The sequence below is a fragment of the Megalops cyprinoides genome, chromosome 5, assembly GCF_013368585.1.
Source record: "Megalops cyprinoides isolate fMegCyp1 chromosome 5, fMegCyp1.pri, whole genome shotgun sequence".
NCBI classification, from domain to species: Eukaryota; Metazoa; Chordata; class Actinopteri; order Elopiformes; family Megalopidae; genus Megalops; species Megalops cyprinoides.
In genome coordinates, this window is record NC_050587.1 from 15,123,236 (window position 1) to 15,267,414 (window position 144,179).

The 144,179-nt window shown below is 40.3% G+C and overlaps 5 protein-coding genes across 6 annotated transcripts in view; 3 read left to right on the plus strand and 2 right to left on the minus strand.

Moving 5' to 3' along the window:
- The window catches only part of LOC118778183 (soluble lamin-associated protein of 75 kDa-like), a 24,879-nt gene extending 14,897 nt beyond the window's left edge, over positions 1–9,982 (plus strand). Inside the window, exons 2-13 of the mRNA XM_036529590.1 lie at positions 328–464; positions 2,315–2,414; positions 2,501–2,586; positions 3,582–3,753; positions 5,040–5,219; positions 6,010–6,132; positions 6,235–6,350; positions 6,709–6,748; positions 6,952–7,066; positions 7,576–7,813; positions 8,263–8,460; positions 8,801–9,982. Of these exons, the coding sequence (XP_036385483.1) occupies positions 330–464; positions 2,315–2,414; positions 2,501–2,586; positions 3,582–3,753; positions 5,040–5,219; positions 6,010–6,132; positions 6,235–6,350; positions 6,709–6,748; positions 6,952–7,066; positions 7,576–7,813; positions 8,263–8,460; positions 8,801–9,895 (2,598 nt within the window). The 5' untranslated portion in view covers positions 328–329 and the 3' untranslated portion in view covers positions 9,896–9,982. The remainder of the gene's footprint in view (positions 1–327; positions 465–2,314; positions 2,415–2,500; positions 2,587–3,581; positions 3,754–5,039; positions 5,220–6,009; positions 6,133–6,234; positions 6,351–6,708; positions 6,749–6,951; positions 7,067–7,575; positions 7,814–8,262; positions 8,461–8,800) is intronic.
- A 4,937-nt stretch (positions 9,983–14,919) lies between these two features.
- On the minus strand, positions 14,920–19,091 carry nsa2 (NSA2 ribosome biogenesis homolog (S. cerevisiae)). Its single transcript, XM_036528891.1, has 6 exons — positions 18,952–19,091; positions 18,248–18,435; positions 16,212–16,362; positions 15,950–16,129; positions 15,550–15,742; positions 14,920–15,177 (listed from the first exon to the last, which is right to left on the minus strand). Exons 1-6 carry the CDS (start codon positions 18,952–18,954, stop codon positions 15,110–15,112), a joined length of 783 nt encoding a protein of 260 aa, XP_036384784.1. The 5' UTR covers positions 18,955–19,091; the 3' UTR covers positions 14,920–15,109.
- Positions 19,092–19,498: 407 nt separating this feature from the next.
- Positions 19,499–30,511, plus strand: gfm2 (GTP dependent ribosome recycling factor mitochondrial 2). The gene is made up of 20 exons (XM_036529146.1): positions 19,499–19,869; positions 19,957–20,038; positions 20,148–20,193; positions 20,627–20,724; positions 21,198–21,323; positions 21,806–21,894; positions 22,343–22,431; positions 23,772–23,832; positions 24,169–24,354; positions 24,797–24,877; positions 25,431–25,579; positions 25,672–25,812; positions 25,904–26,003; positions 26,434–26,623; positions 26,810–26,886; positions 27,252–27,390; positions 27,559–27,744; positions 28,163–28,278; positions 29,440–29,622; positions 30,250–30,511. Exons 1-20 carry the CDS (start codon positions 19,819–19,821, stop codon positions 30,376–30,378), a joined length of 2,319 nt encoding a protein of 772 aa, XP_036385039.1. The 5' UTR covers positions 19,499–19,818; the 3' UTR covers positions 30,379–30,511.
- Positions 30,512–30,975: 464 nt separating this feature from the next.
- hexb (hexosaminidase B (beta polypeptide)) lies at positions 30,976–38,578 on the minus strand. Of its 2 annotated transcripts, none has more exons than XM_036530057.1 (14): positions 38,268–38,578; positions 37,743–37,888; positions 37,187–37,252; positions 36,962–37,008; positions 36,529–36,639; positions 36,051–36,152; positions 35,622–35,754; positions 34,913–35,093; positions 34,525–34,611; positions 34,234–34,306; positions 32,788–32,968; positions 31,952–32,042; positions 31,545–31,649; positions 30,976–31,280 (listed from the first exon to the last, which is right to left on the minus strand). In XM_036530057.1, exons 1-14 carry the CDS (start codon positions 38,510–38,512, stop codon positions 31,217–31,219), a joined length of 1,632 nt encoding a protein of 543 aa, XP_036385950.1. In that variant the 5' UTR covers positions 38,513–38,578; the 3' UTR covers positions 30,976–31,216. The 2 variants fall into 2 exon arrangements, with proteins under 2 accessions (XP_036385950.1, XP_036385951.1); XM_036530058.1 differs by lacking the exon at positions 32,788–32,968 and adding an exon at positions 33,590–33,764.
- A 4,739-nt stretch (positions 38,579–43,317) lies between these two features.
- Positions 43,318–50,738, plus strand: enc1 (ectodermal-neural cortex 1). Its single transcript, XM_036529141.1, has 3 exons — positions 43,318–43,661; positions 44,868–46,659; positions 49,872–50,738. The coding sequence occupies exon 2, from the start codon at positions 44,874–44,876 to the stop codon at positions 46,647–46,649; it is 1,776 nt and encodes a 591-aa protein (XP_036385034.1). The 5' UTR covers positions 43,318–43,661; positions 44,868–44,873; the 3' UTR covers positions 46,650–46,659; positions 49,872–50,738.
- Positions 50,739–144,179: the final 93,441 nt, after the last annotated feature.

A 144,179-nucleotide genomic window follows, 5' to 3' on the forward strand; every position in this document is an offset into this window, starting at 1 on the left:
CAGTGTCCCAGCAGGGATTGAACCGGCAACCTTTCGGTTACGAGTCCTGCTCCTTAACCACTATGCTACACTATTTCTGCATTTACAAATTCTTGGCTGATTATTCGTGTGTACATAGCTGATGGCCTGTATGTTTATATAATGGTATAAGCTGGTAATGTAAAAGGTGTGACATGAGATTTTACATAAATACACTGCATTTGTGCAAGGAACCTACAGCAGGGTTTCATGAAAGCTAACTGGTGAATGTTTGGTTTCTGTGGAACGGTTCAGTGCCTGTGGCAGCATACATCTTGTGGGTTAACTTTTAGTAACATTTTATCCTAGGGATGGAATTCCCTGTGGACATCTTGGCCACCTTGAGCCATGAAGACCTGGAGCAGTCAGCTGAAGACTACATGTCCGACCTCCTCTACAGCAACCCTGACAAAGCTGAGCATTTCTCACTGCCCAACTCCAGACGGGTAAGCCGTACCTCATTGCCTGTAGCTTTGAGCTGTACGTGATTCCTCCTAATGGCTGGTTTGTAATTACCCTGTCTTTGTGGTGTTGTGCACACATAAAACTTCACCTCTAGATATGGCAGATTATCTTTTTCTCACGTCCATTTCTAGTGCCCATGTGAAAGCCACTTTAAGTAGTGCTTTTTTGGCATTGAAAGAATATACCCACATCAGTTGCAGCTCTTCCCAAAAGACTTATGAATCACTGATAAGTTTGTTCTAGTAAGGAGTGGTGACATTTGAATGAAGTATCATCTTTAGGTCTGTAAGTGGACAATAAAATAAATCATTGTACATTTCTCTTCTTCAAAATATAGAAAAGCAAGTGGTCTAAACATAGCGCTGTATACATTGTGATGTTAGTTGTTCTGTTTCCTGTTTGTGATTGAGTTTTAAGCTAATTAAATTAATTAGGTAATAATTTAGGGTTGTGAAAGTATCTTCTTGAAGGCAGCTCAGTTTTAGTTGTAATTGGTAGCTCCTTTAAGGAGTGACTTCTCTTTATTCTGTAGCATGTGTCTGTACCACCAGGCTTACATCTTCACTGGCTTTCACAGCAGCAAAAAGAAAGTAGATCACCTCATTTTGGTTAAATTTACAGTCCTAGTCTGAAAGTGTATTAGAGCTTTCATTTCAGAGTGACCATCCTCAGGGAGGTGGTCTGGATTCAGAATCGGGCACAGCACCATGGGTACCTTGGGGAAATATTGCATAGCAGTTTGGCCCATTCCAGGTCTTTTTAGAAACACATTGGAATGCTTTCGTGTATGTCCTTGTAATTTTAATACATTTATGCTCAGAATATTGGGGATAAAGTGAAAGCAAGTAAAGAGGAGGCAGTTGTATTCTGGGCAGGAAGTCCTGTAACTCATATTCCTCATAACAGGTGTAGAGTTACATTTGAAATGGAATGCACTCCTGTACTTTGTTTCCCCAGTACCAGTGTTTTATTACTGACATATGAAGTTTTGTGTCTAAAAAGGTTCATTGGCCGTATCTTTGATAATGTGGATTTTTATGTTATTTTGGTATTTTTATGGTATTCAATTTTTAAAGAACGGTAAACAGATACATGGAATTTGCACATTAAATGGCTGGTTTTAGATCTCCGGCATTCTGTACAGGTTGCATTGGGCTATAACTAGTATCAGGATCAATTCCATTTCAAATCAGGCAGTATGAATTGAAATTCAGCTCATTAATTGTCCATGAATTTGATTTCAGTTCATTCCCTGAATTGGCTGATTTGAAATTTTAGGAGAGATGGGATCAATTACATGACCTAATGGCATAGTGTTGGCTCCCACACATGAAGAAGTGCACAAAATGTCAACTTACTGCCGTTCTATTTTAGGTCTTGGCAATTTTTTTTTTCAACAAATCTAGTTACCGCTTATACCACTTACCCTATTCTGAGTGCTGCGTTTGCAGTTTGGCAATTATAGATCAATACTGTAACTACATCCTGTATCTCAGTATCAGCAGATAGTGATATCATTTAGGTGATACCAGACACATTTGTCACACTTTTTTCCCCACAAGCATTTCATGCTACAAGCATTTCCCCATCAGCATTTCAATGCCGTTTGTGAAACAATCAGTTCATCTGCCTGCTTCCAGCATAGCATGGAATGACTGTGTTTCCATCTATGTACCTATTTTACATATTGTGTTTCCAGGAGACACTTTGTTTATCTTTTCTGTATGAGTAGTATACATATGTGTTGTAGCCTTTTCCCATGTGTTTGGTTTCATGCCTGCTGTTTTTCTAAGGAGCAGTGTCTGACATGTCTTTTTGTCCTCTCACACAGATCCCCATCAGCATTACCAACGTTGGCTTTGTTCCCCTCTATGGAGGTGACCTCAAACACAAAGTGCTGGCTCTGTTCACACCTGAAGACCAGTTCACAGGTATGCCACTTATCTAGGCAAACCACCTCATTTCCCAGGAAGTATAATTCTTTGCATTTCTCACATGAAGTCTGATGTGTCTCTAGCTGTAGCTCTGTACCTGGCAGATCAGTGGTGGGGGGTGGAGGACATCCTCAAAACAGCAGACCCCTCTCGAAGGGGGCTCCTCAAGGTACAGTGCACTCCCAAATAATTAACATAACAGTGCAGTGTATAGCCTTAATAGACTGTCCCATTTTTCCCTGTTTCTTGAATGTCCTGTGTATAATATTTTGCATGTATATTTTAGTCTTTCTTCCAATGGCATGGAGGCACTGTGCTCTTGAAAAGCAGGACATGTTAGACCGATTCTGTCACATCTTTAGCCTATTACTACTTACAAAAAGTAACTTCAATGTATTGCAAGAAATCCAGAAATCAAGTTTTTATACATAACATAAACACAAACTAAGTTTCTTTCTGTGCTTATACATATATCTGGCTTGGAAATCCATGCACAGGATAATTCAGCAACTGTACCTCAGTATTTCAGACTTTCAACAAAATGTGTGGTGAAATCTGTCTTTATTTGATCTTTATGTTTTCATTTTGATTGATTCTTGGCTTTTCCTCAGCCCTTTTAAAGTGGAGACTATTATTGTTTTTCAACTCTAGATGTTCAGACCAGTGTCAGATATTCTTGGTAGTATCTAATGTCATGCATTATGTGTAAAGGGGATTTGTTGTATAGAATTGCAGTGTAGCAGTCACACATTTCTAGTTGTTCATGTGAAAGAAATGAATTGTTCATACATACTTTGTGCTTAACCAGTACCAGTTGGATGACACAGTCTCTGGGCCATTTATTTGTTCCGTGGATAGCCTTTGGCTTCTAAACCTGGTGCATAGTCAAATTTTTAAATTACGTACAGGCGCATGCCGAGATTCCATTCAAAAACAAAGCATAATAAAATGTACCAGACCCTAGGGCAAAAACTGGACTGGCAGGCAATAGAACACCAGAGAGCTTTGGAATGCAGTTTTTGTTTTGTTTCCTTGGATAAAGACTCAGAGTCCTGACATATTGAGTAAAAAACTGAACCCCTTGCATGGCAGACTGGCCATCCTGTCACTGGTGAAGAATAAACTGCTGTAGCTAACCTTAATCTTTGTGGTGTTTATTTTTAGGTGAGGACACTTGGGGAGAGAATAGTGCTGTATGTGCTCAATCGCATAGTATACCGAGCCAAGGAAATGAGCAAAAATGAAGTACCTTTCCTTTGCCATAGTGAAAGTGACTATGCCAAAATTCTCTGGAAGAATGGCGAGGCCATTGGCTTTTACTCAGTGAAACCCGCAGGTAAATCTTGTTTGCTGTGTGTGTGTGGGTGTTGCAAACGTTGTTATCAGTCAGCTTTGTCATTAACACTGCAATGTGTCTTACCAGTTCAGTTTAGTAAGTTTAGTAAGGCGGCAGTGTAGCATAGTGGTTAAGGAGCAGGACTCGTAACCGAAAGGTTGCCGGTTCGATCCCCGCTGGGACACTGCTGCTGTACCCTTGGGCAAGGTACTTAACCCGCAGTTGCCTCAGTAAATATCCGGCTGTATAAATGGATAACATTGTAAAGAACTATAACCTATGTAAGTCGCTTTGGATAAAAGCGTCTGCCAAATGAATAAATGTAAATGTAAATGTAGTAAGTGTCCTGATATAAACCTGGCTTTTTTGCTGTGGTTGTCATAATCTCTGTACCGACCAACAGCACATTGACATGATTACATCCCCCCAGTGACTGATATGAGGTTTGTAGGACTGCAGACATTCCAAGCCACACTTGTGATACACACGGCACATAAAAAGGGTGTAATGATAATAATGCACAACTTGGATATATGGATATGTATGCATTAATATCATTTCCTAAGTATAATTGTTAGCCAAACAGTGTAATACGGACAAAGACATGATCAAAGCTGTGTGTTTTCATAATACTTTTATAATGTATATTAAATTATATCTGAAGATGTTATGCATAGTTTGTGCAGAGACATGGAATATTTTTCAATACTATTTTTCAATACTATTTTTCCTCCCACTCACTTACTTACAGCAAAAGTATTGTGTAGTTTTTTAAATATAACTTATGTAACTATTGGTGAAGATCCATAAAAATAGTATGTAATACACTTTGGTATTTTAAAAATGAGCCGGAATTAATTTAGCCTCTCAAAGGTTTTTATTGCAGCCAGACAGCAGACACAATGCCAGAAGCCTTCTCCATTTCTTTTTTGATTTTTCTTTTAGAGGGGAAGTCTTTATTGCAGTCTGTGTTTTGAATTCAGGCAAAAATGGACTCATGTAAAAACCCATGTTCTTGAACTACTCTTCCAGAAAATATCTAGTGTTTAAAGAAAGAACTGTACTGTCAAACATTCCATGAATTTAACGTCTGGATGCTTTTACAAATATTGCTGTTCTCAAGATTAGTCAGACTGTAAATGTTACATTAGCCACATATTGGTGCATTTCTGTAGTCAGAATGTGAAATAATGTTGTAGTGCATGTAGTTTGCCACATACTTCCTTTTTATTTCTTTCTAGGTTTTTCCTAATCCTGTGTCTAATTGCTCTTTATTCTTCTAATAGGTAGTTTATGTAATAGCTTCCTGACCCAGCGATACCTCCTGCCTGTCATGGATTCCATTTTTGTCAGGAAGATGCACCGTGGTAATGGTCATGGTCTCCAGATTCTGGAAGACTTTGTAGACTGTTTCAAAGAGGAATGTCTTGGATTGAAGTATCCCCTTTCACATGCCATGTACAAAGGTAACTGTCAAATCATGGATAAAAGGTGCATGGGGGGAGAATAGGGAAAAGGTATGTGTCTGGTTGGAGGTGCAAAGTAAATCTGCTTGTTAATGGCAGTTGACTTGGTGTGTGTCTCATATGTTCATTTAAAAACCTTCGCTGGAGATAATTTTCAAATACTTTTGAGGCTTTTTTCAGGTAAGAGAACAGAACTATGTATCCTTCTGTGTGTCTGATGTAAGATGTTTTGGAAATGCTTTCTATGAAGAGTCCTACATGTGAACCACATGACGCCTTCCTAAGAATTGCACATCACTATCATAAATACTGGGTAACCATTCATAAAAACATTATGTCAACCAACATAGACTGTCAAATTCTGCTATGTCAGCTTCCACATACTAAAGTGACATAATCATGACATGCTGAATCAGAATGTCATTGCAATGTCAGTGGTCACGTAGCAGACCCTGCGTCAGTCTGTCAATTGGTAAGTATTCATTATGAGTGTATAGTGCTAATGACATATGTGGAACCCTTTATAGCTGTCATCAGCGTTTTCTTTCAGAAAATGCTCCGTACATATTATTGTTTTGCTTACATGAATAGATTTCCAGAAAGTTTTCGCGCCTTTGTTTTTTGGTGTGCATGCATATTACAGAAAAGATCTTACATGGTGTAAGTTGCAGGAGAACTGTACCAGTAATCTGTCCAAATGAAAGTCTGGTTGGATAGTGCTGAGCTTGTAAGGTCAATTTTGGCTAGTAAGATGAAAAAGGTGCTAGTGTTGTTACTCTCTTTTTGCCAGTGTGTGGACAGTACCTGAACACATATCCAGCAGACCACGAATTGCTGTGGGAGGTCGAGAGTGTTGGAGGCCCCTTTCAGAGGGCCAGAGTAGCCAGCAAGATTCAGACAATGTCTTTAGGAGGTAAGGCTGCCCTGGTAACAGAATTGGACACGGTGGGCTCACGTTTTATTGAAAAGGTTCTCATGATTCTAATTGATTTATTGTCCTGCTGATTCTCATAAGTGAATGACCGCTCAGGGGGAGGTGCACTTTTGAATCAGAACTCGGCTGAGGACGAAGTAGCAATGGAGGAGGAACCAGCACAAGAGGAAACCCTATCTAACTCCGTGGAAGTCACAGTATGTTCTTCTTTCTTCTGCCTGTCTTTGTCTTCTACTTCATGTTTTTTTTTTCCTCAGACTTAAACATATGAAGCTTAAAATGATATTTGAATTCTGAAAAGAACTTTTGTATGTTCTTGCTCACGGTGGCAGAATTTAGCCCTTCCTTTGAAGTGAATTTGTGTGATTTGATTTTTAAATTAATTTGTGTTCATGTTTGACAAACTTGTAGGAAACACCTTTTTCTGAGAAATACCATTACTAAGTAATTGTTAGTGTGTTTTTATTGATGAATAAGATTATCATTAAAAATGAAGCTCTAGGATGAATTCTTCCCGACCAGATGTTTTTTCTGTGTCTTGTTTTGGCTCTGCAGGAAACTGTGATGGTCAACAAGCATATCAAAGTGGCAGAAGGCATGTATTTTCAGTGCTTCACCACAATGTTCTGTTCCTCTCTAACAATTTAAATCAATAATACAGCAAAGTATTTTCTGAAACATAGCATAGATAGAGTGATTGATTTCGTTAAGATTCCCAAGTTGTCACCAATCCAAGCACTTTGGAAGCTGAACCTCACTCATTCTTTGCTTAAATAAATATTCAACCCTATACTTTAGCCATTGAAGACACGCCTGTCTCAACACGTACCCGAAGCAGCGATTACAGACGTAAAAGGCTCAGAGAGGAAACAGAAGAGGTTACTGAGGAAAGTCTCCCTGAGAAAGTAACCAGGTGATGAAATATTTTCCCTTTCCTAATTAAGAATATTTCAAAATCATACAGTTGGTTCCTCCAGGAGCCAGTGTAACTTTATGTGGTTATTTTTGCACAATGAAAAACCCTGGGTAAAAGCTTGCAGATGAATAGAGTTTAAGAGAAATAATTACCAGCATTATTATAAACTTAAGGTGTTGAGAAGTGGACAGCAGTGTAACACAGTGGTCAGGAGCTGGGCTTGTAATGAAAGGTTGCTGGTTCAATTCCCTGTTGGGGCACTGCTGTTGTACCCGTGGGTATGGTACGCAAGCCAGAATTGCCTCAGTAAATATCAAGCTGTATAAATGGATAACATTTAAAAACTGTAACCTATGTAAGTCGTTCTGATTAAGAGTGTCTGCTAAATGACAATAATGTAATAATGTGATGACAAGTGGGACGTATTGAGCTGTTAGCAAGGGGATTTAAAGGCAGTGAATCCATGGTTGTGACCTGAGTGCTGATGTGGTGATGTCTGTGATCAGAGTGGAGGACACAGCAGCAGAGGTGGGGGCCACTGAAGAGGAGGCAGCAGAGGAGGAAGAGGAGGAGCAGCTGGCCGCAGCCAATGTGGAAGTGGAGGGGGAAGGGGAGGAACAGCTGGGTGTCGCTGATGAGGAAGCGGAAGGCGAGGCGGACAAGGAACCGGGCCCTGTAGACGAGGAAGTCGCGGAGCCTGTGGCTGCAGAGACACTTGAACTGGAAGAGGAGAACCAGGCTCCGGTGAGGAATGCCAGTGGGGCTCTCCGAGAGAAACCTGAGTTGTGGTGTTGGAGGGGCTCAGAGACCTGACAGGCTCAGCCTTGTAATTATTTTGATAAAATACCCTGTTGAGTTTTACTTCTTAGGTAAAGGTAGGGTAGATAAAGGTAGATTTGTGTTCAATAAAATAGATATATGAAATGTGGTCTTAAGGTATTTTGCCTTAGAGTTCTATGCTGTTTCTTCCTCATTGTTTTGCCACATCCCATATATTTGTATGTCCGTCTGAACTAAGGATGAAGAATTGGTCCTATGTTAGTGTATGGAGGCCATAATGGACATATGCTACATTTTGAGCATATGTTCTGAACAAACCAGGTATTCTAAAATGGGCTGGTTTTTAACCCGTGAAATGTAACAGGGTTGCCAGGGGAGACTCAAGTGAAGCATTGCATGGGGTTATCTTGCAGGAATTGGAGCTGTTGACAAAGGTGGAGGCTGAGCAAATAAATGGCGAAGTGACGGATGACTTTGAGGAAGAGGAAGGGGAATCCAGTGGGGAACCAGCCGCTGTGGAAGAGAACAGTGCCGAAGTAGAAGAGGAAGAGGAGGCCCAGAAGGATGGGGACGTGCTGGAGACGGCAGCTGAAGATGTCGTGGAGGATAAGGTATAGAATTAGGCAGCCTATGCTCTTCACGTCGCTGTGGTGGCAGATTTTAAGGGAATTGTTCGACCAGTGCATGAGGGATGTGGGTGTCAGCACAGCACTTTAATAGTTTTTTTTCTGAAAACAATCGCTGATAATGTGAGTTTCTTGGCATTTCTGTGTTATGGACATTAAAAGGAAATAAATTTGATTTACTTACAATCATGTATGCCGTGTATTTACTCAAATGAGTGTGTTGAGTGGACTGTGGACAGAAAGAAAGTTTCATTCATTGGAAGGTCTCGGTCAGTCTGGATCATTCTTTCCTTGTTACATATGCTCCCTCTTTGGTACTCTGCAGGACACTGTAGATGCAGCTCATGAGAAATCGGAGGAACAGGCCTCGGCAGAGGAAGAGGCCCCACCAGCAGAGGAAGAGGCCCCACCAGCAGAGGAAGAGGCCCTGCCAGCTGATGAAGAAGCCCTGGCAGTGGAGGAGCAGACCTCACCAGCAGAGGAACAGGACCCAGCAATGGAGGTGGAGATCTTGCCAGCAGAGGAACAGGCCCCAGCAATGGAGGTGGAGACCTCGCCAGCAAATGAAGAGGCCCCAGCAATGGAGGAGGAGTCCAGGCAAGCGGAGGAAGAGGCTTCACCAGCAGAGGAGGAGGTTCTACCAGCAGAGGAGGCAGCTCCACTAGCAGAGGAGACCATCCCAACAGAGCCAACGGAAGATGCTCCAGAACCAGAAGAGCCTGTCCCAGAAGTTCCCGAGGCTGCGGCCATGTCTGAGAAGGTAACATCGGAGGAGGAGGAAGCGGGGACTGAGACAGAGCCAAGCCCTGAAGCTGCTCCTTTAGAAGAGGACGATTCTCTCAGCCCTCCATTAGACAAAGACTCTGCAGACCTCAACCAGGATACTGTTCTACTAGTTGGCCTGAAGGAGGTGTCTTACCAAGTGCCTGGAGAGGATGATCATGACCAATTAGCAGAAGAGGAGGAGGAGAAGATTGAGTTGGAGGAGCAAAAAGTGAGTAATGTAGATGAAGAGAAAGAACTGGAGGGGGAAAAGACGGAGGAGGAGAAAGCAACCACCACTGAGGAAGAGGAAGGTGACACTGTAGAGAAGAGCTCAGATGAAACCAGTGATCCTCCAGTTGTGGACATGAGAGTTCTGAGGAGGAAGACAAAAGTAATCCAAGCAACACCTAAACGCAAATCCAGACGACTTGGCAAACAACCACTGGAGGAAGACCAGGCAGACATATCTGAGCTGGAGGAAGAAACAGAGGAGAAAGAAGAAGAGAAGGCCACATCAACTGAAGAAGAAGCTGTAGAGAAGAGTTCTGATGAGGGCGATGAGCCTCCAGTTGTAGACAGGAGAGTTCTCAGGAAGAAGACCAAAGTAATTCAGTCACCACCTAAACCTAAATCAAAACGGCGCAGCAAGACCTGAACAAGTAGTAGGGAGGCTAGAAGAACTGACATTTTCTATTGGGATTGGGATGGGGGATCTGAGGTTAAAATATTGACCGGAAGTGGGTGTAGGGTGTTTGTTTCTTTGTTATTTTTTGTTTTTTTTTCCATTTTTTGCAGAACTTCCAAAATCTTTTTTTTTCTCCAAAAAGCTGGATTACTTTTTAAAAAATAACAAAAAAAGTTTAGATTTAAATCATTTTTGTACACAAATATTGTTTTAGCATTGCAGTTTCAAAGTGAATAATCATTTAATTTTGAGTTGTGTTGAAGCGTTGTTAATACTTTACGCATTCTTAATTGCTCACAATAATTACAGTTCATAGCAGATAGTATTTTTTTGCTTATGGGCTTTTAATGTTGAAAGTGGTTTTGTTAAATATTTTGTGACATACTACTGGATCTGAAACCTTTTATGAAGAAGTAATCTCTCAAAACCATTTTCAAATAAATATGTGAACATTTCAGCAGGAAAGGAAATTTACCACACCATGTTGGGTATCCTGACAAAGTTTTTCTATAACTGTGGTCTGTGGTAAGCAGAAATACTCTGAAAAAGAAACTCATAAGACATAAGATAACAATACATATGTACACTTTTGTCTCTGATAACATGCAGACACATACACACGCACATGCACAAAACCACACACAAACACCTACTAACAGATCCAGCAGTGAGGAAGAAAGTGTAGGGAACAGGTATCTTTAAGGATAAGATCGTTTTAGTGTCTTTTTAGGATGAATGTTGGCTAGTTCATAACTTAGGCATGGATTAAAGTTAAGGATGTTTCTTAATAATAAATCTGATTAGAGCTGATATTTGGATTATAATTTTAGTAAATCTGTAAAAGGAGAGAATAAAATCAGGGAAATAACAATTTGGTTGAAACTACTTGCCCATAAGTGAAAAGTTAGATGATGAATCATCTGAATGGAACTATTATTTTAGAAAAAAATCACTCTCATGGGTTACCTATGGATAGATCTCACTTAAATTGTCAGATGTGCCCATAACATAGTGATGTATATTGGCCTATAAATTCTGACTAGAGTTTAAATTAATTAAATAAATAAAATCATTATTTATACCAAAAATATTTTATATTCATACGAGGGGAAAAAACAGCACATCATTCACTTTAAATTTTAAATGAGATTGTTTTTGTATATTTTAAAGCAGACAAACAGTTCTGCCCAAATTGCAATTTGTATACAAATATGTTAAAAATAAGCTTTAATTGGTGAAGTGAATGTCGTGCTTAGGGGTTTTTTTTTAGTGTTGTTTACTTGCTACAGTTTGCTGACACTTTGAAAATAAGAATAGAAGCATTCCAAAGTTGTAGCAAGGTAGATGACAGGTGACACCGTATTACATTGTCATAGCGTTTGCTGAGATCGCCTATCATCATATACCATTTTAAAGGGTTTTATAACAAATGTGAAGTGAAAGTGAAAGTGGTTCCAGTATTGCAAATAATGTGACTGCCAAGGGTTGCACTTCTTTGCAATGTAGCAAACCAGAACCACACATACCAAGAAAATGTTTTTTTTGTAAAATACACCAGTATTTGATTTACAAAACCGTACACAAGATGACCTCAGCATATAGGTTTAAAAGTTAGGAAATTTAGTCTGTGAAAACAAAAATGGTTTTTGAACATTATGCTTATATTTACCTACTGTTCTCATTTTATATATCCACATCATGATAGAATTGAAGTATTTAGTATAACTTTTTATATGAATGATTTTAGTTACATGATACTCAAAATGTGCTTTCTTGATCGGCTTTGGTACAAACATAAAACTGTGGTTTACCTCTAGTAACAGATTATACTTTGGTTGGTTAAACACACCATCTAAAACCTAGCCAAGTCTTCATTTTTATATAAAGGTCATGGCCTGAGAGGAGTACTGCCATATTGGTCCACAGTGATGCCGGTTCAGGTTTGCTCACATTTGAATCATGTAAGCCGATGTCACGTTTACTGTTGTTGTACTTACAGTTGTATACAAGGGCTTATATTGCTTCCTTATATTCCAGTAACCCTATAACTATGAATGTGTTCATATTTGTTCACTCCAGAGAAAGATGCTGTTGAAACGGTGCACATTTTATAAAATCATTTGTTACTCCAACTATACTTATACAAAAAAGTGCAGATTTGACTCAGCCTTCAAACCAGACTTTGAATCTTAAACTGCCATAAACTAACAAACTATAGTTTGTGAGTTTATGACAGTTTAAGATTCATGGTGGAGAGAGAATCAAGGAAATATACAAATTGAAATGTTGTGCATTAAGAGATTCTCAGAGAACTGAAGAAATCAAGGACACTGCTTTTTTTTCACACTGTACTGATATTTTTTAGTCCAAAAAAAACAGGGCAGTAACACACAGTTGATTTTTTGTTACAAAATTTATTACACATTCACCATGTAAGGCTTTATTTTTTACTTTTGCTCTTGGTCTGTTTCACTGATTTTTGATGTTTGAAGAATGGCTCACCAAGTTTTGGTGTGTGAAGAGTAGTTCTCTTTTGACTGATATGTAGGTTCCTTTGTCATATCAAACTTTCAGAGGTTGAGTTAAAATACAGCTGTATCCAGTTTTGTTCATTGCATATTTACATGTCATCCTTTAGGTAATATTGATGGTACATACCTTTTTTAATGTGACTTAGCCAAATTTTTAATGTACTGGTACCAACAGCACCACTTTCTGTAGAATTTTCATTACATTTTGGCAAGGACAAATTCCAAGTATTCTTGTATGTCAGTTATTTTAGTAGCAAATGCAGAACTTTTCCAAACTGTGATTCTCTGGTAGCGAATAAAGTTTCCTGTTAAAAACTTATGTATATATCGGGTTTTTTTCTCCCCCTCACTTTGTAAAATGTAATACAGGGACAATTTCTGAGTTAGGTATATAATCTGTATATCTATGTATATATATTTCAAAATGAATGGTAAGGAAAGTATTCAAGTTGAATCTGCTGACTACATACAAAAACAGTGGACTTTCCAAGACTTAATAATTTTTCGTGTCCGCAAAAGAAAAAAAAATAAATATATATATAAACACACTTTGTTTATGGAAATGCCTTATATGCCGTTTTAGCAAAGTAAGACAATAAGAACATCTAAGAACCGGGCATTAAAAGCTCACAAGTGAAGCACTACTTTTCATGGCCATTTCACAAGCATCCTGTTTGATTCATTACGACCTGTTCCTTGCACACACCGCTCAGCCCTCTGGTTTGTTTCAGCACTAGTCTCATTCCACCTACAGGGGCCAGTCTCACTTCCTTATAGCACAGGTTAAAGGGATATGACTTCACCTGGGTCAGGTGGGTGGCTGTTCCAGTTTGTTGACTGAACACATTGCTACTGCTGTGTGCAGACCGAGCTTTTTATCTGTATTGTTTTTGTTGAAGACTATATTCATAGGCCTTCAGTAATACCGTGTCAGCTCAAAGGAGCTCAGGCAGCTGGCTTGTTACAAATTTATGAAAAGAACAGTACACCGCTACAGTGACCTTAAAATTACAGCTTTTGAATGTTTGTATATTAAAATATTGATGTGGTTTTGGTGGCATCAACTCAAAACATCGAGAAAATCTGTTGACTCAGTTGTTCATTTTCACTTTACTACCCTGAATGGAGAGGTGTAACAGTCAGGTGTTTTTCCCTGAACTGCAATTAAAATGTAACATCAGAAAACAATGTTCTGGCACTGTAAGTTATTGCCATGTACATAGGATTTTGAGGTGTTTGTGTGTAGGCCTTATCAGTGACAAGACAAAAAAGTGATTTGACAGAATTCACATTTATATACTAGATATATACTGTTTTGGTTGATGCATCAAGAATATGATGCATCCCAAATTTTTGCTATGGTTTCTGTGAACAAACTTTTTGAGAACTTGTAATTTGGCCAGGTTTTCATTTTTAAAACATAGCTTCAAGTTAATGAAACTGAATTATCACTAGACCAAAGCAAACAATAATGTTGGCTCATTAACAGTCCTGCAGAATTAATCAAGTGTGTTCACACAGTGTCAGAGACTGAGCTGCTTATGGGTGACGAATGCTTCATGAAACTAATACCCTGTCAGCCTTATGTTCAGTGACCTAAAAACAAAAATGCATGCCAGCAATGTTAGCTTTGCCATCTACTTCACAGCAAATGACAGGGAAAATAAATATATTTTGGCTTGTTATTCCTGTACAGCTGTGTGTTCAGTTAGATGAGATAAGGAGTGTACTGTGTGGACAGGTTTTATTGTATCATTGGCAGTTCAGTTATTTATGGTTATGCTTTGAAAGATGCTGCTGTTGACACTGTAGCCAAGGCAACCATAGCCTGCCACATGAAGAACAGGGAAGAATGGTTTACGCTGTATTGCTGTATGTGTTGGTATGACTCTATGTAAATTAAAAAATTACACAATTAGCCAGTGCCTGATGACTATAGTCACACATCACTTCCTAAAAAACTGTCAATTGCCTTACCTTTCCTTGTATGCTTTTTAAAGAGGGGTGGACCTCTTTAATTACACATACAAATAGTCTTAAAATTTATCTATAAACCACAGCTGGAAAGTTGCCTTCTCTGCAATGTCAAATTTTACATGCAAGTAAACACGAGGTTTGCTCCCAAGAGTGATTCCTTTTATGTGCCAGACATTAAGCTTTTGCTGAGCTCATTTTCTTCATATTGACTACATAACCCAAAACCACTTACAACTCGGTGATATAGTATAGTATATTCAGAAGATTCTCACTCCTGATTTAGAATCATTTGCCTTACAAATGTACTTCTCATAACTCATAAGGTCTCATAACCTACTTAGTATTGCACACTTGCATAATGTGAATATGGATGACCTGTCAAATGTTGTACTACCTCAAAATGAGACAGCCTGGATAAATAAATATTTAAAATGTTGAAGTATGCCTGATCTGCTGTATAACATTTAACAAAGTGAGTTACAGCAATGTGGAAAAAGAACTTTATTTCCTCCATATCCTCAGCAATAACTGCTTAGTCAAAGCATGGTGACATATTCCATGTCAGATGTTAAGAGCTGTAGTGGTCCACACAACATGGTGATGACCATGAAGTCCTGTTCAATGTCAAACCCAGTCCTTGCCTCTGTACGCCTGGCACAGTTCATCAAGAGTTCATTTACACAAGCAAAACCGCGTTAATGCAGCCGTCGTTTTCTGGGTTGTTTGTCACTTGTGCATATTTACCTGCAAGAGAAAATTGAAGTTAATGGCCTTTATTGAAACTGATTCTCACCCAAAATAGTGTCATGGATAAGAGGTTCTAACACACATACCATGCACCAAAAATGTTCATTTAAAATCACATACTGAACATTTCCTTTCACAAAGAACAAATCACAAAGGTTCAAAGTACTGCTGTCTCCCATGTAAGCTATAAATTACCGTTTTATTCTGCACTATAACAGTCAGGCTGCCTGCTGCTTTAAGAGGAAATCAGTCACTGCTGTGCAATAAAGGTCCTTCTGTCCCCCTGGCAACAGATTCAGAATTCCTGTTGACTTTGCGGGGCTGGTAATGTGAGCTTCGTCTTGACAAGATTTCAGAGCTGCCACTCACCCCAGATGACCTTGCCACCCTGCGTGACCAGGCCCAACTCGCTGACGTTCACCTCCAAGACCGTGCCCTTTGTGATCACCCCCAGGGTGGTGTACAGAGGCGACGATGGGTTCTTCTTCACGCCCAAAATGGGCAGGCAAAATGTTGCCTTCAGCTCCGGGTGTGTTACGTGAGCCTTCTTGAAACGTAAACCCTGCGGGCAAGGGGAGAATTAGCCATTTTCTCTTTGGGATCATAAATATACATTTTTTGCACAGTGCTGTGATTATATTCTTGATTACGTGATGAGGTGTATTAAAATATTAAGGAGGTTTGGTCAACATTCTAAACTTTTGCTTCAGGACTGATCTTGTTTTTAATAAAACACTAAACCTGACATATCACCTGGCGCAACGCTTACCATGGGTCTGATGAATCTTTCGTATTTGGGCGGCTTGCGGGTGAATCCGTCTCCCACGAAGCAGACTTTGGTAACCATCCTCTTCCATGCCTTCTTCTGCCTCTTCCCCGTGCGGATGACTTTGAGGACCTCCGTCTCCCCCTGGGCTCGGACCTTCGGCAGCGGCACTTCCCATTTACCCTGTGGAGGAGGAGAGCTTGCTACCCTGTTTCGCTGTACTTGACGGTGGCTATATCATGCTGGTGAATACACTGGGACTCACAGCTTTCTCTTTCCTCTTCTGCTTGATCATGTTGGAGAGGACCTTGGCCCGGGACTGGCCCTCTCGGTCCAGCAGGTATGCTGGCACGGCTCCCTGGGGGGTCTTCTCGTCATTCTTCTGCTTTGTCTTCCTCTGCTCGTGCATTTTGATGCTGCAGTAACACAAAGGGAGGCACAAAAGTGATCTCATGAGATCTGATAATCGTGGCTTAGAAGTGAATGTGAATGACCTAGCAATGTGTTGGCTATCAGTATGGGATACACTCAGTTCTGACCATGGATTAGTTGATGGCTGAGAAGGGCAGTTATCAATTAATTGTTAACGGAGAAAGTAATTTATTTTTCTTTTGACAGAATTTTGCTGATGAAAAATTCATTTTCACACAGATCAAGATAAAACAAAAACAACAAAACAAACAAATGTGGCCTGCTTGATATGCTTTAGGCTTCCTTGTGCACTTAGCAAGTTAATGCAAGCTCTGTCATCAAGCTTCATCACAGCAAGCCAGTCAGAAAATCCTAACAACGATGAATAAGAAACTACATTTATTTAACGGAACAAGGTGTTTCGTTTTGCAAATACTTTTCAAAATAAACACTACTTAAGAAAATAATGTGTTTCCACATAATAAGGAATAGTCCTCAGAGAGTCTTCATAATTAACAAAGCGCATTTCACCCTTTTGTCATAATAGGTAAATTTCATACCACTTTGGTAACATTAACATTGTCTGTCAGGCTAATCTAACATTACTGCTGCTGGCTAGCTCAGGTGGAAATAAAAAGTTTTGTTTTAGTTTTTGTGTAAAAGTCTAAAACCTAAAGAATTCGCTCAATTAAGTAAGTTGGACCACACTGCAATGCCTTTCTGCATTATTAACAGTCATGCTGAGTTGTTCTTCTTCTGTGGATGTACTGATCAGTTTAGACTGACTTTAAAGGTACGTTATGTTAAACAATCTACCATAACAATATACTGGTATAATTAAATAAGTCTCACATTATTACATAGAAATGAATAATCTAACAGCAATACCTGAATTGAATTAAAGTTATTTTTCTATCACGGCATTATTTTCTCTGCAATCACATACTCTTGCTTGTAAAACACATTGTTCCACACACTACTCCTGTGAAAGCTATCCATCTTTTAAACTGAAAAGCTTGGAATAACAAAGAAAGCTCCACCTCTCTTAGCATATCACCCAGTATCACCCACAAATATTAAATGGGCCACTTATTTTTAACAGTTTGGGAGAATTTCTGTTGGTTTGCTTTTACTATTGACATATGCGCTGGCAACTGACAGTTGATCAATTGGCAGATTAAGTGGTAGATAGTAGAGATGTCACCAAAGTAATTTTTCCAAGTACTGTTAGCCTTGCAAAAGTTATTATTTGGGGCGTCATACAGATCCAGGCCTCTACAGTGCAACTAGAACAGGGTGCAGGAATAGGGTTGGTAACTGAAAGATTGCTGGTTTGATTCTCCAAATCTATTCACAGATTCACAAATCTGTTAAATGTCAATTATTGCAATTTATCGTATGATCGTAGTTTATGACTGTATGTATGCCAACAGCAAAAGATGAGAGTTAGGTACACAGCTTTTATGAGTGAAAACCATGGGGCACTTCAACATCAAAAGTTGACATCAAATTTGCCAAAACACTATGTTCTCCTTTTTTGACCTGGGACCCTGTGTTTCTTGGAATGAAATGTTTACAGTATTCAAACCCTAAAATCTTACAAACTGTCAAATATTTAAAAAGGCATTCTTTATCCAGGTAAGTATTTACTGTAGCATTTCAGGTTGATTTAGGGGGATTAGTTATTAGTTATTAGTCTCTACACCTGCTGACTTGATCATTGTGAAGCAGTCCAGTCACATTTGACGCACTGCAATGTCTTGACAAGCCAGGAACTAATGAGACTGACCATCACCCAAACAATGAACGCTGAGCCCACGTACTGGCAAAGCATCACCAGTAACCCTCTTGCATCAGAGCAGACTGCTATTTTCCGGCGGCAGTACTCACGTCTTCTTCATCTGTATCTTCTCTGCGTGCCTCTGCTTGTGGTAAAGTTTGGCCTTAAGACCGATCATCTTCCTGGCTTTGTGTGAACGCTCATGGGCTTCACGACCCTCCTTCTTCCTCTTCTTCTCATGATGGTCCAGGCGGTAGCCATGCCGTTTACGGTGTAACTCGATGTGCTCGTTCTGAGGCTGTGAGAGACAGGGCAAAGCTGCAGTGTCAGTCCGTCTCTTCCGAAATACAACTGAGCCAAATCCTTATCTCACAGACGTAGCGACAGACAGTTCAAACCGAGCTCACAGTGGACAGATGGCAAGCTAGCTAGTATTGTCGCTGATACAGCTATAGTGTTTAGCTAATTAAGGTACCTGATTAACAACAGCAACACTTCATAGCAAGGAAAGCAGCTGGCTAGCTAACGTCTCTTTGATAAAGAACAAGTCACAACTATGTTATTAGCTACATCCAAAACATTCGATCTAGCTAAGCGATGACACTGTTCTTACTAACGGACAAGCAAAAAGTGTATTCAAACACATTCTGACTGGATTATCAGGCAGATACGTTTAACCAGAGGTAAATTTAATGAATTATGCTATCGCTACCTACTCAGCTAGAAACATTGACCGAAACGCCAACAGTCGCTCAGCCACGTGCTAACTTTTAAATTAAAACATAGCATATAAATGAAGCATCATTCATCTTACCATGTTGGTTTGTGCAGGTCAGTTATTCCGATAATAAAACGTAACAAATTGGGTAGGGATTGTTTCGAAATTTGACTTCTTTTATTGCTTTTTACTTAAGGCCTGGGATTCCTGATGTTGTTTTTTTCCCAGCCCGGACTTAAAAGGAAGTACAGCAACGAAAATCGTCCGATCATCGGTACAACACCGGAAGTATCGTCATCAAAGGAACAAAATTTTGTTATAACTCTTCAGCACTTCATGTTGTCCTACAATCAAGCTCTGTTTCCTGTCATTTTTAAATATAAAATTAAATGCTAATTATAACTGAATTAAAATTAAACGAGTTTGTCTGGATTCTTTTATCCCATTTCAGAGACCAGAACTGTAAAGCAAAGAACAAGGTTTCCAGTGGATTTATTATGGCTGAACACTGCATCAGATAACGTGACGTAAATGTCATGCATAGTGTCAATTCAGTGTAACTTGCTGTAATCTCACTAGTTTCATAATTGACAATGAAAATAAATCTTATTTTATGCTAGACGGTCCTGTAACGGTCGTTGTTTTCAGGGCACTCAGTGTAATATAGTGTCACGAGCTTGCTTTCTAATTTCTTAGGTAGGCAAGTAGATATGAAACTAGTTTGCTAGCTTGCTTTGATAACATTGGCTAGACGCTAAGATATAACTAACAAGCTAATTAAACTAGCTTTTATCGTGTTATTAGCTAGCTAGCATACTGTTTTAGGAGTACACAAGATAGTCGGGTAGATCTTGACGTCTGTTGTGGTAAATGCCATAGTTTTAATTCAATAAAATGTTTACACAAGCAAGCTAGAAATATTTACTCATTATAGAAGACAAGCAGTTGGAATAATCGCCAGTGATGCTATTCCGAACGACAATGGCCTGGAGGTCTTTCGATGGTCTTGTTGGGGTAAGGTAAAACAGTTTTTAAAAAATCAGTCCATTTGCTTCATTGAAATTTGGTCAACATTAACATTTGTTCTACCCAACATCTCAGTGTACACGGCGTTTGAAGAGTGGAGCTCAAACATGGTGCAGATGGAGACTACAGGCAAAAAGGAGCTACATCTTTCTACCAGGTGCATTAGCTGTCTGCATACATTTCTGCGAGTGGATGCCTGAAAATAAAATGGTAGAATTCAACAATAATATGTCTTACAAAGCCAGGTATCATTTTGTGTCTTTTAGATGATGTGAAATCAGTGCGTGCAGTGATCAACCCGGATGTATCTAAGTAAGTAGTTATCTATATTCCTTTATCAGCTACAGTGGTGGCATGTCTGCAGTATTCATTCTCACACTAACCCTCTTCATCAGTAGCAACATGGCATTTTTGAATTGACACTGTTTGATGTTTATCAGCTGAGTAAATCAAACATGCAACTACCTGTACTTAATCATTGGATGTTTTGTAATGTCACAATATTAAGATATGCGCAGTGTCTGAGCTGGAGGAAGCAAGGAGACATCAGTAAAGTTGATGTACTTGTCATACAATATACTTAGTTGTTTGTCAAGGCATCTTCATTCTATCCATTCAATGGTGGATAAGATAAGTCTAACATAATTCAAAACGGTTCCTCCAACAGTGCTACACTGATAGAGCTTTGGCTCCTTTTTTCCAGTGTGCCATTTCTGACAGTGCTTACCCCGACTTTGTGTTTTAGAATCCGCAATATTGGCATCATGGCTCACATAGATGCTGGCAAGACGACTACCACAGAGAGAATGCTGTATTACTCTGGATACACCCGTGCATTGGGAGGTGTGGCTGTCCGTTATCACTGGCTCTTTGATTAAACCGTATACATTAGGCGAGCAAATACTCAGCCATGGATGCTTTAAGTCACCGGGTTTTCATTCCCGGTGAACATTTACAGAATGGAACACGTAACCAAGAAGTATAGACAAAGTGAAACACATCGATCCAAGTATTTGAAAATGCAGCATGTTTGTACAGTACTCATGACAGGCCTGTTTTTTTTGTATTATTTGTTGAGTTGACTTTCCACAGTGAGTTAGTTATGCTGATTATGATTTGTACACTTCAATGTTTTTATCTGTGAACCTGAGTTGGACACTGCTGTCACAATGCTCCTTAATTGCTGCAATGGCTTGTCAGCTGTATAAATTTAATTTGTAATATGTAAATTGTGCAGTATCTCTGGATGAGACCATCATTCAAGAATCTAAATAACATCAGTTTAATACACACTACGATGTTTTATGTGTTCCTAGATGTTGATGATGGAGACACAGTTACAGATTATATGGCGCAGGAGAGAGAGAGGGGAATCACTATACAGTCAGCTGCTGTTACCTTTGACTGGAAAGAGCATAGAATCAACTTGATAGACACTCCAGGTATGGGATCCTCATAAAATTTATCACATGATTGTTGATAAAATATATGTGAATCGTACGTTAAAGCTCTGCTATGGTGTAGAAATGACATCTTTAGAGTTCTTCCCCACCAAAACGCCAAAATGCTTTCTTACGCAGTAGAAATAATGCTGCCCCCCGGTGGTCATTATTCGTATTTTCAGTTTAATGAAAGCAGTCCACTACGTAGTCATCGGCAATCATCTGGTATTTATTACACAAACAGTGTACAATACAGTGATTGTGTTTTACTTGACTCAGTACTCTTGTGCACAAACATGTTATTAGTTTGGAATCAAATACTCTAGCAAGTAACGGTCTTATATGTGATTTGATCATAGTAAACAACATTTTCTAATGACTCAGCAATGAGGTTTGCCCCCTGGTGGCCATCATGAGCTAGGTCGGTTTTAGCCGAACAAACAGGCTGAAGGGGCGAGTCTGGTATTTCCTGTGGTTTCCAGGGCATGTGGATTTTACAGTGGAAGTGGAGCGGGCTCTGCGGGTTCTGGATGGTGCCGTGGCTGTGTTCGATGCCTCAGCTGGTGTGGAGGTGCGTCAGACTCGGACCCAACATTTCACTTATGTTTCAAACTTGCAAACAGGAATTTCATCCTTCAGCTTAGCTGTCGGCCGTTAATTTTGAATAACACATTTAAGAGAGCAATGCTGCTGTTTTACATACGCAACACTGTAATTCCACAGTTTAAGACTGAAATATAAGTTAACAGATATGCTGCATAAAATAATACCCTAAACTGTCATAATATCCATAAAGTGTCATAAATGGTAGTTTATAACTTGAATTCTTTCAGTTAGATGCTTCTCAAATTGGATATACATATGTACACATATAGTAATGTATATGCTGAAATGTATGTTTTGTTGTGGTAGACAAGAGACTCTGCCATGACAGCTGAATAATCATATTCATCTGTGTGTGTGTGTGTGTGTGTGTGTGTGTATGCGTGTGTGTGTGTGTGTTCTGTGGGCGACTCCAGGCTCAGACACTCACAGTTTGGCGACAGGCTGACAAGCATCAGGTGCCGCGTATCTGTTTCCTGAACAAGATGGACAAACCAGCAGCCAGGTGAGCATCCCTTAGCACAGAATATTCAGAATCCCAGCGTTATCTGGTATTCATCCGGAGCCATCTTCACCATGTGCAGAGTTTGGGGGGTGGGGGGGTGGGGCGGGGCATTGCCTCCTCTAGCGGCTGAAATATGTCACTACATTCAGTCTGAAGTAGGTCCAATAAAAATATGTCTTGTATATACAGTGTGTATATATGTATGTGTGTGTATATATATATATATATATATATATCTTTTGTGCATTCAGTGATTCAGCTAGCTATCTTTCTGGTTATTTAACATATATATTTTACAACCCTACTGTAACAACAGGTGACACTGTTGCTGAGCATTTTCTAATTGCGTGTGTGTGTGTGTGTGTGTGTGTGTGTGTGTGTGTGTGTGCACTATAAGTTGGATATGAGTGAGTATGCATATTTCATAATTTTCAATTTAACACGAAATTGGTTCATGTGGACACTAAATGTTTTAGAAGAGTACATGGAAAATGAAAGCATAACAGTATAATATAAAGAAATTGATATTTCACTTTCACATTTCAGACTTTAACGTTATGGTTGCCAGTGCGCATCAGTTGTGTGTGCGCATGTGTGAAAGACAAATACCCTACGTAAGCCTATGTGTGACATAGTACAAAGTGGTCAGAAACTGTGTTGTTTGGCTTTATGGCAAGCTCGGCACTATTGTCTTCTGTTACTGTATGTATATGCGTAACACGCCACGCAATAGTTGGACTATATACTGATGTCAGTTAAAAAATGTTTGCCCCCCCCCCCCCCCCCCCCCAGTGCAAATGTCAAACTCCGCCTATGATCTTCACTAATCCAGGATCGAAACATTCAGTAGAACAGAACATAAGTATGACAAGGTTTGATTTTCTGGAACTGAGGTGGCAGTGTGTATAAATTGTCAGTACTCCATTATCCTGTTTTTGTGTTCATGGATTATGTTTAGTAATCCATTAAACAGTGGGCAGCAGTGTAGCACAGTGGTTAAGGAGCAAGACTGGTAATTGAAAGGTTTCTGGTTAGATTCCCCACGGGGGCACTGCTGCTCTACTCCTGGGCAAGGTACTTAACCCACAACTGCCGCAGTAAATATCCAGCTGTGTAAACGATAACAGTATTAAAAAAAACCCATAATTGATGGAAGTTGTTCTAGATAAGAGTGTCTGCTAAAATGCCAATAAGGTAATAATGTAATGTAATGTTTAACATAATGGCATCTTTTCCATTTAAGATGCAGATATCAAAACGATTACACAGAGCATTAGCTAAATTGACCAAACATTGAGAATTAAAATTTGGATAAGCACTTCTGGAAATGTTTTTTTCAGCTTGCCTTATTCAATTGAGAGCATAAAGAAGAAACTGAAAGCCAATCCAATCCTGCTGCAGGTAAATGTCCCCCCAGAACCTTTTATTTAGTTTCATTACAGTCAGGAAATATATATATATATATATATATATATATATATATATATATATATATATATATATATATATATATATATATATATATATAAATGTAGGGAATGAAATGTCATTCCCATTAATTGTGTCATAAATTCTTGTATCTACAAATGTAAGAAACTAATTAATGTGCCTTTGACCTGATATTCAGGATTTTTAGAATGTGAGGCTACTCATAACACTGGCACAGTTCACTCTTGTGCTGTAATGCTGCTGTTCATATTCTAAGAGCGCTGGAATAAGTTTCAGACTTCTCCACAGATTCCCATCGGCAGTGGTAAAGGCTTCACGGGATTGGTCGATTTGATCACCAACGAGCGAATGACGTGGGATGGCAAATCCAGGGCTGAGGATGGCCGAGTGTTTGAGAAGAGACCACTCAGCTCGTCAGACAGCACGGAACTCCTGCAAGAGGCCAAAGAGGCCAGGAGCAGCCTGATAGAGCAGGTAAGGAGAACACACAGCAAAACTACCACCCCCACAGGGACTTTTTGGATTACATTTGAAAAGATTTTTTATGTTTAACAAACGACAAACGTTAATTGTCAAACAACATCAGTATCCAGTTCCTCTTTCATCAGATAGAGGGGTCCTGACTCATCTCTTTATTGAGCTGTGAAGCTCTCTGTACTTTACCATGTCTCAGCTAAACAGTCTGTTGGAGAAATAAGTTCTTTAAAAGGTACTGAATTTCTGTTGAAGCCATGTATCCGTTGCTGTTTATGGTGAGAAGTAATTAAAGCAGAAATCCTGGAAAGCACCTATTATAAATAGTTTGTTGTTTAATAAATAAGGTTGCGTAATAAATAATTGCCTACGCCTGAAGTAACCGAGGTAAAAGTGTAACAGGGGTTGACAGAAGTGAGGATCACATGACTGCTGTTTACAGGTGGCTGATCTGGATGATGAGTTTGCAGAGCTGTTGCTGGGGGAGTTCGGGGAGAACTTTGACGCCGTGCCTTCTGAGCAGGTGAGGAGTGATAGCACACCTTAACGCATTACGCAAGGCCAGCATGCTGCACGTGATGTACAGTTTGGCCAAAGGGTGTGCGGTTTATTCCAGCCCCCCCCCCATGAAGAAGGAAGAAAACAATTCTTGCGGCAGAATATTATTCTTATGTGGGCATAAAACTGGGCGTGACATTCAGTTATTAAGTTTGCTGGTCTTCTTGTTTGAATGTGAAATTTACCTTAAATGTGTCTCTGTGTTTCAGAACATGAGAAAAAATACAGCTATAGACCAATTCAGAGCCACATGCTCCTGTCAAAAAAGAATGTAGCAAGCGTCAGTGTGCCTGTATAAACATTGCCCAGTGTTCAGCTGTAGGAAAGAATTTTGCTAGCTGTGCGCCTTGTTTGTGTTCAGCTTTGGGACCGAATACAGCAGGCGGTATGCCTTCTCTGTGTTCAGCTGCAGGACAGAATCTTGCAGGCAGCGTACGCGTCCGTGTTGGCCTATGCGCTCACTGTGGGACAGCCCGTTTTAAGCATGCACTCTCTGTTGTCTCTGTTGTCGTGCTCAGCTCCAGGCGGCGGTGCGTAGGGTGACTCTGGCGCGTAAGGGGGTTCCCGTGCTGTGCGGGAGCGCTCTGAGGAATAAAGGGGTGCAGCCCCTGCTGGACGCCATCACCGCATACCTGCCGGCCCCCCATGAACGCCACCACGACATGGTGTGAGTGCATCGCTATCTGTGCGCCGATGTTAGGCGCTCTGTCGCGCAGACCTCTTAGCTCCTCCCCTTTTCCTCCACTGCTTGTCACGCAGGAGGTGGTACAAGGACGACCTGTGCGCCCTGGCGTTCAAAGTTGTGCATGACAAGCAGCGGGGGCCTCTGGTGTTCGTGCGCATCTACTCGGGGACCATGAAGCCGCAGTCGGCCGTCCACAACATCAACAGGAACACCACGTAGGTCTGCCGGACGCCGGCTGCCGGCCGCCCGGAGGCGGAGCCGCCTGCCGCGGCACTGGTCTCATTGTGCGTTTCTGGGCCTCCGCAGGGAGAGGATGAGCCGCCTGCTGCTGCCGTTTGCCGACCAGCATGTCGAGATCCCATCGCTGACGGCGGGAAACATCGCCCTCACCGTGGGCCTGAAACAGGTGGGCCCCTCCATAAACTCCTCCACTCTCTCTTTTCTGTCTCTTATCCTCTGTCTGTCTCTCTTTTTAGCTCCGTCACTCTTTATCTGTCTTTCTCACCCTCCCTCCCTTTCTCTCACCCCGTCCCCCCTTTCTCCCTCTCTCCTTCTCTCTTTTACCCCTCCCTCTCTCTTTCTCACCCTTTCACCCTCTCTCGCACCCTCTATCTCTTTCTCACCCTCCTTCTCTCTCTCTTACCCTCCCCTCTTTCTTTTTCTCACCCATCCTCTTTCTTTCTCACACCCCCTTTCTGGCCAACCCTCTCTCTCTCTTGCCCTCCCTCCCTCTCTATTTCTCACCCACCCTCTCTCTCTCTCATTCGCCCCCCTTATCTTTCTCACCCATCCGCTCTCTCTGATTCTGGATGACCTTGTGTTTGATTCTGTCCTAGACGGTGACAGGGGACACCATTGTTTCCTCCAAGTCGTCTGCTGCAGCTGCTGCCCGCCGGGCCCTGAAGGAGGGTGGGAGGAAGGGGGGCTTAGACAGGGAGGCAGGCAGCCTTGTCCTGGCTGGGGTGGAAGTCCCAGAGCCTGTCTTCTTCTGCACCATCGAACCCCCCTCCATGGCCAAGCAAAGCGGTGAGGACCTCACGAGCACTGCTTTGCTCCTGGTATTGGGTTACTACCCACTGAATGGAGAAGATCGTCATTATAATTAATTGGATGCACTATATTTAGAGGAATTTTCATGGGTAAAGGTTACAAGGTTATGGTGGTGCGCTTTGAGTAACTGAACTGCAGTCCTCTTCTCTCTGATTGGTTAAGACTTGGAGCATGCTCTGACATGTCTGCAGAGGGAGGACCCCAGCCTGAAAGTAAAGACAGACCCAGACTCAGGACAGGTGATGATCTTGCAGCAAACACCTAGCCATTGATAGACAGTCCCACGTAAAGCACAGTTTTACTATTATCTGACCTTAAAAAATATGGTCACCATTAGGATGCAAAATTATAATAATAAAATATATATATAAACAATATATGAACAATAAAGCTCATACCAGATGTAATTTATTATTTTAAAACTTGCCTAATGGAGCTGTTTAGAAATGGCTATTTATAGGGTCTTAATATCAACATTGTGGTCATTGTGGTAAGGTGGCAGATGAGTATCAGTAATAGGACTGTGTTTACAGGAGCAAAACACATAACTGAACTGTGTATTAAAAAAGTAAGGTATTAATATTTTTTCCTGATTGATTCCTAGACTATTCTTTGTGGAATGGGTGAACTCCATATTGAGATCATTCATGACCGGATCAGAAGAGAGTACGGCATTGAGACTCACCTGGGTCCCCTGCAAGTGGCATACAGGGAAACCGTCCTTGAGGCCGTGTCCACAACGGGTATGTGTGTGCTTGTGTGTGTGAGCGTGCTTGTGTGTGTGCAAGTGTCTTTGTGCATGTGTAGTTGTGTGTAAGTGAGCGAGTGAGCGAGTGAGTGAATGTGTGAGTGTGTGTGAATGAGTAAGTGAATGAAACACACTATGTCTCTGCCTGTGTGGTTGCGCGCAGACACTCTGGACCGGACGCTAGGGGACAGGAGACACGTGGTGACAGTGGAGCTGGCTGTGAGCCCGTGGGCAGAGACGAGTTCCAGCACTTCCTGTGACATCACCTATGAGGACAGTGTGGAGGGTCAGCTCTCTCCTGATGTCAGAGAGGCTGTGGAGAACGGAGTACACAGCTCGTATCTCCAAGGTAAAGTGCATTACCACTAATACACCATGTGACAAAGCCATGACTTGCATTAGATCAAAGTCATACTGACTCAGGTGTTACTGGAATTCATAATATGTGGTCCATCCTGTTGAAAATTACATGCAGTCATTCTATTTTTCACAGCGGTGGTTTGTATGAACTTTTACGAACTGTTACCAACACACATTATTAACTACGTCAATACCCCTATATTTGATCATACGTTGTACACGTTCTAAACAGTAAAACATACAGTACTAAATGAAAATACCCACTTGGTCCATGTTTTGGAACACAGAGCTTTCACACTCCGAAAGTGTAGTGAGATGGTCCAAGATTTAGTCATGGGAGGATGGGAATGAACCGGGTTTAAGTGTGTGAGTGCTGCAGTCACAGTGATCGCATGTACCCGTTACAGGTCCACTGCTCGGCTTCCCCGTGCTGGGGGTGATGACCACTGTCCAGTTCGTCAGCGTCCAGCCCGGAACCTCCCTGGCCATGGTGTCTGCGTGTGTGTCGCGCTGCATGCTGAAGGTGAGGTCTGCGTCGTCGTGGGCTACCGCGATGCTCCGTTTAGTCTCACGCGTGAGCACGATGGCTTATTTCCGAAATGGACACTACCTACAGTATGCAGGGATATAAATCCGTGGTGGCCCCACCATGTAAAATGGACCCATCCAGATGGGCCAGCTCACTCATTCTCATATCCAAGAGTTGGGGACATTCTAGTGATGTCTTAAGACCAAGGTTTGACTAACTCTGACAGTTTAACCACACCAGGAAGAGTTTATCATATGTCAAAAGAAGACATAGAAGAAGTCTCAGACACGTGTATGAGTGTGTGAGTTCAGCAGAATACTGTCTATGGAATGTAGCCCCTTTTTTTAAGACTGCTGTTCCAGTTTTGAGTTTCAGTGAAATTCACTTGACATGACGGTGTCTGTAGCATGTATGGATCAGAAGTTTGTGTCTTTTAGGTAACCTTGGTAGGTTCAAAAACGTATAACCAGTCCTACTTTATTCAGTCATATCTCAACAGCTATTTTAGACTTTGTTTTGCCAATTTTGCCAATCAGCCTTCCTCTGTGGGAGGTTTCTTTATGCCTAGCTGCAGGGCAATTGTAAAGGGTCATGTAAATTACATGTTAATTTCATGTGGAATAACTCAAATCTGCATTGTAACACAATGGTTAATAACATGAAAGAAATTTTCTATTTAATGCTAGACAATTCAGTGCAGAGCAAACCAGATTCTGCAGATTCTGATATTTTCTCATTCCTGGGTCTGTTGGGCCACAATGTATGATGGTAGTAGATGGTTAACATAGGTGAAGATTTTTTTTTGATATTTGCAGAGCAGTGGTTTTAGCTGATTATACCCAATTAGTTGTTTGTTTGTTGAAGACCATATAACAATCACTAGAACAACTAATTAATTGTGAGCAGTTACCCTAAATGCAATCTGTATTGTTAATCTAAGAAACACAAATGAACATAGCAACATAGAAATTATAGCCTGCTTAGTTGGAAACCACAGGTATAATTTGTTTTTGTTGGCAACCACAACCATAACCGAACAATTACATTCCTAGTTCTGCGTGAACACTTTCATCACGAAAGCCCGTGCTGGCGGCAGCGCTGTGAGCAGCGCGGCTCCCGCGAGAGTGTGGCACTGTGCCCTCTGTTTACCCTCAGGCTCTGAAGCTGGCGGGCGGGCAGCTGCTGGAGCCCCTGATGAGCCTGGAGATCACCCTCGGGGAGGAGCACCTGAGCCCTGTGCTGGCGGACCTGGCGCAGAGACGTGGGGCCATCCACGACATCCAGACCCGGCACGACAACAAGGTGGTGCTGGCCTCCGTGCCCCTGGCAGAAATGATGGTGGGTGTGGCAACCGAGGGCATCTCCACAGGCACATTTAGCCCCGATCCTGAGAGGCTGTATAACCTGGGCATGTGCCAGCCACAGTCATAGGAGTTACTGGTTAACAGAAAAATGGAATGTTGGGTGTGGTTCTTAGAACTGTGATTTCAGCATTTTTTTTTGTTGTTGTGCGGTTTAGCTAAATGCTTGGATGTGATTTGAAATTACAGAAATTACAAAGTTGGTTTTCCCAGTTGAAAAATGTTGCCTTGACGCTCAAGTATAACGTGTCAAACTATAATTTTGTTTTAATTTAAAAGCACTGATGGCATTCTGCCTCAAATGGCAAAATTCTCCTGGAGGGTAACATTCATTAACGTTAACATGAGTATAACATGAGAGTACCAACACTTCAGATGCATTCCATGTTTGAAGAACTTGGCTAAGGCTATTTGTCAATAAAAAGAAAATGTAAATGTCCATTTAATCCCTTTATTTGGAACTCCGCTCTTAAAAATAAACCTCTTAGAAGATCAGATTGGATCGTGGATCAATATGAATCAGATATGTGAAGCGTACTGTACAAACAAGAGTTTGCAACCTTGCATCTTCATTGTTCTAAAATGAATTTTGCTTTCGACACAGGGCTACTCCACCGTCCTACGCACTTTGACCTCAGGGAATGGCACCTTCTCCCTGCAGCTGTCCAGTTATGAGGCCATGAGCTCCCAGGACCAAAATACCCTCCTCAGGAAAATGGGAGGGCTGGTGTGACACGCCCCTGGAGGTACAAGGCTTTGCAGTACATACCTCAGCAGTGGAAGCTGGTGAACATCATACCTGGACAAGCTTGAGTCACCTCACCAGACTGCTAAGGGACAATTCCAAAGAACTGTGCATTACGGGCACATGAGCTTTTGTATGAGAAATATTTATTGCCCTAAACGTGCAGTAAGTAGAATGGAAAAAGAACCATTCCTTCATGGCATAGGAAACCTTCGCATTCCAAGCCTTTCCCGGATTACATGGATCACGTGGTTTCATTTATTCAGATGTACAGTGTGCACAGTGGGAAGACCTAAGTGCAGTATATATGGAACCCATTGCTGAAGTGCAAAAGTACACGCTTTGGTATTCTTAAGTATACTGAATGGCTCCTCCCTGACGTAGGGCTTGTTAAAGGATCATATTAGTGTTGGTGCCAAGTGAAGATGTCTAAGCCGTGATCATGTTTCTGCATATGTGTCAACAAGAACTTAACATAAAAACTGTAGAATGGTGGGAAGGCTTTGCTCCATAATGCTCACAGAAATAAAGACTTTAAAAATGTACATAGAGAAACACTCCAAAAAATTTATTTTTTTTCCCCCAGTCCATACAAACACTTATAAAAAAGGTGGCTCAAAATCATTGTTCATTGAAGCAGAATATTGCACAAAAACAAATCTCCATTTAGTTTTTCAAGTGATGAGTTTTTCGGTTAGAAAGTAGCAATGGAAGGTGATCCCCTTCGATTAGGCTATTGCTTTAAAAAGGACAAAGCTCAGAATGCGATTGTGGACTCTTCATGTTTACACGGCTCTGCGTTTCAGCTTCCACTGATAGTGAGTCATCACAAGCCTTTGTACTCGTGATCGCAGTGCCCCACGAACAAGGGCTCAGCGGGGATTCCTCGCCTGGAGTGAGAAAGCAAACAGGAAGAGACATGTAAGTATATTGCGCAAGAACAGATCCGATTGATTTTAGTGGCTTGATCGACTCCGTTTCAGAGATTAAGTTCAAGCTTCCGCCACGCGCTGTGTATGCCTCAACAAGCCCTCAAAGGCCCCGCATTTCAGACCCCACAGTCACTGAAAATGCAGAGCACAGCTTTCACAGCGATACACAGTTCGGGGTAGGGAGGACACCGTTGCATGAGGTCACTGGTTTCCCGCACTTACTGGACCATGCGGCAGCGGTGCTGGGTGAGGCGACTGTAGGCGTCGTCGATGTTTGTCACGTCTTTGTCACTCCATAGCCGTTCGGCCACAGCACTCGCCCTCGGCCTGGCAAGGACACAAACACCGTCACCTGGATACCGCTTTTGTTTCTCTGTCTTTGATAACCAGATACACTTTTATTATCTACAGTCATCACCGGCATGGATTCAGGTCCAAATGTTGATGCTCCACCCTGAATATGTAATGAAGATTACTGCATGCAGTGCAAGACTAACTATATGAATATCAGTGTGAGAGTACATTTATACGAAGATTACTGTATACAGTGCAAGACTGAGCAAGACACAGAATACTCATTTGTTTGGATGTGTTGCTGCTTAGCTCTGTCAGAGGTCATGTTTCCATACCAGAGTCTGGGTGTGAGGTTGGTGGCATCTACATATTCACCCCATAGACAGGCCTCTCCACCTACAACCTTTTTCTTCTGTTCCTCAGTGCCTGGGTAAGACGCACACAGCAAGAAAGTTAGCCAGAGGACAGCGCCCTGCAGCTTGTGTGATACAAGGGCCAAGAGTGAATGCTGCAGTGAGGAAACGATGTATACTGGGTGCCAAATCCATTTACTGCTGTTGTCCACCACTTTGGAGTTTCCTTGTGTGACCACACTCAGAAGACTTGCTTTCCTCCCGCATTCTGCACAATGTTTAGCTATGTTTGGTTATCTCAATCTATAAGCTTCCACTTCTCTACAGAAAAGCATTGTCTAATCACTTGACATTTTTATTCAAATCAAAATGTCAATGTAGTAGTACAGGCATTGAAAATACCGCGTAAGAGTCATAAATGTTCTGAATTCCTGATGCGGACGAGAAAATATTTAAGGCTAATGAGGTACTTCCACGAGTTTCTCGCAATTCCCTTTCCCAACGACAGTCCAATGAGAACTGCTGGCACATCTTACTGTAGCTTGGTGGGCAAATTCCAAGCATACGCACTAGACTAAATGAATCACGGAATCACTTGAAAATATTCCAGGAACTGTGACTGGACTTTTTTTTACAGCAGACAATTAAAAACAAATAGGCGATTCGTAGATTATTGGCCACCTGTTTACCAGCTAGTCTTTTCAATAGATAAAGTAGTAAATGGATTTTGTCAGAATCGGGTCATTTTGACCCAATTTCTTCCACTTCAAGTGGAAGCGGTAGATCATCTGTTTGCGAGACAGGTGACACACACACACCATCGAAATTGTGGGGGTCAGCTTTGTAAATCTGCTGCCAGTCCTGCCCGTAGGAGATGCGGTTGAGGTACCAGGGGCTGGAGAGTAGGGTTTGGAAGCCCGCTGCTGTGATGGAGGCCAGCTCCTTCTTGTACTTCTCCTCGTTTCCCTTCCACACCTGAATGAGTGCATCTGGCTTGATCTGGACACACAGAGCGGGGACACACCGCGTCATGGAAACCGCATGTTTGGCAACGGAACCCTCGCCAAGCCCGCGGAAGGAAGCGCCATGCCGCGTTTACTCGTGCAGTTAACTGGGTGCGAGTTAGCCGTTAGCTAACTGCTGAGGGGGAAGGCTTTACTTCGTTAATTGTTAGTACGCTGAAGGTACGCTACGGTGGGCAGCGATAAAATTAGGCTTTGAGGCATTTATTGTTCATGTATGTACGCAAGGCGATGTGTAATTCAGTCCTCAAACTCAAAATAATTGTGTTCAGGGGTTTAGGGTTTTGTGGCAATCTGTAGTACTTCATTTTGAATGGACACTTAAGACTGATGTTCGCAATATTTGTGCACTAATCTTAAGACGTTTTGCCTCGCATTTCTCCAAAAGAAATTTCTGACAAGTTAACGAAATGGACGAATGGAACTCTACTAGGAAACCTCTTAGTCCGCTTGGTAACAAGAAAACTACTTGATTTGGCACCACTGGCTAAATACTTCATATCTCAGCCATTTTCCTCATTTAGAATACATTTTACAGTATTATAAATCAGAACTGCTGGTGGGTTGCAGGGGGTGAAAGAGTGAAACCTTAACTAACCCTTGAAGCTGAGCGGCTCAACCTTGTAGTACTTCTGCCAGTCCTGTCCATAGCTAATGTAATCTAGGTACCAGGGGGCTGACAAGATGGTTGTGTACCCAGCAGCAGTAACATTTTGGAGCTCCTCTTCAACATTATAGCCCATCCATACCTCCACTACTGTGTCTGGCCTCAGCTGCAATAAGCAAAAGGTAAAATGGTTTATTGCCTTTGAATTAACATTAACGTAAAGGAGCTACTGTCAAGTTATGCATGTATGATACAGTGAATCACCATTGGCCCAGTGCAGATATGTACTATAGCATCATGGTTGTTTTCATTTACCTTTGAAAAGTCTTTATTAAATAGCCTTTTAGGTGTTAGATTGTATTAATTTAGATTTGAGATTAGACAAGAGCCAGATTTGCAATTAGACCAAAGCCAGTTAAGCGTACCCCACTGTCACCCTTGAAATATCCTAGCATGCACATGCCTTCCATACATACATTTCAGCGTGAAGCGTAGTGCAGGCCAAGCATAATGATCAATTGTCACGTGCATGGCACTATAACAGAACTCGCAATGCTCATGGCTGAAACAGCACAGTATCCAACCATGATCGTAATAAAAGGCAAAGCATTCTCTTCCTTTTTTGTAACTCTCACCTTAACCCCGTTGTCAAACACTTCTTGCCAAACCATGTAGCCCTTGTTGGTTGCAGCGACAATGTCCAGAATTCTGTAAAACAGTGTTCACATACTGATGTAGGGCTGCCCACATGGAAAAGGGATGGGGAACATCGATTCATTCATCCCTTGTCCTGCTTACACGTCCTACTAAAGATTAAAGACAAATTAAGCTGCTCTTTGTTTTTTCCATTGATAAAATGTTGCTGCCAAACTCATCTTTATGCTGATGTATATAACAGACATTAACAATAAACAGCAGTTACTTACTTCTGGATGTAATAAGACTCCAGTTTGCTGTAGTCCTGGCCAAACCCTTGTTGACTCATGAATTTTTGAATATCAGGGTTTGATTTCCTGTTAAACAATAAGAATTTCTTACCACTGTAAAAAGTAATATTCTATGCATAAACGTCCTATGGACTGATCACCATCCCTACATTAAGAACCAGCGCATAGGCCCATTTTCTATAAATTCCAATCTCTAACATTTTTACCCACCAACATTGTGAAAGACCATAATTTACACAGTCACATGAATCCCAAATAAAAAGGCACAAACAAAAACAATGGATTATTTTTTATTATCTTATTATCTATTATTACCTTCTGATCAGCTGCATCCCTAATAAATCAAGCGGTGAATGAAGTTACTCACCAGCAGGTAAAATCCACCTCATCTCCACCCAAGTGGACGTAGGCATCGGGGAAGACACTGCTGACCTCCTTGAAGAACTGGGTCATGAACTCATAGGTGGAGTTCAGGATGGGGTTGACAGGCCCAAAGGTTCCCGTGGGCGTGTCCCCACTATAACAAGGGGTCAGGAGCCCCATCTGACCTGTGTGGGTCAGAACAAACAAAAGATGTCTCACTCCAACCAAATGGTAAAATGTGAACTGGTGTTCACATTGTGTACCTTCAACGGGTGCTCTTCTAGAATAACTGAACTCTGAAAAGTCAGCAGTGAACTAGAGCTTCATATATTACAGCATGCTGAGGGCAGTTGTACTGCCTAAGCAGAATTTATTCAGAGCCAAGCAGCAATGCAAGGCCCACTGAACATAATACCTTTTGGGCTTTGCACCACCACATGTACACTAGCTGCTGCAACTGCAGTCAGGCCACTGAGATAACACAAGGGAGACAACATAAACATCAAAAAAACTACTTAATCTCTAGACCCATTTTTATATAATGTGCACACTAGTGAGTTCTGCCATTTAAGTACTTTATTACTGTAATAAATTCCTTAACACCGCATTACATCAGTCCCTGTGTTAAATTCACATCTTTGTAATGCTTCATTTAATCCTAAGAAAATCTGCACTCATTTACTACACTGTGACTACTGTGCCCTTAGCCTCACCTTTGCCCCATGATAGTGTGTGCCCTGGAGTGTCAAACTCCGAGACCACACGAATACCCCTCATCCGTGCAAACTCGATCACCATCTTCACATCTGTGGGTGTATAAATGTGTGTGTATGGATGGTAGGCCCCCTGTAAAGACAACGTGACACAGGAAATGTTTTTTACCAATTTTTTTCCTTCAATATTTTCCTATAAAGTTTTTTTTTATGCCAAGCTTCCCTTTTTGTTGTCAAAAATGGTGCAGTTGGGACTACTTCTCTGGTCAGAGGTACAGAAGTGACACTAGCTGACAAACAATAGCGCCTTCCAGTCCACACACAGTCGCTCTCATTCCAGACAGTCAAATAGCTTGTGTCACTATACCTAACCCTCAAATACCCTGAGCGACCAACAGTTTTTTTTTTTCCTGACAAAGTCACATATACCTTTTGGCTGAGGTCAGGGAATGTAGGACTCTGGTAGGGAAAGGAGTGGTCGTCTACAATGTGCCAGTGGAAAACATTATACTTGTTCATCGCCATGGCTTCCTGTAAGAATGGATGACACCATTTCATGCTGTAGCAGTCAAACAATCAGAAAATGTACATCAATACTGAAGCACAAGTGTGCTTATAGATATATTCTCCTTATGGAAGGACCAAAAGCACTTTTATATCCAAGATAAAGGTGAATAGCTATTTAAAAACTAGACGGCAACTAAAGGATAGGTGGCAATTTTATGTCTTAATTTCCTGATGTGAAGACATGAAAATGGGAATTAGTCAAACATTTAGAGCAAGCTTTAAAGAGGAAGTCAATGCTTATCAGCTGCACTTCCTTGCAGTCCAAAGGAGAAATGTTTTAATTTTGTTTCTATTTAGTATCTGTTCACTTATGCATCACCCTCACAGATATCAGACTCACCAGATTTGCCAGAATGACTTTGACTGGCAGAAAGTGACGGGAGGAGTCCAGTAAGATGCCACGATGGGCAAACCTGGGGAAGTCTGCTATCTCAGTTTTGTTGATGCTCTTCTGTTTTAAAGGAACAGAAAAATAAGACAGTAATATCAGTGAAATGTCAACCACACACCTCCTGTAATTTACTTCTTCTAAATCCCCTTTTTGTTGTCCAACAGTGAGAGCAGATTTGTTGATTCACAGATTTAAATGGGCTTAGTTGATTACTGTGTATGACTTTATGATCATTGCTGCTTGGGAATGTAATGTTTGGTTTGTTGTTTGCACTGCACTATAAGCCAGTATCGGTCCCCTTGAAATGCATGTGCGTTTAAATTCAAACAGTTTAAATGCTACCTGCAAACAACCTTTTAACCTGAAGTGATTCTATACTTACTGCTCCATAGGCATCTTCATACACCAACTGGCTGAAAGTCTCAAGTCCTTGCAATAAAAGATTTATAAAATACCATGAATTGCTAGCAATAAATACCAGGTATAGTAACAGTTTTATTGATTGGTAATGAGACAGTTTAGATAATGACATTATCACGTGTTTCATCATATCTCTTATCAGAAGGTCAAATAACAAAGCAGTGTATCATATTGCTGTCATCTGTACCTCTAAGAGCTCCCCACACCTTTGCAGCTTTCAGTACAGCAATGGGCTGGTCAACACTGAGTTCATCTGAGGAAAAGAATGAAAAATACATCAAAACCCAAGGTGTTTTCATAGCACAGCAACCCATGTTAACACCAGCCAACACAATTCAAGTAGACTCAGACTCAAACTGAAAATATATCCCTTAAAAAAGTTTAATATCTGTTATTCATTAAACAAGGCAGAGTGACTAAACCCTGTTTTAAGTATATAACTGAATTACTTCAAATATGGTGTTGCTGTTTGCAAAAGTAATCAGAACCATTAGGACAGAAACGTTAAGTCTGTTCTGGACACGGGGATATATGGTTATATGTGGAGTGTGACTGCTTATTCAAAACCTCGCGTTGCTTTTAATATTGTTATCGTAAAGTTGTTATGTAAGTGAAATACTCAGTCGGTTAGAATACCACTACCAACTGATTGATAACTAACGACCAAAACAAACAAAACTCCTAATCCCCGACTACATGGTGTGCCAGTGGCAATGAGGAAGAGCTTGCCTACGTTAACTCACATGACTCATCAGATGATACAGTAGGATAATCGTCACACTCCGAATCAGTCGATGTGATCCACACCTGCAGCTCCGACACTTCCGAGGCCAGCGCGCTCTTATACCTCCCCTGCTTTTTCATGAACCCAAACATGTACTCGAAGTACCTGTGTGACAAGGGCAACACAGACCGGTTCCACCACTTGGCAAGCAGTGCTCTTGTTGTAGTTAGCTACTTAGCTAGCTCGGTAAATAAGAGGATGGCGGAAATCAAAGAGGGATAAATGCCGTTATCTAGCTGGCTAGCTAAGGCAACTAACTTAGTTACGCTTATTTTTACAAGCAAGCCGTTTCTCCCTGAACGAAAGAATTTGCCGATTATTGGCGAGCTAGCTAGTATACCTAGGACATGATTTGGTGGCTAGCTAGCTACTTGGCTACATACCCACTACGCATTGAGACTTTAACATCATTTTTCAAATTTCAGATTATTACCTAAATGAATAACTTGAAGGCTCTGAATTAGCACATGAATGCTCATCTTACCTGCGGAACGCATTTTGTAGAAGGTGGCAGTTCGGACCGGCTGAGGACTCCGAAGAGTGCACTATCTGGAAACTTGCGCCGCTGAGACTGAACACCGCGGGTGATGTCTGCACTTTTTGCGGCAGCGGCCATAGTGAACCATATGCAGAATCTATAAGGTTAGGAGTGCTGTACAGGCTTTCGTGCCGCCCCTGACAAGCGGTAACCAAGAACAACAGCGCTGCGAACTTGAGCAGAGCGTCCATGATGCGTCTAACTCAGCTGCATTCACTGTGCCTGGTCAGCTGACTGCACACAGGATAAGTGCTTCAACTGCTGTTGTCAAGAAAGGAAGTAGGTGGGCCTGATTAGAAAGCACGAGTTAGTGAGGAAGTGTACGCGTTGATCTTCCCAAGACCGGTTTGAAAGGTTCGAGCATGTAAAAAAAAAGTGAATGATTAGCAAACAAAACAAGCCAAATCAAATAAGTCCTCTTGTTGCCATCTGACGAATAGATGTTGTCATCGCTGTATATTACTTATACCTACAGCAGTCCCTTTGGTGGCGTGTAATAGGCTTATTAATTACGATAAAGGCAATCGTGCTTGCTCTCAAAGATAAGAGGTAATGAAATGACGGATAGAAATCCCAGAAAGACACAGGACTGTCCTTCAAGTCCCTGTGCCGTGAGTATTTTTTGGTCTCTTTAATTTTAATCAGGTAATACATGACCTACGGGTCATAACGATTCATCTGTTGGTTGAACTGGAGGAAGGAGAAATCATAGATACATCTCTCGTGGACGCTGGATTTCAGGCATTCCCAGGCATTCAATAATACCTTGAAGAGTTTACTTACCTAAATGTCATTGTCAATCTGAGTCACAACAATCATTGGTAGACGCAAAGTGTGTATTTGTAAACCATAATAAATGTTTCAATTGCAATTCATGTTTCATTGTTTCAACCATTATTTTTAAAGCAATAAAAACTAAATTATTTGTTCCTCTTAGTTGGATGTAAAATGGAAGATATATGCACACAACATGCCCTGGAGAAGTTGGGATGAGTGATTTTGATGATATCAGCAAGGCTCTGCATTGCAGGGAGAGGGAAAAAGACATTTTCGTGTTGTCTGAGAGGCTGTGATGGGGACCATGGGTCTTGTGAAGAGAAGGGCAATGGGCCAAAGGCTGAACTCCCACCGCAGTGTTGGTACCTCTCCAGGAGAGGTGGTCCCTCAAACAGGAAGCAATGTGATAGCTGATTTTGCAGTAAATTTGCAATTAATTGTGTAATGCCTGGACAGGAAAATGAATATAATTTTGCTAACATGATCTGATTTAGTGATTTTAGTGACATTTAGTGATAAATTCCGAGTGGCACAATCCATTATAAAAATGTTATTACTGACAGCTATGAACTTGAAATGTCCAAATAACTATTCAGCTTTGTCCCAACGTTGCTTTGAATCACATAAGTGAAGTAGCATAGTTGAGTATATCAGCAGAAAAAATCCTCAATTTACGTCAGTACTATTTTATATTTGTGCTCTAACGTCCAATTCGGGACCTTTTGGTGGAGGGGTCTAGTGTGTATTTCAGAACATACACCAGGGGGCAGTGCAAAACAGTTTTGAATTTCTAGGTTTATTAATTAATTTTAATAGAAACCTTTAGTTGCACCCCATTTATCAATGGAAAAAGGTGTCATTATTAAGTTTTATGAAAAAAAAAAACAGATTTTGAGTTTTATTGAAAAGTGTTATAATTGTGATACAAGTCTGTTATGAGACCAATGAATATAGGAAACCTGCAATAAGTGTAACAAGGCCTACTTAACTGTATCAGGGTTCAAATGTATTACACACATTCTTGGACACAGATCGTGGGCACAGAGAACCATTAGGGAGAGACTGTCTTGTTAAAATAATCTCTTTATTTCTGCTGATCTAACCTGTCATCACATGGATGAATGATTAAATAATCTGAAGTTTGCACTTTCCTATTTCTAAAACATTTAATAAACATGATACTGTTTTTTAACTAAGTGTGACCTTTTTCATAAATACTAAGTAAATGTGATGTAAATTGATTTCAGCTCTGCTTGTTGGTATACCCCTTTGGTCAGGAAGTCATTACATGTTTTAGGCATCGAAAACAACAAATCTGAAAAAGCCAGAAGTACATTTAAAATACATGTATCTCGAAATATTTCACACCCTTAAACTGAAGAGGTATTGCCTGTTTTCTGTCTGTCCGCTGTGAATTTGAATAATCTGTTAAGTCTTGAAATAGCAATTGCTTTTTTAGCTGACTGGTTAAAGAAGTATAAAGCTCTGAATAATAAAATGCAGTCTGGAAATCTGCACCTTCTGCACCCTCATAGACCCAATTCCATTTCTAGTTAATACATCTACGTCTGCTGTTGGCTGTATTTATAAGGCATGTGTATGCCAAAACAAAGACATAAAGAATGAGTATTTTACATTTATATTTTATATCTCAAACTGCTAATCAGTCAAGAGTTCCAAAATACTTTGTGAATGCTATGTGTGTCAATTAATCTCTATCTAATGAAGTCAGTTAATGCAGTTTGCCCTGTAAATGTTTCATTTAATGTGTTTTTTTTCAGTAGGGAATATGTCTCCCTATCATAACTGTATAGTTTAATGCTGTGTTTCAACACAGTCATTTATGTGACCTTCTCACCCCAAGGTTATGTTCATATATCACAAAGTCTGTGCTATGGTGTTTTGGGGAACTGCAGATCTTGACACCACTTCAGTCCTGGACAGGAGGTTTGAGTGCCCAGTTTCAGTTTCATGGTCTGTGGCTTTGTTCCAATAGGTATACATATTTCTTTTAACTCCAATTTTTGCCAACAACAAGAGTAGCAGAGAGATATGAGCTCCAGACGGGTGATTCTGATTGGTATGACAGCCTTGATTCTACATTCCTGCCCAAACCTCCTGTCATTTGGTTGACTGCCCAAACCACCAAATCAAAGTATTTTCCAGTTGCAGTCAGCTATGAACAACGTGGAACGGTCCACTGAACACCACATGAGAGTCCAGTGCTGTCTGCCTCTGTGGGAAATTAAGGTGTTTTAGTGAAGGTCAGTAAATGAATGTGTTTTATTTGACCATCAAATCGTCATACTCTAGATATGATAGATGATATAGGCATACAAGGTATACAAAATTTTCATGATGACACTATCTAAACTCTTTCCAGTTATATTTACATACTTACCCGTTTTATTTAGACTGTTGACGATTGTATTTAGGTCACGTAACACGATTTATGTAGGTCAAAAAGGGAATAAACGTTCCGAGTTAAACTGCATCTTTTGCTACTTCTACCTCTTCTTCTGCTGCTTCTGATTGATAATAATAATAATAACAGTAATAGTAATAGTAATAATAATAATAATAATAATAATAATAATTCCTAGGAACGGCGCACATTTTGCGGAGGGTGCTCTCCATTACATAAAAGACAATCTATCCTATAGCACCCAAGGACCATTATTTGGACCCGGTTCTATAGATTATTATAAGATGCAAAAAAGAAAATGATGATGATGATGATGATGATGATGATAATAACATTTGTCACTAGGTGGCACTATTATCAAGTTAACAACAACTTCTCATTGCTCACTACATAATGAAAGTTTCCGTTCGATACATTTTGCACCAGGAGAGGCGTTTTTTTTTTACTCTTTGAAATACTTGTAGAAAATCCATTCATTCAGAGTAAACAGAGGTTTTGAAGTGAGTATTTATATTCCTTTTTGTTACTTGCGGTCAATGTCTAAAGACAAAAACGCATTTTTCAAAATTAAACTATTTTACAGCAGATGGGCATAATGTTGGAGAACATTAAGGGTGGTGAAAGGCATTAAAAAACGGCAAGTGATTCAGTCTACAAGAACTCACGTATTCTGCAATTAAATACAGAATACAGTCTTACAGCGATGTAATTAATTAAAATGACATCAATATAGTCTGCAACAAACAAGCAAAAACGAATCGCACATGACTAATCACAAAACCAGCAAGTGATAATCAAGCAATTAATTCAATATTCCTCTTTCCCTTTAGGACGGACACAGACACGAAGTATCTATTCATTTTCGATAACATAATTATCCACGCTTTGGGTTGTACAGGGGCCAGTGTTGCCCGGGGGGAGTTATTTTTCGTGTGCAGAAGGACGGTTGAGAATCTGATGAACAGCTGACCCAACCAAGCACAAGAGCAGCGTGAAAGCGTCCTTCGATGTTCTTTTCTGGGGTGTTTTATGTGTTTTTTTCTTATAGAATAAAAATACGATTATATTTCAGAAATTTTTGAAACAAGGTTTTCGTACAATGTTTTCAATATACAGTAATTACTGTGCTCCTTAGGTGATTACGATACGACCATATGCACTTCCCTTTTTCAAATAATGAATTACGAAAATGAATAACCATAGTACGAAGACTACTTGCCATTTGTTCTCAAAACATTTGCAGGGTGTTACGTCTTGAACAGACTAGGTGTCCCTGCAGTAAATCCAATAAACTCATCAATACAGTCTTGCTGCCATATTAATATTCAGTGTATTTCCATTCCAGAGTAGGTTATGCATGGACATTGTCCTACGGATTAGTTTCAGTACAATTACGATTAATTAAATAGGATTCAATTGATTACCAGTTCAATTACATAATTATTTCCTGAATGCATGCCTATAATCGCAGCAGAATGATGATGAACTTCCTAAATGAAATGACCACTACGTGTTAATATGTCATAAAAATCCAATGGGTAACCTTGATCACACAATGCCGATGTGTAAACATTTCGATCCTGCTCTCAATAAATTCAGGAATGTTCAGTAAGCTTTAGTACTTGTCACGCTGTCCCTGTTTTATTACCCGTTTCCTTTTCGCCAAGCTGATCTACTGTTTTTCCTCCTTGCCCTACTAGCTACTTTACATACTCCTCCCATTTTTCTTCCTCTACACGGTGAACGTTCCTCCTTCACAATTTTAAAAACACACCCATTGACTCAAGCGAAGAGATCCGCACGAGTCGCCCTGCTGATAGCAGACGGTAGCGGAGCGTAAAACAGCCTGAGTTCTTTTATTGTACGTAGACCTCAATTGACTAACAACTGGATACAACCTGGAAAATACGACCGCAGACCGCCACACTAATACGAATGTTGTTCAGAACATAAGTAGCCCAGTGGGAAGAAACGAAAGAAATCAAGAGAAACAGCCCTCTCCAAACTCAGTAGTTCGTCAAGCCACGCTAGAAACTGGATTCCGAATATTCCGTTTTCGGAGCATCGTGGCTTTTCCCGGAGTGGCATGAACGAGGGATCAAACCGATCGATTTGAACTCCTACTTTAACCCAAAGAGGTAGGTTATTTGTAATATGTGTCTTAATATTGGGATACTTTTCGTATGATTGTTTGAGAGCCTGCGGACTGGAGCAAGTTTTTTAAAAGACCCGCTTGTTAGTGTTTTACTGAATTTGCAACTTGTTATTAAGAGCCCCTTGGTGCATAGCTGTCGTACTTATATTTGTTTTTGAAGATCAGACTGTGCAAGAAGACAAAATTAAAGTTGCGGTGAGCATTGTCTTGCGCTGCAATGTGTGTGGCCAATCCAAGGTAGCGATATTTTTGCATCGGACTCTTGAGTTGTGATAATAAACTGTCAACTAAAAATGATAGCAGGTGAGATTTCTTAATATGACGTTTAGACAATTTTGGAGGTAGTATAGACTACTTTGTCATAGACTGAATAAATGGATACGCTAGAGCATCAAATGCAGTAGGTAAAAGTTGCTGGTATATTCCTAATGTATCAAATTGGGGCGGGGGGTTACATTTGGACCGTTAGTGTAGACACAATACGATTTTGTTTGAAAGGAGGAATGGCAGCAGGACTGAACAGAGGCGGGTATCGATTGCATGAAAATTAGGATAATTGTTAAATTGAGATATTAATTTACGGAGTAGCAGGTGCTACATAATTGATGCTGACACTCAATGTGGACGTTCAGAAAGAAATAATGGCTGGAAAATGTGACAGCCCCGTTATAGGATGTTTACTTTCAAAGTTTTTTTTTTCCGTATTTCCTTCTGCTTTGAACACCTGGCAATGATTAGACGCCTGAGCAGATGGGGTTTGCTTGCAGCATATCATCATGCCTTTTCTTTTACTGTGTGCTGGGCTTTGCTTTGCCACTATGACTATTCACTATGTCAGTCCTGATGATATCAATCATATTTCACAGTTGCCTGTGGCTCTGTTTGAAAACAGTGCTTTCTACAGTTTTTACATTTATTTCAAAGGATATCTTTTAAAGACCAGAAAACCCTTGCTTCAGTTTATTAATCGTTTAAATCCTAGTCAGGTTGCACAAGTTAACTTGTGGTAGGGCTTGAATAGTGTTATGCTCACACTCACTGGTCTGTGAGTGTTGTTAGCTTGGTCTTACACTGTCGCTCATTTAACTTGAATGGACTTAGGTTCTATTATGCTGGAACTCGTTCTGGATAAGAGTGTCTGCTAAATGCATGTAATGTAATGTAAATCAAATTCCTTCCCCCCCTGTAGGATTCAATGAAAATGTCCATCTGCGTCCATGAGAACCGCAAGTCCCGAGCCAGCACGGGCTCTATGAACATCTACCTGTTCCACAAGTCGTCCTATGCCGACAGCGTGCTGATGCACCTGAACACGCTGCGCCATCAGAGGCTGTTCACTGACGTGCTGCTGCATGCCGGCAACCGCTCCTTCCCCTGCCACCGCGCCGTGCTGGCCGCCTGCAGCCGCTACTTCGAGGCCATGTTCAGCGGCGGTCTGCGCGAGAGCCAGGCCGATGAGGTCAACTTCCACGACTCCATCCACCCCGAGGTGCTGGAGCTGCTGCTGGACTACGCCTACTCCTCCCGGGTCATCATCAACGAGGAGAACGCCGAGTCCCTGCTGGAGGCCGGGGACATGCTGGAGTTCCAGGACATCCGGGACGCCTGCGCCGAGTTCCTGGAGAAGAACCTGCACCCCACCAACTGCCTGGGCATGCTGCTGCTGTCGGACGCCCACCAGTGCACCAAGCTGTCGGAGCTCTCCTGGGGCATGTGCCTGAACAACTTCCCCACCATCTGCAAGACGGAGGACTTCCTGCAGCTGCCCAAAGACATGCTGGTGCAGCTCCTGTCCCACGAGGAGCTGGAGACGGAGGACGAGAGGCTGGTGTACGAGTCGGCCCTCAACTGGGTCAACTATGACCTGGAGAGGCGGCACTGCCACCTCCCGGAGCTGCTGCGCACCGTCCGCCTCGCCCTCCTGCCCGCCATCTTCCTCATGGAGAACGTCTCCACCGAGGAGCTCATCAACAAGCAGGCCAAGAGCAAGGAGCTGGTGGATGAGGCCATCCGCTGCAAGCTGAAGATCCTGCAGAACGACGGCGTGGTCACCAGCCTGTGCGCCCGGCCCAGGAAGACCAGTCACGCCCTCTTCCTCCTGGGCGGCCAGACCTTCATGTGCGACAAGCTCTACCTGGTGGACCAGAAGGCAAAGGAGATCATCCCCAAGGCGGACATCCCCAGCCCGCGCAAGGAGTTCAGCGCCTGCGCCATCGGCTGCAAGGTCTATGTCACGGGCGGCCGGGGCTCGGAGAACGGCGTGTCCAAGGACGTGTGGGTCTACGACACCCTGCATGAGGAGTGGTCCAAGGCGGCGCCCATGCTCATCGCCCGCTTCGGCCACGGCTCGGCCGAGCTGAAGCACTGCCTCTACGTGGTGGGCGGGCACACGGCCGCCACCGGCTGCCTGCCGGCCTCGCCCTCGGTGTCCCTCAAGCAGGTGGAGCAGTACGACCCCGCCGCCAACAAGTGGACCATGGTGGCGCCGCTCCGGGAGGGCGTGAGCAACGCGGCGGTGGTGAGCGTCAAGCTCAAGCTCTTCGCCTTCGGAGGCACCAGCGTGAGCCATGACAAGCTGCCCAAGGTGCAGTGCTACGACCCGCTGGAGAACCGCTGGACCGTGCCCGCCACCTGCCCCCAGCCCTGGCGCTACACGGCCGCCGCTGTGCTCGGCAACCAGATTTTCGTCATGGGAGGCGACACCGAGTTTTCGGCGTGCTCCGCTTACAAGTTCAGCAGTGAGACCTACCAGTGGACTAAGGTGGGGGACGTCACAGCCAAGCGCATGAGCTGCCAGGCGGTGGCCTCTGGGAATAAACTCTACGTGGTGGGCGGCTACTTTGGCACACAGCGGTGTAAAACTCTGGACTGCTACGACCCCACACTGGACACCTGGAATAGTATTACCACTGTGCCATACTCCCTTATCCCCACTGCCTTCGTCAGCACGTGGAAGCATCTTCCAGCTTAAGCACCTCAAGGTATCAAACTAAAACCTCCTTCACTTGATGCTTGCAGAGACATTACATCTTTCAGCACTGCTACTAAAATATATTTCATCCACCTCAGTACGTATGGTAATTAGAAGATACTGTACTATGCAGTTCAGATCGCTTTTCTCAAGAGCTTATAACAGCTAGTGGTGGCATTAAATTATAGATCTTCCCCATTCTATTGTTTACAAGGACAAAGCTCCTTATTGAGTTACACTGAAATTGAGTATTGATAAAGTAATGCAATTCGGATTTCATTCGGGTTGAGCAGATCGTGTTCCATGAATATGAATAGCTCTAGTCATTGTTATCTGTCCGGTTGGCAGCTCAGCAATCATCAAACTGGACAGCTTGCTGTCTACTGCTGCTCTCAGCTTCATGCAATTTTATGAGAAAGAGATTGTCACTAACAACTTCTGTAAAATCTATAGGGAAATGTAAATGAGCTGGCTACATTCTCCCATGCTGCATGCATTGTCTTCTAAAGCCTATGCGATTCTCTATAACCTTAAATTGTTTGACAATTATGCACGGTATGTATGCTACATTTGCTCTCTCTCTCTAAACCTAAACATCCTTCTGATGTAAAAGAGCAAAATGCACAATATACATCAGTGCTCTGATTTTCAGTACAGACTGAAAGGACAGATGGTTCATTGAATTATGAGACGTCAGCATCAGACAATGTGTAGCTGAAATGGAATGGTGAAGTAGATGAGAAAATAATAGATCAGAATGCCATAATTGTCCCTGCTGGAGAAATTTGTCTAGGGGCTAATGGCAATTAGACAAGCTAAATGCAGGCAGCAACACCCCAGCAGGGCTAATGCAATCTCAGTCGCCTCTATTTGATTTGTTTCTGGTGTGAGCTTGGGCTGTAGACAGGCTCAGTTTGAAGTCTGATCAGCGGTTTGCTATTCATGAACTACAGGCAGGAGGTGGAGTAACTGGAGGTGGGGGTGGGGGGGGGGGGTGAGGATTGGGGCACTCTGAGGGACTACTACAGAGGTGCTCCAAATGTCCACACTGGGGGAGGAAAAAAGGAGCAGAGTCTCGTCCTGCCTGGAAGGGCTCTAGACGAGGTAGTCTCTGTGACTTCCTGCTTCCCCTTGTCTGCACAACTGTATATTAAGCCCATTACATAATGATAAACAGACATGATGGGAGCCTTTTAATTTTCATGCATAACTCCAATGGCTGTAGGTTTGCTGTTTTCATTCTGATGGATGCCGAGTGATTCTGCAGCTGCTACAGAAAACACAGTGAGGTGGATATTTACGTGTGTCCCGTCTCCATAAAATGTAAAGAATGAAAATGATAGCAGTAATGAAGTGACAATATTTTAGAAACTGAAAATTCCTCATATTTTACTCTAACAGGCTCTAATTATTGGCTTCTCAAAAAACATAAGTATAGTACAAACCTTTGCTCATATATGGTCTGAACTGAAGAATGACTCGACAAAGGGAATGCAGGGATGGAATAGATTAACGCAGGCTTCTAATAAATGCAAACCATTAGTAACCAGTCTGGCATGGACCCCCGCGGACTTCTTTTCAAATGCGGGGGTATTGTGAGCCTCTGTCAGGAATTCCATTGCCACCTTTGTTTTCATACGGAATGCTGCCCACCTAGGTTGGGCAGTAAATTTCAAAGTGGTGGTCCCTTTGTGACGGTCTATTAATGCATTTAAAACAGTCATGAGCACTTTTCAGTGGGGCCCAGGAGCGGTGTTATTGTCCCCCAGCGGTCAGGCCGGTGGGAGGGGAGAGGAAAGGGAAATCGCCCCGAGTGCTTTCTGTTTTCACACCGATTCGGGCTGCTCTCTGCCCCTGAGAACACTGTTGACTCCACACCCCCCCCCCCCCCCCCCCCCCCGCCCCTTCACTACCTCTGTTACAGAGCCCTGTTGACACAAAGGAAACACACTCTCAACCTATGTGAGGGGAGAGGAGGGCAGGAACATATTTGTTTTGTTGTCCGAGGTTTCACCTCGGATCAGCGACAAGGGGTCCGTTCGGATCACGACCACGACCCGCCTGCGCTAATCACAGATCAAAACCAAGAGCACTCCAAACGTGTTGAAACGGGGTGGCTCCTTGTCGTTACCAAGTTCCTGATTGGTGACTAATGAGTGTGGTCTTTTTTTTTTTTCTCCTTGCCACAAAATACACAAGTTGAATCTTCCCCCACCTCAAGTGGATTATTGTGCAGAGAGCTTTGTTTTGAGGCGAGTGTGCAGTATCTTTATTTATAAGGCATCAGTTCGTGGGAGCAGGAGGTGGGCGGGTGGGAGAGAGGGAAGGGAGAGGGGAGGGCGAGCGGGTGGGGGTGGGGGGAGTTTATTTTTTTTATTTTGCACGCTCTACGGAGGATAGCGATGGCAATCATTTGCTAATTGCTTTTCTTCCGCTGTGACTTAGGGACAGAGCAGTCCTCTTCCAGAGATGACAAATCATTTTTATAACCCCCCAAATTAAAGAATGCTTCAGGGAGGCTGAGGGGGCGGTGCACAGAGGAAGCTGAATTGTAGTAGTCCCCATTGTGTGCACTTAAAGATGCTGCGGCAGAGGGCCCGTTGTAAAGCGGACCACAGGGGAGGAGAATACATCTTTAAAATGGATATTAGACTTGCATTACCTATCGACTTTCCGAGGCCATAAAAGCTGCCTCGGAAGGGATTTAAAGTGGAGGTGAGAATCGAACACAATGCCCGAGTTGCTGTGGATGCCATTGTTTGCAGAATGTTACAATTTAAAGTGGGACGCAGTAATCTGATTGCAAACAGTAAAAAGATATCCCGGAAACAAATCAAGACAGTGAAGTGCACAAAGGCCCCACGAGTGTATGTTTAATATCTCTAACACGTCTCTAGCTCAACAGTTGCAAGTGCTGCAGACTCATCTGTGCTCTGAAAAGGTTGAGCATGTGTAGCAGTGCAAGCGTGCACAACGAACACAAGAGCATTGTGCCATTTCAGATTTCAGTTTGCACTTTACTCCACACAAAAGATCCACATGCTGTGTCTGCGGAGCAACTTAACTTCATGTTCAAGGGCCGAAATTATAGTGCGAGGTGAATGGAGTCAGGCTGGATGCACATGTCTACCGTTTGTATATTCCCCATAACCCCCTTCTCCTTTCTTTCAGCTACAGTAGCGTCGAACCTCCCCCTCTGACATTTGTTTTCTCTTTCCATAGGTTTTCCTGTTTCTGCAACACATCTACTGGATTTCAACTGTGAAGATGCACACTTTAAAGTCCCTGTGCAGTCAAAAATATGCCTTTCCATTTTCCACAATAGTTATACAGCAGGTGGATCTTACGTGGCAACTAACGGTATAAAAAAAAATAAGCTTTAAAGTCACTTCCTGTGTTAACAGCTTGATGGCAGATCTTCAGCAGAGAATGATGTCATAATCTTTTCTTTTCCTCTACATAACCAAACTAAGGCCTATACATTCTGCCTATTAACCTCACATTTAAAATGTTAATGTTGATGAGGAGCATCATGGTGATTACCCAGTGCATTTTAAGCCTGTGCTTTCATGCACTGCACAATATCTGTGTAGATCATTTTATGCACCTCTTACTGTACTGTCAAATCACAATAATTACCTGCACAGGGACTTGAGCATTTAGCATGAAGGATAAATGACAGAAGTCAGGGGTGAGGGCCTGCAACGGCAGAGGTAGCAGACTCTTCAGGACGACAAACTGGACACGACAAAGGGCCAGCCCCTCCCTTCTGCGCTTTGACTTTGTTCTTGCCATTTAAGCGACGTCAGCATTATCCTTAACATCAGCAACTCATACTGTGTCTGAGTTAAAGCCGTTTAACCCAAGGACAAGCATCAAGCATTCATTCTCCCCACAAGGAAAAAGACGGCAGCATTGAAAAGTAGACACGGCTTCCCCGTGAAAGACAAGACTTTAAACGGACAGGCCTTCCTGAATTGCCGTCGAGGGGGAACCTTCCTGTTTGGTGTGAAATACGGAATGGCTGTCGCGTCATGAGGCAGTTTGAAGTGCCAGCACCAGCTGTGTTGGGGAAGAATGGATTCATGTCTTGACAGGTCTGCATGAGCAGAGATGCAGCTGATCCCCTTGAGAAAACTGCTTTTCTGTGGGCTTGGGGGGGGGGGGGGGGGGGGGGGGGGGGGGGAACATATGGTCACAGTAGGCAAGACTCCAGAGGTGAGAGACACTTAGAAAAAGAGAGGAACCTGTCTCCCAAGCAACACTTAAAAAAGAACTTGCTGAAGTTTTCATTAATGCAGAAAAAAAGAATGCTTGTCTTAAGACCTGGCTTTAATGTATGTTCTAGTCTTTATTTATAAGAAAATTGTTTTTTTTTGCCTTGGTCTATATTTTAAGAACATATGTTTACTTTTTTGGATGAAACTTTTATTTATTTTTTCACAACTTGTATTCTTATTCCGAAGTCCACACTTTATGTTTTTTTTTTGTTTTTTTTTACCATGCATGGCCCACCTTGGTCTGTTCTGATTGGGCTTCTGTTTTGCACATTTTGAGTTTCTCTGAAGTGGAAACCCTTTTTCTATGGGGGGGGGGGGCAGTGGGGGTGATGTGTGAATCAGCTACTCTCCCCCTGCTCTTGCATGCCGTGCGAGGGTCAGTGACAGGTTGCCAGGGCAGCTCAGGAGTGATCCAATAGGAGGGTCATGTGATCAGATTGCCCTGGACGTGAGTGGCCAGCTCAGCGGGTTGCCAGGCCGTTCTCGAGTGGGAGCTAATGAGAAATGGACTGCCTTTAAATGAAACACGGGTCGGGGTCTGGCCTCCCAGGATAAGTGCTTACCCTACCACAGCTTATCATGTCGTAATATTGTTGATCAGCAATGCCAAAAAAAAAATCAGGCCCAAACTCTCAACCTCGTCACATAAATTTTCGGGATTCAATAAAATTCAATAAAAACAAAAATAGGTCTTACAAATGGCTACAGTATACACATGCTGACTAAAATAGTTGGCCAGTTAGAGGGAGCCTCGAAAAAGGATACATGCCCCCCTCCGAAAAAAGGCCATATCCATTTGTAACATGAGGAATGTAAAGAAGCAGATGTCTCAGCAAACAGCTGTAATGTGTTATGGCTGTGTTTGCCTGGGTGTCACCGTAGTTTAAACCAAGTTGCGTGTTCTACGGCTGCTTGTGTGTCAGTGAGCACGGCCCTTAGCCTGTCAAACCCGACTGTGGTGTCTTATTTAGGGAGGGCATTAATCGCCGCCTCAGTGTATCATTAATGTACAAAGCTGTGTTTCAAAGAAAAAAATTGTATCACATACAGCAGTTTGGGTTTTGTCAGCCTCAGTAAGGCTGGTGTGGTATGGTTTCTGGAATTAGATGTGCAGGTATAACATATATGCTCAGTAAATAACACATCAAACTAAGTGAGGAATATATATTAGTAAATTTTCTGATGCTGAATTGCTTGACCCTGACTTAGAACTCGGTGTCTATGGCATTGCCTATTTGTTTAACAAATAACTGTAAAAACAGCAACAAAATGGTTGAATGATTCTGTTGGATGTCAGGTGACCCTTTGTAAATATACCAACGCTGGCCAACCTCATTTAGGTTAGATACATCACCTGATGCAGTGAGAAGTGGCTTTTTGTAAATTCTGCAGGCATTTCTACTGACGGCGCTGTGCAGCGTGCAGATTTGCCACATTGCTTCAAAAAAGGGAAGTCCTGGCTTCTCTCAATGATTGTAAGGGACCCCTGCCTAGCAGAGTTGATTTTGGAGTTCTGGTGTACCCTTCAGCTATTCCAAATCTGCACAGTCCCCCATTTTAAACCCTAAAAGCCATTCACAGCACACGGCACTTCAAATCCTCACCATCAGATAAGAGGGTTCCACCCATTTAGTCCTGAGGTTGCTGTAGCAACAGTCAACAATGAGTGCCCCTCCATTTTTTTTTTGCTTAATTGTTGAGTGTTTTTTTTTTTCTTGAGTCGAACACCTGCTTGAATAAGACCAATTGGAGATATCCTTTCACTGGCTGACAGTCTGTATGCATTACCAACAATATGTAAACCTCCCCTCAGATTTTAAATTGGTTCAATGTCAGTTTTGGTTTTGCTCAGATTTTTTTGGACTACTGCAGTTTAACATTACTTTGTACAAGTGATTTTTTTTCACAATGTGAAATTCATGGCTAATAAAGATCAAAGAGTTTTTCTCTTTACTTTAAATGATGTTTGACTGTCCTTCATTCGTTGAGCCTGCTATTTCCGTGGCTGTACATTTTACACACACTATTCACTTGGAAGGATTCAGCTACTTGTTTTAAGCTAACAGTCGGATCACAATGATTTTGTATTGTGTGAATTTCCATTTTGACTAGACACGTATCCCATACAGTCTGCACATTTCCAAGCCCTTTTCTCTTGAAACCCAGTGCACTAAAAATATTTTGACATTTATCACATGCAGTTTTATGGAATGAGGAAAACGAATCCTATCCCAAGTCATTACCGCATTTTTCACATTTTTAGGCAGCTTTAGAAGACTTTTATTGTCCCTTATTAATCCCAGTGCATTATTAAGACTTATGTTGTGTAATGGAGAAACTGAAATCATTTTATCTACGCCCCGACTTTAGTCAGGCATGGCACTCAGGAACAAGGGAGATTGAGCCAGTCACCTTGGCAACCATGACCTTTATCTGCAAACCGTGGGGGCTGAGGGAGAACATGAAATTTTATAAAGTCCCTTCTTTATTCTTTTTTTTTTTTGGAGGAAAACTACATCATCAACCAACTGTGAAGGCCTTTATTGGACTTTTTTCCTTTTCCCTTGATAAACACAAGAGGATGTCTTTTTTTGCCTCAAGTCTTAACTTTCCATTCCAATTTTTACACATTTAATCTCATAAAAGAACGCACACCATTAACGAATCCTCGGGTCATTTCTAAAACTGCAGCCAGGTACATGTTAGTATTATTTATGTATTTGTCTATTTTCCCCAGTAGCTTTTAGTGTCTCATAAACCCAAGTTTGTGCTGAACCATTCCCTGCACCCATCTGAGCGCTGGGACTTAAGCAGAGTGAATATTTACATTCCTGTCTAAAATGACTCCCAGAGGCAGGTTGAGAAACACCAGTTTTACTGGCTTCTGAGTGTCGCTGCAGCTCAACAAAGAAGGCGCCTCCCACCTGGGCAGCGTGGGGAGAAACAGTCCTCGGTACAGGAGCGGTGAAACGGGTGACAGATTTGCCTGACAGCCTTTAACCCGACCCGCACTGACTTTTGAAGCGCAGTTTGATGCTTCAGATAGAATGGGAACTAGAAATCAGGATTGGGTTACAGTAGGTATGCTCTGTACCTGCTTGTTTTTCTCTGCCTCTATTTTCCATCTCTGCAGAATGCACCGCAGCTTACTGGCAAAATGCCACGGTGTTACAGGAAATAGATCTGTCACATGCATTATGAGGTAACGTATGGTCCAAGGGCTGATTTAACTGGTTAACCTCATCTTACATACCAGCGATGGGTGGAGGTAAAACAAAGTAGGTTACAGAAACCAGTCCCTACTGGGAATTCAGTACTGCGCAGAAAGCAGGCTTCATATAGTACGTAATGTATTCGATTGCAAGGTTCGAGAGTCATTTGCCTGTTTCACAACTGAACCATCACCAATGACTCATGTAGTATGTGCTGCAGTATTTGAACAGAATGCCTTGCTTGAAAGTGTCCCTCTTCAAAGGATCGGTTTTATTAACAAAGGGACTCTGCTTTTGATGGATACAATAGAGAATAGATTGAATTTTACGTATGGAACCACAGAGGAAACCGTGGAGTAAAATAACTGTGCAATTAAAATTACAAATTTAAAGTAGATTTACCTATCAAACAGGCCCCATTCCTGCTTCTGTCCTTGGTTTAGCTTTTTCATTGACGAGAAGAGAAGGACATCCCCTTGTATTTTATAATATTTGACCCCAGAACGTAAATATTAGGTACCAAAATAAATAAAAGGTAAAGTGATTTAATGGCACATTATTTAAAGAAAATGCTCTAGTGTACATTTAATATTGTGCACACATGCTTTGTAAATTATAATGGATTCCTAAAACAGCCCATGGGAACCTTGGGAAATAAGCTTTGGGAAATAAGGAAATAACTGTTGAAACAGCATGGATCACATTCATTAAAGCAACACTAATTACTATCTAAGCCAAAGTGTTGGGGATGTACTTAGCTTTCACAAAGAAAATTAGCTCCCAGCTGGCAACTACTGTATTTTTTAAACTGTTATAAAAAAGACCAAACACAAGACCAAGCAAATGCACTTTAGACATGTTTCTTCTGCACATAGTCTTGTCTCAGTGCATAAATTATTATTTTTTTTTAAATCAGGCTTATTATTGATAACTTTTGTTTCGATATCTATTCAGTATTCTGTAAATTCCTAACAATTTTGTGGTTATGTGTTGAAATTTCCACCTGAGTTTTGATAACATGCATTTATTGACTTGACAGATGCCTTTTTGCAGGGCTTTCACATTTGTCTTATTTCCCATTAATCATTTGTACAGCTAGAATGTATTGCCGTAATTTAGGTTCACTACCTTGCTCAAGGTTGCATCAGCGATGTCCCATGTGATATTCTAATCTCCAAACTTCTGGTCACATGTCCTTTTCCCTAACCTCTAGCCCACAATACTGTTACTATGTCAGTTATGTTTGCAGAAACGGCTGTGTCACCTTTCAGCTACCAGTAAATGCCTCCATGCTGCTTTGAGGTGAACCATGTGCTCAGTCATTTCATTTTAAAGTCCTCTTAATTAGACCAGGTGTGCTTTTATTATCGAGTCAAATGTCAGCTAATGGAGTTTTCCAGAAGTGGAATTTCCTGCACGCCTGGTATGTTAACAATCCCCAGGCACGTCCTTTACATTTATGGCATTCTGGGAAGCGTGTCCCACAGTCTTTGCTACCAGCTAATTTGACCTGTTGCAAGAACAAAACAGTTTCAGTATGGAGGACCGCAGCCCACAGCAACATGGATCTGTGAACTGCATCCCAAGCTCTCCTGTGCGCGACGACGCCTCTCTGGTCACAGGACACAAGTTGCTGTTGCTGAGCCCCAATTTAGCAACACATGCTATACATTCAGCTGAATGAGGCAGCTCTAAATATCTCCTTACACTTCCTCTTGTTGTTGTCACATTACCAATGAGGACAGGAGCTTCACGGAAACTTGAAATGAAATGAAAAATTGTCTGGATACTGGAAGAATCCACATAACCCCGGGTGTTCAGGAGCGAAATTGCACCTTTGTGAGAACGGGGTCATTTGAATTTCAGATTTAAGGGGCCTTTATTGTATGGGAAAGCTGATGTAAGGGGGCTGTAAATTGCTGGAGTTTTTTTTTTTTTTTCCCCTGGGCTGATAATGACTGCGCACACACGTACAGTCTTCTCAGGTCCCTTCCCTTATCCCCAGGCCTCGGGCTACAGTCTCCCAGCGCGAGATGATTAGAGAGTCCTGGAGCCTGCCGCACGCCCGGCACTTAGAGTGCGGCACACACTGTAATAAAGCTTCCTCCAGATTAAACACGGTCAGTGACGCAGTTCCTCTGGATCAGGTTACCAGGAGCGAAAAAATAACACAATGTGTACAAATGAGGGAGTTACGCTGTGTAATGGGATTGCAAGATGCACGCCTTATTGTGTAAACAGATTATTGTGCAAACAGAATTATGTACCAACACAACACAGACGTAGGGTTTAAGAAGTTTGCCAGAAGTTTATATTCTAAAATTCAAAGGAAGGAAAATCTTCCACCTCTGTTTCTGCAATTCCACTAGAACTTCAGTAAGGCTCTGGTTTTATAAGGTAGTTTTAAATTTTTAAGATTGCATTTTAAATGAACAGAACAAGCACAACTGTAAAGAAACAAGTGTACAAATTACAATCTCCAATGAATTCAATCAATCTTCCCAAGAATAGTCATAATCACATCAAAAAGATCTGATCTGAGGTCCTATTTTTCATGTGATGGATAAATGAACTTGATTAATGAATATTTTTGTTTTCCTGTCCTTTGTAAAGGTTTTGACACTTTTGAGTATAGCTTTAATCATTAGGTTCATATAATAAATTCAGCACTTGCTTAAGTTTCAGGAAAGAGGTCTGTGAAAGAAAAAAGCAAATCTTGCTGAAGTAGATAATCAAATCAAAGTGCAAACTTGCCAAGCAATAATATATCATACAGTATAGTCCTTTGATAGCCCTGTGTAATTAGGATTCAGTGTGAAAAGAAGGTTGAGGGATGAGTCTGATGCAGGCCATAACAGTCTTCATTTTGTTAGCTGTAATAAATGACCCCTATATTGCAGTCTGTTTAGAAGATGCCTCACAAATATCATCTTATGGGACTTGCAGAGCATGATGGAATATTGATCAAAAAGGTCTGTGGTGAAATGTGGCCTTTGCTGCTTTTTCTTTGGTGTTTAATTGGATACCCACATTCCCTGCAGAGTTTTCAATGGGTTGCTGAATGTCTGGAATTCAGGGGGTGAATTAGAGGGCTAAGGAAAATGGGGTGGGGTTACGGCTAGATGATTTCACAGTGCCTGCCCTGACCATGTGCGTGTGGGGGTCACTGCAACCCCCCTCCCAGATTGCCTATCCCTCAACATCCATCTCCTACCTGCTGGGAGTCCCTCTCCCATCCACATGCCTCAGAGGGAGCTGGAGGGGTTCCCAAGACCACCTGCTGGACTTAAGAAGATAGCAGACAAAAAAAAAATAACTAAGAGGAAAGAATGAAGCCATGCAAACAGCAGCTGATAACGAAGAGGGCCTTAATCCTGCCCAAACAAGGACTTCTTTCACTGCCCCTAAACTGTAGACAAGGGGTCCAGTTTCTCTGAAGTCTTTCTGGTGGAAACACAGTTCACTGGGCCGTCAGAGAGGTGATGATTGGATTCGAGGCCAGCACACTTTCAGAGGCAGTCTTAGTCTCTGACTCCAGACCTAGACCGGCTGACTACAAAACAGGCCAGAAATTCAGCAACTATGTGCCTGTATATGTAACATGCCCTCTGAATGGTTTCAGACTTCTCCCTTCATTGGCTGAGGTGGTGCTGTGGTGGTAGTGGCATTGCCCCCATCCTGCTCCACTGAGCTGGCACAACTTGGTGACTGCATCTCACAGCAGCCTAACCCATTACCAGCTTATTATGTTACTAGATAAAAAACAAGTAAAGAGTTCCTTTGTTGGAACATAGGTCACGTTGTGCTTTTGGCCTAAAAGGACTTCTGGTTGTAACACAGCAAAAATCTCTTTCCTGTTGAATTATCTGCTCATGGGTAGTTTATATTCAGGCATTTTTAATATTTTTTTCTTGTAGTTATACTTGGGGGAAAACATCCTGTTGCAATATATTTCAGCACAATCACAAAATATTATATTTATTTAATATATATATTTATATAATATATAAATTAGTAATGTACATAGTATAAAGGAGATATAAATGAACACCTTAAAAGGCTGTAATATGGGGAATCCATGAGGAGAGTGGTACGGATTCACTGACTGATCTGGCCAGTGGCATAGCATGAAGTAACTCAGGTCTGGAAAAACAGAATTAAGTCTCACTGGCACCGATTGTCAGGATGAGAGTTTGCAGGCTGTATCTCCTGGATAAGAACTAGGATACTCCCCCGCCCTGTCTACATCTCCCACGGTGTTCCCCAGTCAGGAATTTGCCAGCTTCCTGAAACATAACACAAGGAATCACCTGATGCATAGGAGTTCCTTTCCTTCTCTTAATCAGTGCTTTGGCACAACACTTAATGCTTAATGTTTAAGCTCTGATGATCAGGTTTATTCTGAAGCATATTTCCTGTTCATCAGAGTTCACAGCTTCCTCAGGCATTCTACCCTAGTGCCATCTACAACACAGGTAGACAACATTAAGATTAGTTATTACTATATGTTTGCTTAATAAGCACATTAAAAGTAAAAAAGCTGTGCCCATTCTATCCATAATATGACCCTAGGCTGTTTTTCAACCTTCAACAGAAAGTCACAAACCACAGAGTTCCAGAGAGCCACTATGCAGGTTACACATACAATTTACTGTAAACATTTTAGTCAGTATTCATTGTGAGTTTTGGATTTGTGGATCTTTGTCAGGGAAGACTGCCCTGTCTGTCCTCACCATGTTGCACTTTGGTAATGAGTTTAAAATCTCAAGAGGCAATACGTGTTAAAAATAGCAAAATTCATAAAATCACATTTATAGTACAGCCCTCATTAATTAATTAAGAATCAGGCTTATTTCATAATTTAAAAAGTAGAATTAGTTTTGATGCCTTTGAATCAAAGTGTAAGACGCTGCAGTGGTTTTTCATTTTACTACACAGGGACAGAAAAAGGACAAAGCAATGCACACCAACCGTTTTAATAAATTGACATTCTTTACCATGTGCACTGAGAATCTATAGGATTGGATAGCTGTAAGTGCCCTTTGATATCCAATGATAAAAAATGTACATAATCAGACTTGAGTCAATAAACCATGCACTCTATTGGATCTTATGTGCCTGCCACAGAATATCAATCTAAAGGCTTGTTCAATGTGACCGCTTCCCCTGTACATCAATGTACCAAACACAGAAGGAAGGAATAGAATCAAAATGCTGCTGTTACTGTGCATCATTCCTTTCAAAATAAACACTGTATGACTACAGGGCGTTATATTCAGAAATGATTTAGTTCAGCTCTTTGGGTCTTTAGGATTAGTTTAACAAGATCTCCCTTCATCTAATTTCAGCCCCACGATGGACACAAACTGGTACAATTGCTGACTCTGGTACACAAACTTACAACACTTTTTGGGGCTAATATACACCAATAATAATGGCCTTTCTAGATTAGGGACCACCACTGTGGTAGAATATTGCTGTTTTGTTGTTGATAAAAGGGATGGAAATTACAGCCCTGCAAGTAAAATACCTCCAATTTTGGTGAAAGAAACATCAATGTGGACACCCAACAGGTTTTTTGTGTCATACTTATCTTAAACCACACAGCACTTTAGCCTGGTGATCAATGTTCAATGTTGGATTAATCGATCCGTCCGGATATATCGTCGAAAGCATTAAATTTTAGAATGCCAAAAGGAGTAAACCTCATTGTGTTACGTGTGTTTTTAATTGATGTTCCAGCTGAAAGAAACTGAGTCACTCCTATTTGAAGAAATGCAAGTACACACAAAATATTTTCTGAAAAAAAAAAACCTTACAGTTTTGCAGTATATATTTTATGGTGGGTGGAGTTTTAAAATGATCTTTCATAGCGATAAATCCAAAACCCTTATTACATTTATGCATGATAAGGGTCTGCCAGACAGCTCTATTCAGATAATGCCTATTTGAGTTGTCAAATTGTAATTATTAACTGTGTAAGTGTTATTTTTTGCACCACTTATCATCTTCAGGAATGCAGGAGCCTATCTTTAAGGTAAAATAGGAAGATAAAACGTCAATGATCTTTCAGCAAGCAGACCTAATTACAACCTATGTCATTGCGGCTGCCATATAAACTGTTTACCTTCTTTTTGAAATACTGCTGGAGCTTTTAATCAAAGATAACCAAGGCATTTACCTCACAATTTCCTTGTATAGTTTTTCATCTGGGGGAGAGGAGGATCACAAATTCACTTCAAAATAACTGCAAAGTTGACTTAAACCTAAAATCCTGACACCAAACATTATTTATCTACTGAAGCCAGCAGGTACAAAAAAAAGATCTGTAACTCTCTAAGGAGAGAAAAGATTCACTCATCAAACATGCCTTCTGCTTTCAATTATCAGCAACTGTGATTTCTCATCAGCCTCTCTAAATGAACTGGAAATGTAATTAAGTGGAATGAAACCTGTGGCGAGTTGTCAATGTCGACACGTTTGAGACCAGCTCTGTGTCTGCTGACCTGATCAATGCTTTGTAATCGCTGAGCCATTGAGCCAGGGAGTGTCCGATCTATCCCCACGCCACGCCAAAGGTCAGTGGCCCCTCCCTTTTTAAACCATTTGACTGAGCTCAGTGGCCCACGGACTCTAGAGGGACCCTCAGCTGGGAAGCTGATGACCTCTGAGCAGGGCGTCCTTAGGAGAAATGCCATGCACTGTGGGGTTTCTGTGGGAAGTAGCCCACCCATTTTTACTGGCTCCCAGATTTTGAGCACATGACGTGTGGGGAAACACCAAGACCTAAAACATTACCTCATCCCTCTCTATCAGCACTCTGCCTATGAGCTCTATGAGCTTATGAGCTTATGGATAATAGATGTACAATTAATCTAGTTTTTAGGTCAATCTTACTCACTGGAAATGTGCTCCCTGCATGTTTTCTTACGTATACCTTTAACTTTGCCATTTTCCCAAGCATGCACAATATGATTCCTCTTTAGTTACAGTATTTGTGATTTGCCTGAATATACAAACCAATAATAGTTCACTGATAGCTTAGTGAATCCATAAAATTCCAGTTAATTCTGCTAGATTACAATACTTTTGTGAGGACAATGATGATGATGATGATAAAGTGGATGATGATGTCAATAATGAAAAAAAAAATGCTGCTCGGATTATGATGAGAACTTAGAATGGTGATTACAAGAAAGAATATGAATAGAATAAAAATGATGCTGCACTAAGAAAGGTAATGATGTTGCAATAGAATGCAAATATATGGAAATTAGAATAATAATCATTACAGCAAAACATAAGGATAGCTACAGACAATCAGGATGTAGCCCCGTTTTAATATCACTATCTTCATAATACCTCATCATCACCAATGTGAAATTCTGAAAATAATATATGGCATAAAAGTGGTAATAAAAGTGGTAATAATAGCAGTACCTTCTCCCCCAAAAAAACAAGCTGTAAGCACATTTCTTTCAATTTGAACACAGTTCCTCTGTGTTTTGGTCTCAAGTGACTTTTCTGCCCAACTTTGCAGTTCCTAAGAATTTCAACAAATTGAAATATTTGTTTGACAAGGGTAGTGGAAAACCATTGAACAGAGATCTGAGTACTTGCACAAAGAGGCTTTAAATTCACTCACTGGGGGTGGATTCAACTGGAGGCCTCTTAACATTTTATCAACTTTAAATGTGGAAAACCAGAGCAATATTAACATACCTGGAGCAGCTTTCAGACTTCTTGTGCATATCCATTGAAGGAACCCCTGAAAGTCTGTAGCTACAGAATTTGATTCTCTCAGTTCCCCTATTTCTGAACATAACTCACAACTGTGCATTTTTTGTTATTAAAATATTTGACTTATATAGATACACATGAAGATATACAGATGTATGTGAATCATGCTACAATCATTTCTGAAAGTATATAGGCAGGCAAAGGAAGGTTCTTCCAGAATGCCTAAGTTCTCAAAATGTTGTAAAATTGAGGTCACCATAGACAAAGGCAGTGTTTACCCAAATAGAATTGTTACAATGACACTGATAAGTTAATGTGGCTTAATAAGATTAAAACTGTGTAGCTCCAAGTCATGGAACTGGAATGAGTCCAGAGGAAACTCACTAGGATCACTACTGCTTCTGTGTTTGGTTTTGAGTTTGTTATGCACATACTTCCATCAATTAAAAGAGCCCCTAATTAAGTGGCACACGACCAGATGGAGCGGGGGGAAGCCCACTGAGTTTATAATTAGCAGAGTTAAGCAGGACATCCAACAGCTGTTTCCGATTTTGACTTTGTGTCTTTTTTTTTCTCCCCCCTGTGAAACTTTTTTATAACAGTGCTGCCGAGGGAGAGACCACTGAAACTGACCCTGGTACTGACCCGATTCTTATGTTTTGTTGCAAGATGAATCTCAAAGGACAAAACCTGAACCCGAGCAAGCATAACTTTAACATTAATCAAAAACAATCCGACCATATGTGTCTGCACAGGGTGTCAATGGATGTAGGCCAAGATGAAAGCCTGTTCGTGAAGGATGAACCCAGAAGTCTGTGGAAGCCAAATGAACACGAACTATTCTGCTTTGCAGGCTTCTGTGATCTGAGACCACGTAATGTGCTTTCAGCAAAGATGACAAAATGGTGTCTTTGATAAGAGACTAATTGCACCAGTCCTCAAACATGCTATTGATTGTATCAAAGTACAAGTCAAATGTTTTTGATCTTGACCCGAAAACACTGCACCGAGGTAGTGAAGAGACACGGATGAATTGAAGTCGTAAAAGACCCTGAATGAATTTTGCACCAGCTCAAGAAAACAAAAGACCAAAGATGGAGAGGTCGAGCTGCGTTGGAGAGTTGCAGAAAGTTCCTTTTAAGACTTAAATCAGATGATGAAAAAAGCAGAGAAATGATTACATATTAAGATAATGACATAATAATGGGCATATTACATGGCTTCACTATGACATGCTGTCATATTATTGAAACCAAAACTGGCTTCCCAATATCAGCCAAAAAATAACGCCAAGACAACCTTAAAATGTGTTCCAAGTCCGTGCTGACTCACATATCATTGGTCATTCTTTTACTTGCCTTAATTATGGATAATAATTTTCTGTTCATTTTGAGTAAACCTTAATGAAAGAATGAAGCATAATGAAAATGACCCAAAGCAATATTACCTATCAACTCGTACAAATTCATGGTTTTCTTACACTCTTTCACATATTTGGACAACATCAGTTAAGTGAAAATGAATGCTAAATTTGCCTACCATTATGCTAACACACCAGTGATTAGCAGATATGCATCCTCAATCAGTCAGAAATCTATTGATTTGCAAATGGTACATGTGCACACGGAGAAGTATACAAGTGGTCCTTCTTTTTATCGATAACAGAAAACGTATAAAAGATCAAATATATCTTGTAAACTATGAAAACTGCATAGTTGTTTTCCACTGCAGTCAGCATTGAAATAACTGCACAGAGGACAGTTAAGATTACTCCATAATGAGCCGTTCTTTCGCTGACCTGAGCTGGACCCTATTTGTCCTTCTCACAGACTTGTAGGGCCATGGTTTTAAGGGGAGGTGAATGATCAGTGGGAGCCGGCCTTCCCTTTGTGATGTTGGGGCTGCAGGAGATGATTAAAGGCAGAGAATGCCCGCGGCGATACGGTGCCCCTCCCCACCCCTCCACTCACAGACTGAGGGGCATGTTTTCAGCACATGTGAGCAGGAAGCGCCAAGCCTGCCCCAGCGGGGGGCTCCAGTAAACGCGCCGCTAAAACACGACCGTGCCCAGATGACAGGGGGCCGCCAGCGCCTCGGCACCCCGCCAGAGGCAGCCAATCCTAATCCCCCGCATCTCCAAAGGCCCCGCCCTCGCCCCGGGGCGAGAGCGGCATCTTCAAACGCGGCGCTTCTGAAGCAAAAATCGTTCCTGTAATCAGGACTGCGCTGTTATGTTTGCGGCGAGGGTCGCGGGGCGGAGCATAATGTGTGCTTTCCGATCAATCCCCAGTGATAGATACAATCAGGAAATTCTAAGCTGGTTGCTCACAGCATCAGTCAAATGATGGTAGATCTCACTGTCATTCATAAAGAATAGCCTACTGTAGCTTGTGAGAGGAGATTAGGTAGGCACATTTACAACAATGTGCTGTTGAACTGTGTATAGCATGAATCGTTAACTGATGAATGGAATAATATGTTTCTTAATAGCAGCTGACCCATCGCAATATCTGTGTATGCATTTCATGTGAACTCAAGCTCTCACATTTACAAGGCAACTGGGTGACTGCATATTATTTTTTTTTTTTTGGTCTAGATTCTTGTTCTCTCAGCTGGTAAACATATGGGTGATAAGGGTGTTACAGACAAGATAAGATTTGTGTAACTTCTCCCTGATCCAGCAATCGCTGTGACTGCAAATCTCATAAATTGAAAACTTTACAGGATTTCATAAGATGGCTTCTTGGAAATGAGGAGGACAGATAAAAAACAGGAGCACATAATGGTCGTGGCTATGAAACACTGCTCTGTAAATCTCTGCTGCCTCAGAGTCAATAGCCTTAAGCTCTGCTGACGAATTCACGTCTCGTTTGGAGAGGGGAGAAATGCTTAACCTTCTTTTTTTTTGTCATTGCCTAGCACAAAGGATACTCTCTCTCATCAGTGTGCTCTTTCCTTTGCTTAACCTTAAGCTCCAAGCTACCTGAAAGTTCCTTTTGAAACAAGTATGTTTGCAAAACACATCTATCATTTTGCCCCCATTGCACTGTGACCTGTGCGTTTTTGACTGAGTATTGATTTATTAGCAAGCCTCTCTGGTCTCCAGAGGGCCTGAATAGAATGTCTGCTGAGCTATTTCAGGTGGTCATAACTTTGCTCCAACACGATCACTCTGTAGAAACAAAATTTCTTGTTCTCATTTTGACATGATTCCATGGTGTCTACTCAGAGCTGATTTGTATGTGTATATGAAGCGCTTAATTTCCAATATGCATGTAGCACATTTAGTGTTTCTTCACCTTTGCCGACTTTAAGTGTGACAGGTGAGAGTTGGGAAATTCACACACTAGATGGAGTGTAATTACAAAGTGGCATTCTCAGTGTCCTGAGTAGCTATGTGTGCTTGCCATAAGTGCAAGATGGGTTGGCAAAAAACTCTTTATAAGTGATTTATGTGTATTTTATTACAGCCATTAGTTTATTTTTCTTTATTTCCTGTTTAAAATATATCATTTATCTAATATAATTTATGTAAATATTTATGATACATTTTTTGATGTCCTAGACGAAATAAAGCAAACATTGGTCCCCAGTCTGGGGTGGTGGTAGATGGGATTAATAATTAGAAAAAGAAATGACTGGCAGTCCACAGCAGTGGAACAAATTGGCTTTGTTCTGCGAGGGATAGGGGAGGTATATTAATAGGGGTTGCCTGTCTCGCTGCTCTCAGGCACCCTGTACCCCTTCAGGCACCTGCAGGCTGCTTGGATGAAATCAGTGAGCCACACCAATCCTCCAATAGGCACTGCACTCAATGTGGTATGCTGGGCCACTTGCAGCGTGAAGAACAACTGCTGTTGTTGTGTCAGTGTATCGAAGGATTGTATCCATACGCTACACTCCACCATACTGCATTAACTAACTGATCAATTGGTCCAGTTGCCAATTCCAAACAAAGAGAGGTACATAAGGGGGAAAAACTGAAACAAAAAACAAATATTCATTCTCACGAGAACTCAGTTACAAGGTTTCTTGGTAGCACTCTATGCAGATTGTCACTCTGAATGTAGTTTTCAAGTCAAATCAAGTCAAAATGGGTTTAATTAGACTGTTCAACTTCAGCTTTAAATAGACTCTGTTATTCAGCTATTTGCATGTTTGCTTTGGTGTAAAGGATTTAAACATATCAAAACACACAAACACTATGGCACTGTAACACAGTAGGGGTGGATTACGAGTATGGCACACACTCGTATGGTAGAAAATGACAATGGACTCAAGGGTGACACATTTGCTACCATGGAATTAAATACAGTTGACTTTTGTGGGGCAATAATTATAATAAGCCTCAACTTCTTCATGCCTGTTTAGACTTAGAGCTCAACCCTTAATCACCAGTAATTCCCTCATGTCAGCTGAGACTTCTCTCTGAATGATTTCAATGTAGGCCAATCCTTTTGTGATTTTCAACCATGTTAAGCAATATTTCCATGTGTCTTTTCTCTCCCATACCATATTTAAAAGATAATGCCAACATAGCATTTAACACAGCATTGATCACTATTTTAACTGGATATTAGCAGAGGGTTTAGCCTGCAAGGCTGCAGATACTCAGTGGCCATGGAAGTCAGGGTAGCTTGTGGTGAAGTGACATTGGAAACACAGTTGAGACTGAAAATTTCTGAAAATTTGAAATATGTGAGAAATACCCATTTGAACAGAAGGAATTCATTGAATAGAAGTACCCATTTGAACAGAAGTGCATTGTTCACAATTACATTTACATTTGCGTTGCAGGCACTCTTACCTTGAGACTTATGTAGTTTATGAATCGATCATTTTTACAGCTGGATATTAGCCAGTTATTTTAAATACCTTGCCCAAGGGAAGTCAAACTGGCAATGTTTGGGTTATAAGGCCTGCTTCTTACCACCACAGCACACTGCTAAATGCCACACAACAATGTTGAGGAGCTATCAAATCAACTCAAATGTATTATAAAAAAGATAGCATCATTTTGTATACCCCTGGATCTAGCAATAGCACCTACAAAATCGTTTTCCCTGACCATTTGGTTGCTTCATGGGATGTCATAATTTTTGGCAGCTGCCCAGTTCACATTGTTATTTACTCAATTAACCTCTACAAAACATAGACAATAATGCCTAAACTACAACTCCCCCCAATAATTACAGAAATGCAACTGCTGATAGCAAAAATGTATTGCAGCAAATTATTTTGCAATATTTGGGTATAACAATTTTTAAATAAGAACAGAAATGATGCTGTGTTCTGAGCTGAGGTCAATTCAGGAAGCTCAGGGGATTTATAGAAATTTAATTCACAAATTGGAAATCAATCATTATTTTTATTAGGTTTATTCAATTAATAAATTAATAAATAGATAAAATACATTCAAAGGCACTTCACCTTCTGAACTGACTGAATTGAAGTGGAATTGACCCTGACTCTGGCTACAGTGTTGCTGAAAGGGTGACCGAAGGGTTACTGAGAGGAATGTAGCCAGCTGGCTGTGGTCATATGTGCTTATTAGCTATGCTTTGTGAAGCTGTGTTAGCTCTTTAGTATCACATAGGATCCCCTATATAACAGTTGGGCTTTTTGATTATTTGGTAGAATATACTTGCAATGGAATAGTATATGAGGTGTTAAAATGATTGATTTACATTAAAATTGCAATAAAATAAGGTGGACATATTTCTTCCCACGTAATCAGACCAGTAAGTCACTTCAAAAATCAGACACAATCACATTGTGCTTGGAGAGAAGCGAATATGGCGTATGGAGTGTGACAATCTTTCCTGATTTAACATTCCTTTGAGCTTGAAGTATTTACTTAAGGAAACATAGGACATATGTGTGAAGTTGAACTGTTGTAAAGATACAGAGCCATCCTTGCTGCAGCCTCTGTCTGAGGGTGTCTGCCCACTGTGCCGGGCTGGGTGAAAAACAGGCGGCGGGAGCATGCCGCATCACGATGCGACGCTGATGGCCCACTCGAGATGAAGACAGCTGTAATTCACATGGTAATTGCATGGCGAAGGTTTATTTCATTGTGCGCCCTGAGATACAGAGGGACCGCCAAGAATGCTCAAGAGGAGCGGGATCCCGCGGCTACGCCATCCCCGGGAAGCCTTTCCTAGCCTTTTAATGGGACCCGCCATGCAGATAATGCATTCTTCCAGGTCCCCTTGTCACATTAATCAGATAAGCCCTGTCTTGTATCTCTGTAAGCGCTGTCCGTCAGGCGTCGCTAAGGAGACCCACGGAGCACATCTCCATCGTTTTCATACAGGCTTCTTTCTACATGGGGGTAAATTAGCGGTGAGAAATAAACGCATTAGACTGTCCTCGGACGAGCCCGTCTGTCTGCTTTTAGGATGAAACGTGACTGTTGCCTTGGCGGCCTACAGCCGCAGAAAGATATTCCCAGCCTTAATCTTTCCAGTTCAGCCCCAGATACAATGGCCCTGAATGACAAAGTATTCCAATTACACAGAAAATGACTCTGCCCTTCCACAAAGTCGCTGAGCCCATTCAGTTGGGACCAAAGTCCTGACACTTGCTGTAAGGCTAAAATTGGGTAATTTACCAGGGAAGAGGAGGACATTCTGCTCGTTATCCTCTCAAAACTTTTGACAAATAGTGAAAAAGTAATACCACATTTTCCCCTCACAGGGTCACGGGCAACCTCAGCATATCATTGTTTACGGTATTCACCAAACAGGAAATTCCTGCATGCATTTTAAGAATATTGATCAATTTGCATAGTTGTGTGAAAGGTGAACAAAAGCAAAGATGAATGCGTGGAATTCATGACGTCATCTGTGGTGTGGGGTCAGAGTGGAAGGTCACGAAAGTGAAATGGTTGTGCGGTCATGAAATGAACCCCTTGTTGATGGCAACCTTTATGATAGGATATGATAGGATAGGAGAAGAGAGGAGATGGTTTGTAGTAGATATGATACTCTGGGGGTTATGTAGCACTTCAGCTGTAAAATCATATTTCTTGAGACTTGTTTTGCAAGAACAATAGGTGATTTTTTTAACATGGCATTCAATTTGAACAAATATGGGCGCCAATGCTGTCAGCCCTTTTGCTAGCACTGACGGGCACAATGTTCTGACTGAACTCGGAAACACAGGTGTTAACTCCTCCTCTCGCTAATTTGCTTCAGGAAGGACCAAGGGAGTGAACCTTTCCAATGGTCTCACACTTGTCACGTACAGCCATTTTATGAATTGATATCTGCTTCACAGGTTCAAGATTTAAGGTAAGGGCTATCATGATCATAACACACCTGAGGGTTGCAAAGGTGAAGTGTGAGTTAATCATAAAGTCTAATTGCCGGGAGAGATGTTATACATAATGTATGCAACCGTGGCAAAAGCCCACATATTCATTTTGATAAGAATTAGTAATAAAAAGTAATAACCATGCACATTAACTAATGCGTATCGTGATGTTCTTTTGCTGTTTTTCATCATCATTACACAGAATAATGGGGCTGGGTATATAAGAGGGAATTTTTTCCTTTCTCAGCACTTCAATATTCTTCTCAGACTACTTCCTCACACACACACTATACCCCAATCTGCACTGAAAGATTAATGCCTATCATTCTATTCCAACATGTACACCAGAGCTGATTTACATGATTGTTTTCAGTGAGAGATCTCCACTCTTGGCATGTTCCCTTTTGAGCTAAATCTGCAATTGTGGGATTCTGACTCACATGGATGATAGACATCCTCCGTTCCTCTGAAATGACCCGAGTATTTAGTCAGCCGTTTTTGATGAGTTTTTTATGAGTCTGCATTTAGGACATGATAAAATCGAACAGGCCCCTCAATCTACCCTCTCGAAATCCATTCATCAGATGCACCTCCTCTATGCGTCTGTAATGCTGCAACTACACCAGGAATGCTGGATGACTGAGGGGTGGACCCGGGGGCTGGTTTGCGTGATTGAAAGCATCTCACATTTAAGTGTACAGGTTACATTCTTGTCCCGTTAAAAATGTCAGCATGTCTTCCAAATGAAGGACTGGAGCTGCATTTTAAACATTTTGACACCCAAAGCTGGTATTGATTGATAGCCCATAGAGGCACACATTCATAAAAGTGGTCAGTGAAACCACATGTTCAGTTATTCAGTTATGTCCGACATCCTTAAATGCAACCTGTTTGCAATATTCTTTGTCTGGGGATTTTTTCCAACACCCAACCAGGGTGCTCCTGTTCTTTTACAATAAATCTATGTAATAGATGCACTGTTATTGCTGGAAACAGAAGGAGAAAGGCAGTAAAGGATGAGAGGTGATAAGTGGGTTGGGCTCGGGCTGTAGATCCATTGGTCATGTCCATTGAAAACAGAACATGTCTAAGCAATTGAATAACTCCATGGGTGAATGTATTGGAGCGGAAGGGCTATTGGAGCTTTATAAATTGAGCCTATATGTGTTTATAATAGACTAAAATTTCAGTGTCTGTGTCAAGCAGGTATAGTTTTCCCTTGAGGCCCTGCCATCAAAGCAACAGCAATTGCAGTATAAACATTACAACACTGCTAACACATACCTGTAAATTTCCTGCCTAACTGAATTTAAACTGAGAGCAGGCATTGTTTCTCAAACCAGCAAACCAGCTGTAGTCCAGGAATAGTTTTTTTTATGTTTCTACCCACACAGACACATTAAATTTCCTGGTATCATTAGCCTCATGATGAAGGGAAGAGTAACACCTCCTTAAATAGACTCTTCTGCTTCCTTAGATGTTCTGGTAGATTTATTTTGATAGACTGCTTTCACAAAAGAACCTACAAAAGAAGAAGCCATTCTACCACAGAATAAATGAACAGTACATACTGTACATCAAAATAGATAGCATGTGTTTTCATTACTGTCCTCCATTTAGAATGGACATTATTACAAAATTCGGCATGGAGAGACTTACTTCAGTGATGTATTGTGATGAAGGGCCAAGAACAACTCTCTCAACAGCAGCCTTTCCAATCATGGAAAAGAGAACACATCAAAATGACCCTTTCACCTATCACAATATACAATGACAAAATAATAGTGAATAATACAGTTATAATATTAAAATGTCATGCTCTGACATGACATCCAAATTATAGTGATTCGTTATGACATTGTGTAATGTGAAAGGGACCGCGCCTAAGAATGACCTCTGTTTCTGTAGTGAAAGCTGCTCGTGTCAGTTACTCTGACGGAACCCAGTTGCATCTGTGCCTCTGTCACATTATTTCCTTTTAACAGCACATGAGGCGGTGTGAATCATAGCAGCTGAAATTAGCCCCGCCTTGGAAGAAAAAAAATGTATTCCTTTAATTGCTGGTTAGCAGTTCACTCTCCTCTTGCTCAGATAAACTGCAAATTGAGGGCCAAACTGAGGGAAAAAAAGCTGTTGAAAACATAACCGTGCTGCTAATTGTGAAGTGGAAGGAACTGGACTAAACCTGCTGTCTATCAACAATATGTTGCTAAAACTCCTCCCCAGAAGGAAGCTTCGAGCACATCGCAAGGATGTTAGCTATTAAATGCACAATTACCCTTTTTATTGGCCTACATGCTGGGAGTATATTTCCTGTGTCATCTTCACAGGAGGACCCAGTTGTGTGGGACATAGGTATGCCTTGGCTGATGTGGGTCAGCGATGCAGAAAGGGTTACCATTTTTGCCTCAGGTCATGAGATTTATAACACAGCAGTAAAACAAATAGGTCACCCCTTTTAGATTAAATACCCTTTCTTTGCTCAGGGAAACTTCCTCTTCCTTGTCAGCCCTGCATCAAAGTCAATGTGCAGCAGAGTGGATGACCATCCTCCCTAATAGGTTTATCAGCCGTCATACCCTTCCTCCCAAAGATAAGCTGTTTTTTCCGTGGTTTTCTGTGAGGTGGGAGTGAAAATCTATCTTTTCCTCTTATTACAGAGGACTAAATACTGCACTAATGAAGCAAGCTATTTGCATGCATGCTAAAAATACTTCCGGTTCAATAAATCTGCGTCATTCGGTTCCAAAAATTCACACTGCAGGAAGACAAAATGTGTGATGTTCTGTAAAGACATATCAAGTCTATTCAGACTTCACACTCATCAGCTCCACATAATCTCTTCAATCACCGTTTATCTGTATGTTTTATTCAGCTGAACTGATATCAGCAATATCATAACATATTATGCCATTTAACAGGACATTGTGCTGAAAGTGAGAAGAACTTTACTGGGGTCATTAAACACACTGCATTCTCATTATCCTTGGGCCTGTAGTTGTCCTCAGTAACCCTGCAATTACATTCAAAAGCATGGCAGTGCAATTTTACTGAGGGCCTTAAACATGTGGTTTGTTTGTGGCAGAGCCATTTTGAACCAAGTGTGAGGCCTCTTTTGATCCGGTGCTAATCCCTGCACTGCCATTGCAAAGACTATTGATATTTTCTTTCACGTTTGACTCACAGGCTTATGCCTTCGTTAAGGGCAATCTCAAAGAGAGGGGGATAAATGTCAGCCATGTTTGAAACCCCTCAGTGATCCCTGGACAAAAACAGACATTTGTTTTGTGAATGTAAGGACAACCTCATGGTGACTGAGAGTTAGGTAACTGTGACCACATACTGTAAAACAGAGAACAACTCAACACAAACAATGTTTGGGTGATAATGAAAGACCATGTTTATTCATAAAGTGATAAAGGTGTGATATAGGGACAATGAAACACATTTTATATGAGTATCCAGGTTAGATGGAAGCACGCACAGTAATAAAAACCAAATAAATCCATTTATAACAAGAATAAAGAGGAACTGACTGTACTTTGTAATTCTAAAGGAACTTCATTGTAGAACAGTTCTGCATTTTATAATTTCTTTAAAAAAAAATTAGCAAACAGAGCAGAGCTATCCCCACAGTCCAGACCATTAGATTTCAAGTGTAGTGTAGCTTCCTGTTGAATGCACCTCTGTTGCTCCAGCTGCAAAGACCTTGTACCCTCTAAAGGCGTCCAGCCCAGCTGAGAAAACGTTCATGGTAGAATGGCAGCTCATTCAGGCCTTTCACATGTGGCATTTGAGTTCAGTTAGGGTGTAAATAAAGTTGTGAAAAATTTTTTTGGTTTGACATCAGTTCTAGGTACCTTCCAGATATCACAATAAATAATATTGTTTCGATATTGAACTAGGGTTTCCAGTATGCAAGAGTCATGTAATTCTTACAGTCATAAAATAATCCAGGGCAGGATAGTGGCAGTTACCTCTTGTTTCTCACGCAAACATTTATATTTTAACAGTGATGCATAGGTGTTGTGGCGTTGGGAGAATGTAGGAATGTGTCCTGTAGCTATTTATTTTTATGATAAATCAATCAAGGATCTCAAATGTTACTCTTTGACCACTGAAATGAGTGTGGACTACAGTGCTACCTGCACAGAATGCTCCTGCTTCAGAATTCCTGTGCTAATCCAGAAGACTGGAATTAGACGCTTCTGATTTCTTTGGGTCTACCAGTAGCCTAGAAATAAACATTGATTTGTGATATAAAATTGCTCTTATGAAACAATCCATTTGGGCTGACAGAATGAAGTGCTAAACTTTCATTACCACATTTTAAACCAAAACACAAAACCATACCCCCATTTCTCCATTTAGAACTTAGATTCTTAGAACTTGTTGGTATGGGAACAGTTCAAGTGCATGTTGCGGTCACTTGAGAAAGTCACGCCTTTCTTTTTGGCTTACATCATGTGACCCGAAAGAAGGGTGATTGATGTAGACATTAACATTACTGTGAGCTCATTCTGACACCACGCTGAGCTGAGAGCTCATGCTCCATTAGCAGCCCCACACTACAGGCACCCCCAGAGATCCTGTAAGCAATCACTTTCAACCTGTCAGGGACCGAAACGTCTCTCCAACAGACTTCCTTTTGAATGCTAGGTCCTATGGACACATACAGTCTGGTGCCCCTTATATTTTGAATCCTTCTTGCTGGACTTGCAAGCTCTCACGGGCTTCACTGTTCCACCCCCTGACTAACACCTCCTCAGAAGCCAACGCATCCTAAAAGACAGTCGCACAAGCTTTCCTCTGCCCCTCCCCCAACCAAGGCATTTCAAAAGCTCAAATGAATCATTATGATATGCATTACATTGACATTACCTGAGTAGACCCATCCATCTACTCTCCTTCCCTCTGTCACTTTCTGGCCTATCTCTTTATCCCCTCATATGGTCCCTAAAAGGAGATCAGCAGAGTAGCTCTCCCTTTCACATTAGTGATGATTACTTCTGTGACCCCTGAGTGAGTCACCATGGCCTCTTTCCAGGAAGGATGGGCTCCACATTCCTCCTGACATTTTTGGGTCAGCTCTACTTTTACATTTCCTGCTTCGGTCATGTGCTTTATGACTCTTCCAGTGATCTTATGCTAGTCAAAATGGTTATTTGTTTCACAATGATCATTTCAGTTCAAGATCCCACCCACAGATTGCAATGCAGTACACACACAGGAAGAATGTTAATTATTTTGAGGGTCCTCCACTAAATGATCAAACACGTCATTTGAGGAGGATATTTCTCATCTTGCATCTTAATCGGCATAGTATGATACACAAATTAACAAAAGGGCACCTGATAAGTAGATTAGTAAATAAAGGATAGGAGAGAGACTCTTATACATAATATGATGTGTTCTTCCAGCTGAAATAATCCAATATAGAGTCTAAGAGACTGAAGGAACACTGTTAAACTTCTGAATACTTATTATCACTTTAACCCACACAATACTATTTGCTCTCTCCATACCTGGAGCAGACCTGGATCTGTAGTTTCTCTCAACCCTGCTCAAAGAAATGTGGTTTTTGTATAGCAGATTTTCATAGTGGTGATTTTTTTCATGGGCACTGTCCTCAAACCAGAGCATGCACACGATTGAAGAGATGCAAATAGTAATCACGACATTTAAAGTCATGCAAAGTGTGTGTGAAGGTTCAGGTAAGATGGGAATCTTCTTCATCCAAACACAGACCCCTGTTAATGACAGGTGTATGTAAGGCCAAGATTTTCCTGGGTATTTATTTTCTCACTGTGGAACTGTAGAGGTGTGTGTGCCATGAACAATCAGTCTTGGTTCTATCACAAGCAAAAGTTGGAAGTATTATGAACAAATGCTCTGCTATTTATGGTATGTGCTTCTGTCACCACCGCTCAAGGGTTCAAGGCTAACTGATGAAATCAATCCCTTGTTGTCATACCAAATGAATTATGGCTGTAAGTGGAGGTAGGCAGGACTTGCACAGATGACCCTGTCTGCTCAATAGGCCTGAGATGAGTTATCATCAGACTACGTCATCCTGATAGACCTCATTGGACATCCTCAGATACACCTCACATTACATAGTGGAAGTGTCAAGCACAAACTCACGAACAACCAAGCTAATTAATCAATCAATTGGAGAAAACACTGAAGCACACATGATCACAAACTAAAGCCAATTGTTCCCATAACAAATATATCCTCCAGAACAATTATTAGATACTTCTCTTAAGTCCAGTTTTGTTGACTGAATGCGGATATACCGATTGTAATTCCATTAGCTCCTAAAAAACATTCCAAACATAGCCCGTGAGTTCAGTGTGATTTTGTGACAAGACGTACCATGCACAGGGTCCCTTTGGAAATATTGAGATACAAAAGCTAGTCTGGAGTCATGAAACACAATTGCAAGAGAGAGGCTTCCATATCAGGCATTTTCTTTCCTTATTCCAATTCAGGCTTGGAACATGACACTTGACTTTGAAATATAGGTTGTTTCAACAATTCACTGCAGTTCTCTGGTTTTAATGAACTCGTGCCTTCTCTGGCTATGTCCCTGTCAGCTCCAATCTGTCTGTTTCACATTGATTTATGCTGAAAACTCACTGAGCAATGACCTCTGTATTTCTTCCCTGAATAAAGTTTTCCAGTTCTAACCCATAAAAGTTCCCAGTTTCTCAATCTGATAAATTTAGGCTCTATTTACTCTATTTTCTTCTCCCTAGTTTGTTCATTTGGGATGAAAAAATACCTACAAAAAATGTATATATATATTTTATGTATGAATTATGACTGGTCAAACAATGATGCTGCAGTGTCTCAGCTAGAAGTGAGAAGCTGAAGCACAGCACACCGTGACAGTTTCTGGCTGATAAACCCAATGCAATGTTTTGCATTTCATGCAGCTCTTTCAATTCTCTTGTCAACACTAAATTAAATGAATAAACTCCATTTTTTTAGCGATGGCTGCCAGAAATGCAACAGTTCATCAGGAGTATCATTTACTGTCTTTTGGGAAGAGTCAGCTCTGAAGGTTTGCTTTGGGAACAGTGAAGCACTCACTTTTCATCAGGAACTTATTATTCCACATTCCGCTATGAGATGAATAACCCCTGACCCAATGCAGTCGCACGCGCGTGAATGGCAGAGATCTGAATGCACCCACTCAGTCACAGGGCTTAATTAGAGCTTGTTCTTCTATGAGATGAATAACCTTTAACCCACTTTGTCACAGAACTCCATTGGTGTTTTTTTCCATTGTCAGACTGGATATAGTGTCATAGATGCTACACAAAATGAGACACAAGCTGTTAATTTACCCATAGAATGAGGATGCTAACACACTTAGACAAGCTTAAATGCTTCAATCTGCTGTTTCTAACAGTAGTGGAAATGTTATACATTATATGACCAAAAGTATGTGGACACCTGACCATCACACCTATATCACCTTATTGGACATTCCATTCCAGAAACATGGGCATTAATATGGAGTACCCCCCCCCCTTGCAGCTATAACAGCCAAACTGTTGCCACAAAGTTGGAAGCATACAATTGTCTAAAATGTCTTTGTATGCTGTAGCATTAATATTACCCTTCACTGGAACTAAGGGCCTAGCCCAAACCCTGAAAAACAGCCCTAGACCATTATCCGTCCTCCACCAAACTTTGCAGTAGGCACTGTGTGTTCCGGTAGGTAGCGCTCTCCTAGTGTCCGCCAAACCAAGATTCATCCATCAGACTGCCAGATAGCAAAGCGTGATTCATCAGTCCAGAGAAGGTGTTTCCACTGCTCCAGAGTCCAGTGGCGGCATGCTCCAGCAGTCGCTTGGCATTGCGCATAGTGATGTTAGACTTGTGTGCAGCTGCTCAGCCATGGAAACCCATTTCATGAAGCTCCCAATGCACAGTTCAGCCAGAGATGAGATGTTGCAGCCAGAGACAGTTTGGAACTCTGTAGTGAATGATTCAACAGAGGATAGGCAGTTTTTTACGTGCTACGCGCTTCAGCACTCAGTGGCCCTGCTTTGTAAGTTTGCATGGTCTACCGCTTCATGGCTGAGCTGTTGTTGCTCCTAGACGCTTCCACTTGATAATAATAGCACTTACAGTTGACCGGGGCAGATCTAGCAGGGCAGAAATTTCACAAAATGACTTGTGGCACAAATTTAAAGTCACTGAGCTCTCCAGTACGACCCATTCTACTTCCAAGGTTTGTCGAGGGAGATTGCATGGCTATGTGCTTGATTTTATGCACCTGTTAACAATCGGTGTGGCTGAAACTCCTGAGCTCAATAATTAGGAGGGGTGTCCACATACTTTTGGCCACATAGTGTATGTGAAGGCAAAAACAACACAGACATGTTTACTACAGAAAAGGACTGGTAACAGTGAATGTTTGTCATGTGCGCGTAATTATTCATGATGAATCTAAAAACACTGTCTCAAGAACAATATGTCTTCTGATCTAAAAAGTCCTGCCAGGGTAACACAACTTTTAAAGATTTATAGGGCAGTCATCATACTGTATGTGAGCCTGAAACACTCTCTGACATTTCATTTCCTTCTATTGTTTCTTTCTCTATTTCAGCTATAGCTGACTCATCGCATGGAAAAACATTTTGTTTTATATTCTGCTGAAAAGTTTTCAGAAACAGAAGTAAAGCTGAATGATATATCTGGCAATAGCTAGCCTTTCCAGAGGATTACATTAGTTCTTCTGTATATAAATTCAAGGCACATTGAACATCAGGGAATATTAGTGTTTTTGAAATAATAAAAAATAAAAATCCAGCAAAGTCATAACTATTTATTAATGGATTAATGTTCATAGTTTTTTTTTACATTTATGAATAATAAAATTACATTAATAAAACAAAATGATTTAACTTAATGCTGTCTGTATCAATTTCAAACAAATTAATATCTTAAACATTATAACAAAGTAAGGGATATGTACATCACAAATATTTACATTAAATTTGTTTAATTTTAGTTTCTATGTAAACAGTATTTGCTGCCTTAGTAAATGAATGGAAGACCCTTGTTTGGGTTAATTTGTTAAGAATCCTATAAGCAGTTGCTAAGCAGAATCCTATAAGTAGTTGCCATTCTTGTTGCTAAGGACACAACAGAAACAGTGGTATTGAATTGCTCCTATATGACTTGCACCGCAAACCTATGCAACAGGACTGCTGCTAACGTTACATGACCACAAGCTCAATGTGTCACGTTTCTCATGGGATAATAGCCTTGGCTTCAGCGAGTGCTTCAGAGGAGCTAACAGACTTGGTGTGTTTTGGTAAGGTCAGAGGAAGTGCTCCACAGCCCTGAAAACAGCTAAGCAACAGTTTGTTTCCTCATTAAGAGTAACTCAGGCACCCCTGGAGAAACAGGGCCAGTGATCCAGCATTGACTTGCTTTGTTAACAGCAGATGCTTCATACATCCTGAAACTGAAGCTATACAAATAAAGGAAGTGAGGGCTATCTCTACCACGGGGGGACCTTCCCCTTCTGTCACGCCAGGCTGTGAAATCTGACACCAGGGCAGCCACATCCCCTCCATTCCCTTTAAAGGCCAGTTCAAGCTAATGGCTCCCGTCAGAACCTGTCCGGTTAGTGTGTAGTGGGTAGCTTGGAGTAAACAGGACCTGTCAGGAGATTACGAGACCAGTCTCCAGTAGATTCTACAATTTTAAGCCAGAGGTGTGTGGGAAAAACCCACATTTTTCTCACTCGCCTCAAACACATCTCCTCAAAATGGTACCGAGTCATGTGGTCAAGGTTATCCCAACACAGAAGAGAAACTTTCCCTCGCCCTCAGTTGCACCCTTTGAGCAATGAGGTACCACTTGCCCTCAGCTGCTCCCTTTGAGTGACAGGGTACCAATCTTTGCAGTGGGAGGTCTTGGCACCAGGAAGTGAGTGTAACAGAAGTAGAACACACAACAGCACTGTAATGAGGCATGCACGTGCATATTATCTTTCAGAGAGCATCTGGAGTGTTATCATTACACTTTCATTGTAGAACTTGACAGTTTTCCAACTATAGCATATGGACAGGACAACCTTTTGGGCACGAGACGCCATATTGGAGTGGTGGCAGGCAGGAGCCACCACTAGGACTGCCAATCTTTTTAAAACAGACGTTACAGGAAAAGCCCATATTACAAAATACAACAAAGTTATTTTTTAAAGTCTGTGCATTCAAAAACAACTAAAAATGATTGGAAGCAAAACCAGAATAACTTTATTGAATTTTATCAGTAATATTTATCAGTGTGAGGACTGTTTTGGTAGAAATACTGTCAGTCCTACATTATACCAAAATGCTAATTAACTGTGATAAACTGGGAGTCTGTTGAGTTTCTTCTAGTTGGGCTTGACGTAATAGAGCTCGGCTAATCACTCTCGTATGTTTAGGAAATGCCTTGGGCTATACATTTAAGAGACAAAAACAAACCAGTGTTAAGATTAATACTAAATCATACCGTGTGTAAACCGATACTCTTTGATAGCATATGTGCTCAGCTATGAAAATAAAACTTCTGCCCGACCTTTTATTGCAAGCTGATCGTCATAATATGTATGACAATCAAACTAACTGATCTTAAGGATGACATACATATGCTTCAGCAAAACTAAGGAAGAGAAGACATCACATGCACTCTATATAATTTCTTAGGAGAATAAGGAGAGCAGAATCATAATTTTTTTGAAGCATGATATTTGTTGGATTTCGGCAACATCACTTTAAGACCACTATGAAATGGATTCCAAGATCATTATGGATATTAAACAAGTTCCATACAAAATGTCAACACTTATACACACGTGCACACACACACATTTGTGCACACACACACACACACAAAACATACACCTTCTGCTTCTAAGACCCTTCTACTGCCATATTCATTTGATCAGGGCTACATTGGTTGCTGATAAGGCTTGTCTAAACACATTTAGGAACACTGTGAGCATTCATAGATTTTGTTCATTTAAGTGCAGTGTTGCACATCACACTCAAATGTGCCCTTTGCTCCCATGGACATTCTAATGGGCAATTCAATATAAGGTTTATCTACTTCCATTTTATGATGACCTATTACCCTTATCCTGCCAACCTGCCTTTTGCAAACACATGAAAAAAAGTCAAAGATCTGTCTTGGTAAAAACAGTTTAAAATGTAATCTGCATAGCTTGGTACTGACCAATTGTTCTTATTATCACTGTGTGGTTCCTCCCTTACGCTGATGTATGCATTTCTGCAAGATCTTTTAATATATTTATTTAACCCCGTTGAACCAATTTTCTGAGTTTGCAGTTTTCTGTTCCATATGGGTAAACTATTAATAAGTACACTTACACTGTTGCAATTGCCAGAACATAAATATTTCATAGCCTACTGATTTTAATTTGGCAACATTAATATGACAAGAATGTCAGACAGGATGACGGGACTTCTTTCAAATGAAATGTATAGAGTATTCTGTTTTTAAGTGTGTGGTAATTCTGATGAAACTGTGGTGAAACTGTGAGTCGAGGGCAAACCTTTCGTCTCTGCTCCATGTGCACAGTGGGTTGCCTCACTGACCATAGGGGTAGATGACTGCAAATGGGGCCTCCTACTTGCATCTCATCTGGGGCGACATTTGCATGGTGGCAATGACAGGGAGAGGCTTAATTACATAGGAGGGAAGGACCAGCTTTGTGTGTGTGTGTTTTTTTGTAGTGATTAAGATTAGCATAATTGTTCTGGAAAAAGGAGGGAGAACCCAAAACCCACATCAGAGAATCCAACCATTCCAGGCAAAGCCTTTACTCTGCTTTGCAGTTTTTAATTGGATTCCTTGTTGTCGGACACACGCACACACACACACACACACACACACACGCACACACATTCTCATCTCATGAGTTTCATTGGTGGTTGGATTATGGAGACTTGCCTGAAGCCACTAAATTCCACCTTAATGAGAAGTGTGCAGAAAAAAATGTGTTACACATCTTTTTTTGTTGGTTTTACTGTAACGGAATTGATAACTTTGATGTTGGATTCTAGCCCTCATACTGAAGGCACTATCTGGCCATTTGATTCTATGCTTTGAAAGACGTTTTAAACAGTAAAATGACCATAAAATAAAAGTTATTAAAATTAGAGTCTTTGTGTAGTGCTATTTTTGTGCTAGTGAGCATGAGGTAGCTAACCCTAATTGCTTCAGTAAATATTCAGCTGTATAAATGGAGAATAAGTCAGTTACAATTACAGTTACAAGTAACTACCTATATTAATTTCCTAACTGCATCTTTCACCAGTTCTGTCTTGATGCGCATGCTAACCATGACAGCAAGCAAGCCAGATTTCATACTTTATGTCCCACTTGCTACTGTATGAATACTCCACATATCTGTTTTTCTAAGAAAGGTCTTATTTGACAACTGTTATCAGTATTGTAATTCATTACATTTCGTTATTTATTTTGGCAAATGATTTTCTGTTCTACAGTTCTAGTTTAGATAGCTAGTTTAAAATAAAGATTTTTCACCTTTTCCAGAGAAAAGCCTCTAAAATAGAAGTCTGTTTGTGATAATGCCCAGCTTAGTGAGTATGTGTGATATGGTATTTTATAAGCAGTATGCTCATGGATTGAATGGAGAAAAAATATTATTTAATGGACCGATTATCACACATGCACAGGTGGATTTGAATTGAGTCCCTAAGCCATAAAGAAACGAGTTGGCATGTTCTTCTGTGCAAATGGCAAAGTGAAAAACCATAGCAACATAGCACTGACATTCTTCACAATCTCTGTGTGCAGTGTTCTCTGAGAAGTATGCCGCGCGACGTGACAGAAATCTCTAACTAACCGTGCGGACAGAGCGAGAGGCCTGTGGGACTCACACTCCTCGGTTGGGGAGGCGATGCTTGTCCCTGGCCCTTTTGTGGGATAATTCCCTTGAGATGGGCTCGGAACATGGACGCCTGACATGTCTTCCCATTGTGCCGTAATTCGGTGGGGCAAGGGTTCTGACGCCTGCTGCGACACCACCTCAAGCCACTCCGCATGCCGCCCGGCGATAGAAATTGTCATCTGCTTGTTAACCTCCCACTGGCTGGCCAACCTCCTCGTTTGTGATGGCTTTAACCCCCCTCTGAAGTTGTACTATGCAGAGAAGAGAGGGGGGGGCGAACATAAAGGGATTTCCAAGCACTGTTATAGAAAGCCTTCATTCTTCCAAACAATAGCCAGAATGACAAAGGGCCCGGTGACAGACCTCTTCTGTCATTAGGACCTTGAAGCAGCTGGAGGGGAGGTGGGGGGAGGCTCACTTTTATGCGAATGGACGCTATTGAGTCGCCTGTTCCTGGAATTTATTATTCATTAGGTCTGCTTTCAGTGGCTTAACAAACTCATTATAGGACTCTATGTGAGGAATAATAACAACATTTGCCTGACCGATGGGTGTCCATACAGCAGAAGAAGGCAAATATTTTATGTTGAGCATGGTGGGATGTTTGCCCTTGAGTTCTGTGCTGAGAGGAACCTGCACTCTTAAATTCAGGTGCACAGCTGAATCCACACTTAATTTGTACCATTAATCAAGAATGTTCAATCATTACTGTAAGGCCCCAGTTATTCACATGGTTGAATGTAATAAACATAGGTGGAAAAGTACACGGTTCTCTGCATTAATATTTGATCAACTTTCTGCGGTGTTGATAAATATCGCTGACACGTCCATCTTTCAAGGACATTAATCAGATTAATGAGATAGCAGATCTGACGAACCCCCATAGATGTCATTTCAGGTCAGCCGTACACATCTGTGGGCAACATGTGCTACGTGGCTGCATTACCATTTTTTACACAAGTTAGTCTCATATTCAAAACAGATAACTGATCTGCAATATGAAGTCCTGAATTATAGTACAATGAGCTCTCATGTCTTGAGACTTTCAAATTTATTTCCTATTCAATGAATTAAATCTTAAACTGAAAATCATATAGTTTGACCTGATCCGCTGTTTGATTAGATTGGGTAATCCTGTTAAATACATTAAATACAGGCCACATCACTTTAAAGCTCACTGCGAATTGTCAGGTGTCTACGAGTTACTCACATGAAGTAGCGCCTACCCCTCAATGAGCGTTCACTTCCCTATTTTACTGCTGACTTGTAGTGTGAAAAAGGTGTGTGTGAGGGAGAATTTCATTTGTTTCACTTCAGTGCTTCCTGCTGTGTTGTTCGACAGTGAGACAAACCTAATGTACAATTAGCTATTCCGAAACAGGGTTGCATAAATTTATGTGTGTGACTTTTACTGAAGAACTTTTATTTTGACACAGCCTATTGGATATTGGTGTATTTTTAATGTATCTGATTTTGCAGTCTTTTGTTGAGGATGTTGAGGGGGCTATGGGAAAAGAGAAGGAGTGCCAAAAAGTGTCCCTTTTATTATTTTGACATACTTGTGTAATGTCAAGAACAGCCTTGACAATAAACCTGAGTTCACTTTACGCCTCTGAATTCTGCAGTAACTCTCATTGTGACCCTCTCCATGCTGCTCAACCTCTGAAAGCCAGTTGCATACCCATGGCCTTACATGTTATATGTAAGAATGTAATAGTGGGCTTATTATATGATTATTTAGGGGACAATCTGTAGAAAGAACATTAAAGTCATATATTTCTGAGGGCAGCTGAAACAAGCTTTTCAGAAAATAACAGGCATCACAACCCTTTAACGTCTAAATCAAAATACTAACAAAAACTTTGGCCACTTGCTATTACAGCTTCTCTTAACAAAACAAGCTTGAATACTAAAGAGAAAATAATAACTAAAATCCCACGGTGAGGATAGTATTCAAAATTGAATTTTAGTGGTTTCCTGTCTATGTCTGTCACGCTGTTGCTCCCGTCTCTGGAGTTGTTGCTATGACAACCTCGGTAACAGGACCTCCGGCATCAGAATTTATTCCCAGGTTAACTAATGAATATTTACTCAGAATGGATATTCTGATATCAAAGTCTCGAAAGATCTAAGCTTTTGTAATAAAGCAATGTAATCGTGTATCGACAAGAACCCGTATAAAATAAATAAATAAATAATAATAATAATGATTAAAAAACTCAGTTGTAATGTTTTTACCTAATCAATGGGGGATAAAATGTCACAGGATTTCTAGTTTAAAGGGTGTTCCGTTCAGTTTTAAAACTCACCGCATTTCTTCAGGTCTTTTCTGCAAATATTTGGTTCAGTAATTACAGAGCACGTTCACATTTCAGACGTATTTAATGAGGTAGTTCATTATACAGAGTATTACGCTGCACACAAACCTTTGATCTTTACTGTGATGAAACAAAATAGCTCTGTTGGATTACAGTTTGTTGATACAACTGAAACGAGGACACATGCGTAAATTGTGGATCATTAAGATGAGGATTATAACTTTATTGTTACTTTGAATTGAACACCTTTGAATCATAAGTATGCACTTTTGTCTACAGTGCATTTTGTCATGAAGTAGTGTGGCTTTATTAAGATTCAGGATCGGTTATCTAATAGTTGCCTTTCATTCAACTACTAAATGTAAGCATCAATACAACCCATCTCATGGAATCCTTATTCTTATATTGTTAAATTACTGTAATTATGCCTAGGAGGTTGTAGTTTCAAGTACCTTAGGGAGTGCTACAGTTGAAGACATGAACAGGATGCCTTAACGTGGGTTGCTTCAGTCAGTAATATGATATTCTGCCATTTAAATGAGTAATAACGTTAACTACATGAGTTACCCTGGATACTGGCACACGTTAAGCAAGAAAATTGTATCATGCACTGTACTATTTAAATTAAACTCAAGACATTGATTGAAAACGTTGCATAACCAAACACTTTTTTATTGCATTATGATAGCTGTGGGCTATAAGTAGCCTGTTCAAATTGGCTTAAGCAACACTTAAATTGCATGCATCAAATTAAAGGATTGTTACCTTTTAATCTACAGTTCCCATAATTATCCATTTGGTCATATTTCTGTATTTGAATATCTTAAACAAGCAACTGAAATAATGTGAAAGGAAAAAGAAAACAGTCATAGTTAATGAATAGGTCTCACGCTCATCATCTCTCGCTCCCCTGTGTAACCTATCAACTGTCATCCCACAAAGGAGCCTTTATCCTTTGGCTACTGTAGTGGTAATATGCCTGCTGACAATGTTGGTATTGTAAGTTCACAGTATGACAACAGAGCACTCAGCTCAATGCACTCTGTAATGCCAATGCTAATGCTAAGAGCAGCAATAATAATATACTACCACCGCTACAACTAACACTGCTAATATTCTTCTTTTTGAGGGTGGTGTGGTGTTGTTGTTATCATTATTACATAAATTTCAGTATGTAAGATTCAATTTCTCCATTGTGCTCTGAGATATTCTAATAAAATTCTAAAACTTATTTTAAAGTTTTATTTCCATATATTAAAGCACAATCCAATCTTCCTACAGGCATGAGCAAAATGAAAACTCATCATTTAAAAAAAAAATCCACCACATGGCAACAGGTTTTCCTTTAATAATTCCGTTAAATCCGCTTCAAACCACAAAAGAAGCTGCTGCTCAATAAAGCGAATGTTTTGATGTGGTATGGGCCTTGTTAGAGTGTGTTAATGGCAGCACAGATCAAAAGAGACCTGCAGATGAGTATGACAGACAGGATGGGAGACTAAGCAAAAAAAAAAGAGAAGAAAAAAAGCGCCTGAGCACAAAGAGGGAAAATGACAGTACAGAGAGAAAACTGATGAAAAGCATGCAAATGGTCCGGGCAGAGGCAGTTATCTCATTAAGGGCCGCTCAGAGTGCTGTGGGGGAGACCCTTGCTGGGACTGCTGCCAAACTCCTGGCCTGTGCCCAGCATGTGCTGGCCTTCTGTAGGATGAGTCTGCAACTCTCTCATGTTGTCTTCGACTCTCTCATGGAGCCAACACAGGCTGGACCTGCTCACCAGCGCTCTAGGATGCTTGTCCTGGAGTCAATGGAAGCCGGCAAGGCCCGGGAGGTTTCAGCTGATTGTTTCGCTTCCAGCTGCTTTGCTCTCCAGCTCTTAAACATTCTCAGAGCTGACAACATTAGAATGAGATTTCATGGAATTCTACATGCAGTTTGTGATTTGACCATCCAGTTCTGACTTTGCTATTTTTGTGTTGGTTGAAATACATTATTGGAATTTAGTAGACACTCATATCCAGAGCGACTTACCAGAGGTCACAATTTTTACATGTTACGCGTTTACACAGCTGGATATTTATTGAGGCAATTGTGGGTTAAGCACCTTGCCCAAGGGTACAACAGCAGTGCCTCAATGGGGACTCGAACCGGCAACCTTTCGTTTACAAGTCCTGCTCTTAACCATATTACTACACTGATGGCCATGCATGGACAGTTTCGTAGCCATATTTGTAGCCTGCTCCTTACTGAAGTTCTATGATCTGGTGTTGATGCAATTTCCATTCTTCAACAGAATTTATGGACAAGCCAACACCCCAAGTTGCCCTGGAAACAGGATACAATATTTATCTTTAGACATTTAAATGACTCTTGCTGCTTACTTGATGGGAGTTTAATTCGCATAGGCCCATTGGTTAAGCACTCATTTGAAAGTCACTAACCCAAGGGGAGACTTCTGTGTTGTGGATGAAGGTAAAGTTAAAGGAAAAGGTAAAGTTGGACCCATTCTCCTCACAATTCGCCATTCTTAGATTCACCTGAGAACACTTAATGGAAGAATCTGCCATCCAATGCAATACATTCTCAGTATTTCTCCTCTATACATTTAATGACATCAGAGGTCAGGAAGGTTGTGTGGTGTTGCTGCTTTTCACAGTGAAAGCGCTCTTTGAAAAGGATTGTATCTGCTGGTAATTTCACAGAGGTTGAATGTGTTGCCCCCACTGCAAATATCTAAAACAGTCCGTGGTAGAGAGCTCACTGTGTGCACTTGGATTTCACATCACAAGAAAACAGATTAAATAGTAGACCCACTTCCATCAAGTCTTTCAGGATTTTGCTGTAATTAAATAAACAAAAAGAACGTTTGGTTAGGGTAAATGGCAAAGAAAAAAAACAGCTTTTAAGCTACTGCACTCTGGTATTTCCTTTTGATCCTGATTCAAGTTCATTAGGACCTCTGTTTTCCAATCAATGAGTTTGACATATGGCCTTTGTTACTTTCCTCCTATTTTGCCTTGTGCAGTTTGCAGACTGATCTAAACTGATTAGCTTTTATCACACTGCAAATCAGATCGGCGCATCTATAAAGGTTACTAATTTTATCACAATTCCATACACTTTTATTTCCCGTACCTCTGGCTGCATATGAAATTGTATATTCAAAGACTTTATCTCTAACTCAGAGTTACATTTTTGAAAATGTAGCTTGTTTTGATTTTGATTGTCTCGACGCCTATTCCATTAAAGATAAGAGAATAAAATGTAATACAGAAAGAGGCATGTGGTGACATGAGGCAGGTAATGGGAAAGGGACAGGAAAGAATTATATGGAAATTGCATCTCCAGCAAAATGAACATGCAAAGTATATTTTCATTTCTCTGTAGGCATTTTCTTTTCTTGATGTTTACCCTCCATTTTACATATTAGTTTTTTATGTAACATTATGTGTTCAGAAGTGGGTGCTTGGTGGACAATTTTGATCAAAACATGTTTGATACCCAAAGGGGAGACAGGAATGACAGTTTATAATAACATTTTGATCACATCAAATAAACAAAACAGAATGCATTCCTGTCACGAATGTTCCTCATACACTTGTAATTATACTTAATAACCTATAGGTGCACAACTTTTGGCTTGAACTCATCTTTTCAGATTACTTGTAATTACTGTAATTGTGAGGTTCATACCTTTTAATTTGAACTGTAGTTTTCCTCAATGCCCTTGTTGAAATGTCTGAACAATGGGAGCTAGAAAATATGCTCCTCTCATTTAGAGAAGCCACAACTGACACAGAAGGGCTGTAACAAAAGGAATTGTGCTACTGGGACTGCAGGTCTTAAGAGGAAATATATATTTCCTACGTAGAATTGACATTTTAGATTACATAAGAAGTGGTCAGTAGTTTGTTTTTCACTTGTGTTGTCTATTCAAGACAAACTGTATATGATATATGATGTAAAATACATATTTAAATGTAGACATTATACATATGGTAGTTTCATTTCCAGTATGCTTTTGTGCCATTCCTTTGCTTTAGTATGGCCACTTGTTGCAATTAAGGTATATCCATGGTGCATCATTTGCCAAAATTCACAAGCTTATTGTCATTTTTAGCTTGGACACATTTAAATAAATTATACACATTATGACAAGAACAGTGAGAGATCTCTAGAGGGGAAATTGAAACTCGATGATTCTCCAGCTCTAGGGATAAGGTAGTCATTGCATTCAAGTGAATACATAAAAAGAAGGGTTGAGACATGTAAATTCAAATTGAAATGTAAAGGAGATTATTCATCACAAAACAATCCAGGCCTGCTTAACAGCTGGTAACAGTTTAAAAAGCCTTTGTTGGCACTTAGAATAAAGAAAGGATTACACACACAAGACAAAAAGAGACCTACTGCCCATGAATTAAACGGCCTCAGTATGCACATATTTTTAAAAAACTGATGTTTTGATTGACATCATATCTTGATACAGATATACAACAGTTGTATATGGCAAATTATAGCCATAGATGGTGAGAACCTTATAATTAATTTTCCTTCCCACTCTAGAAAAAACACAAGACCGTGTTGCGTGAAACAGTCTCCTCTGCTTTGCATAAAACTCCTGAGAAATTACAGGTTGGTGGGCGGTTAATTATCGCTCATATCATCCCTCGCCTCGCTCTCTCATCTCATCCACAGATGTTTAAACGTCCTGTCTGCCACTCAGGAGTGATTTATGGGGGATCAATGCCACCATAAAAGTAAATCCCTGCAAATGAGCCCATTGCGCTCCTCCTATCAGTGTGTCGTCCCAGCACTTTAGCTCTGGCCCTCAGGAAAACAGTTCCTCAGAGTCCAAATCCCTGGTCTCCCAGCTCTGATGGCCCCCTCTGACACGCAGAGGGGAAGTGTGATTGGTGGGTGGGCTTAATGCAATTCCAAAAGGGCAAAGGTCTTCAGTTCATGTTTACCTACATTAAACCTAGACTAATCCTCTTCCCAGACAGATGGTATTTTATTACTTTGATATGCTGCGGTGATATCCGTCAAACTGCAATGATGCCATATTGAGAAATCATTCAATATTTCACGCATTAAACCCTATGGTTAATTTAAGATGTGTCTTTAAATAATTCAATGTAGATGAGAACGTGAAACAGGCCAATGAACTTTAAAGAAATGTGCCTTTGGGATTTACGTTTAAATATCTATTGCCTTGGGATTTGGAACCATGGTAGCTGCAGCAACACTTCCATAGCGATGGAAAGGTTAGGAAATCAATGTGATGATGTTAAACAAATCCTATTACTTCACCAAATGGTCACAGTGTAGTTTAATTGGATGACAGGAAATAACCTTGATTCATTTAATAAATTTGTTCTTGTGATCTTAATTTACAATTGTACAATTATATATAACTGATATTATTTTCTTCTTCCTTCATTTCCATTTGCTCTGGTTCACCTCTGTAGTGTACGCACTCATGGTCCAGAATCTAGTACGTTGACCCCTGGAGGTTGTGTTGGCCTCCAGAAGAAGCCATTAAAAGGGCCTAAACAACTAGATTTATGGGATCCATAAAGTCCTCTTAAGTGTCCTACTATGAAATATTGGCAATTTTAAATATGCTGCATTTCCTTTCACCTTCTCCTCCAAAACCCACCTTCCTCAGGTCTCGATCACAAGAGAGTGATGAATATGACTCGGTGAGACCAAGAGGGAATTCTGCATGAATTATACATGCAACCAGGGAGCACAAAGAAGATGTGATCTTAAATGGTATTTTGTCAATATACAGTATTATTGGCAAACCTGTAAAATATCATCCTGAGGGCTCTTGGTAAAAAAGCAGAACTGAAAACCATTACCTTTTAAGATATTAAATCTATGTAATCTATGGTAATTTAATGGCTTGGCTAAATACCAAATGTGAAACTCATAAAGCAGACACATTTCTTTTAGTTTTTGACCTCCTTACTATAGTCTGTCATTGTTTGGAGTGCCACTTATGTCAAAAGCATGTGTTTGAATCCTGTTCAGTATTCTTATGTGCTTGTCAACAACACACAAACCCAGACAGAGACTTTTCTAGTGAGGTTTATAAATTGACAGTGGGATTTATGGAAGCGTTTCTCTTTGAATTAGGGTTCAAACCAAAGTCCACGGATAAACATGAGCTCCAGTTAGCGCACAGGACCCACTGAGGTTGGCTCTGCAGCAACGGGATTATTCCATTTCTACAGTCCGTTCAACCTTGTCTGAGCCAAATCCAATGGTTCGCCAAGCTCGCGGTATCAAATGTACTCAGGGTCAATCCCTGTCAGGCTGTTATTCACCATATGATCCAATCTAGCTAGAGTTCCCAGAGAAATAGTGTTTTGTTATGACAGGAATGAAATTGCCCCCTGTGCTATATCAAAAAAGCATTTAGCCAGCGATCTGAAACAAAATCTATTGCGGGGTAGACAGAAAAAAAACAACCCTGAAATGTATAATATAGATTAAGTTGTAAAAGCAAAATGTATTTGTTCATAAAACATGGCAGTGTTCTTTGAAAAAGACATAAATATATTTCATGCCCTTATAGATGCTACTGTATGCACAGATATCTACATTGCCTTGCTAATGGAAAGCCTTTAAATCATGTGGCCATCCACAAAATGATAAAGAGTTGTTCACGATCTACTATTTAAACTGAGATAATGGGACTGATACACTCTGAAATGAAAACTTAATACATGGAAATAGAATTTCTGTAAAAAAGATGTTTGGAAATATATTTTTCCTTCATGTGAATGAAGATCAAGTTTCTTCACTGAGATAAATATGATGACATAAACATGATGTACTCATTTTGTGTACATGGTATTGACAGCCTATTTTTCCTGATATGTTTAATTGTTGTTAACACTTTTGGGACAAAAATTGATTTGAACTTTGCATAATGTATTAAGTCTTTTAGCCGTAGCATATATTGCCCATTTTCAATCAATTTGCCTGTTAATTATTGTGGCCTGTGGCATTACATAACTGAAGTAATACGTGATTTTTTTTTTTTTTTTTTTTTTTACAGCAGACACAGGCGTACATGTTATGAACATCAAAGAAAAAATAAATAATTGTGTCCATTCTTATTTTCAGACTAAACATAATACAAAATCAGAATCTGTTATACTAAAAAAGATCTCTGGGCTTATTTGAGTTATCTTCTACTAAATGTGTTGAACCAAGAACAGTGGACCAGGAAGGCCTGATACTTTTCCAGTGTCTTTCCACAACAAAAACGGTCACACACAATCCTACTCAACAGCAGCAGAATACTGGAGCTTGCTGTAATGACAACATGATAGAGCAGGAGCACATTCACATCAGGTATATGAACACCAAAAATGCATCATTCATCTTCTGGGGAGTCAACAGAATGCAGCGGTTGAAGTTGTACCCTAGAGGGTTTATCACCTCATTTGAGCTCAGCCAACTGATAATGTCTTTTGTGGCATACCACATGACAGTTCGGGTTATGAAGTTACTCCAACTGAAAAACAAAAATGAAAAATAATGTGCTGGTAAGCCAATCAAGCATTTCGGCGACTGGCCAGATCAGTTTGGTTTCTGTGGTGCCATGTGCAAATTTCTTCTCTACAAGGGTAACTGAGCAGGTTCAAGAGGATTCATAGATCTTATGGACTCAGCCCGAAATGGTTCACTTTCGTATGACTCCAGCATTGTAACACAATCATGTGGCAATTGTGAACACTTTATAAATGCATTCTGTCCAGCAGTTTGTGTGCTGTGTCAGTTGATGTAGACAGTGGACAAGTAGAAGTGCAGTGGGGAGACAACATGGGGCTGGGTCTACCCAGAAACATTTTGTTGATATGTGTAATACCCTGGCATATTATTGCCAAAAAAACTTTACAAAGTTACTGTATCTGTCAGCCTATCGTGTTCCCCTCCCACACACCTCTTCCATGGTCTGTGCCAGTAATATATCTATTGCAAAACATTTAACTGCAATGCCATTGATTCTGAAAATGGGCTGAAGGTGTTTACAGTAAATATAGACATTTTATGATTTTTTTGTACAGCCTCATTGCTCTTCCCAACACTCTGTGGCTTATTGAACAAACACGGTGTCCAGGGAGAGTCTGAGGTTTATAGATTTTTTTTTAAAAAAAGAACACCCTTTACCTTTGCATTTCAATACAGACAATAAAGATGCTGGTAATACAGTGATCCACTTTCCATCTTGCAAGACATGCTACTTACTGTAGCGTGGCAGTGTGAGCTCCGGAATATTCCCCTCAGAGAAGCTTGCCTCCCACTTGCTGTTTCAGCAGTTTCGTGTTGTTTCCTTGCGTCTCAGTTCTGCGGCTGAAGGCAAAGCAGTCAGAGGAGCAGCATAGTGGAGCCTTGGTGGAGATTCACTCACACGCCATTGCTTTCTCTTTGGAAAACACAACAGTGCCATGTCAACCCAATCATTCAGACAGCAACAATCCACATGTTGTTTTCTACATACAGTATCTACATACAATTTTGCTGTATCTGGAATACTAAGTCAGTTTCACCAAGGTAAATTCTGCCTATACATGCAAATCTATTGTATTTTATACAATTAAAGAACTGAGCACACTTCAATAACAACAAATGAATGAACAGCATGATTATGATGTCAGATGTCAAAAAAAAAAACATTGTAGCATTTGACATCAAGTAATGAAAGGAACACCAGAATTACAGAAACCCTGGGAGGACATATAAAAAATCTGTTTGTCATAAATATCTTGAGGAATGAAAGCCAGCGATAAATGCTATTTAGAGTATTAGACAGACTTGGCTGACTCTGTAGCCTAAACCAGTGGTATTAACAGTTGTTTATTGTACAGCTTACTGCCCCCCCGTCTACAAAGGCCAGACAGTCTGAAAATATTATCTGAGCTCTCTGGTAATGTGAGCGTGTACTTGGTTTTTCAACCCTGTTGTAACCTCTTACTACGTATTCCTTTTTTAAACCTCATGCGTTAATATGTGCATTTCATCAATTTCACAGGTGATTGATTAAACACATATTAGATTCAAGGCCTTCCATTAGCATTTTCAGGTCGTCTAAATCCTATGATGATAGCCATATTGGACCAAAAATCCCATTTGTTACATACATGAATACAGATTGCATGGCGTTTTGATAAGAAAATGACGGTTTCCCTTGATTTATATTTCTTTCCCTTCAAAAAATGTCACATAATTTCCATTTAGTAGCATTTGAAATATAAAAAATAGGTATTGATCTTCTGTAACTAATAATGATTTTCTGAGCTAGTAGATTATTTACAGAATTGTGTTTGATGGAAAATTGTTCCAGTTCATAAGGATCCTAAAGCAGCAATTTGTTTGTTGACTACTACTGAGTTTGTATTCATGCACAAACTGTAGAATGAATGTATGCTTGATTTTTCAACCATGCATATGGAACATATGTACACATTTGGGTAATATTGTTGATAAATTTACATTCTCTTACATCTGCACGGGTTTGAAAGTAATGCACTACACTACGTTAGGTATAGCTGATTCCCCTTTATGTATAAGATACAAATTTGAAATCCTGTGTGGTAATCAATGGCCTCACAGTGACAGAAACATTTGATACCAAGACATTTCAATACTGGAAGTTTAATTAAAAATAAAGGGCTGTTCTAGTTCTCAGAGGAAAACTGAGGTAAAAATGCCGATTGGTAGCTCCCATAAATGCTGTATGTGTGAACAAACATGTAACGAAAGCTCATTTTGGGGATATTTACACAGTCTCAGTTGAAATGCATGTCATCATAAGGGTCCTTGTAAAAACACACCTTATTGAAAAATATTGGCCTGATGTGGATCTGTGTGGTGTTCATGTCCTAAAATGGCAACTACAGACATGGTTAGCATTCTACATGTAATAACAAAGTAACAACGGAATGATCCAATATATAATCTGATGAATTGGAATTGCACCTGTAATATATCACAGGTGCCTTATAATGTCACGTCTTAATTGAATTGCGGTCTTATTCGGAGGCTGTCGTGGTGGCTACTCTGGCAGCTGGTCATCCCTCATGTGCTCTGTCTCCATAAGGATCCCATATTTCTGACCCATGCTATGAAGGAAGCGGCACTGCAAAGAGAGTTGTGACATCCCCAACCTGTCTGCAAGCTCCTGATGAAAGATGCCTGTGGACAGAAGGTCAGGGGTTAATAAAAATGTGCGCAGGAATAGCATGAGAGCGAAGTCATTTCACAGATTCAAGATAATTTCCTTGTAAAGAATTAATGACATTTGAAAACTTGCTCTTGCCTAAATGCCGTGGTAACCAACTCTTCCAAATTGGCCATTTGCAATTGCTTTGTATTTTTGAATAGGATTCCTGCCAGTTGCATTACTTTCTTGTTTACAACTGACACATTTCAGTCTGCCTCAACAAGGTGCCATTTGTGCATATATTGTATTTTGGAAATGACTTACTTAGTTTCACAATTATTACTTCTTCAGATGTTTTTTTCCTGGTAATTCTTCTCTTTAACTGTCTCTGCAAAAGTGTCTCTACAGTGTTCTGACATTGCCATGCCATTCAGAATCCAAAAAGATGAGAAGTTGTATTTCTTCCGTTGCAGTGCCAACACACAGTCTGATAAGTGTATCAGAACATTCCCAGGAACATTTTTTTTGGACATATTATCAAATTATCAAATTATCACATACTGTATCATATATTATTTGGTAGATTATAATTGAAATCTATAAATCTATAAATTGCTGTGGAACAATTTTTTAAAAAGTTATTGAAAGCAAGTACAAAGTCAATTTTTAATTCCATTTCTTTACATTCTTGAAATCTACAGCTTGAAAATTATGACATTAATTGTGTTATGTCATTGCCTAAAATTGAAAAAATAGCATGTTTTCAAAGTCCATCTTTATTTTCATTATTTATTTTACTGTGGATTTCTAAGTGTTGTCTGTATTTTTGCAGATTCCACAGTATCTGAGAATGTTCATGTTTTCACGTTTTCAATGACTTATTGCAGGCACTAAAGACAGCTAATTAGACACATCAGGATACGTGTTACACAACTTGTTGCTAATGCTTGTTGCTATGCGAGTTGTTGACACTGTCCAAAATAGCTGCGGTCGTCCTGAAGTTCAGTTAGCAAGCGATAGAAAAACTTCAATGGACCTCACTTGTGATGTAGAAAGAGGTGTAAACAAGTACAAGCACATAATGGCTACTGCGCATCAGGCAGCCGGGCGCTATATTTCAATGCTAGCTGAGATCCTTCTCTCTGTAAAGCACTTTAGTAATACTCTATATCATGTTTTATCGTTATTTTTCAGACATCAACAATATTCAGGAAATGTTCTACCACAAATATAATTTTGTTAAAGCTGTGGCCCTGTATGTGGTGGCCGAGAACAGATGTGAGTCCATCAATGGTGGGAATAATAAAAAATGAGAAAAACAGACATCCAAACATTTTTGGGGTGTCCAAATTCAGGACTCGTTTTTAACCTCATTCTTTGCTGTAATTGAACATACCAGCTTGATATCTGCTTGTAGGTCCATATGTCTTCAGTTCAGATTGATTTTTCGGCCTGAGAGGCAGTAGAGTCAAGTTTCACAGCATTAGCCATCTGACACGGCCTGAGAAAAGGCCATCCTGGTACACCTCCGACGTTTTGTCAAGTCCTACACTTACAGTAGGCTATTTACAGCCTCATCATAATGTAGGAGGAAATGGCTCCACTCAGCAGAACAATGGCATTAATGTAATGCAATGCAATGTAAGGTAATATTAATTTAGAATAGATTAGACGCCACCAAACATAAATCTGTGAGGAGATGAAACTGAGCCCTCCCAGAGAGGTCAATCTATGGCACAGTTGGGGAGCAAGCAAGCAATTACACAATCGTCTTTGATGAAAATCCCATTGACAATCACAGAGAAAAAGTGCAATAGTCTACAGCAGACACTACTTTGTCTGACCAGCAACGTTATGTCAAATCAGTCAAAAATGTTGTTTTGGTTGTTTTGTTTAGAATTTGACAAACTTTCATTCTATAATGAGAGTTCTTGTAAATCACGTGTCTACTTTTTTTCTTTTTGTTGTTATCGATTTCCTCTCCCGAAGTTCCTCTTCAACAGGGCTATCTGAAATCCCAGCTGGGTACAAACACCCCATAAAAATCTCCATGGACTGGAACTCACCCGATTTATAGGGAAGCCACCTCGTTCGGTGCAGCTCCGCTGGGATAGCGTTAGACTTCTCCTTCCTCTGGCAGGCTTTACGATGGCTCAGTATTGCTGTTCTCTGAAGGGCAATAAAGCTGAGCGCTGCGGATGAATCAAGTTCTCATTATCGGGGCCGGGGAAGCATGCTACATCTGTGTACGCCATTAGGTTTTATTTCAGGTCAGCAGCTTTAATTAAGATTGTCAAGAAAAACCTTCCTGATTTAAATGTGTTTTCTTTCTTTCCTTTTTTGTCATGCACTCAATGCACGGAATGAATTACGCCAGGTCAATATTTAAACATGGCTTGTTCCCTTGTTGAAAACACCCAGCCGAGTTTTCTTCTTGAGTTTGACTTGCAGAAACACGAAGGCTTGTCTCTGCAGATGCCTTCCCCTTCGTGACGCATTGCGGCAAAGGAGAACCATTGTCTTGGAGCAAAATCTCCAGTGTCGCAGGTCACTTCTGAATAACTCACGGAAATGGGCCATTGTTTACTTGTGGTGGTAAAAGTGTGTGGGTGGCGATGATTGGAATGGTGCGGCCCACGCTGATGCTCCTCTTTTGATTCCATCTCGATGGATTATGACTCAGTTCTCCTCTTTACTGTAAAGGTGACAAGGGTGCTCGCAATGAGTGGGCCGAACTTGTTATGTAGAATCAATTAAAATGAACAAGACGGAGTGGAGACGTGGTTATTTCGTTCCGCGCCGCTGTCGCCCGATAGCTTCTGTGCTAGCGCGAAGGGCAAAAAAAGCTTTCACGGTTCCCCAGTTCATCTGGGACCAGAGGTGTTATGTGTTAACGAGAGCTCATTCATAAAACTAGACACGGGGAAGAAAGAAAGAGTGGAAGAGAGAAACTGAAATATCATGGGAATGATTTCTGTGGCACAGGCAAGCGAGAGAAAAATCATGCCATAAAAATGACACAATGCCACTGAGCTCCTAGAGTTGGGATGCGGAGGGTGCATGCATAAAACATGGCAGCGTGCTGATTAGACGAGGGAGATCTCCGTGTTTCTGTTAATTTAATCCCCGTTATTGCAGCAGTAAATTTCAGAGGGGATGCATAATAAAGTTGAATGTAAGAGCTGTCAGATAAGTGTGTTTACACTGAAGAAAAAAAATGTGCACGTAGTTGTCGATGAGTGTGTTCATGGGAGTTAGTCAACTTCCCTTTCCAAAGGTCAATCTAATGTATCATAAAAAGAAGAAGCTTGGGTAGTCGCACACCTGTCTATGCTAATGACAGCCTTATCAAAGAGCAGCTCTGCAGCTGTGGGGGTGTTTACCTGCTAAACCGAATGCTGATCAGGTTCTGCATCAAACATCTCCTGCTGTTTAAATATAATCTCTCAGACTTCCACAGTCTTTATTTTTCTGGCAGTTTGCATGCGGAAATAACCAATTCTGAAAGGCACTGGATTCCAGTCATGTGCAGGGAGCTGTCTTTTGCTTGCTTTTAAGCATTCGAGGCATGCCAAGCATACAAGATGGTAAATAAGACCGCTGCTCGCAAATGGCGAAAATCATATCTAAAATCAAATCAGTCTAATTTGCATTTTCACTCTACAATGAACAGAATGTGGAGTAATCACTTGGGAATGAGGTCAGATGTTTGCTCAGATGAGAAGGAAAATGCTTTCTGCAGGAATTTGCAGTTGGTTGCAGGAGTTTGAACTTCATACAGTTTTCATAAGATCAGGCCCCTGGAAGCATATCTGATCTGATAGAGGAGCAGGCAGAAATAATGGGAAGGGTGGGTGAGATCATTAATTAAAGCTAAGTGGAACTAAATTACTGAAGATAAGGATCTCAGAGAGCTTGAACCGAGTCACACAGAACTGCATAGATATGCTTCCATGCCGAAGTAACTCATTGTCGCAAATGTGCTTCTCATTAAATATTTCAATTATAAATTATACGCGAATAACTTTAAAGATACCCGTCGGCTTACCTCACCCCAAAATTAAGTTAAACAGATTGAATGATTCATGAAAAATCTCCTGGAAGAGGAAGAATCCAGAGGGCTGTGGTTGTTTTTATAGGATTAAGATGTCTGACCTTCCCTGGAGCAAGCCCAGAGTGGAGCAACTTGACTTAATCCAAAGGAGAGGACAGACTTTCTGAGGTCAATGAAAAACAATGATGTCTTTAAACCTGAACAATGAGGCAATTCAGTGATATATGACTTTGATAAATGTTTCTGATTTAAATATATGAAAGGTCTTAAATTGTAATTATTGGGATTAGAGAGATTTGCGTGTGTGTGTGTGTCATCTTGCATTCTCCCCTTATGAATTGTAAAGGCCAAGAACATATATTTTGGAAACTATGAACATATTTGTATGATTTGTTTGAAATATTTGGAAATCATTGAATAACGATGAGGTTTAGAGTCATGGTCACGTCATCTTGAAGCTACACATTTCATATTTTCTGTGGGACCAGACAAAACTGACCTTACATCGATTCTGATACAACTTTTTGTAGAACGTGCCTACATGATGCCTAATTGAGTAAAACGAAATTAAAATACAAAAATGCCTCCAGGTGAATCTCTATTAAGACATTTTCTACATTTTGTCAGTGCAGCACGGCAAGTTTTGAAAAAAATGTTGTGATTGAAGATAATTTCCTTCAGCTGTCCGACTGAGGCCACAACTTTTTCCACCTCCCAAATGGACGCCTGTCTTTTGGGTGAGGAGCAGTCACACCCTCCGAGTCAGATGCTACCACAATGATGACATTAGCCTTTTTGTGGTAATTACGCAAACCTGTTTTCTCAATGTGCTTTAGCAATAGTAGCCATCTTAAAGAGGGATTTGTAATAACAGGACAACCACAAACACAACTTTGTCACTTGCAAGGTTATGGCAAAAAGCTTTATTTACCCTGCCGCAAATACATGTTCCCTCCCACAATTCCCACCCTGGTTCTTATAAGTGAAGATAATTTGTTAGATTTCATTGCTTTACATATTTCAAATTTAATGAATTCCACCCGAGCTATTAATAATATTAATATGATCTACATGTATATGTGGCCCTGTGTTTTTCAACAGTTTACACACAAAACAAAAGGAACCAAAATTCAGTTTTCAAGTTGAAAAGATGCTCCATCTTTGTCTTCATTTTATTTTAATCCCACACACTTGTTTGCATTTTGTTCTGAAGAACAAAGGAAATGCTAGCGTTGCCTTATATTTCTGCCAAGGTTGCATGAGAGAGAGTGAGACAAAAAGAAACCCTGATTCAGGCTACTGTTGAAATTTGTTTTTTACTTAATAATGAAATCTTTTAAAGATCATCCATCTCTACACCCACATTTTCAATTTCTCCTCGGCAACATTCTACACCACTTTCAGCAACATGAAAATAGTTCAGCAAAATGCCTGATGCCTGCCATCACAACAAAGTGTTTTTGTCCTGTCATCCTTGGATTCTTCCAAAGGCAAAGTGCTGAAAGCCTCTTACATTAGCTGTGCCCTGTAGCCACTCAAAAGGTTGTGACCTCTGAGATATGGCTTGAGGCCTTCATTCATAGCTCATACATACAAAAAAATAAGAGTCTATAAGAAAAGAGGAGTGTACTCTGTACATTCAGGAAGGAAAATGTCCCTTAAAGCATGTGCACAACCCTTTATAAGGCAAGCAGAAAAAATGTTAAAGGGATTCATTATTCATTAATTTATTTATTTATTAACAAATAGTATCATTCCCAATGGAAAACAAATAATGGCTATTCAGTTTTTTGGTGTGTTCTGTGCCGTTGTATCAAATTGCAGATAAAAATCCATTTTGGCAATCAGTAAGGTTTAGAGCAACTAAGTGATGTCTTCCTAAACATATGTTGATAAAAAAGGACATATAGGATATATAGGAAATGTAGGATATTATAACGAGTTAATCCAAATCAGCCTCATATTAAGTTCATATTACTACTGCCGTAATATGCTACATTTATCTTACTGTGTTACTGTAACTATAATATTTCTTTTAATAAAATTCATAAAAAACAGTAATTTTACAGATGATTAAATCAATGTGTATATTTATCACAAAATTTCTTTAGCAAGGACTGATCTGTGTTTTAGCTACTGAAAATGCGTTGTACAATATAAACAGCTACATCATTTTAAAAAAGACTACCACATATTCCACTTTTCTTTGTAATATGATAAGTAATGTTTACTGTTGGTAGCCAGTTGGGGCCCTCTTGGTTTCATTATTATAAATAGCCAGTAACATCAAAAGCTACAGCAGGTTTACAGCTTTAACCAGTGTGTTACTTAAGCTTATAATTCAATTATTCAAATTAATGTGTGCCACCTTCCGAATGATTTCAACTGGTGCAAGGTCTATGGCTTTTTCTAATGGACATACAGATTAATCAGTTCAGCTGCGACCTGACACGGTTTGAGGCTGAACGAGGTTGTTAATTTCCGATCGTTTTGGCCGTTTAGATCACAAGATATCTTCACCGTACTAGTTTCCACAGAGGCATAGATTGGGAAGTGTCCAACCTCAGGCAAATGTCAGAGGAGACATTAACACTGCAGAGCAAAATAAAATACATTTCAGCCACAGAACAGACATTTCCTTGTGCATAACGTCCTTTGGAAATCTGGTAGCTCTATATATGAAAAAGAAATAACATCACAAATCACACTGAGTGTACCAGACCTGTAGCAAGGCTGGATTTTCTGCTCTGAAAGCAAAATGTTGAAAAGTTTGTCACCTCTGGAACTGATCTAGGGCACCACGCTAGAGAAAGGATTTTATTGTGAAAGCACCTTTATTACATTTAGGTTCAGAGAAGTGTGAGGCAAAACAGCACTAATGGTAATTAACCCATTTTCTGTACTGAGACATGGCAGGGATTTAGGTCTGTGGCTCAGAGGAGCTAATCTGCTTTTGAGGTGCAAGCTCAATCTAGGGAGGCGTGTTTACCCTCCATAGGTCAAAATGACACAAATGGATTTCTCAAAGCCGTAGAATATGGCACTGGAAGCCTTTCTCAGGCCTGCCCAGAAAAAAAAAGATATTTTTTAATCTCCAAATCCCTTGAAATTGCCGTTTTGTGCATTGCAATGGCTACATAAATCATTTCTACATAACAAGTGTAATGAACGAAAGTGGTAGAAAAACCTATTTAACGTCAAGGACGTTTGTGGATTGCACACCAGAATTGGAGAATATGTATGTGCTGTGGGAGAGCTGTGATTTATGGTCCCAATATAGTCTTCTCTGCGGCAGTATAATACATTGGATTCCTATCTCCTTGATAGGAGTCCTCCTTAGAGCGTGTAGGACTGTATGCCTTTATAAAATGACACTGCATTAGAAGATTCATAAGTCTGTTGCATGACAAGTCTTGTTTCATCTCACTCCTGAAACTGCGCTGTGAGGGTGGTAAGGCAACACGTAATATCAGGCTATTGATAGAAGAATGTTTTATGGAGTGGTGATGGAAAGATGATCAGATCAAAGGCGTCAGCAGTGTGGTGGGACTCCCTGGAAGGTCAGTCTTTTCAGATGCACATATTTTTTTTAGAAATTTCCTTTCCTTTGAAAGGCAATGCCAGGAAAATGACATTATGTTATTAAATGACATTATGATAATGTTATTTAGGCTATGCATTGTGTAGATTCACACAAACACTGCTGAACACAGTGTTGCAAAAAACAAAAACATAGAATATATAGAATTTATCCATGTTTCTTTTTTCATGCAAGGCCAGCAGCAGAGAAGATAACAAGATCAAGGTTTTTATGCAAATTGTTGGTGTATTTTCCTTGTGACTCAGCTTTTGACTTGCAGATTAAAAGAACAGGTGTGTGGACCGAGGGCATTTCATCCACCTCTTCCCTGCAAAGTCATGTCTGAATGGTGCCCTCCTAGTGGTGTGCCAGATGGGTTCTTTTTATGGCACTGACAGCAAAACAGAGTGCAACATCATGGTGAGAGGGCCTGTCAGGTGGAGCCCAGAGGGCTGCGTGAAGTCCACACCTCACCAGGCAAGGGAGGGGCTTCGCCAAAAGAGAGCTGCAGCTGCTTTGCATCTAAAGCATCGTAGGGGGGGGGGGGGGGGGGGGGGGGCATGTGCATCTCTTTTGATCAATAGAAGATCAATAGGAAGATCAATATTCAGATACTCATGTTTGGTCATTTCTCATATTTTTACAGTCGAGACACTGTTTTGTATGCTTTAGGTCGGGACACGTTGAAGGAATAACGATGTTTAAAACAGGTGACAACTGTGGAAAAAAAAAAAAACATGGAAAGTGAAACCCAGGTTAATGCCCCTTAAGAATCCTTTTTACAGATGTCTGGTGTGTCCAACTGGGCACATTTCATGGGTTTTATTTTTCCATAAAAACACCCTAGGTGTCTTTTAGCAGTTTAGAAATGCAGGAGAAAGTTTGTTCAACAGATCGCTGGTAAGATTTCTTAATATTCCTAAGCAGTGATAACTGCAAGTCTTGAAAATGAAATATTGAGAGGTTTGTATGTATTGTTGGTAAAGATTTGTTATGGAGCAGCCCTGACAGTGGAGGTGCAGTTGTACATCTGGATAAGCTTTGATATTTGTATAAGTCATCTTATCTCATGGTATTCTCCCTGCCCACTGCATTGTAGCCGGCAGCCTGCAGTTTTGAATTAGACTCTTCCTGACCTGGTTGTGTCATCTGAAATTGGTCATCTGTATTGTAAGGCAAACCGACAAAACATTTTTAAATGATTATTACTACATTGTGGACATTAAAGCAAGGTGAACCAGGTCAAGCATGCCTTCAACTTACAGGGACTGTGGAAAATTTGAATGTCAGAATATGTTTTAGCACACATAGCACAAGAAGCTAAACAAATACTCTATGTGTCTGGCATCTCTTGCCAATTTTTGGGTTGCATGCATGCACTTAATTAATGTTGAATTGTCAGGAGTAGGACCGATTTTGTCATTATTAATAACCACAGATTTTTGGTGAAACTGGTGTGTCGAGCATTTTTGTTGTCTTCTCCTCCTTATTCATGCTTTCCAATGTTGAAATTAACAATTTACAACATTAAATTGGGCAACACTTCACAAAGGCATCGAAAACACTCGTGTGACTTCCTTCCAAGTCAGAGAAAAGCTGAGCACTACAACCACAAGTCTCCAAAGACATGGGGCAAGAACTTTACCTGAAAATACAGCCCTCGGGAACACAGACTGCAGGTAGACAATCATGTTTAAGTGATATTATTACATCATGCTCATGCTGATGCGAGAGTAAATCCTATTTTAATAACATAACCTTGAAAGGAGTATGCAGCTGTAATGAATGATGTGTGCGAGATATAAAAAAGGACAGTAACGCCATATTGTCACTGATAAAATATACATAAAGGAGTCCCACAGGATGTGTAACTCAGTCTGCTCTTCTCATTTATCTGGCCTTGACATCTGCTGCGCTGCCTGATGGAACCCCCCAAACCTCCCACCCCCCACCCCCACGCTCTGGGCTGTTCGTTGAGGAGCAGACACTTTAGGCCACAGCCTGTAATTGACTTTAGTAACAGCCTTTGAAACACTGCAAGCTCGGATCACATTCCAGGTACTTTTCAGCGTAATTAGTGGACAGATTAGTTCCGAAAGAGATGATGAAGAAGCTCAAATGGGTTTGATCAGTGAAGCTTGGCCTGGGAAAAAAAAAATTAATCTAATATCTGCCGATCAAACTGCGTGTTTCCTTCTTCCTGCCTATTCTTCTGCCTAACCACTTGAAAGAGGCCAGCCCTGTCATTTCAAATTGGTCCTGACAGGGAAGGCACGGCTCGTCTGAATTCACACGCCACTGTTCGCTACACACGTTTTGTTTGGGCTTTAAACACTTAGGGACTTGATTGCGTAGGATGGAGCCCTAGCTGAAGCACTTCAATGCGGCAAGCAATTTGGTTGAAGTGGTGGGTATGTCTATGGGTGTCATGCTAAGGAGATCATGGACTGCTTTGATCTTCTCTGAAAGCTTAAAAGAAACATAACACTTTTAATTCTTGAACAGAGGGCCACAGACTCCACACAGGCAGCCAAGGTAAAACAAGTGTTAACAGTTTGCTTGGCTCGTTAGTAATGGATCACATGCTCACTCTAGAACCTTCTGACCAGGGTCAGGATGCCATGAGAGGGGACCAGAGTGCCCTCCTGCGCATATAATTAAAAAAGGCAAGTATGCTATAGTGCAGTCTGCATTATTTGATTCAATGGAAATTTTATTCAACTGAATGGAAAATGCATTTGGTGCGTTTTAATATTTGCGTCCTTTCTTCCGGATGTTGGGTGAACTGTAGAGAACAACAAGGGTTTACAAACGAAAGAAAAAAAGATCTTAAATAACATTCCAAAAATAAAACTGGATTAAGCCAGTGAGCAATAAAAAAAAAAAAAAAGAACTCGCTGAGATGTTCCACGGCATGCCATTTCTAGGTGGTTTGTGTTCAGCTTGAACAAAATTTGCTGCGGGGGAAAAGTGATTAAGTAGATTTCATTATGGGAATCTGTCCATCAACATATTTCAAGTGCTTTACATTCAATTTCCAAGGCCTGCCACAAAGCCAGTAATTATTTGCTGATCTGTGACATACAGCTTTGAACATCAAAGAGGGAATGTTCCCGGATTTATTAGGAGGGAGGATGCTTATGTCTCATTTTCTATCACTCAAGATCTCAATCTCTTGAGGCTTTCATTTTATTAAGAGCATATGAACTAAACTTTTTTTTTTCTTCAATGGAATGCTTGACATTAGAAATAAGAATTATGAGAGTAGTGTCATGTATGTACTTAGCCCACCTACCTCAGCTGGAAAAGCATTATGATATAAATGGCATGTACTGTACTGTACCTAACAAATAAATTAAAAATGTTGTGGAGCCAATGACAGCAACAATAGTTATAGAAATCACACATTTTCATATCAACCAAAGTGATAACCTTCACTTTTTTATTTTTTTATGAGCATTCCAAATTCTTGGAGAATACTACAAACCTACTATAAATGCTCTAAAATATTTTGAGAACGAAGTTTATTTTCAGAAATGCAAAACAATTCCAGTTATGCAGTACTGTTCTAAATTTGAAAGACTATTTGCCGTTACAAAAGAATGGAGGCTGTTTTGTCCAAATCTGAATGACTTTCTATAATTGGGAAAAATGTACCTAATTAGTGTGAATAAGCTTAGACCATAGTTTTATAGACCAATATTTCTGCTCATTTGTATTTTGGAAACCTTGGTTATTGCAGCAACCTGTTCTAAGCCTAACCCTAACTTAATCAAACTGTGTTAATTACAACACCTGCCATCACTATATGGATAATTGTGATCTCAGTTGTGGTTGTTTCTACGTTTCTACAACAGACATTGGTAACAACATCTTTTTCAAAATAAAAGATTGTCACCAACGCCTTGTCACTTTTCTCTGTTTTTTTTTTTTTTAATAACCACTGGAACGTGTTTTCACAAGGTGATCGTCTGGCCATTGCAACATCTTCCAGTATCCAAAACAGTCATTAAACTCTGAGTCACATCTTAGTGAGCTAAGCAGCTCTGCAAAATATCAAAATGTAAATTCTGAAAGAAAGTTGGAATGCTGTGCTATGCAAGGGATATAATTTCATCCACTGAGCATTGGGGAGATTCTAGGATACTTTAAAATGTGTATTTTAAAAGTGATAACCTTTTCAGGCACACAGGATTTAGTGTTTGAGGGCCAGGATAATTCCATAACATAGCCTTTGCAGCTCACACGCTACAACAAGACTGGTGAAACACTCCCCAGATACATATTTTTCCCTTCATGTGTGAATAAAAATGGCATAGGGAAACCCTTTACTTATGGAAATTGCTTCCTACGGACATTCGTTGCTGCTGTTGAGCAGAGGATGTGAATCTTTACTTATTTTGCTTGGAAAGATGCCTGTGTGTGTTTTTTTTCTTGGCCTGCAGAGTAGAGATCCTCCTCATGCCCTATCCCCACATCTGTCAGCAATTCTGGGGACGGTGTGGGATTTGGGGCTGAGATGAGTGGGACGGAAAGAGGCCTGCTCTTTCTCCTTGCTGTAACATGTGGTGAGGCGCAACATGATGGAATCCGTTTTTCGTCATTGACGATCAACACAGATGCTCACAGCCATTGGCTTTGGGTCATTGTTTCACAGAAGCAAGTTTTAATCCGTGGGCCACAACTAATACGGCTACCATCTGAAGGTAAAGAATTAAATCGCTATTTAACTGACATTTTGCATACCCTAAACATACACAGCAATATCTTATGGGCATAGATTGTAAGCCTAAGGGGTAGTTGCTTTCCATAATGAGCAAGTTTGTTGTGCATAATACTAATAATTTATGTTTTAATGCAAATGATTTATAAAAAATAAGACCCTGGCCCTTAGCAGAAGGGACTCTGTTGGACCAAAAATAGACCAGTGCTGGCCTTAGTAATGTATTCAATGAATTTGAATATGCAAATGACATGATTGGTCATGAATCACATTATTCTGGTAACAACGCCCAAATAACGACACCAGAGTGAAGGGGAGTCAAAGAATGTTGAAGTTATTCAATGAAGAGACACTACAATATACAATCTGTAACGGCTGCCACAGCTCCAGATCAGCTCCAGATCTAATCCATTGTTCTCTCATTGCACAGCACTTGCCACCAGTAAGACCTGACATGTCCAAGTGCTATATTTAAACACCCATATCACAGCTGTGTTGGGCGATTCCCTTTTATGCACCACTTAACTACCACGTAAAACAGGGATAAAGGCCTTTTGATCGGTCTTGCTATCTTTAACGGAAAATGCTGAAGTGTTTGGAAAGCCGTTTGTTACACACCTTCATGCATTGCTGAACAACTGTATCTGTGCTTCCCTCAGGTTTACTGTCACGATACACTTTTATGCATGAACCCCAATAAATGCAATGTCATCACTGGGAAACAAAGCTTGTGATGAAAATGGCATCTCTCCAGAGGAAAGGACAGAAAGGCCTGATACTCAATAAACACAATTAAAAAACCCCTCAGCTTGTAGGACTACTGCCACTGTTCACCAATATTCACCTTAAGTTTCACAAATACAAATGCCACAATAGTCATAGTTATTAAAATGCAAGTATTCTTACCTGGTCTTCAAAGGAGTACCATCACTCAAATGTTCTGGCAACATGATTGGCTTCTTCAGACTGACTTGAAAAGATTCTATAAATACTTGCAACAATTGTTTGATGCAGTGTTTGCACCATTATCAGTTGTACTGTCTTTCCACTTTTCATTTAAAAAGAAAATTACACTTTCTTTGTAACCAAAACAAGTCAAAAATCATTATTGGAGAATGAGACATTTTTGCAGTCACCCACTAAAAAAAAAGATGATAACGCAGAGAGTAGAGGACAATTCTAAGATGTTTCATTCTGTGTACCATATCTGGAAAAGGCATCGAATGCAGGTAATTCTCACTGATAGGATTTACTATTTTGAGTTTCTGTTATAGAGAGCTGGAATGCTGTTTCAAAAATGCATCTTGCGTGCTGTTGTGAATCCCAAACCTTATCAAATTCTTATAACACTTGACACACTAAAAAGTGTGACATAATGTAGAATAATTCAACATATGTCACAGAGTTAAAAGATGGGAATGTAATGGCTCTTTATTCAGAACTGAATGTGTGTATGTGTCAATATACCCTAATATTAGAAGGTTTTAGAACAGCTTTTAAGTTAGATAGTTGGCTTATAATGTTTGTGCTTTGTTTGAGTTTAATCTAAGCATTTAGTAAAGAAACACCATGTGGTCCAAAGTGGTTTTATATTTACATATTTCTTTTAAAATGGAGAAACTTAAAAGCCATTTTTAAACCATGAGAGTTGTTTTCTAAACAGTGGTTTTAACATTATGAGCTTTACAATCCCAAGGATATACAATTTTACCACAACTAGAAATTAGCACCACCACAGCCTGGAGCAGGCTAGCAAAAGCAGGAGCCAATGCGCGTAATGTTTTATCGTCATGATAACATATCACCTCTAATCTATGTGTTGTTGACATTCCTTTGGCATATTTCCAAGACGGTCTCTGCACCCATTATAACACTATCAAGCTATTAATCTCCCTCAAGCAGTTCATTCAGCAGGTCTTATGCGAGAACCACCTGTTACAGTCTGTGTATGAAACCCACATCCCTGTGTGTTTTTGCCTAAAGGTAGCATAATAGTATAAAACCCTGGGCTCTGAGACATGGGGCTGTATGAACAGTAGTCACTGATATTGAGTGTTCCTACAAAGACCGCTTCAGCTGTCTCCCAATAAAATAACAATCCACTTCAGAGACACCAATTTGATATCAGGGTTCACTGATTTTCTGTGTCTGTACAGCTACTCTACATCTACTGTTTGTGCATATAGTCATTTTATTTGTGATGACACTTCAGATGATATCACTTGGTTGTGTGGGCTGAGCTTTTGGCCCTGCAAGCTTTTGTGAGGGGACTGTAAGGGGGAGTATAAATCCAGGTAATAACCCAACCGTTTTTTACCCAGTGCTTTTTCAGATCATCTCCACCACCGCAGCTGTCTGCCGCTCCCTGGTGTGAGACCAGTCATCCATCATCATTTCCTGCAGGTTCCATTGCAGGGGTGGCTGAGGGAGCTCTCATTAATAACACTGTGCCGTCCTGGGCAATGTGGAGGGGAAAAGCACAGAGCCCCAGCTGATCTACCCGTAATAGTGTGAAACCCGTCATGTGTAATCCTCATATGCTCACAATGCTTTCCACCAGGACTGGCATAGAAGTGGTGGATACAGTAAATTGCACAGCATATTTAATGTATCTAGATTAAATCACCTGATGACAGTTAGGTAAGCGGTGTTATCATCTGCTGTGTACTCCTCTCTGTGAGAACACAACAGTTTTCAAATTTGAACAGGGAATTATCTTTTCCTGATTCAGAATATACACAGTAGTAAAATGTGTTTATGAACATGTCATCTTTACCTGGTAATGCAGATTTACTAAAAATAAGAAAATGAATGTTACTCTTCATTGGATTTTAGCCTTAGGCCCTGCTGCCACAGTTGAGATGGGTGTAAACATGTCTCAGTTAATTGAAGAAGAAAGGCAGTGTCCTTCTGGGGCTTGTCTGTGTCCAAACCAATAAGGAAATGTGGCAGTTTCAAAGATGAAGGGGAAGAAACTCTTGCACTTCATCGGAATGAAATTCTATGAAATCAGAATAACAAAACTGATTAAGTACTGCTGATTGGCCAAATGCAAATGGTTTCTTCTGTGTACACCTGTGATCAATAGTTTAGCATTTAAGCATAGGTATCTAACATAACATTTGAATAAGTGAAGCCATATTTCTCCTTGAAGACTATGAGTGGAAGGTGAGGGAATGGGGGTTTGTGACTGCTCCACTTGCAGGATGGTCCTCATTCGATTAGGCCAAAGTTTTTATATTTATTCATCTGGGCTGAGTGGCAAAGAACAGACAACAGACAAGCTATGTCAAAAAATCTAACCAATTTTCCAGATCACCAATTCATCATTCCATTTTGACTCTGGTACAAGTCCTCTACAAATAAAATCTCGATTCTACAGTGTGCTGCAAGGTAACTGTTGTCTATCATAAAATTCAAACCTGCACCTCTCCAGTCTAACAATTGTTATTGGTGTTGCGGGGGTGGGGTTTTAATAATTCACTGTATGTTTACATGCAGTACATTACACACATGCGTTTTGCATAACTGTAAGAGCATTTTTAACAGCAGCAGCAGTGTTAAAAAATGAGCAATACATCACCAAGAGCCTACTTAAATTATGCAATCAGAGAGGACAATGCAACCATTTTCACTTCCCACATATGACCCATTTTATGTTGCTGACATATTTCCACTTCTACAGTACTTCCTGTTAAAAGCTGTATTTTTGTAGCAGAGACAGAGCTGCCAGAGCTGCTTTTTAATCTATTACTCATGCATATGTAGCCCATGTCTGCACCTGTTCCTCTATAATAGGCAACCATTATGGCTTATATTTGCGCTTGTTTGGGCTTGCTGTTGCACATTAACACTTTGTTATGAAGGGAATTCTTCCATTCTCCCATTATTTGACTGTGTGGTGGTTTATTTTCTTTTTTTTTTTTGTTGCCCTGTACAGTAAATGGGAGCTGTTACGTGTTAAACTACATGTGCTTTTTGTTCAACTGCTTTTGAAAAAGCAATCCCCACAAATAATAATGACCATATCAGTTTATACTGTGCCGTTTGTTTGGTTTGAATGAGAAATGTTTTGTACAATAATTTACCTTGTTGAAATAAATAATGTGACGTATTGTGTTTTTTGATATACAAACTCTTGGTTTTCTATGGTGTCCTAAGTTCAGACCCAATAACACAACCAAGGTATCATTTTTCGCATTAGTATTAAATGGAAGAATTACACTTTATAAAATGACTCTTGCTGTCAGTTTATGAGGGCAAAATCCACTGTTAATTACATAATGTGAATGATCAGTTACTGTCAGCACAGAAGGCTATAGTTAGTTTGGAGATGAGGAATTGGGGATAGGGGATGTTTCGCTTATGTAATTATTCCTCATTTCAGCCCATTAACGATGAGGACTTCCCACTCACAGTTGTACCTCACCCCCTCTGCTGAGTACCCGCATCACACACTCAATGTAGCGGGTTTTGAACAGACATTGCTAGTCGATGTCATGCATATTGAGCAACTGTCCATCCTGTCTCCAGTGATACAATTGTAAAGAGATAAGCCATATCAACTCTATGCAGTGGAAGTTCAAAGGGATTTTCCTACACTCATGACCAATGCCTATAAATGAACTCTGTCCCACAGCTCAAATCATTATAAAATGATAATGTGCTGTCAGTAGAGGTTTTTGTTTTCCACTGAAGATACTGCCCCGTTCCTGAGTTTGCAAAATCCAGTATGCAAATCCAAGCACATAAAATCAAGGACATGCATTATGTTCAGTGACAAGAAAAAGTAGTTTTTAGTTAAACACAAAACGCTTGCTGGACTTAGAAACATAAATCCTCTTATTCCACCCCTTTCATGAAGTGAAAGTTAGAATGAGCTGTTTTCTGAGGGTCATTGTTACAGGTATTTGTAGTGTGTTCTCCTTTGGTCAATCTGTGAAAGGAGACACGCTTTATAAACAGTGCCACAAAAGGGCAACATGACAAGCCAAATTCCACAGAGGCTGTTATTGTGACACTTAACACCGTTTCTTTTGCACTTCCCATCCCTTCTGTGCAGATACAGCAGACAAAGGAGCTGTGGTATAAACATGTCTCCATGAAATAAACACCTTGCGTACTAAAGAGCATGGTCAAAAAAAAAACATGGTGCTGATATCCTGTTATCAGTACTGTCTAACTTCATACAAACAAATGTCTGTATCTGGCAAGCTCATCTACTTTGTTAGAATTTCGAATGAAATTGGTTATTCCAGGCCAGCGGCATACAAAGGGATCTTGTGCCGGTTTGACCGGACAATGAACGAATGTGGCACAGCAATCAGCATCTCAGCTGCTTAGAAATATACCCAGTTCCCAGTAAAACCCAACCATTTGAACCTGGGAGACTTTTTTTGGACAGCACAATGAGGAGGCTGTTGTGAAATATGGAGGGGTCTTTAGAAGTGTAATTACCCCACTGTCCCCCGAAGGAAGCTGAACAAACATTGAGCTTCTGCACCTGTGGAAGCAATAATGCCCTCCTGCTGATGGATCATCTACATTAATGAAACGGGCCCTTTTCAAACACCTTCCCGTGAAATCTGAGCCTCTGGATAACTGTTACCATTGTGTTACGTAAGTTTACTGCCGTGCTGAAAATGAACCGAGAGCCGAAATGATTTGTTAGTGTGAGAGCCACGCAGGGAGCAAAACATTTCTGGAAAAGCTCAGCAAATACCGAGCACAACGGAGGATGCCCATGGCTACAATCAGATCTGTAGAAACGGTGTTATTATGCTCTCACGTAAGGTACATACCGTATCATAATGCAGCGGTAGTTGTGAAGTGTGTGGTAATGCGTGTTAAAAAGGTCAAAGCAGGTCATTACCTTTGTGTATGATACTACACAATTGCTGCATACTGTATGTTGCACTCCTCGTTGCACTCTTTGTATGCATTGTAGAGTATTATAATGTCTTCTGTTATGCAAGAGTGGCAACACACCCATGACTGTGTGAAAACACTTCACATATCTTCCAACATCTACCAGCTCTTAAAACACATTGCCGAAGTTCCAGCTTGTTTTACAAGATTGTTTGGGGACACAGAGATATCCATTCTCCTCTCAATGGTCTTATATAAGCTGAACTTGGAGGGCGTAGAATGAACCCCCATGTGTGAAAGTCAGAGTTTAAAAACAGGCAGTTCAATAAACACAAATCCAGGGAATGAAAAACCTCTTTGTGTGAAAGTGACATAAGGCTGATGCAGAGAGAAGACATGCTTGATGTGAATTCTAGTCCGGACCGTTCCTAGCTTACTATGACTCCTGCCCCCAATACTCCATCCATTTTGGCAAGAAATGGCTTCCCCTTGGCCTTTGAACCGCTATTAAAGTCTTATTTGAAGCAGGCAGTGAAAGTCAGTGTTCCAGGTACCTTTGATGCCTATTTTCATGTTCGTTCAGAGTAGAGCAGCTTGTGTGGACGGAGATGGAATTCTAACATTCACACCCCCTTCAGAATCTCCTACAGAGCACCACGCTGCATCCATGTCACCTGAACAGAGCATCTTAGAGAAATGGTACGTAACTTGTCCTCTTCCATTATAAAATATAACACGTCTCCACTGAATGGAAATTTTGTACCCCTCAGTAACAAATTATCCAATATGTTAGTCAAGCTTTTCCTCAGGTACTTTTTTCATTAAGTGAAATACTGGCTGCATATGCCTGTCTTTCCTTTCTCCATAATGCCCTCACTCCTTCCACGCTTGTTTTTGGTGTCCTTAAGATCTTGTTGGCAAATCTGATTCAGACCAGGGTGTAGTTCTCATATCAAAACTATTGGGGACACATACTGTCACTGTCAGGCAAGGACTCAGACACGGACCACGGGAGCTTCGGGTTCCAATCGGGTTTATTGCCAGACAAGGCCAGACAAAATAGCGAAGTCAAAACAGGCAGGGTCGAAACTAGGAAGGCAGTCTGTGGGCAAAACCAGTGTCAGGAACAGGAGCAGGCAGGGTCAGAAACAAAGCAGGCATGCAATCAGGCAAACTGGGCAAGGCGGCAGGCAGAAACGAAGCCAAGGCACAGACAGAAAAACGTCGGGGACAAAACAGGCAAGAAACACTGCTACAAACTAGCAACAAGACAGCGACAAGCAGGGAAGATATAGGGCTGGGCTGACGAGATGATGGGAAGCAGGTGGGCAGGCAGGCAGGTGGTGGCGATCTGGCAATCAGGTGGGCGGGGACCGGGCGGAGAGCAGGGCAGGGCTGGAGCGCAAAGGAAAACAAAAGCACATGGACACACATAGACAGACAGGGGGAAAACAACAACAACAGCTAGGGGGCAGGAGCAATGACAACATATAACATTAAAGTGGCTGGACAAGTAACGTTAGCTATCTAGCTAACCAAATTTACTGGCTACCTTGCTAGCCACTGCTGTACACTAACTAATTCTCAAAGTATGATTTAGCCATCTTGCTGATGTGGATTGTGGAAGTGATTTGGACAGTGGTGGACACAATCACATGTCCTGTGAACTTTACATTAGTAATTCAACTTAATAAGACCTTGTTGTTGAAAAACATAAGTGATCTATATATAGATAGCTAGATGTTTGAAATGTCTTCAATATTAATACCTCTGTAAGCAAAATAGTTATAAGAATTTTGCCCATGCACTCCATTTGTCTTTCTGTACTGGTAACAGTGGTATTGCCCTCTTTGCTTTCTCCCTGTGGGTGTATTGACAGGTTTACACCAACTGTAAATGTACATGTTGGCAACAATTGTAATACTGCAGTCAAAAAATCCATCAATGGTGATTTTGTCTTGAAAAAAGTGGTCACAGGACAAACGCTGTCTACCTCATAGTGTAGGCATGTGCAATGAATGTGCCTTTTTTTGCTATGCTATTTAGCCTGCTCTTGAATATGACTGAGCAAATTGACAAAATGCAGTCATTCATCTCAGAAGTCCTGGTCTTGGCCTCTTTGCAGCCAGGTTAATCATTGGGCTGTATGGTTTTCTCTTGCTCATGCTTACAAAATTTAAAAAAAAAAAAAAAAACAGTGGAAACCCTGAGCTGGACCAGCAAGCCTGTTGCCAGCACGGCAGTGGAAAAAGGAAATCAAAGTTACTGAGAGATTCCAACACTCTGGTGGGCCAGAGGAGTCACGGTATGCAATGTTCTGACCTTCAGATTTGGAGCATCAGACACAGCATCTGAGTTCCTGCTGTCTCCCCCTGGAGAAGACCTCCAGACAGGATGCTGGTGACTGTGTTCTCATTAGGGCCACAGTCTGTGTTTGTGGAGGTGTATAAGGCATCTCTGCTGGAATTGTAGATTTCTCTCCCACACACCGTCTGAACAGGAGCCACTAGTGCTCGGTTCAAGAGATCAGACAGTGTTTGAATGTTATTGACAAAGACAGATCTATTTAGAGTTATTACGACACTGAGCCTTTCAATTTTTGTTCACTGTGAGGATTAGAGTGATTTTAAATGAGCCATAGAGGATATGTGCCACATTTGCCAAGTTTAGTTTATCTTTAGCCTACCATTTATACTTGTCACGTTCTCTGTACATGTTGTGATATATCATGTGAAGTTTATTTTGATGTGTATGCTTAGTGACCCAGCACTTTACTCAATTTCATTCTTTGGTTCCTCTTCTTTCCACATGATCAGAAAATGTGAGAATTAAACAGAAATAAAGAAAATGTCAAAATGAGTGCTTCATACTGAGTGAGATTATATTTGGAGAGTATAACAGTGACAGCACTGTTAACACTCTGGACTGTCTTTTTCTCATATGCTTTTCCCACTAGTCCTTTTCAATTGTATCTTTTAGTAATTATACATTTCCCTTGGTTATAATGGAACCTAAAGGGATATTGGCATGTCTTGGTGGAAAATGGCGGAAACGCAGTCAAAAATACTTTCATTCGTGATGTTTAACTCTTCATGAGCATTGGTAAAGCTGCATATGAACAGTAATAAAAGCCATTAAAAGGGCAGCTTTTATAATTTAGATAATCAGGGTAATCTGTCAAGATGCTTATTTCAAGATTCCTGACTGATGCATTTGGCCATCAGACAAAACAAAAAAGTTCCCTCATACATTTAGAGAGTAAGTTGGTCCCTGGGTGGTCACTCTACCTTATTTCTAATATAAACACCAGGCAGGAAGGGGGGGGGGGGGGGGGGGGGGGGGGGGTAACATGTTTTGTGTTGTTTGACATCAATGAGATACACCAGGAGGTATACATTGTTATCAGATGAAAACTGGTGGAGAGGTCAGCTTCATGGGGGCTCCTTCAACCTTTGTCTGTCAACTGCAGAGAGCCCCCATGTCTGTCACACCCACATGCCTTGTGTCCCCATGTGTCACCTCTGAGCATCTGTCCCATCAACCCTGACCTATACGAACAGAAACACCGGGTACTGGACTTCTGTCTCCAGGTATATTGCACTCTGACCCCAAACAACCAATGCAGAATTATTTTACTCAAATGCTGATTCTCATCCAAGCCAATTGAGGAAAGCCGAGACTGATACATGATCATTTTTTTGGGGTAAAATCTGCCCACCTTGTCTTGCCAGTAGCCTCTTCTTTCTCCTACTGGGCCTTCATTTATGTTGCCTAAGCTCATTTCTCTGTTCTGAATTTCATTAGTCAAACAGAACAAATAATCTTGGCCTGAAGCAGTCTAGTCTGAGGTGGTGGTGTTTTTTTTTAAAAAAACACAGATCACCTCAGAGAATGCCAGATCAGTTGCAATCACTTCTGCCCCTTGGGTAGAGAGAAAATGTGGATTAGTCTCTGGCTCTGTGAGACCTGTGAGACTCTGGAAGAGCTGGTATGTCCCTAAGGCTTTGTGGTGACACTGTGGGCTGTGAGCTGACAGTGACGGCTCTCTGGCCCTGACAGGAGAGTGGAGCGTGTGCGCTAGCATCTGACTTGCCCTCAGGAGCTGTGGTACAGTAAATATAGTTGTGGGTTCTGTCTGCTGTGGTACCAACACCCATTGTTTAATAGTAAATAGTAAATCTCACATGTGCCACAGACCTTTGTCTTTTTCCGTGGAAATATAAAGCGTCTTACTGATATCCATAATTCATGCCCCAGAAGAAAAGATTCATACTCATCTAAAGGGCAATGTGTGTTTACAGTGGCTTTCTACTAAAACATAAACCCTAGATGAAATCTTTGGATCTTCATTTTTGAACAAATATACTTGAACAAGCCATTTACTGTCTTTATGCTTCATGTTTTTTTTTTTTTTACAGACAGCTAACTACACACATACATCCAGTATATAATATATTACATATAATCACTAATTACATACCAATAGGTTCATGTAAAAAGCTACATAAGACAAATGTGTCTTATCAGATTAACAGTTAAAGAAAAACTATAAACCTAGAAAGAGAAAGACATACAAATAACGAGAGAAAGGTTGAGGCTGAGTTGCCTGTTAAAGGATGAATCTGAGACGTACCAAAGAGGCCAGTGCAAAATGTACTATGATGTAAGTGTTTATATGGAAACAATGCACTGACATGTGTGTCGGACGAGGGCCAAATAGGAAGAAAACCAGAGCTTCCACTGACCTATTGAACATGCAAAATATAACTGTTAACTACACAAATGGCATATTTAGTTTCTTTTTATCTGTTCATGTGCTCGTCAAACAACTCCACACCTGTAAATTACTGGAAAGAAGACTCAAGCACTGCAATGATCTCAAATCCGTACATAATGCAATTATATATGCACATGTATAAAAAGACACACATCATATATCACAGTAACTACTTGCTAATTAGACAACTAGCAACTCGTATGCCAGACATGGTAATAATAGTTAGCTAGCCCATTTGTTTATAGCTGGATAGCCAGTCATTATCTCATGAAATCATTTGGTTAGACATTGATTGCTATTTTTAACTGACCTTGGCAGACAGGCTGACACTGTTAACACCTTGCTTCCACTTACATTCTTGGTGGCAATGCCCCTGTGTAGCAGCCTTCTTCGCAGACGGAGCCAGAGAGCTGTATAATATGGCAGAGGTATACTTAATACAACATAATCATTTTTACTTGTTGGTGATTCGAAAAGTTTATTGTTTTACCTAAGTATGGTATTAAAGGAATAAAGCACTTGAAGTGGTGCTTTCTCTATATGTGCATTTCTGTAGGTGTCTCTGGCCTGAGCGTTTGCTTTGGCATGTGTATGTAACCACGGCTTAGCAGCATTTGTTCCCCACACACACACATACACACACACACACATACACACACACACACACACACACACACACACACACATACACACACACACACACACACACACACACACACACACACACGCATGCATACACATATTTATTTATACATTCATATGTCTGAAACCAGTTTATGTTTAGTGACATTGAGATGTATCGTAGTGTACATACTTGACTTACATTAGTTTTCTAGGCTGCCAAATTTAAGATTAGAACAAGTCAACTTGTGGTAGCGCTTGAATGGTGCTGTGCTCATGCTCTCTGGTCTAGGTCTGTTACTACCCTTGTCTGACACTTTTGCTCATTTAGTTTAGATGGATGCACTTATGTTTTCTTGTGTTGGAAGTTGCTCTGAATAAGTGTGTCTGCTAAATGAATGTAATAGTAATGATAATATGAAAAAATATATTTACCAAAGCAAGCAGTGTACCCAGCCTTCAATGTTTGAGTGTTTACTTTTCCAATGACAAATGGAATGAGGTGTTTTAAATAACTGCCTCAACCTCATACAGACACTGGAAAAACTATGGCACTGTGCACTTTACACAAGACAGAAGCCTGGCTCTGTTTGTTTTGAATTTGCATATTAGGAGATATGGAAATCGAGAGATGTAGCCTTCTCCTATGGCTTGAGGCTTTCATTTACATTTGCAATTCACAGGTGCATGGCACACTGAGCATTTTCAGAATGATTCAGATGAATAGAGTTCACAGTCACTCCAGGAAAAAAAACAAACTAAACAAGAACACTGCCCTACATAATAGCTATGTGCATCAAGACCCAGCAAAAATGCATGCATATTACTAAGGATGGTAATAGTGAATGTAAATCTAAAAATGGAAGGATTGCCTCCTGTGGTTGTCTTGAATGGGGTGGGATTAAATGGGTTATGGAGGCTTAGGCAGTTGAACTGGGGCTCTTTGAGTGAACAGTCTCACTGTTGTTGCAGGAGGAGTACCCTGGGATCGGTTGATGGAACATGTTTGCCTGAATGTTGTGTGCTCCTGAAGGGAAGAAGGAAACAGCCCTTGCATTCAAAGTTCTTTTAGTATTCTGCTGTTAGTCCCTCAATACACAGAGGACATGACCTTGTTTTATCTGCAATTTAGAGTATGCATTAAAAATTCAAGGAAGCTGGCTTTCAGCGTAACATTAAGCGGGAGATGTACAATTAGTCAAAGGCACAAAAGAGGTTAAAAGAAAGTTGTCTTAGCATGGTTTTGCATGCCAGCATAAGTGAAACAAAATAAATTGACCATGACAAGAAGACATTTTAAAAAGCATGGAAAAACCATTGAGAGCAAAATATCGTAATATACAATATAGCCCAAGATAGGCTAATTGCATTAGAATTACAAAACAAACAGACTTGTCAAATATGTCAACGCTGTACATCTTTGAACAATGCGTTTGTTTCTCTTAGCTTTGTATATGTCTGTCCTTTTATATGTTCTCCTCTTGTGTGACATTTTATTAGTGTGCAACAAAGTGACACATAGTTTCTACTGCAACACTGCTGGTTGACAGGTGGCTTAACTCAAGTAGCTATCTTTCACTAGAAGTTCCAGGGAAAATCACTTCCTCTGCAATTAGATGGAAAGAATCAAAGGACTGGGCCTCCCACCCACCAGGAAGTGCTGGATAACCATCACTCAGTCCCGGCAGGGCTCCGGCAAGGCCCCAGAGACATGGACCGTCTGAGGTCATGTATATAATCATTCATTCCAAAACTCACGCACATGACCACACAGCACGACCGCAACACGCGCATATTCAGACACGCACTCACATTCACATATACACACACAAAAGCATGGACACATGAATACACATTCATACACACATCATAATGGTCTGAGGCAGTCATGCACACATACACTGGCATATGAGTACACACACACACACACACGTCTTTGTGGTGAGGAAAAGAATATTCTGAATTGATATCATTCCAGAAGTAGTAGGCTTTGTGTCACCTATACTTTTGGAGTAGGAACATAATAAATACACTGGAAATTTACAAACAGAAAGTAGTATTCAGTTATTTACTAAAATGAGAACTTAATCAGATATTCATCAGTAAGAACTAAGGATACCTAAAGTAATATGTTCACTAACTAAGGGATTGTTATGTACATGTACATTGTAGCTACATTGTGTCGTTGTCCAATATTCTCTTGCTGTCTGCTTCAGATTTTTTAAGAGGAAACACAGGCTGACATGATCACTCACACAGGCCTTTCGACAGTTACGAAGGCTTTCCACTAGTTCAAAGCCTAGGGCATTCCTTGTGCTTTAAAGATGCATGAGATGTCTCTTGACAGACACACACAGGAACTGGAGCAGAGCAGGAGAGAAAGTGTTTGCCGCTGTTTAACGAGCATTCTTCACCTGCAGATGGGATGCTGTAATGTTTCTATGCAGGTTGAACCATGTTGTCATGTTTTTCTGAAACTCCCTCTGCCAAAAAAAAAAAAAAACATGGACATACCTGGAATTCCTGACGTGTCAACTAAGATGCAACACCTGCCTTGACAAATCCCTATCTTTGTAGATAACCTTATGAAGACACTACAGTAATTAAAGCCAGCTACATGGAGACTGCTTTGTGCATTAGGCAACATTAAGCAATGAAGGAAGCACCGAGATTCCTGGATCCTGTCTCATGGGGAAGGCCCCTTCCAGGGACTGTTTGGAATAGACTTCCTCCAGCTCAAATGGCAAAAACACCCCATAGCAAACAGGTGAATTCATTCAGTTACGGCCTTCATGCTACATATGGAAATGACATGCGAGCACAGCCAGGGACTCAGCGCAGATATGAATAGAGGTAAATGTTTTGTTTCACTTCAAAACACAAAGGGACTTTTCACTCTCGGCGGATGCAGATAAATTCCGTTGCCCCTTGGGTGCGCCTCTTAAGATGGGGGCTGCTGAGCAACTTCAAATACTGTATTTTAGGCCCATTTTTAGGTCTGCTTCACTTGAAAATGCCAACAGCTGCCAAGATCACCGTCAAGGGCATGCACTCACTGAGATGAATGCACGAGGCAGATAAGGAGATATCTGATCTAACAAAGGCTTACAGTTTACTGTGTATGGATGTGCTTATCAATGTAGACCTGGAGTGACTGTTGAGAAAAGTGGGTGTTGTTACCCTTTTTATTACAAAGGGTGCAAAACAATTATTACCATTTGTATTTGATTCAACTGGTATGTGATGTCTGACTAGATATGTCATTGATATTCATACCTGTGAAGCATAGCATTGTTTGTATGCAGAGTACTGTTATTTCTCACAGAAAGCATGTATGGGAGTGAGTCAACATGAAAATATGTATTTGAGCAACCATTCCATTACATAACAAATTTATCAACAGGTCCCTTAGGGAAGTGGTGAACCCTGAAATCTGCTGGTTTTGGGAACCCTGTTCGTCATTGGAAGACACAGATCTTCAATTTTTTGTTTAGCTTAATCCTGTGTTAAAGCAATTAAGTAGAAATAAATCAAACAACTGTGCTCTTTCCACTGAAACCACATTCTCAGCTTAATGTTCATCTTTGTTTCACGCTTGTAATTGTAACAAGCTTAAGAATATTTGGTTGAGATAAACTACTGATATTATCTTCTAAAAATGGATGAATAGATACCAATAGCTGCATACTTTATACCTTTTAAGTGATCATCCCTGTGGAAACAGTGGTTTCCTTCAGGTATCAAATCATACACTTTTGGTTTTATCATAAAATCACAACTTTATGTCTTACGACACAGCAACACAATTCTACCTGGAATCCTGTTTAAAATAAAATTCTGTCCTTGTGCTGATCCTTTGCAGTGACGCGTCAGTGTCTCTGGTCTATATTACAGTAGATTCCTCGGTCTCACTTGGAATCTACTGGGAAATTACGCGATGACAGCTTTGGTGATAGAAGAAAAGTCCTCTGACGCAGGTCGCCGAGTCTTCTGAGTTGCAGCATTCAGAGTCGGGAAAGTCATACAAGGATCCTGTGTCTTTGCAGCCAGGCCAGCTGCCTGTCGGCCCGGCTAGAGATAAGCCAGCTTCAGTGTTAAACACACGGGACTCCCAGCCCTCCCCAGCTATCACCCTCTGAGAAACGGCCAATTCAGCGACAGCACATTGGCTCCCTGTTGAGCTGGGTGCAAAGGTGAGGGGTCATACTCATGCACAAACATTTCTTACAGCCGAATTTAGTTCACCAGCAGTAAATACATGTCTGCATTTGGACTTCATTATAACAGAGCATTTAGTTATGGTTATGCCCTGTTCTTATTGCACTGGTGTTTGAATATGGCAGCGATATTATTTACAGAAGGTATATGAGCATCAAATATTTAACATAGTTCCAGAGGACGTGTAGTCAGAGTAGCATGTACTGTTCAGTTTACAGCACATGAAGCAACATTTCACCATATATCACTGTAATACCATAAATATCACAATAAGCAAACCTTTTGTTTCGTTTATAGGTGGATGAATCACAATAATAATAATACGTTTTTTGCAAGGCGATTTTGCAGGGCAGACACACATTTCTTGTTAAGCTGCGTAGTTGAAACTCACTGCATGCTCTATCTCATGTAAACATTTACAGGGATAGAGGAGGTCTATTGCACCACAGAGAACCAAGAAGCCATTTGTCAGTGGTTGGCTTAAACAAATGTCTGGATTTGTGGATCGCTCATCAACTGCATTAGAACCATGGGGAATCATGGTTTTCTCAAAACAACAATTGAAACGAAGGAACGCACATTTGGGTGTGATGTATACCTTTCCAATAAAATGCTCCTACATTAACAAACTGCCATAGCAATCTGAAGGCTTCATATACAGAGTCGGGAAGAATCATATTAGTGAGGGATCTCTAACACAGTCCAGGTGGCTTGGGCTTCACAATAGTTGAAATGATGCCTGAGCTTGAGAATGTATGTCTAAAATGTGCATAGCAGCTGCACACAATAAAACTACAGGATATCAATACATAAATAATAATATTACCTGTGAACAACTGCCAAATGAGCACATTATTAAGGTGTGCCTAATGAACAAATTGCTTAGTTTCTGAGTGCTTAGAAGACATACAAGAAATACCTGCCAGTAAAAACAGAAATCACTAGCAGCTGCTTGGAAATGTACTGATGTGTTCTGTTGCGCACTGCAATAACTCTGCTCTCTCGGGCCCCCGTTAACATTGTTGTGGAAAACCTCCGACCCTGTTGTTGAGGAGGAACGTGCGTACTCAATATCGTAAACCAACATCAGTTTGGAGAGCTGCCCCCAAACGTCCCGCTGCTCCTTTATTGCTTGTGATTAATACTGCTCATATCAACCACCCTACTGCACACAGCTCCCTCCTCCATCTGTTTACAATGGGTCCCTCTGAATTTCTTCCTCCCCTTCAGAACCTCATGTGTGCAGTTCTAAATGGTATCTGTGTCTTTTCAAAACAGCTGTGCCTTCTTAATGCACCATTTTTAAGATACCAGAAAATACAAGAGCTGTCATGCTACATTTTCACTAGAAAAAATGTCTATTGCTAAACTGAAGTTGAAGAATAGACAGTAAAGAGCAGCGGGAGAGAATAAAACAGTTGCTTTAGTTCAAGCAGGATCAATCTGAACAAGGATTTGCTTGCACAGAGGGTTACAAAGTAACACAGTATATACTGTATATATGGTTTTATATGGATGCCATTCTGCAGGACTGCATGATGAGACAAAGATAAGATATAAGAGATATATAAGAGATAAATAATAAGATAAAGTTCATTCATTAGATTGAAAAAAACACTATTATCATTATATTTCATTATATTTCAAGACTATATGTTATTGAAATTAAAAAAATAAATAACACTGCGATTGACAATATCAGCATAGAAAATGTTTAGCTTTATTTTGACAATGACAAATTACAAATTAAGGCTGAGTGACATGTTTGGCAGTCCAGATGATTGAGTGTTTGGACGCTTAGTGTTATGGGATAAGAATTTGACCGATGCTACGCTGGAGCAGGTACGGACAAGATGTCCTAGTTTGCACTTACCTAAGCCTGAAGGAAATTCCCCCAGAACTTTCACAGCTGGGAAAGAGCACTCGCATAGACAACAGAAGGTGCAAATAAATAAATAAAAGCCTCACCTCACCCTACATGAAAGAGCATTCTTACGATGCACGCAGCAAAGGTGTGTGGCCACAAAGTATTCAGCTAACTCCTATCTGTCATCGCAATGTTTGCCTCCAAAATAAACAGTTCCTTTGAACTCAAAGGCTCATTTTACTTATTTCAAGTCCGCACCTGCTATGAGATTACATCACTTCTTTGCCATGATAGAAATTAACCCCAAACTTTTCAGCAAGCCAAAAAAGTGCAGTTGTTTACTGTTCTCATTTATAAAACGCATAGTAAAAAACCTTTCTGGCTATCACCTCAAAGATCTGACCTTACTTTTGTTAATTTCCCCAAGGTTTTTTTCATACAGTAGTTTTCATTTTCTTTCAAATGGTTTCAGATCTGTATGATGTAAAAGAAGATTCAAGCTTATGGTTGCACTTGGCTGCATACTTGCATTGCCATTGTTGTTCCCATGCTGCTTTATCACTAATGTGTTATTTTCTGAACTGTGCTCAGGCTCTTGTTTTTGCAGCTCTTATAAGCTTAAATGTGTATCTGACCATGGTGGCCTTGTTGGTGAATAAGTAAATTAGTCAAATTAGAGTAAATAAGAAGTAAATTTCTGTATTGCAGCTTTCTGCCTTCTCATTGGAATGGGCACAAGGCAGTCCCTGAGACAGCAATGGACTTCAGCTGTTTGAAAGGCTACCTCTGCTATACCAAACCTTTTAAGCCAGAACATTTACATTATTGTCATTTAGCAGATGTTCTTGTCCATAGCGATTTCCACAACTGGGATATTTACTGAGGGAAATGTGGGTTAAGTACCTTGCCCAAGCATACAACAGCAGCGCCCTAGAGGGGAATCGACTCAGTCAAACCTGTTAGTTACAAGCCCTGCTCCTTATCACTGCTGCTGCCCTGTTGCAGGTTTGGTGCATCATCTTCCTTCCTTTTTTATTAATCGCTCATTTACAGTACATGTGAAGGTATACAGAAAGAAACTGCCACACACTTGTGCTCCTTTAGAATTATTTTGATTTGATTAGTAAAGATAATGGCATTCAACTGCAGAATTAAATAGAGGCCCAATGCAATCAATACAATGGCATTTTTAATATTTAAGTAAAAAGGTCAAATGTTTGCATTTGAGTATAATGAAAGATGAACTGTTGACCTTACAATTCTGAACAAAAAAGCAGATAACATATCATTAACACATAAAGGCAAAATGATTGCAAATAAACCTTGTGTTATGATCATTTCAGTTTGTGGATAGGACGCTTTCTATTTTTTTCCTGAGGATATGTGCTGTATGCTTCAAATCATCGCAGCTTAAAAGTGAAGGATATGCTGACTGTTGCATTTTATTTCTACAGGATCCTTGGAATTAGCTCATAATGTAATTGTACGGTACTGTTTCAAAACAGTATCTACATACAGGATGACTGTGAATATATATATTAAATGAGATAAGACATTAACAAATGAGATATTAGTAAGTGAGATTTTAAATTACAGTGTTCCATGATATCAGAACAGCCAATAACATCGCAACCTCATTTCATGAGGAATGAATACATACAAATATTTTCTAAAAAAAAATCTATTTTATAAAAATAAAAATAAAAGAAAATTAAAAAGTGATCAAAATCCCAGAAAATGTTACTGTTGGGGAGTTCCTGCTTTGCCAGTTCCCACATGTGATCTTAGAAAGACTAAACACACCCCCACCCCAATGAGGAACTTTGAATGGCATCTCTGAAAAACATGGGTTTGCATCATTTTCGTCTGTTAGAACATGAACAAACATGAAAAGGCTGGAATAGGAAACTTAATTCCTACCACCACAGGTGAAGTCCACAGTGCTACCAAACTAAGCTATTTATGAGCCTATTTTGCAGCTGAAACATCTGGGTAAGAGGAGGAAGGGGCAGCAAAAACAAGAAACACCTGTCATCGCTCTATTTCAGCATGTCTGCCAGTTTTAATGGGCCATATCTGCCTTGATTGATGCCTTATGCAAATTGCTCTGAATAGACCCTGTACTCATGTGTAATTTGCCGCTGCATAACAGTTTTATAATAATGGAGGCCTATTGTCTCTAATTCATCTTCTGTGTCGGAATTGGAGCATAGCTTTGCCTAGCTCCCAGTTGCATGCCTAGTGTCCCGATGTTGTGATTAGATAAAGGATGGCTAACACATGGGTCTGAGGTCACATGCAACTCTGATGATTCTCACAACAAGTGTAGGCTACAGTATTTTCAGATATGCTGAGTAGATTGGTAACCTACTGTTAATTCAAAGCAGCCAATCAATGGAATAGGTCAATATGCCAGGTTAACTTTTATTCAACAGAGCCAATCATAATTCAGGTAATTAAGCTAAAGAAGGACCCTGCATTTGCACTTGAAGGAGCAAACATAGCTACCCCTTAATAACTACCTCAGGCTCATCTGTATCTACAAAGATGGATAAGGGAAATATAAAGTTAAGACAAAATATGTGGATGAAAACAGACCCTTGTGGCTGATATTCTAGACCTAATTGAAGATGGCCAAGTCTTCAGATCTGAAGTGGCATTCCAACTGTAATCAGTTTAACATCAACCAAGGCCTCATTCAACTTGAGAACATGATGTGATTTTTGAACACGTCATGAAGCCCATACTAGAATTCATCAATTTCATCCACACAAATGCACCTCATTATAGACAGTCCAAAGATTACATTTACATTATTCATTTGGCAGATGCTTTTATCCAAAGCGACTTACAAGTGAGGTACAATACAACACAACATATCATTGATGAGCCTAGGAGGGATCCACCCAATGACCTGCTGCTGCATTGTACTCTGTGGTGGCTCCCAAGAGGGAAATTGATGTTGTGTTTTTTAAAGCTGTTGGATGCTGTTGAACTGTTCCTGGAGAAGAAATACATACATTGTCTTGAGATAGTGTATGTCAGACCCTCAATGGGTTTTGGATTTAGCCTTTCATGGTGGACATGATGCACCATTTTTACCAATCTAATTTACCAGGGAAACTGAAATTACTCTCCAATCTGGTGCAGGGTGAACTCGCGTTCATGAACAAACTACAGTTGTTTGAGACACAAAGGCAAAAGGGGAAACTGACACATTTCAAACAAGCGAGTGACCTACTCATCTACTCACTACTCTACTGACCTCATCCATTATTAGGCGAGACCGATGCTGCCTGTGATGATTTGATACTTCACATGGCTGTAAGATGGTTACGTCATGGTAAAGTACCATGTAACCAGGTCATTTCTGATGTCCACAAATGAGAAGCTTGAGGAACTATCTAGTGATGTCTGGGTCTTGGATTTGGCCTTTCTTCCCAATCTAATAGCCAAGCTGAATGGGTCTAAATACGAGCTCCTGGGACCTGTCACACACGTTGAGTGCTGTGAATGCATTCAAAGCCAAAATAGGTGTCTAGACCTCCCAGCTAAAGAAAGAGAGGCTGGCTCACTTCCCAGACCTTGAGAACAAGTCAAAAATAATCAGAGGCAACGTTGCTTTTCACCCTGAGCATTTCTGTCCCCACCTGGACAAATTGGCATCAGAGGTCAGATGATGTTTTTAGGAGTTTGACATTTTGGAAGAGGTAGCTGCATTTATTTGCAACCCTTTTCCTCCACAGAAGTCACCAAACTCACAAACTGTATTAGTCCAGCGGTCTCAAAGTATGGACAAGACTATGGAGCACTTGCTAATAGTGTGCACTCACAGTCATCATATGGACGTGAGTGAGTACAACAGCTTTGCCTTGGAAGGGGAAGGCAAAGCTATTGTAAGCTTTGTTTTCATTTGAGGTATATTTCAAATAGACTTGGACCAAATGACTCCTTTCACACTCTCATACTTGAATGAAAGAATGCATTTCCTCAGTAATACTCTACTCAATATTAAATTGAAATAATTCAAAAGAATCTGCACTTAGTGGACCATACTATTGTCACACTGGGTATTGCTTACAGGGGGAAATGTGAAACCTGCAGGACCATGCATAGTATGATTTCTTGAAACCTACCTACATTATTCCCTTTCAAAAGAAGGAACCATTCTGATGACACTATGAACTCACAACAACAGATCTGCAGGACGTCTGCTAAAAGCATAAAAGCATAGTTAAGAAAGGAAAGTGCGATTCTGCATTTTGTTCAATTTGAAGTACACAAGAGAACTGTTGGTGATGGAAAAATATTGGCAGACTTTGCCCAGCTATTGTGAGGCCAATTTGGCATTTACAAATGACACATTGAAAGTGACAAGCCTCCTGTGTACAGCAAAACAAGTGGGAAGTTTGTGGAAAAATGAACTTATTCAGCAGAGAATGAGGTAAGCTCATATGGCTGCAATTTGCAGCTTTCAGGTTCTAGGGGTTAAATTAACAATGTCATTCTCAGTATTAAATTGTACAAACTCTTCCTCCAAAAAATTAATTTCACAAAATCCTTCATCTTGTATATATGTGGTCCTTTGCAGAGCTTATGACAAAAGTTTGGCTCATGGTCTGTTATAGCCTGACCACTCCTCTGGATATTACCAACTGAATTGCTAATGAAAAGGTTTTGCAAAAAGGAACTGTCTGAATTATCACAAATTTTAGGCGGTTCATATGCGTATGAACAAAAATCCCTTGTTATTAATAACAGAAAATTCACCAACGAGCATGGAGGCTTCACCAGTGCTTCATCAACTTGCACTGATGTGGACAGCATGTGTCCCTTGATGCATGCTCCCAGCAGGACTGAATTCCAAGATGTTTTCACTTTCTGCTGGTAACTTTGAATCACCTTGAAGCATATATATGTGTATACATATATGTTTTATATGAGCGCGCACACACACACACACATATATTAAATAACACAATTTCATGGCATGAAAGATATTGTCTTCCTTGGCCTCACAACATGTTTCTGTGCAGTCTGTGTGAAAAGAAGTAAACAGACTTCAGTCAGCAATGTCTTTTCAAAGACAAAATGAGGCATAAACCTATTTTGTGCAAACATTTCACTGAATTCCTGCTGTCACTCCCTTACCATCTTTTTCACTTTACAGACAAAGCAAAATCAAGCAAAAAGCAAGGCAAAAAAAAAAGTTAAGCAAAACAGGCAGATAAGCACCTCCCCAATGTACAAAACCAGGGTGACGGAAACCTTGGATTCTGTTTCTGGCAGGAAGCAAGGAGAGGAATTTCAATCTGCTGAGTTTATTTGATAAGATAATTTCATCTCCATATGTAACCTTCAGAGTGAATGAAAACATGGCAAAGTGAATTCAGAGACAACTCGAGGAGTCCAGGAAAAGAATACTTCCTGTTCTGTTCTCTTTTTTCTTTCGAGATTTGATGAGATAAAATTCTTTCAGGGTTTTGGGATGACATTTAATATAATGGACTTCACTTCATGGAAAAAAAGAAGGCAACAGTCCGTGTTTGTGTAGGAATCGACTAAAAGAATATAGCCTTTGATAGACAGTTTCCTTATATGAATAATTGCATTTAATAGCACATTATGCAGGAGATAATAGGCATTGACAGCAAAATTGAAAAAGCTCTGAAAAGGATTCACAAAGGTCTGCCTGTCCTGGACATGCTGGCTTCTCTTGGTGACCTCGCCTGACACAAGCCCCTCTAAAATCTATAGTGCATACCCAACAATTTACAGAATAAGGATGTCTTAACTAGGCCTAATCTAATTGTCCCTGATCCTGGAAGGCTTACGAGGCTTTATTAAGAAGGCAGCATTATGACTGATATTATTCTGGCAGAAGATGCAAAAGCGCTATATCATATTAAATTCCTGCTTAAACTAAATTGTGTATGTGGGAATTCCCACTGGCTGATTTACACAAAAGGCACTGAAGGTAAATGAAGGCAGGGGCCACCCTTTTGCAGAGTCCAGTTATTCCATCATTTTTTGCCAGAGTAACTTTGTCTGATAAATGTCCTGTGTGAGCAACATGTAACAGAATTGTAACATGAAAATGGAAATGAAATGGAAAAAAAACAGAGAATAGAAGAACACACACATACATATTACTTTGAAATAAAAGTGAAAAGGTACTCATGGGCATGTCATAAAGACTTTATGAACAAGGACAGAACAATATATATTACTTGTAGGGTGGTGGATTCACTTTAAATGATTTTGGATAGCATGTCCAAATATTTACATTTTAGGTCAAAAATCTTGTCTGACTTGGCATATATTACTTAGAGAGGAAAAGAAAACTATATTGACAAAACTACAATTGTCAATGTCCATAAAAGTGTTAAATATCTCCATAAGTTTGATGTTAAATTTACTAAACTACTAGACCACAGACCGGAAAACATCAGCAAAAAACTGCAGAAACCATCCTCACACAATATTAAACAGTCTACAGTATTTCAGCCATTTGTATTTAATAAAATCTTCTTAAATAAGATTGATTTGCCTTGAGCAGGAAATCAGCATCTGGTCCAGCATCACATTGCCTTGTTCAAAAAATGAGGCATGGAAACAGGGACATCTGCAGCATTTTACTAATCAAATAATTGTTTTAGTTTTAAATGGACACATCCTGGTTGTTAACTCAATAATTTAACCAGAGAAATCTACAGCCTTTAAAAACCTGCAAGCTAGATGCAATTAACTAAACAGAAAATGGTTTTCTTAGTTGTTTAAAGGAGGATTGAAATGTTGAAATGTTTTCAAATGGATTTGAGAAACCAAAAACATAATTGGACATTAACAAATGACATGAGACTAACCCAGCTCCATATTTTCATTGCAAGTGAGGCGTTTACTCAGCTGAGAGGCAGTTCTCCAGCATGTAAGACGAATGGCGGTAACTTTGAGCTGTGCCCTCTGTTGTGCACTTGGTTCCCAGTCAGGTAATTTGCATACTGCGCAGCATGTACCATAAGCCGTCATAGCTCCAAGAGACAGGCTGCACGAATCAGGTGTTTGGATCCAACATCTTACTCTTGTTTTGTTGTATCCAACAGTCCTTGAATATTAAGTCAATGACTCTCATATTAAATTGTTGAACTTTGGAAAGTTCTTGTTGAGCTTTAATAACGTTTGACAAAAAAATTTGTCCACCAGTTGTCCACCATCTTTTCATGTAGAAAATAAAATCAGTGTCAATGCAGTAAGGGAAAACAGATGAAAAAGGTAATCAAAGAAAGTCATAACTTCGTTTGTAATCAACCTGTTTGATTTAGCAAACTGCGATATGAAAATGTTTCCGTGAGTTTCAGCTGCTTATGTGTAAAGCATGTACCTAATGGTAGGTAGGTCCATCTTTTGTTCCTTTAATTATTATCTGGCTTATGTCCTGCAGCAGGAAAAGGCTTAGCTGGTGACATTCCATTTTCCTGATGCTAAAACTACATAAGGCATAAGACATACTATTGTTGATTATGGTATGTACAGCAGGCCCTAAACAATTAATTTTGTTCTGAGCTCAGAAACTGTCAATGGTTGGGTGTGTGAAAAGGCAGGATTCCATCAATGGTTTCTGCAGAGAATAGTTGGCATTCCTCATACAAGCCTAAGATCACCTGTGTACACGCCTCATAATGCACAAAGCAAAGATTATAATGCTTAACAACTTTATGTTTTCTATTCTCTCTGAGTAAAAGGTCATGACATCATTTCAAAGCTACTCCTTTGTCCAATGTGACACCAATGCACAAGGCAGATAAAACTGGTTTGTTTTTTCATGGGTTACCTGGACGGTTTACTCAGCTTACTTATTTAATCATGGAAATCCTCTCTGAATTTAAGCAGGGAAATGTGAATATAGACCATTGGTTCAAACAACATCCTTCAAAATTCATATAGTGACAAAATGTTTATTGTTGAGTAGGTAATTAAACACTTAAATTTATTTGTTAGGCATAAGGAATATGTCTATGGTTCTAGTGTTATGTCAAAAAATGGATTTTCTTGGTCCATTACAAAGAAGCAGCATTAAAACATTTTGTAACACACAGAAACCTGAGTCTTCACTTGTCAACAAGCATTTGTTCCCATGACACAGGCATGCAATCAGAGATATTATCTTTCCACAGGGCAGTCAAATCAGATATTAAAGAGTGCTAAGATTAAATTGTTTCTCAGTTGAGTCACACCACAGTGAAAGAATTCAATGGATTTCCCCTCTCTGGTCTGAGCATACAGAAACATCCTGCCAGGTTCAAGAGGAGGGGCTTGTTTTATTTGCATCTGTTTCTATTCAGACATTACCGGCACACCAGAGCAGAGAGCTATATGGTTTGAGAATGACTGTTTTTTCTGTGTAAGGTTAATAAATCTTTATCTAATCTGTCTGAGAGTTCAATACAGACAGTGAGATTCACTCCTGTGCAGGACGGTGGTTTTATCTCTGTCTTAGCCCTGAATCAGGGCTGTGTGTGTGAAGCTAATTTGTTTGTCAGTGAGTGAAGAGAAGTCTTATCGCTGCAAGCCAGCTGTTGCTCTCCTCTGTCTGAAAAGAGAGGCCAAGGAATGGAGGTAAGGGCCGAGAGGGGGTCTGCAGTAGCCCCTCTCCCTTTCCTCTTTATTCAAACTCTCTCCACCTCCCTGGGTCCCAAACACACCATGAATGGGTTTACTAAACATGCTCTGTCTGAAAAGTCTTACCCTACATACCTCTTCTTTACTGTCTTTTGCAGGGCACAATCTTTAGGCAAGCTGTGTGCCTGTATTTAGGTTTAGCAGTATTGGCTCAGTTTAAGTCAGTTACTTGAATGGCTCACACCGTAAGTGAGGGGGTGAACATAAAGAGAGAAAGCACAATCTACACATGGCGAAAAATGGATGGTACCATAATTCAAAATGATTACAAAAAGAGATGTTTTCAGTTGTGTTCATGCACCATGTGCAGTCTGTGATTATTTGTTTTCTCATACAATGTGCTATGTATAATGAAATTAATTTGCAATTACCATCATACCATCCTTGACCAGCTGGACAATTTATAGCCTACACAACAATTGGCTATGATACAGGCTAGATTACTTCATTACGATCCAGTCAGCAATTCTCTGTGATCATACCCGCACAGTAGCTGAAGCGAAAAAAGTCAGCTCTCAGCTGCGAAACTTGCCTTTCAACATAATTAGAAACTCAGCCCTTAACAAGTCTAGTACAAGGAAAACCATTCCAACAAACATGAGCGTGTACCTTAGATGTTTGGTATCAAATGCACTGATCAAAAGCAGCCACTGAAGACAGTTAACATTTTCACATGTGTCCTGTGTTTTTCAAAAAATCAAAAAACAGCTCCCGTTTTCCTTCCATTAAACTGTTGGGCTATCCTCTTAAACAGCAAAATCAAATGGATACGCCCTGGTAATAGTCCCCAGGAGCTCTGGAATTGTAAGAGGCAAACAGAGTACTATAATTACCATTACAAGGACAGGGCTTGTGCTAAAAACATATTATGGGCATGACTTCAAAGCTCTCATGAAAATTTACACATTAAAAGCAGATAACCGTGGCAACGCAGAAGTAAACCTTGTGACATAATTTTCTCACTTTGGTGATTATATATTTATGTTTTGAAAGGCAGAGGCTGTTTTTTTTCTCTCTTGAATATTCTGAGAGTTGTTAGTGTTTGCTGAAATGCAAATGGCTTGAGCATGACCAATTACTCTATTTACCTCTGCACATGCTGTTAAGGCACATCATTCATTGCAGTTTTGCAGTGTAGTCCCCTTGTTCAAAATCCAGCAGCCTGACAGAGTGTGGGTCACAGCCACTAATGGTGATTACTTAGCCACCCCCACCCCCACAGCCCATATATTGGCATTTTGTGGGGTGCTTAATCTAACAGAATTTCTGCTTTATATGTTATGGTACTAATTCAAAACCTTATCTAGGTAACCTTGATCCATTAATGCAATGGTGTAAAGGAACCATTAAGCCTTAATCCAAAATCGATATATATTTCAATAATCCATTCTTTGTACAGTCAAACTATCTAAGCGACTTACACCAATGACCCAAGTCAGCCCCTGGTCTCTCATCACACTGAGGGGTTACAGATAAACTAAATAAATAAATATACAGATAGATTAAATAAACTAAATTAATTAATAACTATACAGATAGATTAAATAAACTAAATTAATTAATAACTATGTACTGATGTACAAAATAAACCATTACAAATATAACAAAATATGACAATGATGACAAAAATATAAAATTACTGGTCATTTGTGACATGACGCAATACCTGCCGAGTTTAGTTAAAAATCTAGAATAACTTTACATCCAAGGACACATTCACTCACTAGTGTATTGTACATATAATAAATTAAATGTTCATTGTGTGGCATTTTAAAACTTTCCATGCTCTTGTTGCCTGGTTACCAGAACCAATTGATACAGGTGTGTTTCACCTCAATGGCTTCTTTTGCTCATGACTTCATTCTTTTCCAACATCTGAACCTCCTCATGTATGTCACTTAGTAACTTTTAATATAAGTGAGGCCAAGTCATCTTATTAAACTTTGTGGTCTCAGTTATTCATATACATCCCTACACCTGCAAGAAGTTAATTTCCACAGATTACAAAGAGATACTGTACTTCAGACTTCAGGGGTGGAGTTTGGAGATTGAAAAGTGCCATGCACCTGTAGTGAAGGTTCAACATAGAAAATGTATAAATTATCACGAATAATGCTAAAGGTGACAGGCTACAAGGTGAAAGGGATCACTTTTTAAAATTTATTTTCATCCATAAACAGGATGCCTCATATTGGATCCAGTGTCCACTATCATTTTAAAAGTTAATTAACAGAAATGAGGGAACTCGTTAGATAAAACCATCTTGTGATGTAAAAAAAAAAACAGGTAAAATCAGTCAATGGCCATAGCTACATCATCACACTAAAGCTAAGTATAAAAAAGCTTTGTATGAAAATAATACAGATACCTTTACCACTGGGTTTGTGAGTTATTGCTGCTTCCTCAAGGTTGTGAGTGCATGGTGCAGAACACTCCGACACTATAATCTAATCTCCAGTGGAACTGAACCGGAAAAGGCCGTGGCTGGATGTGTCATTACAGCTTTCGCCCCAATCCACCTGACTTCCGTCACGAGGCACCAACATTCCAAGCCAGCCTGGGATGCAGAAATGGCAGATTGGTCAGATATACTGGAAACAGATAGGGCTCCCGCAAAACTGGCCAGCTGTATTGTTTGCATAAGGAATTAAAGAGGAGACAAGATGAAAAGCAGAGATCCACTACTCTTTCAATTGCATGTCATAACCTCATTGACACAAATAGTACAATTTCGTTGATAGAAATTTCTACAAGAGATTTTCCTTGTTCAGCTGTTGCTCTGTCCTGTTGCTATGGGTTATACATAATCTGTTCTGTTTACCTGTTTTGTGAAACTGTTGGGATTATTGAAAGAGTGAAAGGAATGCCATCACACTGCTTATATTCTTGTGTGTGTCTGTGCTAAAGAGGGCTACATAACAGAATTCAAAATCATTTTGTTCTTCGTCAGGTATGAAAATACTGCCAAACAAAAATGCTGCCAAAAAACATGATCTGTTATTCTCATGGACTGCAGGCTGTTTAACCTCTCATGTCAGTGGGAGCAACTGGCCATGAGTAGGACCCGAGATCATTTAGGAGGAGCAAGGACGTATGGTTAGGGTTATAGTTTGGGAACTGCAGGGAGCACTGGCTTTATCATTTCAGCAAGCATGACCGCAACTGATCTGAAAATAAAGGAGACTGATCTGAATGATAGGAGATAAGGCTTTTAAGGATTAATACGTATACACTATTACCAGAAGAAGTATGATTCATAAAAAAACTTCATTGATAAATATATTTTCTCATATGTGTTTGTATGATGGTAGGATGAAAAAAATAGAGATTTCATCTATACATAGTTTTCCCCTATTTTCTAGGCTGTAGTTTTTCTTCTCCCCTGGAGTCATTCCTTCACATGTTGTCCTCACTATTTTTAATCTGTTTTCACACCGTACTGACCATAGAGCACCAGGGATGGAGCCAAAAAACTTGAACACGGAATTCCAAGTAAACATAGCTACTCATTACCATTCACACCACACCGTACCACATTCAGCTGTTATCCAAGGCAGGGCCTTTCAACATTGGTCTCGATGACTCACATTGTACGGTTGTTTTCACGCCATCATGAATTTTAGTGTCTTGGCAGCTTTCTGGATTAAGTCCTTTGTGAAGAAAAGCACGTTATGGGAATCATGTTTCTCCTGGTGAGAGTAAAAGCAAATATGTTTCTTTGTATGTTTTAATTTTCCAATCGGTATCCCTTTAACAAATTATGTGGAGTGATTTGTATTCAGCCTACTGATGAGATTGTCTGGAACTCTAATGATCCACACTGTGGCAGATGTCCCATTTTTACCTTCTGTTCATGAAGAGCACACGGAAATATAGGGCTCTGTGGGAGGGAGCCCCTACAGTTTATTACATTGAATGTTAGAGGGAAAAATACATGTAGAAGTCTTATAGTGTCCACACCGGAGTAATCTGTCATGAGTGCTCAGCACCCTTTTCTTCCAACCGAAGGCCTGTCATCACGGTCCCCGCATGCTGGAAGTGACGACAGGTCACCCCAAATGAATGAAGACGTCACTTCAGGTATCGCAGCACCGGACATGGCGCATTAAAACTGCATTCAGCTCCCTGCTCCCTGGAACCAGCCACTGTCTCTTCCACTGTTGAATATTGCTCTACAACTGCTTTCTCCTGATCAAGAAATAAAATCATTACAACAACTGTGGCTTCGAGTCCTTATGTCCTCCGCTGTAATTTGCTCACTGGATCGGAAAGGTAATGCTGGCAAATATACATAAAGGAAAAACCAAGCACCTGTACAGTAGATCATGTACATGCACTTTATAATTTTTTTTGCTTTGTTCTTTACCCTTGGTATCAACATGTCAGATTGATGATAGAACTCTACATTGTCTTTGAAATGTAAGTGCTTTCTTGTCTTACACATCATTTGCTGTGCAACAACTTTGCAGCTGTTACCAACAGTGTAACAACAAGTGACCCATTCCTGTGGGAAAAACAAATATTTTTGTTCTACTGGTCAACAAGTGACATTAACAAGTACAGTTCACACATAAACATTACCTTGTCCCTTTCTTTGTCGACTGACCCTGCTTACTCCACAACTGTCTGTTTGTGGAACACTCAACATTAGATCCAGTGGACAAAAGGGAACTCTATGAACCTTGAAGAATGTCACACAGCATTCTTTGTTGTATGGGAGTATATAAACTTTTGCAACACCTTCCAGGTTTGACAATAAAAAGTACTATGTCATGTAAAATGTCAAATATTTCAATTGTGTGGTATAGAAACACACATGAAGTCAAATACGATACTTATTATCGAATTCTGGAATTTGATTGGTTCCATGAACAGTCAGAACCTTCCCATCTTGCATTCCCTGGTCAGAATCAAAGCCTGAACTCCAGTCAGACTCCTTCAGATTACAAATTTGCAACATTAGCCTATATGTATGTGCTACAGTGCAATTAAGCAAAAAAAAGGAATCAGCTACTTGTAGGTGGTCTTTACTAAAATCACACAAAGATGGTTAAAACAAACAGTTATGCATTTAAAAATAAATTCTCTGGCCCCACTGTTGCTTGCACATGGGCCACCACTGATACAGTATCCATATCGCCTTTGTCTGTCAATGATATTGGGTGCTGTGGCAGATCCTTCTTTACAAATGAAAACATTCCATTCCCCTGCCAGCCTGGTTTAATAGTCTTGAGTCTTAATAGTCTTAAGATCATCAGGGCTCTACCAGTCTTCACCTGATTGTCTTTTACCTACAGTATCCCTTTAGGGTGATATTGAGAGACTGTCACGCAAGCGGTCACGCAAGGAACTTAAAAGGCAAGGCTGGCTTTATCCCCCCGTCCTCTACAGTGGGCCTCATGGGCTAACTCTGGCATTGTGCACTGTAAATAAAGCATGGATGTCATGCCTCAAGCCTCAATTTAGTCACAGTGGATCCCATTATGAGCCTCCCGCCACAACAGGTACTTCTGACGAAGCTTGTGCTGTGCACTATTTTTGCTGGATTAAAATAGTCCACTCAAGATTTGCTGCTGTACAGTAATTCTGTGACATTGTGGGTGTTTAAAGGTGATTCAATTCAAACAGCCATGAATTGACTTGACCTCAGCGTAGCACAGTAACAAACAAGGAATATTATACAGTCTGTGCTTTCAGTATTTCCTGTTTATAATTTGGAGTATTGGTTTGTAAGTATAGGTATACAATAGAGCTGGTGTCACTTTTTTAAAACTGCATAAAACAAGAACAAGAATTATGTAATTGTGTTTAACAGATTTCTGCTCCAGCTTTTAATTCACTTAATACCTGGACAAGAGAATTTTGTTAAAGGTTTTCTAGGAGCAAATGAATTTTAATTAACTTGTAAAGAAAGGAGGTGCTCAGTAGGCCTTTCATAAAAGTTAATTTTACAGGATTGGAAGGGGATGAGTTATATTTATTTATTTTAAGCCATGCTGCATGGGTTTTGCTAGATAGGAGGGGATTGTTGGGCAGAGCAAACCTTGGTTTCACGTGTCCTGCATAACATTCCAAAACATCTGGGAACATTCCCTTAAGAGGAGAGATGGGCGAGAGGAACGGAGGGCTGCTGAAAAAATGTTTATTACAGCTAACAAGTGCAGTTCTGTTGCAGTTTCATACAGAACCACTACAATTTCTATAACGGTTTAATGACACCTGTTTTGAGCAATAATTCTTCAGATGAATTTTCCTTGTTCAAGTGGGAAGCACCAATGCAATCATGCAACAATATTCATGTAAGACAAATTTGTGAAACAGGAAGCATGAAGAGTTGGACGCCATGCAATCACACAGCGTTCGGACCAGGATGATAACTTAATCAAACATCTAGAGTTCCCTTTCCTTTATCTTAAAACAATAATCAGTGGCTGCGATTGGCCTGATGTGGTCAAGGCCACAGACTTCCCAGTTTGTTGTTTTTCTCACGTCACGTTCCCACCAAGAAAATTAGTGGGGGGGGGGATCACTTATGTGTGAGTGTTTTCACTGCCGTGAGAACTGCGCTTCAGCTTCAGTGGCCTTTTCCTCCAGCTGGTCGCTCATCTAAAGTGATAAGACACATGCTGTCTCACTGCAGACAGGAAATAAAAACATTGCTGTCAGCTTGGACAGAGGAAGGCTTTGCTATTTTTTGCCATTCATGAGTGATTCGTTTTTCAAAATGAGATGCGTAGGCATCCATATGCCTTCTGAGATAATGAAGAGAAGAAGCAGACGGAGAGGTCTGAGTGGAGACCTGCTCTCTGTGACAGGGCGCGCATCACCAGGGTAGTTAGCGGAGCCAGCTTTTAAATATTGCAACATCTGCTTTCAAATGTTCCTCAGCCCTTGACTGCAACCTTGGCAGTGATGAGCTCGCTCCCCGCTTTGGGTATGAGGGATGAACTATCTCGATCTGACCTGTAACAGACACGTGAACCTGGACTCTGAAGGTGACATCCCCCTCATTAGCACGAGGCCGACCCCTGGCGCAGGTGTCCGGCTTGCCTCTCAGCCGAGAAAAGCACCAGATGTCACCTCATTTAAATGTAATTTGTTTATAGCCCCCGATTGCTGAATGATAATTTACAATCCCATTAAAAATCTCATTTCACCTCCTTAGATGCACCGGTAGTAAATTATTCCAGAGGAGGAACTCATCCAATCAAAATAATATGACCTGTTTAAAATTTTATCACAAAATTGCCCATCACCTCATTAAATATTCAGTTGCCTGCATGCTTTGCAAACGCCATGGCAGCTCTTTTGAATTTGTCATATCAACATTTTTTTCTTTTTTTGACAGCAAAATGTTAAAAAAAAACCACCCTGATCTCACAGGGAAGATGTGCTGGATAATTACATATTGATTTCACCCTGCTCCTTGTGCATCGGGTGTTTCTTTACAGAATGAGTCACTACAGCACCCTCACTGCAGATAGACAAAGGACACAGGAAACTGCCAATGCAAAATTTGCCTCTGGGGCGAAATAAACTTTTCATTTACTTTAGTGATAAAGTTAAAAAGTTATAGAGTTTACTAAAAATTATGATAACATTTGCTTTAATATGAAGCGTCTCTGTGTTTTCTGAGTTCAGTGATTCAGGACTAGTCATAAAACATCACCATCAAGACCAAAAATGAATTTTGTATTCTTCGTTAAAATTGAAATTGAAATAGACATGAGATGTCTGTGTTTTTTTTTTTTTTTCATTTTTATTAAGTGGTCCTGTGAAAATGTTTCAATGCTTTTTCATTCAAATGCTTCAAAAATACAATTCGTGACAGCCTTTTAAAAGTAGAAAGTAGCAAATAAAAATGGAAACACAACAAAGTATATTAAAACAACTTTTAACCAAGTAGCATCTTGGAAGACTAGTGTTTTCAAAGGAGTGTTTGACTATTCTAAAACTGCATCCCAGTGTCATTAGTACATTAGCTTCAAAAGTGCTGCTTTACTGTTTCCCCTACAGAATTAAACTCTCCACTGCTGCTAGTTTGCCTTTGCCTTTGCTCTGCACCGTTAATTTATTCTGTTCATTTACAAGGTTCATTTCAGATGTGATTCTCTAAGGCAAGTGTATTCTGGGTATTCTCCATTATGTCTCATACTGCCCACAAGTGAGTCTCTCCACACAGATGTCTACATTTTTTTCATCTTTCTCAGACTGCATCCCGGTTTCCTGTTTTGAACTGTGTATAATCAGTGACTGTCTGTGTTCATCTGGGCTAGTTTACCATTTGTCACACTAATGTAACACTCTTCATCTGGATAGTAGTGACGTAATACTCTTCAGCAGCAGTTTTATGTGGACAACTTACTTTTGTTTGGACGGGTCTTACACATCCCTTTAACCACATCCGGTCAAAGTGCCTATAACCCTGGCGGTTTACATACCAGTTTCACAAATGTACACACAACCATACTTGTTATTTAATATTCTTTCAGAACTTTAAGAGTAGGAGTCTGTAAAATGGCTGTATTTAAACAGTACACAAGGGTTTCATGCTGCTGTCTTTCAAAAAATAACACTCACTGTACTGTAAATTCACAGCAGTGAAAACATTAACACAGGCCATGAGATCCAGGCTGATTTGGGAAGTCTTGGATCTAACGTTTACTGTGAACCTATGCCTAGATTGAATGCAATGTACATTATCTCAAGCAATGCATAGCAGATTTACACGAGTTTGATTTTTTTTTTCATTTCTCGCTCAATTTTAAAAGCAATTTAAAGTGTTTTATCTGAAAACAAACAAAAAATTCTATTTGCATACATTTTCTACTCAATATTAAGGAGAACTTCTATTGTGGCTGGCTGCTGATACTGGAAAAAATGTTTAGTACTGTGATTAATACCACAGCTTGTTGCTACACATTGATCCTCAGTTCTTTACAGCATTCCCAGCATACTGGATTACTGTTACTGATTACTTTGGAGGTAAAACAAATGCATAAGGTGTCATACTTCCAAAAATAAAAACAATGTGCACATTGTTATTAGAATCACTTTGTGTATAAATTTTTTGAGTGACAGCCAAGGAAGGTAACTTTATTTTATGCTCAGTTGAAAATGTAAGCCTTTTTTCTGCCTTCCATTCTGATACATTCTATCATCAAGTCAGAATCTTCAATGTTATATTAAATACAACAGAGCAGAGCTAAGCTGTTTAAACAGTGAAAAACTGGCATTAATATGGATTTTATTATTTTGAATTTATTATGGTCTTCAGTGGTTAAATTAACGCCTGAATACGAATACAGTAGTCAGGTACTGATTTTTAATTTATCCATCTGAATTTGCCACTTTATTCAATATGATTAAAGAAATGACATTCACATTGAGAACTCATTAAAACAGAACCTTCACTGAACTCATTAAAATCATCACCAGTGATTTTAATTCCCATAGAAAAACATTACTTGTATAACCATTCATGCCATAAGCCATTTAAATAGGAACATGGGGCGCTACAACAAAAAAATTGGAATCGCAATGCTTTGTCAAACACATGTTTGTTTATGATGATCAGAGCCATGGACATCCATTGTTATGTGTCATTATATTTGAAACAGTCACGAAATCAACTATTTTTGCACATTGTAGGACCGCAACTAGATTTTCTGCAGAATACAGTGCATGAATCAGGTCTTTGAGGAGACAAGTACCCGTGTAGATTCTAGTCCAGATGGACTGCAGGAGTATTTTTTGTGTATTGGAAGTAAGAATGTTTTCCATTGTGATACATCTCTCCCATTCATGGGAATGAGGCTAAAGTAATTCCATCTTTTCTCTGTCATCTTTTCTCAGAGCAGCTTGCTCCGTTATCCTTTCTGTCTGCAGACAATCATGTCTGGAAAAAAGCATGTGTTTCCCAAGTTAAATGCTATCCGAAATAATCACATCATTCCTATGGAAACAAACCAAACAAACTGGCAACATGCATTATAGTTTTAGCTTTTACAACTGACCTGAACACATAACAGAGGTTTTACCCATACACGCCCAGGTTTATGGCCGTTACTAAGGGAGTAACATCACGCTTCCACAATCCTTGCTGTGTGAACGCACAACAACCAGACCATTACCTAGAGGAGAGACAGGCCCACCCCGCAGGGCTCTCTGTTTTTTAATAGCCGTGCTTAAAGGTGGTCATGTTTTACGGTGGATTGAACATGAACATTATGTATGCGGTATTCAGAGTTTCCAGATGTTTGCCTTTGGGAAAGCTGGCCTCAGCGTGAATTGGACCTGACTGACCACACATATAGGAGACGTGTTAGGGAACTCCCAGTCCCACTTGTTACACCCCACTACAACATCACTTTTGACTGTTGTGAAGCGAATCAACATGGTTTTGATAGCCATTGATGAAGTAGTTAAATATCAAGTATGATGTATAAACAAGTACTTTCAAATTCATCATTCGAATTTGAATTTCTTGCACTCTGAATGCAGATGCCTGCGCTAATGAGAAAGGAGAGCGATTGGAAAGCACTCAGATCATAGCCCTGTCACATCAGATGGGTTTGCAAATGAGTTCTGTTGCAGTCATATTCTGGGCAGGAGGTACTTGTCAATGCTCCTTGTGGTAGGTGGAGAGTTGCATTTCAGATCCTCCAAAAACTCCACTGGAAACAAAAGGCATTGTCATGGAACGCACTTCTCTGGCTCCACAGTACCGATGAGTTCCTGTAAAAAAAATGCCTTAGAAACAGCGTGGGCCTGAGCGATAGGTGATTGCTACAATCTTCAATAGTGTGATGAGAATTATTTTCATGTTGTTCAACTGTTAATATAGCACACACATATATTTGTACTTGAACACCACAGTATAATTCCAGAAGTTCATCAGTGAGTACACAGGCTTTAACTCAACCTTGCAACATAAAAAAGTCATGACCTAGTTGTGATTGTTCTGTTTTTGGAGCTTGTTCCACCTATTTTTCAACAAAACAAGCAAACAGCGTACTTGCACTGGGAACTGTAGCTCAACATGGACATTACAGCTGTGGGAAACAAATGGATAGCATTTAATCAAGATGGAACCAAACTATTTTTTCCACATCTGAGCAGCTCATCTGAATGCCATATGT

Excerpts from the sequence above, each read along its gene's own strand:
- nsa2 (XM_036528891.1), bottom strand. Across the intron at positions 16,363-18,247 it reads AAGATACAGATGAAGAAGAC|CATCAAAATGCACGAGCAGA; the intron begins GTGAGTACTGCC and ends GTGTTACTGCAG. Across the intron at positions 16,130-16,211 it reads AGAAGAGGAAAGAGAAAGCT|GGTAAATGGGAAGTGCCGCT; the intron begins GTGAGTCCCAGT and ends CCTCCTCCACAG.
- gfm2 (XM_036529146.1), top strand. The coding sequence starts at position 19,819 with ATGCTATTCCGAACGACAATGGCCTGGAGGTCTTTCGATGGTCTTGTT. Across the intron at positions 21,895-22,342 it reads ATGCCTCAGCTGGTGTGGAG|GCTCAGACACTCACAGTTTG; the intron begins GTGCGTCAGACT and ends GGGCGACTCCAG. Across the intron at positions 26,004-26,433 it reads TCACCGTGGGCCTGAAACAG|ACGGTGACAGGGGACACCAT; the intron begins GTGGGCCCCTCC and ends ATTCTGTCCTAG.
- hexb (XM_036530057.1), bottom strand. The coding sequence starts at position 38,512 with ATGGACGCTCTGCTCAAGTTCGCAGCGCTGTTGTTCTTGGTTACCGCT. Across the intron at positions 37,253-37,742 it reads TGTATCATCTGATGAGTCAT|ATGAACTCAGTGTTGACCAG; the intron begins GTGAGTTAACGT and ends TCTTTTCCTCAG. Across the intron at positions 35,755-36,050 it reads TCCCTGACCTCAGCCAAAAG|GGGGCCTACCATCCATACAC; the intron begins GTATATGTGACT and ends TTGTCTTTACAG.
- enc1 (XM_036529141.1), top strand. The coding sequence starts at position 44,874 with ATGAAAATGTCCATCTGCGTCCATGAGAACCGCAAGTCCCGAGCCAGC.